Below are 144179 nucleotides of genomic sequence, written 5' to 3'. Positions count from 1 at the left end.
GTTTTATTTTAATCTTAACTACTAGTATTAACTTAGATTACACAGTAAATGTATCTATTCATCGTCCATCCATCCATCCATGCATTATTTCTTTCTGTCTGTGTCTCTGTCTCTGTGCCTGTCTCTGTCTCTGTGTCTGTCTCTGTCTGTCTCTGTCTCTCTGTCACACACACACACACACACACACACACACACACACACACACACACCACACACACAGAGTTAACGAGGCCTCAGCAGAGTTCCATGAGCTTCAAAGAGGCCTGAGAGGCAGAAGCAGGAAGCTTGAAAGCAGGAAGCTCTTTGCAGTGTGCCCATATAACTAACCCTGCTGGAGATCTGCAGGAAGCTATGGAGTCAGACTGCTGGGTCACAGGTTCAAGCCTGCCCAGGAGCCATATTGAACCGAAGAAGTGGAGGACTCTGGAGGTTGGAGAGGCAAAGGGTAAGGCCAGGTTCTGATGGACAAGTGGGCAGCTGGGTGGGTGGAATTCAAGTAGGTCATGTCCTCCTCTTTATGGGGGTCACATGATGACATTGTCCCCTTTCCTCAGTCTGGTGTATTTGGTAAGTTCTCCAGCCTGGTGTGAGTGTGTGTGTGTGTGTGTGTGTGTGTGTGTGTGTGTGTGTGTGATGGTCAGAAGATATTTTGCAGAAATCAATTTTTCCTCCTTCTGCATGAGTTTTGGAGGTCAGATTCAGGCCATTATCTTGGCACCAAGTTCCTTTCCTGCCAGCCCCTGATAAGATTTTCACTATATCCATGTGCTTCTACAGTCCCAATTTATTTTGACAAGTTCATAGAGTGGTGCCCCTTCTATTTTTTGTAATATGTTGTTCACCACTTTGTGCCTTGTGGGTGGTGCCAGACAGATGGTGTAGACTATATATCCACTAAGGTGCAAAGTCTTTCTCCGACCCCAAGATGGAGTCAAATGCTGCTTGTAAAATAGAATCTCCCAGTGCAGGGCACAGTGTTTAAAAGCAGTTTTAGAGAGTATGGAGTCACTTAGAGCCGGGCACAGATGATTTCAACACCTTATTCTACAGCTGAAGAATTGGCTCGGTGGGTCAAGGGTCTGCCGAAAGAGTCTTTGGTTTGGAGCCCCAGAGCCAGTGCAGAAGCCACAAGGTGGAAAGGAAGAACCGACACCCAAAGTTGTCCTCCAGCCATACACACGCCAAAGCACCCACTCACGTGAACGTGTGTCTGTACACAAAGATAAATATATATCTAACAACGGTTTTTAAAACTCTCCTTATAGAACTGTCAATGAGATCGTGTTCTCCTGTATTCCCTCCTCCTTGCGAACTGTCCAGAGAATTCAGGTGCAGCACAAAGCCTGAAGAGGTTAGGAAGTGTTTATCTAGAGTAAAGTGGAGCACTCTCAAGGGCTGAGAATGAATCGGGGCCAAAGACCACTGTGCTAACCTTCTTCCTGTTAGCCACTTTATCCTAGTTCCTCCCTGCCTTTCTCCCTCCTTCCCTCCCTCCCACTCTCCCTCCTTCCCTCCCTCCCTCCCTCCCTTGCTGCCTCCCTCCTCACCCCTCACCCTTTGATTTTTTGAGATAGGGTCTCTCTGTGTAGTCCTGCATGTTCTAGAACTTGCTCTGTAGATCAGACTGGCCTCAAACTCAGGGATTCCCCTGTCACTGCCTCTCTTTGCTGGGATTAGATCTCTCTCTCTCTCTCTCTCTCTCTCTCTCTCTCTCTCTCTCTCTCTCTCTCTCTCGTTAACGGGGTTTCATGTAGTTTGGGCTGACCCAAACTGGCTGTGTAGTTGAAGGTGACATTGAATTCCGGATCCTTCTGCCTTCACCTCTGACATGCTGGGTCCACAGGCTTGGACTGTCACACCTGGTTTATGTAGTGCCAGGGACTAAACCCAGGGTTTTGTGCAAGCCAGGCATCTACTCTACCTGATCAATTTTCATTCCCTGTCCAGGATTGATCCTATTTCTGAAGTCTCTACAACAGACTTTAAACTTCCTTCGAGGGGTGTGCTCCTGCCCAGGTGATCCGGCCCATTCACACTAACTCTTCTCAGGAGAGGAAATGGTGTGTCTGGTATAGCTCTCTTCTTTACTGGGAAGCTTCAGGCTAGATAGCTATCGTGTGGGTTGACAGTTATCTGTTGATGACCTTTAGGGCTACTAGAATGTCATGTCTTCACCAAGGATTAGAGCTAAAATCAAATCCCACTCTTTTTTCATTTCTGGATTTATAAGCTATTAATTATGAGGTAAGAATCTGTTCTCAATGACCTTCAAACCTGCTAACACCTAACTAGCAATTTAACAAAAAGAATCCCATAAATAAAAAGCCATAGCAGAAGCCTGGTGGTGGCGCACACCTTTAATCCCAGCACTTGGGAGGCAGAGGCAGGTGGATCTCTGTGAGTTCGAGGCCACCCTGGACTACACCCAAAAAACAAACAAAAAAACCCAAGACAAAAAATAGCCATAGCAGTAAATGGTAAATGAGTAATGCTATTGTCTCAGGGCTGGGTGATATGCTATGAGATCTTTGTTACTAGATCTAGCTGTCACTGGGTCAACTATGTTATTCTCATTCCATAGATTAAAAAACAGACTTATCTTCATCTTCCAATAGTCCAACACCTAAATGAAAGTCTGACTTATTCAAAATCTTTCAACACTTTAAATAATATTTAAGATAATTTTTTTTTTTTTTGAGACAGGGTTTCCCTGTGTAGTTCTGGTGCCTGTCCTGGATCTCACTCTGTAGTCCAGGCTGGCCTCAACTCACAGAGATCCGCCTGCCTCTGCCTCCTGAGTGCTGGGATTAAAGGCGTACACCACCACCGCCCGGCAAGATAACAACATTTTATAAATATTAAAATAACAGTAATTTGACCCTGTATTTATATGCAGCGCCATGAGTTATAACACATGTATTGAACCATGCAATCACAACCACAATCTGGATACAGAATTGTTCCCTCACCCAAACTCTCTGCCAGAGCTGCTTCTTTGTGCTCAATGCCTGGTCCCTACACCGGCCAACCAATACATCTGACTTTTATGAGTGCTAAGTATATTGAATTGCTGATCGTGTAACCTTTAAAAATGTTTTTAAGTAATAGATTCACAGAGAGATTAGGAAATAATACAGAGCGCTCCCAGCAGTCTTTACCAGGCACCCCAGTGAAACCAGGAAGTTAAGATTGGATGAGCCACAGGTTTCACTTAGAGGTTATCCGTTTAACAGGCACTCACTGTGGAGAGTGTGCCATTCTATATGGCTCCATCATGGTTAGATTCGGTTCCCCATCATGACCTAGGGACAGAACTGTCTTGTTAACAGTCTCCTTACTCTGCCCTTTTGTAGTCACATCTTGCAGAGTTCGACATTTGAAAATCTTTCTCTGTGTGTTTTCAGCCTCTTTAAAAAATAAATTACACATAAACTGGGTGGCGGTGGTGCAAGCCTTTAATCCCAATACTCAGGAGGCAGAGTCAGGCAAATCTCTATGAGTTCAAGGCCAGCCTCGTCAACAGAGCGAGTTCCAGAGCCAAGGCTGTTAGAAATCCTATCTTGAAAAACTAAAAACCACCCAACCAAACAAACAGAAAAGTTATACTTATTTTTTTTTATGTAGGTGTGCATGTGCATGGAGGCTTATCATGAGCTTGAGGCCAGAGGCCAGCCTTTGGGGGGTCGGTTCCCTCTTACCATGTAGGTCTGAGGGATCACACTCAGGTCTTCAGGCTTGGCGGCAAGCACTTTTGTCCATGGAGCCATCTCAGCAGCCCCAAAGCTTTCTCTCCAGCTTTTAAAATGTGTGTGTGTGTGTGTGTGTGTGTGTGTGTGTGTGTGTGTGTGTGCCATCTGTGTATGGAGTCACATGAGTACCACTGTCCTTGTGTGGTGTCAGAGGTCAGGCGACATCTTTGTGGAGTCAGGTCTCTCCGTCCAGTTCACAAGAGTTCTGGGATGAAACTTAAGTTGTCACGCTTGTGTTGCGAGCCCTTGACCCCCTGGACCATCTCAGCAGCTCCTCCTCTTCCTCCTTCTCCCCTCCTCCCCCCTCTTCTTTTAATTCTTTCAAAATGTTGCTGTTTTATGTGTGGGGGTATTTTGGCCTCATGTGTGTCTGTGTACCACATTCATGCCTGGTGCCCAAGGAAGCAGCCAGATGAGGGCATCAGATCTCCCGGAACTGGAGTTGTGGATAGTTATAAGCCGCCATGTGGGCGCTGGGAATAGAACTTAGGTCTTCTGAAAGAGCAGCTACTGCTCTTAACTGATGAGCCATCTCTCCAGGCTCTGGTCTCTTTTTTCTAATGGAAATATCTTAATAGAATTGTATGTGTGCACTTATGAGTCAGTCAGTCTGTGTGTGTGTGTGTGTGTGTGTGTGTGTGTGTGTGTGTAGACTCATGCACATGCATTTGGAAGCCAGAGGAGGATCCCTCTCTACTTTATTGGCGTTATAGGGTCTGGCTAAATTGGAAGCTTATTATTTTTGCTAGGCTGGCTGGCCAGCAATCTACCAGGATTCACCTACCTCTACCACACAATGCTGGGGTTCCAGGCATGTGCACCAATGCCTGGCTTTTTACAAGGGTACTAGGGATTTGAATTCAGATTCTCTGCTTGCACAGAAAGTGCTCTTAGCTAGAGATACTGATATTTGATATTATAATATTAATACTTATTTGATATTATAATATTAATAATTGTTCTGCTAAGGATTGAACCTAAGGGCTCACACTTTGTAAACACATACTTTGCCACTGAGCTATACCCAAGTCTTAATTTATATATCTATATATGTATGTATACATATATATTTGTATATATATACATACGTATACATACATATACACATGAATGTACATATATTTATGTATATGTTTCTTGAGACAAGGTTTTTCTCTGTAGCCTTGGCTGTCCTTGAACTCACCAAGATCCACTTGCCTCTCTCTCCTGAGTGCTGGGATTAAAGGCATGTGCCACCACTGCTCCGCTTATATTTTTACTGATATAATTATATATAGAAAATTCAACTAAAGAAACATCACATTATGGATTGTCTTGCTATCATTATTCATTTCATTGTGTGAAAATGATTTAACCACATATGGAGGGATTCATTAAAACTACTTCATCGCTGGTGTTAACCATGCTACATGGCTCAGTAAATATTTGGGTATCTCCAGACACCAGGAAGGAAATAGTAGCCTGTCTCTTAAAGTGAGTTCAAACTCTCTTACAATTAGCAAGAGTTCAACCGATTGTCTTTCCTCTTCGGTGCTATTTCAAAAATAATATTTCTTTCTTTCTTTTTTTAAGGATTTATTTGTTTGTTTGTTTGTTTAATATTCACTGGTGTTTTGCCTGTATATACTCTGTGTGAGGGTATCTGTAGCAGGAATCTTAAAAGTTCTTATTAATAAAATCAAACCCAGGGCCAGTTATTGGGGTCCATGCTGGTAGATCAGAGACACAGAACAAGCCACAGCTATCTCACCTCGCCGGATCCTCAGCTGGTCTTGTCTCCTCAGACTGGAGGCCTCTGAGTCCTCATCCGGAATGGGTCTCAGCTGAATTACTGCTCAAAAGCCTGAAGCTTAACCAGCCAAAATCTTCTAGTTTCTGGTCCTCACGCCTTATATATCTTTCTGCTTTCTACCACCACTCCCTGGGATTAAAGGCTGGCTTTCTGGGATTAAAGGTGTGTGTCACCATGCTTGGCTATTTCCAATGTGGCCTTGAACTCACAGAGATCCAGAGGGATTTCTATTTCTGGAATGCTAGGATTAAAGGTGTGAGTGCCACCATTTTCTAGCCTTTGTAGTTAGTGGCTGTCTGTTCTCTGACCCCAGATAAATTTATTAGAGTACACAATATTTTGGGGAACACAATACCACCACAGGTATCAGATCCCCTGGAACTGGAATTACAGGCAGTTGTGAGCTGCCATGTGGCTGCTGGGACTTGAACCCGTGTCCTTTGGAAGAGCAGTCAGTGAGTGCTCTTAACTGCTGAGTCATCTCTCCAGCTCAAAAAAGCATATTTCTTAACAAAAAGGATGCCATTTTAAACCTCTTACGAATAAATACCACATGGTAATAAATAAAGGGACTGTGACAATGAGATGCATTAGATTTTTAAAGAACTAAAACAGTTTCGAAGGACAATTAATTTACCAAACCTATGAAATCTCAGGTCTTCTGCTGGGTGCTTCTTCCCCTCAACCAATTAGACATTATTTTTAGGTAAGGATAACTATAGACATGTTGTCTCTAATTTGTGTCTGCTTATTAAGAAGCCGAAATAAATTTTATTCTTAAAGCGGATTGCTGCTTTGCAATTTCCAGAATACCGTTTCGCCACATTGATTTGCGGAGGGCTGTGCCCCTTATCGGTCTACCCATGTCTTCTCTGTACATTGTTTCTCTTACGCTGATATTTATTATAAACATGGGGATGGGTCCCAGCCTGGCTTGAGTTACTCCTCCAGCATTCTTTGCCCAGCTAAGCCCCTGAGCATGCTGGGACTTTTCTTCTAAGTTCAGGACAGAGACACCCAGTCGGCTTCTGATGGCATGGCGCATGTGCAGAAGCTGAGTACCCATTGGTGGCAGCAAGGAGCAGTTTTCTCTCCTAACTTTACTTTTCTTCCTAGCTCTTTTAATGCGCACTCTCTTTTTCTACGGAATTAGAATTATAAGCCAAGGTAGGGACCTAGCCACCTCATTGCCGTGACTAAATACACTCATCATTGGTGGTTCTGGGTGGATTTGCCCCGAGGTCCATCGGCTTGGCTACTAATGACAAAGTAGGGCACTGATGTAAGTGGACTGTTTTCCATTTCCTCCTCCAGATTGCTTTTCCCCTTCCCCACATAGGGTTACAGGTTTAGCAAAATAAAAATACAAGGTGAAGAGTGAGGCAGGCTTGTCTGACCATCGCCTCCCTTGAATGACCCCTGAAGGCTGTCTGTGACCTTCTACCATGGCCATGGGTCCTGCGGGCAGCGGCTCTCACAGCTACTCACTCTCAGTGCCCAGTGAGTACTTTCTACGCTACAGGTAATCCCAAGGCACGTCACCATTCTTTCCTGGTTTTCTTTTAACCCTGCCCCGTACTGAAAATGGTCCCATCATTCAATTCTCCTCGATGCCTCCTTGGGAAGTGCCTCTTGCTTGTCAGGTCTCTGATACAGAGTGGTTCTGGCTACTGGCTACTGGTACAGCATGTTTTCTAAAAATACAAATTGTAAATTGAACTACAGAGCTATCGATTTATATATTCTGTGGCTGTGTGTTTATGTAACTTCGAAAATGCTTCAGTTTAGTTTGTAAATTAGGTCACTCCGAATATCTCTGGTTGGGAGGCCTTAGAAATGCCTCTACTCACTCACAGAGACATCATTTTACAGTGAAGGTATCTTTCTCTCTTCCTTTTTTTCTTCCTTTTTTTGAAACAGAGTCTTGCTATGTAGCTGTCTGGCCTGGAAATTGCTATGTAGACCAGGCTAGCCTTGCATTTGTGACAATCTTCTGGACTCTGCCTCCCTAGTGCTGAGATTATCACACCCAGTTTTACAATAAAGATTTCTATGCATTTAACATCCTCCTCCCATTCTCTTCTTTGAATATATGTAATTGCTTGATATTTATGGCATCCTAGCCACTTAATTTATTGACCTTTCAAAAATGATGTACATATGTACATATGTACATTTATTTATAAATTTTCTTTTCTTGTCCTGAGATCTTATATGAATATCACAATATAACACAATTCAAGTTTAAAAGTCCCACAGTCTTTAAACATTTCAACACATTAAAAGTCCAAGTTCTCTTAAAAAAAATCCCAAGACTACTGACTATGGGCTTCTGTAAAATCCAGAATAAGTTATATATGTTCTTATTCTGAGAGTGAAGAACCAGGACACCTTTATAATGAGATCAAAGCAAAACCCAAATCCAACAGTGTGCATAACTCAGTGTCCGACATTTGGGGCTCAGTCATGATCTTCTGACTCCAAAAGGCTGGGCAGCTCCACTTCTCTGGCCCTGACGCCCAAAGCACCCAAAGCTTTCGTCACAGGCTCGGTCAGCCTCACCCCATGCTTGCTGCTCTACTTCCTGAACATTCCATTGTCCTGGCACCTCCAATATGCTGTGCTCTCCACTGCAATCGAGGCTGCACCTTCACCAGCGGCCTCTCTCAGTCTCTCTGCAGGGAGACTCTGATCTTGTTACACAGTGCCAAGCCTCAGCTGCTCTCCATGACCCCTTCATGCCTTCAAAACAAGTACCATGTGGGAGACTCTTACACATTATTTGCCAAGTTCTGTTGCCAGTTTGGTGTGCAGTCTTGGCCCCTCACCAGATAGAGTGTCTATGTGCTGACTTTGAGGAAAAACTTCCCAGAAGATTTTTCCTCAATGACGCTAGTTGGCCTCTTATTAATCACAGCTGATTTTTCAGCTCCAGCTAATGAGCATCCATTATTCCAGTAAAGAAAAGGCTTCACAGATCCTTAATTCAAATAAATCGCATGAATGACATTGATGGAGTTTTTAAGGAACTCTCAAACTTCCTTCAGAAACTTCACAAGCCAGGCCTCATTCTCTCAGAGCTCTTTTCTTCCAGGCTCCCACAGACACAGCTCGTTAAACTCTGAGAACTCAGGATCTTTTCCAGATCAAGGTTCCAAACACGTCCAAAATATTCCCCCCAAAACAATGTAGTTAGGTCCCATCACACTCGGACCTTTGCAGGCTGGAAGTCTGAAGTTGGATGCTAGAACGGCCAGATCCTGGGAAGAGCCGCTTCCAGGGTGCTAACTGCCAATTCCTGTTCTTAGGAGCAAGGAGACGGGGCAAGCGAGCTCTTTGGAGCCTTTTCAAGAGAGCACTAATTCCATTATGAAGGCTCTACCCTCTCATCCCAATTCTCTCTCAGGGCTCTACTTCTAGGACACTGGGGGACATAGTTTCCACACATGAATTTGTGGAAACTCTGAACATTCAGTTCATCATAATGTCTGACGACCAGAGAAGAGCTGTACAGTACAGCACACACTTGTTTTACAGATAGTCATCTGTAAAGAGAAAAACAACCAACCAGGTTAGAAGTTGTGTCTCTCTTCACAGAGTCTGTTTCTGGAGTCAATTGGTATCGTCATTGTTTGTTATTATAAGTTTCATAACATTATTTGACCATTCAAATCATGCCTGAGTAGTTTTTGATTACCTCAAATATTTTTACAACTGAGAGGAATTGTGTATGGGATGATTTAAAGCACATTCATGGGGAAGATTTTCTTAATTTTTCTTTAATAAGGCTGGGCCTGAAGAAATGTCTTGAAAAGATTTTACTTACTCTTATTGTGTTTGTGAGTATGGGTGCACACATGACAGCTTGCATTAGTTGTCTCCCTTCGTCTTTCCTTGAGTTCCAAGGACTGAAATCGTCAGGTGTACTCAGCAAGTTCTTCATCCACTAAAGCCACCTCACCAGCCCTGAGGCTAAGAAATCTAATCTAAAGGAATATCTTGATGCTAGATTACCTAATAGTTGGTATTATATTTTTCTTCAATTCAAATCACTAGGAACATTCAGGAATATACCTCATTATATTATTTAGAGAACAAAATATTTTTATAAATATAATAGGTCCTTTTGAAATGATTGATAAGAAACAGCCTACAGAATCAGATAATTCTGTAATTTTATTTTACTGATTTCCATGGGTTTTCATCATATTCTCTTGATAACTATCAAAAGAAAGGGCCATGGATTAATACTTTAAAAATTAATGAATAATCAGACATATCATTTGGAGGTATTTAAATGTACTGTGTCATATCATTTCCTCTGTCTAATCAGAGATGAAGCATTAATATCCAGTGATATATATATGCTTGAATTTCTTTAAATTACCTTTCTGTAATCAGTGGTCTTAAAATAAATGTGGTTATACATCAAACAAACTGAAGGAATACAGCACAGTGGTTCTCTAGAAATTGGAACTGGGGAGTTTTTTTTTTTTTAAGTCTGTATGTATTTTCATTTTGTTTTGTTTTGATTTTTTTTCCAGACAGGGTTTCTCTGTGTAGCTTTGCGCCTTTCCTGGAGGTTTTGTTTGGATTTTTGAGGCAAAGCCTTACTGTGTAGATCAGGTCGGCCTCGAACTTGTGCTCTGCCTCAGCCTCTGAGTGCAAGGATTACAGGCATACGCCACCATACCTGTGTAGCATGAATCTTAAAGTTCTTATTAATAAAATCAAACCTGAGGCCAGTTATTGGGGTGAACACTGGAAGATCAGAGAGCCAGAACAAGCCACAGCTACCTCACCTCACCGGATCCTCAGCTGATCTTGTCTCCTCAGACTGGAGGCCTCTGAGTCCTCATCCAGAATGGGTCTCAGCTGAATTGCTGCTCAATAGCTTGAATTCTTAACCAGGCCAAATGCTTAACCAGCCAAATGCTTCTAGTTTCTGGTCCTCACGCCTTATATACTTTTCTGCTTTCTACCATCACTCCTTGGGATTAAAGGCTTGTTTTCTGGGATTAAAGGTGAGAGTCACCATGCTTGGCTGTATCCTTGAACACATGGATTTCTGCCTCTGGAATGCTAGGATTAAAGGCGTGTGCTACCACTGCCTATCCTCATGTTTAATACTGTGGCTGTTGTGTCTCTGACCCCAGATAAGTTTATTAGGGTGCACAATATTTCAGGGAATACAATACCACCTCATACTTGGGCCTCTAAAGTATTTTCTAATACCCTATGATTGTTATCACTTTTGAGTGGGTGCATGTGCATAGGTGTGTCTATACACGTGAAGGTTAGAAGTTGACATTGAGTCTCTTTCTCTATTGTTCTCCACTGTGTTCTTCGAGACAGGGTCATTCATTGAACCTAGAACTCACCAATTTGGCTAGACTAGCTTTCCAGTGATCTAACCATCTCCGCCCCCACCCATTACTGGGATTATAGACATGGGCCATCATGCCTGGCCATCATGGATGCTGAGGACTAAACTTGAGTCCTCATGGTTGTTATGAAAAGCATTTTACTGACTAAGCCATTTTCCAAGCCCTCCAACTGTTAATCAGTTTTATAATCACAATACATCTATATGTGTGTGTATGTCTATATTGTCAAATTAAAGAGGGAATCATGTTAGTAGACTCTATTTGGATAGGGTTCCCCTTTCTTCTTCTGTGCTAGGAGTTGGCCATGGACTGTGTATGCATCTCTAGGCACATGGGCCTCCATCTCTGAGCTCTAGCTCCAGTACCACTTACTATATAGTTCTTTACAGTGGTTTCACCACTGTGTGGATGCTGGGGACTGACTCTGGGTCCCCTGCAAAAGTGACACATTCTCTTAATCACTGAGCCATCTCTGCAGCCCCTCGTAAGGCTGTTTTGTTTACAAGAAAACACAGATAACATCTCCATCTTTGTGCCGTTTTCCTTCTGACATGAGAATCAGCTTCCTTGAGAACAGCCCTTCTCTCCTGTAAGGATGACTGGACTAGTTCATTGATTTTCTTTCTTTCTTTCTTTCTTTCTTTCTTTCTTTCTTTCTTTCTTTCTTTCTTTCTTTCTTTCTTTCTTTCTTTCTTTCTTTCTTTCTTTCTTTCTTTCTTTTTTTTGGTCTCCAGGTCAAATAACAAAGGAGTTCTCTGCCAGATGCTCTTTGGTTTTGTGTTATTCTTCCTGTCCTTCATATACAGATGTGGCTAGCATGTGCATGCAGAAGACAAAGGTTCTGTAGGTAATTTGTGGCCAAGTCAGGATAGAACTGTTGATGTTCATTTCTCTGTCCCTGCCCCAAACGGCACAGGATACAGAAAATCCTTGGAGTCCCCTTGGACAATGCTAGATCTCCCCCTGATTTCCAGCCAGTGTATTAGCACATCTCTTCAGCTTGGCCCTCCATGGCTGTGGTTCCACATGTGTAGAGCCAACCAGTTGCAGACAAAAAATATTCAGAAAAAAAAAATCGTGCCTGTAGTAATCACATTCAGATTTTTCTTGTGCTGGTCTAAAAATAATGTGGAATAACAACTATTTACTCACTATTTACCTGTTACTTGGTATTAAGTATCAGATGATCTAGAGATGACTCAGGCATGTCTAACTTGTGGTCCACAGGCTACACGTGGCTAAGAACAGCAATGAATGTGGCTCAACACAAAACTGTAAGCTTGCTTGTCCTAGTTAGGGTGTCTATTGCTGTGAAGAGACACCATGATCATGGCAACTCTTTTAGAGGAAACATTTCATTGGGGTGGCTCACTTACAATTTTGGAGGTTCAGTCCATTATTATCATGGTGAGGAGCATGGCGGCATGTAGGCAGATGTGATGCTGGAGAAGTAGCCGAAAGTCCTCCATCTTGCAGGGAACAGAAAGTGGACTGAGATACTAGGTGGTATCTTGAGCATAGGAAACCTCAAAGCCCACCCCCACAGTGACACACTTTCTCTAACAAGGCCATACCCACTCCAACCAAGCCACACTTCCTAATAGTGCCACTCCCTATGAGATTATGGGGGCCAATTGCATTCAAACTACCACATTAGTAAAGATGTTGTGAGACGTATTTGCATGTTTTGATATTTGGTGTTTGGTTCTGGAGTATGAGTTTTCAAGATAAAAGCCTTGTGTTGCAATGTCAGGAAGGTGGACATATCTGATCGGGGAGGATGCATATAGATTAGCTGCAAACACTGTGCCATTTTATATGAGACCTCAGTACCTATGGACTTGGGGTATCTGTGGGGTTTCTGGAACCAGTGGCCCATGGACACTGAGGGACATTTTATCACTCCCAAGGCTGGATATAATGGGCCTCTTCTTATCCGTCCTCACCCCACCTCCACCCAGGTTGGTTATCTGGGGACAAAGATAGTCAGGACAACTATGTCATCTCCAAAGCATTTTGCTATTGTCCCTCCCACTTCTCTTTGAAAGTTTGAGTAGTTTCCCATTTATGAGTAAGTGTGAGTGTGTGTGTGTGTGTGTGTGTGTGTGTGTGTGTGTATGCGAGTGTGCATGTACCATGACACTCATGCAGAGGTCAAAGGACAATTTCCAAGATTTTGCTCCCTTCCTCCACCATGCAGGTCCCAGGGACTAAACTCAGGTCGTTAGACTTGGCAGCAAGTGATTTTACCCCAGTGTTCTGTCCTGCTAGCCCTATAAATCAGCTTTGTCAAGGGTCAATTTATGTGCAAGAAACTGACTCTTTGAAGGTATAAAATTCTCTTTAGCAAGTTTACATCCTTTTGTACCCAAACCTTTCTCTCCTCAGAGCCCCCAACCTGATCTATGTTTTGTCCTGTAGTATAACACTTTTCACACCACAGAAATGAAAGTGTACAAGCCGGGTATGGGGGCACATACCTTTAATCCCGGCACTCAGGAGGCAAAGGCAGGTGGGTTGCCGAGGGTAGCCTGGTCTACAGAGAGAGTTCCAGGGCAGCCAGGGGTACACAGGGAAACCTTGTCTCGGAAAAAAACAAAACAAAACAAAAAAAAACAAAACAAAAACAAAAGAGGAAGCACACGTGAGGAAGGCAGGTTTCCTTCTCTTAGCACAACGGATTTGAAATATAGTCATGTCACTACAAGTATCAGTGGTTTACTCCTTCTTATTGCTAAGTCGTATTGCAGTTACAACACTGCCCAAATGATCAATACAAGTTGCTAGGCATTTGGGTTGTTCACAGTTTTTGGCAACTATGGTTAGAATTGCTATAAACACTTGGGTGCAGGTCCACCCATTTTTGTGTGAGCGTTGTGGAAGGCAATCTTCATTTCTCTTGGTTACTTACACAGGTATGGGGGCCTTGAGGGCCCTAGGGTAGATATGCTTTAACCTTTATCAGAAGCTTAGACTTTTTCCAAAGTGGAAGTACCACTTTGTATCCTCACCAGCAGTGTATGAATTCCAGGTGCTCTGAACCCTTCTCACCATTTGACGATGTTGATTTAAAGCCTGAGCCTTTCTGTTTTCATTTGCATGACTCTAAGGACTAGTGAGGCACGGAATCTTTCCACGTGTGTACATCCCTATCTTCTCTGCGGTGATGTATGCAAACTTGTTGCCTACTGAGAAAAGGAATTGAGGGGCTGGAGAGATGATCCATCAGTTAAGAGCGCATGTTGCTCTTGCAGTGGACTCGGGTTCAGGTCTCAGCACCCACAAGATGCCTCCAACCATTGATAACTCCATTTCAAAGGGATCCAATACCCTCTTCTGACCTTCCCAGGAACCAGGCACAGATGTGGTACATAGACACACATGCAGGCAAAACACTCATACACATAAAATAAAAAATATATCTAAATTAAAAATAAAGTGTTGTCTTATTGAGTTGCCCTGCTATCGGAAATAAAAGTTCTGAATAGAACTTATTTGGGATGTGGTTGAACAGCTGGAATGATTGAAAAGGCCATTCCTCATGGGGGAAATATATATACCTATGTATGTATATTAGAGCACAGTACACCCGGGATGACATTCTTGGATTTTTGTATTGTTTCCTCAGTTTCACAATGCTCTAGGTAAGGGATGAGCAGTAGTGTGTTGAACCAGTCCCCTGTTGGTGGACATTTGAGTTGTTTATAATAATTTCCTTTTCCTCCTACAGTTGGGAATCAAATCCAATCATGTCTTTTTTTTTTTTTTTTTAAAAAAAAAGATAAACTTACTTTTATTTTATGCATGCTGATGAAGAGAAAGGACATCAGATCCCCTAGAACTGGAATTAGGGATGGTTGTGAGCCACCATGTGGATGCTCGAAAACAAACCCAGGTCCTCTGCAAGAGCAGCTAGTACGCTTAACCAATGAGCCATCTCAAGCTCCTGGATTTCTATGTCTTAAACCATGGTCTTCACTCATACATAGCATCCCCTGTTCATCTTGATGCTACCAGAGGGCCATGTCTAAGTCCTATTTGTGAAACTAGAAACTTGATGTGTGGGACAGGAGAGATTAGGGCATGATGGGGAAACTCTAACCTGGGTCTTCATAATGCAGGCTCTATCCGCCAAGAAAGAGCTGTGAAGGATCCTTCAGCTCCGCTCCCCACAGGTCTCCACTGATGGTGGCATTCTTTGAGGGGAGGATTGTTGTTTTTGTTTTGTTTTTGAGACAGGGTCTCACTATGTAGCTCTGGCTGTCCTAGAACTCACTATGTAGACCAGGCTGGCCTTGAATTCACAGAGATCCTCTTGCCTTTGCCCTTCTGAGTGCTGGGATGGAAGGCGTACAGCACCACACCTCGATGGTGACATTCTAAGCGCCTCCCCATCTTCTTCCCATTTTTTTTTCCCTCCATGTATTTTACAGCTGATGTCTCTTGCTTATATCCACGCCTTGGCTTCTGATCTCTATCTACAGGGAGATCTGCATTTGAGTCTAACAGTTTATGGAGCTCGCTCTTAAGTTCCTCTTTTGATCATCGTTCACCCTCAGCTAATTTGCTCAAGGAAAGAGCAAACTCCCAGGAGGAGATTAGCAAGAAGGATCCATTTGGCTCTATCAAGTGAAGTGTTTCTGAACGTGATCGTTCACTTCTCACTGGAGGGGGCGTTTAGGATGGGGCAGCGACTTCTTTGATATTTGATATTTAACAAGCTCATTCTTTTTTCTTAGTTTTAAAGCACTAGGGTGACTTTAAACACTAATTTGAAGAAACACGTTTCAAATGTTCAAGCATAGGAAGTTAACGCTGAAAACCAGCCCACAGCTTGCCTGCTGACCAGTTCTTAATTTAACCCCCACCGGACCTTTGGTATTCGACACCTTTTCACTTCAGCTTTTTAACTCTGTACACAGGCTGAATGTCGCTCAGTGGCGAGGCAGTTACCTCGCAGGAGTCAGGGCTTGGCTTTGATCCCCAGCACCAGAATAAATAAAAAATAAAAACCAACACACTCACTCACTTTGGTAACTTGTGGGTTGATTGTATTTAGGGAAAAGTGAGCTCAGAGCCCTTCGGGCACACGGCCCTGGTTCACGTCTCTGGCAGGGGTCATATTCAGCCTTGCTGTCAACAGAGTCCACCATATTTTTCTTTCCACATTGTTTATTTAAAGAACCATCATGAAGAATATCCATACGCCCAAGATGTAAACTCCACACGACGGCTTCGTTCGACTTGATGAAGATGTGCGCTTGGAGTCGCCTCTTCCCTCAGGCCTCACCTCTGCCCCGAGAGAATGTCAAACCCTGAAATTTATGGGAATTCTGACCTGTGGGTCCAGGAAGTGCACGGGACTGGAAAAGGTGGGTAGGAGGGCCCCGGTGGGGGTGGGACATACCTGCAGCTCTGGTTTCCAAGCACTGTTTTTAAACTGCAGAAATGGGTCATTCTGGAAACAAACGTAGCACATAAATGTCTCTTTATTTAAAAGACTTATTTTCTTCCATACCATTTTAACTGAAGAAAGAAAAGAAAAAAAAACATTGATACAATCAGATGAAAACTGTAAATACAAGCTGCACATATTCAGTCAGACAAAATGTTACAGTCTATGATCTCTTTGGGGCTGAAATTTCTTGCAGAATTTTTTATTTCCAAAGATCAATCTTGCCTTCCCTGCTAAGCTACAAGGCAGAAGGCTGAAAGAGGCCTCCGAATAAAGCTCTGGATTTAAAAATATTTTTAAATGGCCTCATTGAGAAAATGTTTCAAGTGAGAGTCACCCTTGAATGAATGAATGAATGAATGCTGTATCAAATTATTGAGAGACAAAGAAGAGAAGCCATTTTCTCAGAACAAATGCAGTAGCTTTGTTCGGGAGACAAATCATTCTTGCAGCCTGTTTGGAAATGTCACTTTTAAGTCAATGAGAGTTGTGTTCCGATAAGAAGGGGATGTGAGACCCTATTATACTCACGAGGATGCTATGTTTTTTGCCTCTGAATAGTTTCCACAGTGCATGAAAATTCCTGTTTTGGGGTGGGTGGGTGGGGAAGTCTCTTTTATGTCCTAAACTGTTTTCAGGTTTTACAAAGTACTTCAGTTCCCACATTTAAAGGGCAGACATGACCACACTGGAACACCAGCCAGCTACAGAAAGAAGTTCTGGCTTTTTTAGACAAGCCTTTTGAACCCTTAACATGGCGAAAACAGAATCCTTGGCTTGCCCGGTTACTTGTCTCCTGGAAGCCATCCAGGGCTTTTACCATTTTCTCTGGCTCTTGGTGATACCCCCCACTGGAGCTGGGGCCGGAATGGAGATACTCAGAGCAGGGATGGTGTGGAGCACAACATGACCTCTAGGCGTTTAGAGGTCAGATGGGACACAACTCCATGGGAAACTCAAACCGTCGCCAAGAAGTGACCCGATTGGCTGGCAGCTGTGGGATTCTGGGGCAGCAAAAGCAGTATGGCCCTCTTGACTCCGTACATCCCCCAAATTATCAGTAAGCTCGCAAGATCAATTTGCTTTGTTGAAGACAATGTTCACTGTTTTCATTGCTCAAAGAGACTACAAGCTTGGCAACAGTTCCACCCCAGCATGCCCTTCAGGTAGATCTAGTAAAACGTGAAATAACCGGGGGCATTTTTATATGAGCTAGTCATGACCTTCGAAAAGACAAATCCCCTCTAGAGAAACAGGAAGTAAGCCTGCACCGAGCCCTGCGCCCCTGCTTAGCAGAGTCACCCTTGCTTAGGGACATGCAAGAGCCTGGCAGCAGAGGGCAGCTGAGGGAGGAGCAGACACTTTGATCAGTGAAAGTCAGTCCCGAAACAGACAAGGAACGATGCTTGGGACTCAGCCTCTTCGGGGAAACTTGAAGATTTTGAATGATTTGATGGAAAAGATCTACTTCCCAAAAGAGAACAAGTTTGTTAGGAGCACAAGTCATTGTTGACAAAGACAAAGCTCTCCACATAGACCCTCCCATTCTGGTGTTCAGTCAAAGCGAAACTTTAGAGCGTAGTAAGAAAGCAACCGGTCTGTGGCCAGCCCAGAAGTCAGAACCAGAAAATACATTTCATGTTGCTGTTTCTTAATGTGCCTTTAAGGTTAGCAACAGTGTGAACGTAGCTCTACATTTTTGTCACAAATCTAATGATAATAATAATAATAGTAATAATAATAATAATTTCATTTGTTTTTGTAAAAAGTATACTACAAAGTGTATAAATTATATTTTACTGTGTGTCAGGCACTGTGCTGAATGTGTGTACATTCACGACTCAAGCATTTGACGCAGAGTTGATCCTGTTAGCTCCATTTTATAGATGGAGAAACTGAGCCCGAGAAGTTGCCCAAATGACCAAGCTGTTTGTCTTGGAGAAGGTAGTATTTGGTCCAGGCAGTGTAGCCTCTAGTGTGTTCAGCTTTCCTTAGAGTGAACTCAGAGCATGCTCACTGTTTTAGTTAAGTAGCAGAAGATTAATTTACAGATACACAGAGGGGTCAGGGCTGGAGAGATTACTCACTGGCTAAGAGCAACTGTTGCTCTTGCAGAGGACCCAGGTTCGATTCCCAGCACACATGGCAACTCACAACTGTCTCTAATTCCAATTCCAGGGGACCCGTCATTTTCTTCTGGCCTCCTAGGATTCCATGGTGCAGACAAAACTCTCATGCAGAGACGGGGTGGTGGTGGGGTGGGGGGTGGGGAATGAAAAGTTAAAGAACTTCAGGGTGGTTACAGTGCTGTTAAGGGTAGATGAAGCTTAAACCTAGGCATACTGATCCTAGACTCATAGTGCCTAATGTCTACGGATGTCCATCACGAAGAACACACACATTTCTCAGTTTTGAGGAAAAGCATTTCATTTTCATTTTGAATTTTTAAAACTCGAGGCCTGAAATGTTTTACCTAAAATCCACGTTATAATCAAGCTCTGGTTGCTTACCACCTTGAGACCCTTTCAAAGCCACTGCTACCTTGGAAGCGTGGGCTTCTGATTGGTCTGTACTACCCTCTAGTGGTTGCTAGGGAGCTGTTCAACGTGCTCTCTGATGACAAAGAAAAGCATCTTCAAGAAATTCCTTTTAAACCTGCAGAGCAAGCATGTGTGATTGCATTTGTGCTTTTAATAACATTTGGCTGAGAAAAATACACAAGGATTAAAAGCTACTTGGATTTAGTATCTCTTATGAATGTGCTTTTATTTTCATTCATCTCAATAGTATATGCAGCTATAGAAACCAAGGCTATGTATATGTCTACGCATACATGCATGTGTGTATTGTGTGCTTATCTGTAGACAGTATGTGGGGGTGCATGGCTGGATACTGAAGCTCATACATTAGGCTTTCCCTTCAAGATCCTTTGGCTAGGTCAGCAAATACCCGCGTTGGACCACTCACAGCCCAAACACTATGCTTCAGCGTTGTTGACTGAAGAGCGCATGAAGGCATTGTGGAGAACACTATCAACCCTGCAGAATCAGGGCTTCAGGAGATGGCTCTCACGAAAGATGCTGGTCCACTGTTGCCAGAAGAACTAGATGGAGCAACACTTGAGTTGTTGGGTCATTTCCCTCCAGCCTGAGACTCGTCGTAAAGTCAGGTCCAGTCAAGATTTATTATCACTCAGCCATTTGACCTGATTTTTGCATAAGAAGAACTTGGAACGTTTTAAGGGAATGCAGAAGGAATTTATGAGGAACTTCCCAGAGCATAATCTTGAGGTTTGTTTGTTTGACAGCTGCATCCCATAGTAGCATTGTGGGTAGTGTCACAACCTCAGCCTCATTGGGAAGAGAGACTTTTGTGAATTTGTTAATCTCGTCTTGACGCTTAACTTTTCTCTCTCTCTCTTTTTTTTGGTTTTTCGAGACAGGGTTTCTCTGTGTAGCTTTGAAACCTGTTCTGGATCTTGCTCTGTAGACCAAACTGGTCTCGAACTCACAGAGATCCGCCTGGCTCTGCCTCCCGAGTGCTGGGATTAAAGGCATGCGCCACCACTGCCCGGCAACTTTTCTTAACTATTTGTGTAGCTATTGTTTCATTGGAAAGCTTTGCTTCAAACTGAGTTAAAATATGCTTTGCTTGGTATGAATAAAGACAACCGTGTTTACCATCTGATGGTTGATTTTGGACAATTCTGTTTTTTTTTTTTAAAGGAATAACATGTATATTTTATTTATTCTACATTTATCCAAATATGAAGATGAATAATATATTTAGTTTTAATGTATACCTGTTTAACACGCAGCACAACCGTCTACACATAGTTGCAGCACCTTTTGAATTGATTTTTTTAGAAATCTGTTTTTAATTGAAATAGAATTATATTATTTTCCCTCCACCCAGCCCCTCCTAGGTATCCTTCCTCCAACCCTTTAAAAGCCCCCCAGAGTTGATAGCCTCTTTTTCTTTTATTATGTTGTATATGTATGTGTGTGTGTGTGTGTGTGTGTGTGTACAAATATGAATAAACACAACTTTCTGCGTCTGTTTTTGTTGATGGTGTGCATATGGTTTCAGGGCTGACCACTCTGCAGTGGACAACCAATAGAGGGAACACCCCCAGGAGGGGCTAAGTCTCCTTCTCCTGGCAGTCACTAGTTGCCTGTAGTTTTTTGTTTGTCTGTCTGGGAGGTGGGACGCCATGGAATTCCCTCCCTTCTGTATTAATATGCCCGTTGGTATCAGCGGCATTTCTGTCTTACATATGCAGTCCTGAAGACTGCGTCACTGCAGACTTCCTGGAATCCTGGCTCTTACAATCTTTCCATTCCCTCTGCCATGGAGTTCCTCATAGATATCGGAAGTGTGATGAGACGTATCCCTGGGGCTTGGGCTCTCCACGATCTGTTGATCTCTGCACGGTCCAGTTGTGGGTTTCCGTGACGGCCTCCACTTGTGTAAAGAGAGGCTTCTTCGATGACAGGTGGTAGCTACACTCATAGCTGAGGGTCTGGATCTCAGATGAGAGAGAGCATAAGGCATTTGCTTTCCGGGTCTGGGTTAAATGTTTCTGGAACTTAAATGAAAATAAAAATACAACAAAACAAAGCTTTTGGGGCATGTTAAAAGCAGTTCTAAGAGGAAAGTTTCTAGATCTAAGTGCCTATATTACAAAAATCAGAATGAGCTGGGTGGTGGTGGTGCATGACTTTAATCCCAGCACTCGGGAGGCACAAGCAGGTGCATCTCTGTGAGTTCGAGGCCAGCCTGGTCTACAGAGCGAGATCCAGGATAGCCTCCAAAGCTACACAGAGAAACCCTGTCTTGAGAAACAAAAAACAAACAAACAAACAAAAATCAGAATGAGCCAGGCAGTGATGGTTCATGCCTTTAATCCCAGCACTTGGGAAGCAGATGCAGGAGGACTTCTGTGAGTTCGAAGCTAGCCTGGTCTACAGAGGGAATTCCAGGACAGCCAGGGCTATACAAATGAGCACAAATAAATGACTTAATGATGCAACTCAAGAATTTGGAAAAACAAGAACATATCCAAACACAGTAGAAGGGAAGAAATAACACAAATTTAGGCAGAAATTAATGAAATCGAAACTAAGAAAGCAATACAAAGAATCAGTGAACCTAAGACAAACAAGATAGACAGACCCTTGGCCCAACTAACTGAGAGAGAGAGAGAGAGAGAGAGAGAGAGAGAGAGAGAGAGAGAGAGAACTCAAATTAAAAGCACCAGAAATGAACAGGGAAGCATTGCAAAAGACACTGAAGAAATAAAGACTATTATAAAGGTATACTTAAAAAACTCACACTCCATTAAATGGGAAAATCTAAAGGAAATGATGAATTTTTTGGTTCATCCAAACTACCAAAGTTAAAACAAGAAGGACCAACAACCTAAATAGACCCACAACAAGGAGGATACTGAAATAGTAATAAAGGCCTTCAGATTTTTGACAATCCTGGACAAGTTTGCCGGAGTTAAGCATTGAACGTAGAAAATGTGATGCTGTTCATGGCTGCTGTGACAGGCCAAATGTTGGTGTAAGTTCTTTTGTTTCTCTTAAGAAATGTAAACATATCACTGGATGGTGGCGCACATCTTTAATACCAGCATTCGAGGGGAGGCAGAGGCAGGCAGATCTCTGTGAGTTGGGGCTAGCCTGGTCTATATAGTGAGTTCCAGGACAGCCAGGGCTATGTATTAAGAGCCTGTCTCAATGGTTCTGTTCCCCCGCCCTGCTGCCATCAAGATATTGTTTATTTTTTGTCATGTAATTTTTTTTATCTAAAAAATTTTTAAATTGTGTTGGTTGGTGTACACATGTGAACACAGTTGTCTGTGGAGGCCAGAGGCACCAGATCCCGCCTTGAGCTGAGTTACAAGTCGTTCTGGTTGTGCCTAACGTTGAAACTGGGCGTTGATCCTCTATGTACCCTTAGCCACTAAGGTATCATTTCAGCTCAGTGTAATTTTCTTTTAAAGACAGGATTGCATTATGTGGCCCAGACTGGCCTTGAACTTCAGATCCATCTGGCATTGCCTTTGAAATACTGGGATTTCTGGCAAGTGCCATAACACCTAAACTATACTTAAAAACAAAAACAAAACAAGACAAAAAAAACCCCAAACAAACAAAAACCAAAACCCCCAAACCCTAAACTTTTACTTTGTCTTTTTTCCACTTACTTTATTATTGTTAGGGCTCAGGCAGTGTACATGTGCAGAAATGATGGTCTTGACTTAGCTCCTACTGAACTTTTGGTGGTTAGATCAAAGCAGGCATTCCTCAGGGGCTTGTGAGCTGGGTTCCCATCCGACAAAAGGAATCATTTCCTTGCCTCTAGCAGAATGGACACACGGCTCTCTGTTGACATATACCTGGAGTTGCCTATCAAAGCACACGCAGACCTCCAGGCTCCCTCAGTCCCTGCCTACAAGTACTTGTTATGCACCCTAAAGCCTCCACACTAGCCTTCTGGCCCCTCTTACCTCTGCCCCAAACTGCCAGGCCTGCTCCAGCTGGTGGACTTCCCGCCCCCCAGGTGCTCATCTTCTTTGTAACCCACGTGATTTTTCCACGTCCCGCTTCCCTCGCCCTGGCCATGTCCAGTCTGCTTCTTTTTCTCTATGCTCTGGACTCTTCCAGAAGTCTCAGTTTGTTCTCTTGTCCACCCCCACCCCAAATCACGGAGCAGCCAATTTTGGTGGTTTCTTTACTACGCTCTCATACAATTATGTTGTTGACTTTGATGTCTGATGGAAGCCAGTATCTTGACCAAAAAGAGGCTAGAGAGATGGTTCAGGGGTTAAGAGCACTTGCTTCTCTTCCAGAGGACCAGGTTCAATTCCAAGCGCTCACAAGACACCTCACAACTCTGTAACTCCAGTCTCAGGGGATCTGATGCCCTCTCCCGGCATCCAGGGGTACTGCATGCATGTGGTTCACTGACACACGCAGGCAAACACAAACATGCATAAAATAAAAAGAAATAGAATCTAAAAATCCAATCTTAGCAGCAGAGATGTCAGAGGTAGAGTTGATTTTGAAGTTTGTGGGGTCTGGTTTTAAGGTGGGTCTTTGAGTGTCGGGGCTTGACTGTTACTGGACCAAAGTTCATGATTTTATAGTCATTAGTGAATAAAGCAGAGTTAGGATTTTGAAATGAGTCATCCAAAAGTAGACTGTTAAGCTGGGGATATAGGAGAGAGAGAGAGAGAGAGAGAGAGAGAGAGAGAGAGAGAGAGAGAGAGAGAGAGAGAGAAGCACTTGTCTATCATGAGCCAGGCCCAGGAACTCATCCTTTGTACTGTAAAACAAACAAACAAAAACCCCAACAAGTAAATAGTCATTGGATAACTGTAGTTGAGATCTCCGTTGCCATGGGGAAATGCTACTTCCTAGTGTCGGGAACTGAGTTCTATTCCTTACACGTGCTTGTTAAAGCTCTAATCTTCAAATGGAAGTGGAGTTTGGAAGGAATTAGGTTTAGATGAGGTCGTGTGGGTGGGGCCACCACCCTAGGGTTAGTGTCCTTTGAAGAAGAGGGCCTGACACCAAGAAAGGCCACTAGATGTCACAGGGAGGAGGCAGTCAACAGCAGGGCAGGGAGAAACCCCTTAGCAGGGACCACATGACTGGCACCTTCATCTAGAACCTGCTGGTCTCTAGAACCCTGAGAGAATGAGTGTGAGTCAAGCCACCCAGTCCAAAGTATTTGTCATAACAAGTCCACCCGACAAAGACACTCTGGTGAAGAGAAATTGTCTATTATTTGGATAGTTTTTTTTTTTTATGTATATTCAACTTTACCTTCCTGATTAAGCATTTTCTGGAAAGGTAACATCGTGTTAAGACAGATGACAGAAAGCTGTGTGACAATAGGGTGGGAGGAGGGAGGAGAGGGGAATCTGAGGTTGGTATGTCGAGTGGAAAATCTCTTAAAAAACAAAAAGAGTGTGTGACAATATCAGTTCCCAGCATATCCAAAATCCGATACAAAACACTCCTGGCGTTCCTCTTCAGTTTGTCCTCAGTAGTTTCAGAAAATAATTTCAATTGCATTGATTCATTCTGGTTATTCTATAGAGGCCTTCTAGAAAATAAACAAAATATATCTCCCAAATAAACAACAACAACAACAACAACAAAATGAGGCCTGACAGATGGCTAGCAGGTAAAGGTACCTGTGGCAACTCGAATTTGATCCTTAGGATCCATTTGGTGAACGAAGAGAGCTGACTTCTGCAAACTGACCTCTGACCTCCACACACATACGCCCATTCCCTTCCCCACAATGAACAGACAAATTTTTTTTTTTTTTTTTTTTTTTGAAAAAGAACCCACAGCTGTAGGGATGGGAACAATAGGGCCATGTGACCTTGACCTCAAACCTACAAAAGGAAGTAAGATTCAATAAACAACTCGGAGACATTTTGAAAGATCCACTGGAGTTACCTGTGGTGGCGGCACGTGTGTGGTCCCAGTTTTTAGGAAAGCTGAGAGACAAGTCTCACTTGGATCAGAAGTTCAAAGCCAGCCCAGACAACATACTGAGGTTCTATCAACATAGTAAGAGCTCATCTCAAAACAAAGCTGTACAAATAACAACGAACCAAAGATCCAAAGGAGTTATCCACCCTGAAATGTTTTGCTGTGTTACTAACTTTTAAAAAACTGGGCTTGGTATCACATGCCCCAAACTTCAGCCCTCGGGAGGCAGATGTAGAAATATTGTGAGTTCGAGGTCAGTGTGGGCTATAGGCAACACTTGGTCTCAAAACAATTTTAATTTGTACCCTTATACCCTGTGGTAGTTTGAATGTAATTGGCCCCCATGAGCTCATAGGGAGTGCGTGACTTTGTTGGAGTGGATACGGCCTCGTTGGAGGAAGTGGGGTGGACTTTGAGGCTCAAGCCATACCTAGTTTCCGGTTCGCTTCCTGTTGCCTGGGGGTCAAGATGTAGGACTTAGCTCCTTCTCCAGCACCAGATCTGCCCGCATGCCATCATGTTGCACTATGATGATAACGGACTAAACCCCTGAAAAATGCAATCCACCCCGATTAAATGTTTCTCCCTTATAAGAGTTGCTGTGGTCATGGTGTCTCTTCATAGCAATAGAAACCCTAACTAAGGCATATCCATACTAGTATGATTTATAACAGCTGAAAGAGAGAAACATCCCAAGAATCCCCTGGTATTTAAATGAATGAGTGAATATATGGATAACTTCGTTGCCATCTGCCAGAAAATTATCCTAACGTGTGCTCAAGTCTATAATAACCCTAGTTTGAAGGATCACCCCTGGCGTTGTGGGGTGTATTCCAGTCACGGTATCTCTAAGAATCCCCAACAGAGACCAACACAAAAAGTACAGACCCAGCCTCTTTCCCACCTGTTCTGCTAGTAGTCTAGAGTACAGGAGCCCAGAAAATAAAATAAAATAAAATAAAATAAAATAAAATAAAATAAAATAAAATAAAATAAAATAAAATAAAGCGATTTTTTTTTTATATGACACAGAGACTTTGAATTACACAGGTTATAGCGGCGGGGGAGGCCTCCAAGTTAAAACGCCAAAGCCACACACAGGCTCCAAGGTGCCCAGCTGGCAACTGGGAAGGGAGCTTTGAGTCAGAAGTGGTGGGAGTGTTGTTAGGAAGGACAGGGAGCTGCTGCTGGCAGGCTGTGGCCAGAGAAACAGGTTGTCACGTGGGCCTCTGCTCAGAAGTGGCTTTCCTAGTGGCTGGGAACGCCCAGGTTTCTAATTACTTCTGGGATCACATAGAGACAATTAGAAGTGCAGAGGACCTGTGGCGCCCCCAGGTTCCAGCCTCTCGCTTCTCACATTAGACACCAGCGGAGCAAAGACGTCCAGAGCCACACGTGCTCACACACTAGCTGGTGCCCGGCTTTGATCTCCTGAGCACGTGCAGGTGGAGAGGGTCCTCAAAGAGTGAACGGGTGTCTGAGAGAGGAGAGAGAAGACAGAAGATTCCAGAGGCAAGAGGGTCCATATCTCAGTTAATGTCATTTCCCTTTCCCACAATCTCTGTGCCCCAGGAAGGGGAAGGGGGAGAAGTACCAGAATAGTGAGAAGCATATTTAAGTTTAAAAAGAAACCATAACTATGGGATAAGATTTGGCTTTTTGTTGTTGTTGTTGTTGTTGTTTTGTTTTTCGAGACAGGGTTTCTCTGTGTAGCTTTGGAGCTTATTCTGGAACTCGCTCTAGAGACCAGACTGGCCTCGAACTCACTCACAGAGATCCGTCTGGCTCTACCTCCCGAGAGCTGGGATTAAAGGTGTGAGCACCACTGGTGACCCGGCTAAGATTTGGCTTTTTACTCATTAATTTCCTACCTATAGTATGCTTGAAGATCATATATCTACTGAGGAAACGGATACAGGAACACGTGATTTATAGCAAAGCGTGTGCTGTGCTGTACTAGACTTAGGAATGTAGTACTGAGGGGACCTTAAGCAGGTGACCGTATCTTCTTCCTATGAAGGACTTGGGGACATTTTTCTAGAGGGAAGGACATTAGAGCAGGTCTTGAAGGGTGAGGGAGAGTTTGGCAGGAGGGGAAGTCTGAAATTCTGGGTGCCCAAGGCAGCGTCTAGAGAGGGGATGATTTTTAAGAGTGACGGGGACATTGTGTCTAGTACTCTGTGGGAGGTGACCCAGAGCAGGCCGAAGAGCTGTCCTTGCATCCTGTAGCAAACCAAGTCGACCGAGGACAGTAAGACGCCCGCCGCTTGTAGAGGGTTCCATGTTGAGGGGCATAAGCCTGACGGAGGGCAAACGGCAGTGGGAGGGGGTGGAGGCGGGACGCCAGGGAGGCAGGTGGCTGTTGCAGTCTGCAGGCTGTGCCTCAGCAGTGAAAGAACTTGCCAGGACAAGCTGGGCAGGGGGTGGGGCTGCTCAGCCTCACCTCCAGGCGCCATCTGTTCCCGCCCTCACAGGGCGCCTCCACCTCCAAGCCTGCAGAACTTGTGCTGTGACATTTGCAGCCATGGCCAAGGCTCCGAAAGGTCTATGGTGCTCGTCACCAATGTCCACCCTGGCTGTGGGTCTGCGTGTGACATGTATATGGCTCTCTGGTTGAGTACTTCACTCTAGCAGGAAGGAGGCCGGGGAGGGGGCGGGTACGGGACGGACCAGCTCCCTCTAATCCGGAGAAGAGCTGAGCGCAGGATACATGTCAAAGAAAAGCACCCAGTGAAGAGAAAAGGACTTGAATTTGGTAGTTGTTGGTGTCACCAAAGGCAATGGGTTCACATCTTGGTGAGTCCAAGGTCCAAACTGGCACAGCCAAGACTTAAAAGCAGAGGAAGGAGGTTATGGCAGCAGGCCAGGAGAGCCAGGGGTCATTTCCAAAGCAGAGCTCTCCTAGAGCATGCGAGCACATGGCTTTTACAGAGGAGTCTTTACGTATGACTCAGGGGTAGGCCCGTTCCTGAACACGCTCAGTTTAAGAAGAAGGCTAGAGGCCGGAGAAGGCGGCTCAGCAGTTCAGAGCAAGTACTGCTTGCTCTTCCTGAGTCTGGTTCCCAGCACCCATGGCATGTGGTTCACGGGTGCCTGTAACTCAAGATCTAGGGGGATCTGAAGCCTCTGGCTTCCATGGGCACCTGCTCTTGTATGCAAGTACACACACACACACATACACACACACACACATACACACACACAAAATCTTAAAAAAGAGAGGGAAAATTAGTAGATACCTTTTTGGGCATACTTAATTCAGGATCATGGAGCACATGGTCAAAGGTTAAAAGAGTGGACAGAAATGCTTCTGGGCATACTCAGTTTGCATCATGAAATTCTATCTGGGAATAGTTAAAAGGACACTCTAAAGTTGCATTAATATGGCAATGTGCCCCCCCAAATTGCCTGCCTCCGTAACAGCTCATACTGATGAGTCTATCGGAGAGAGCTAAGGCTGAGGCAAAGGTCTTGTGGTTGGAGAATAGCCCTGACTCCAGGGGCCGAGCTGATGTGTTCAGTTCTTGGCCTTAGGGCTAATGGAACACTGGCTTTAAGCAGTTGAGGACCTGAGGAGAGATTTTTCTTCTAGCCCCCATCTTGGCACAATGCTAGGTTCAATGATTGCTAAATGGTACTAAACACAAGTAGCCAACCCACTGAGATCCTTCACTCCTGTTTCTCATTTCTCATGGTATTTATTATTCCAAAAATATTGCTTGTTTGTTTACATATTGAGATGCCAACCACATTTCTTTTCTTTTCTTTTTTTTTTTTTTTTTTTTTTTTGAGACAAGGTTTCTCTGTGTAGCTTTGCGCCTTTCCTGGAACTCACTTGGTAGCCCAGGCTGGCCTCGAACTCACAGAGATCTGCCTGGCTCTGCCTCCCGAGTGCTGGGATTAAAGGCGTGTGCCACCACCGCCCGGCTCAACCAACCACATTTCTTAATGTAAAGAGTTCTATATGGCTTACATATTTTGTTTTAATTTTTAAAAACTCAGAGTGTTACACAAATCTTATTTGCTCATTGTGTGTGTGTTGGAGGCTTGTGTGTGGCTCTTTAGAAGTTGGCTCCTCCATCTGTCGAGGCCAGGCCTCCCTTGTTTCTGCTCCACAGAGTACTCCGGGCCAGCTGGCCCATGAGCTTCTGGCCAGTTCTGTCTTTCATGGGGCGGGGGGAGATCATGATGACAAGAGCTTGAGGTGCCTGGTCACCTTGCATCTGCACAAGGGAGTCAATGAACGCTGATGCTTTACAGCCTTCTCCATTTTTTTAACCCTGTACCCCGGCCCATGGAATGGGGCCACCTATATTTGGGGTTGGACTTCCACTTCAATTAACCAGTGTAGAAACTCCCTCCCAGACAGGCCCAGAGATTTGTCTCCTAGACGATTCTAGGTCTTGTCAAGCTGACAATATTAACCATCCTGATAACTTTTAATTTTCTAAGCTAAGCATTATTTGGTGTTTTTTTAAGCTTTTCTCACATGCTATGTAACTTTTAGAAGTTGGCAAGCCAGATGGCTGGTAGGTAAAGGTGCCCATGGCCAAGCCTAACAACCTGAGCTCTATCCCTGGGTCCCACACAACAGAAATCGAGAACTAACTCTAGCAGGTTGTCCTCTGACCTCCACATGTGCATAATGGCACACGCATCCCCCCCCCCCCAAACATGCACACTGGAAAAGTGTAAAAAAAAACAACTGAAAACACCTGAAGTTAGGTATAATTTATAACTTTTAATGTATGATTTATGATGGACAGAGGTCTATTTTGGCTCAGTATTTTGAGGTTAGAAGCTCCAAGATATTGTGACCACATGGGCTGCATGCCACTTCACCTCATAGAAAAGAAATGGCTGTGTGCCAGTAGAGGACATGTGCAGGAGAGTACAGGGAGGGGTCCGGCTTGCCTTGTCATGCCCACTCTTCTGGTTTCTAATCTGGTTCCACAAGAGCAAGCATTCTTGTGAGGGCCCATCATGGTGACCTATGTCTATATTCCCAGCACTCAGGAGATTGATACAGGAGGGTCACAGTTTCAATGCCAGCCTTGGATACATAACGAGGACACTGTCTCAGAAAACAAAAATAACCAATCAACCAAATAAAAGACTCCTGTTAGACTGCATTCATCTGTTCTGAGAGTGGAGACCCTATGGCCGAATCACCTCTTAGAGACCCCACTTGTCAATGCTGCTAAATTGAGAATCAAAGTTACACATGAGTTTTGTTTTGTTTTTTAACTTTCTTTTTACTTATTCTTTGTGTCTTTCACATCATGCATTTATATTCCATTCATCGCCCTGTCCCTTTATATCTGCCCTCTGCCCTTGCAACCTGTCGCTCAATAAAATAAAATTTAAGAGAAAAGTAAAAAGAAAGAAAAAGAAAAAGAAAAATTTCTTCATGGAAGCTGTAGTGTGACAGTGAGTCATACAATATATCCTTTTGTCCATATATCTTTACTTGCAAGTGTTCATTGCAAAGAGCCATTGGTTTGGTTCAAGGCCTCTGGTTTCTGCTTCACCACTGATGCTGGGCCCTCACTGGGACTTCTCTTGGGTATCCTTTTGTTGCCCTGTGTCATGGAGATCCTGCAGCTTTGGATCTGCAGGACCCGCCCCTTCATGTGCTCCAGCAGATTATCGATGGGGTGGATGTTGGGGTGGGCCAACTCATTAGCCCTAGTTCTGAGCCTGGGTAGTTGCAGGGTTGGTCAGCCTGCTGGCTCTCCTTTCTCCCCACTGCCAGGATGAGCTCTCCAGCATTGCCCTGACTAGTTTACCCTATGCCACAGGGAGCAAGGGGTGGGTCTGGTTCTCCTGTTCTCATGTCCTCAGGGCCGGCTCACTGATACCTGCACCATCAGGGCCAGGTCTACTGTGTTGCCCAGGTGAGGTGCAGGGGCCACTCTCCCACATGCTTCAGGTAGGGAGGGGCAGGAACAGCTCTCCTGCTCTTATGACCTCAGGGCTAGCCCAACTGCCACAGGTGGAAAGGGGAGGGGGCAAAGCATCTCTGTCTCCCACACCACCCCTTGCCCCCCTCCACTTCAACAGGGTCATCTCTACTGTGCTGCACAGGTGAGGTGCAGGGCCTGCTTTCCCGAGTGCTGCAGCTGGTAGGGGGGAGGGTCAGCTCCCTTGGCTGTTGCAGGTGGCAGGGATGAGGTGGGGAGGGTGTCTTTTCCTTGCCCTCACCACCACATGGCAGACAAAGGGGTTCAGGTCCAGCTCTCCCACCTTCAGAGCCAGCTCACTCGCCCATGCCCCCTTGAACAGAGTCAGCTCTATTGTGCTACCCAGGCGAGGTGTAGGACCCCCCTATCCTGGAGTGGGGCGGGACCAGTTCTCCCTAGTGTTGCAGCCAGTGAGGGGCGGGGCCAACTCGGTGCAGCCCTATCCTCTTGGCCTTCGGTGGTAACAGGAGTCACAGATATCAACACAGACCTCGGGGGCAGCAGGGCCATGGACCCAGACATGGCATTGGTGACAGCCTAGGCCCGGACATCACAATGGCCCCAGGTGGCAAGCAGGTCACCCACCTTAGCCCACTCCTCACCTCCTTCACCTCTTAAGATCTGCCTCTCTCCACAGGACATGAACCATACCCCTTCATCAATTGCAAAGCTGCTGTAGGAGGCCTTACACAGGTTATAGTAGACTGGCAATTGTTTTTGTTGTTTTGTTTTTAATTCCCACGAGACAGTGGGATGCCGTGTATTTTTCATTCTCTTGATTTTTGTGACACAATGAACTTCTCAATTTAAGCATTTGTGAAATAGGGATAATTCTACCTCATGGAATTGTGATAAAGATAAAATGACTTATAGAAGCATAAGGAGCTTGGAACAGTGATAATTACTATTATTACTGCCTCTTTTCTCTTAGACATGACATTACAGTAATCTGTTGTGTCATTAATGTGCCTCTTCTTTTTGGATACAGGGTCTTTCTTTGTAGCCCTGGCTGTCCTGAACTCTCTATGTAGACCCAGCTGGCCTTAAACTCACAGAGATCCTCAGGCCTCTGCCTCCCCAGTGCTGGGATTAAAGGCGTGTGCCACCATGCTCATGAATATGTCTTAACAAATTTTTAAATTTTTTTACTTGTTATTATTAGTGTGTATGTGGGTGTGTGAATGTGGTCATGTGTGTGCGTGGAGAATGTGTGGCGGTCAGAGGACAACTTCAGGAGTCAATCCTCTCCTTCCCTGTTGAGTTCTGTGGTTCAAACTCAGCCCGTCAGGCCTGGAGGCAGGCACCCTTGCCCAATGAGCTGGCCCCTTTTATTTCCCTCGATCCCGAGGATGACTCCAGGGCCTGGTACACACTAAGAAGCAAGCACTCTGCCAGAAGCTGTAGTCCGAACTGTTGACAAACTCCACAGCTGCCCTTGTCCTAAGTCTTTGCTTTCCCTCACTTTTGACAAAGTGCACCAATATGGCCCTAATAGCTATTTAATATACCGAGACATTTTCACCCACAGATACAAGCCCATCAAATACCTACCACAATGATTTAATTTTTAATCATGCAACCAAAGGTTATATACCTTGAGTACGTCTACCTAAGGGGACCCTAAAGCACTTTCCATCATGGCTCCCCCTTTCCCCCACCTCTGATTTTCATTCCAGACCCTAACCCCCATTGCTTCTCCCTCTCCCTATACCAACCTGATACTGTGGTCAGTACACGTGGAGCCCAGGCAAGGAGAAAACACAGGCCGGGTGGGCAGTTGGACCTTGGTACCTACAGAGACTATGCCATTGGAAAGTACTAGCTCTCTTATTCAACCTCACACCCTCCAGGGATCAGAGAGGAAAGAAACATTGAAATAGCAACCAGGAGTAAAGATAGAAACAGCAGGAGAAAGAATTGGCGAGTTGAGCGGGAATCTGAGTCATGAGAGTGCAAGTCACTAGATCAGAAACAGCAGATGCTCAGTTCTCATGGGCACCGTGAAATACTGGAGTCAGAGAGCAGCTGATACATCCTGAACAGCCAAGAAACCTGTTCCAGTTCTCCTTGAGGCCAATGGCCCTGGTGATGACTCACTGTGATTGATGATGATGACGACGACGACGACGATGATAATGTAAAAATATAAAACATGCAGTTTCATGTTGATGTGTGATTTAACATAATACTATGTATACTTTTTTTCCCTAAAGTGCTAGGACTTAAACCTAGGGCCTTGATGGAGGCAATTATTGTACCAATGAACTACACTCTCAACCCTACATGGATCTTAAGGGATAAGTTCTATGGATTTTGAAAAGCAAGTCTAGCCATATAAGACACGGGAAGTCATTTTCTCCACCTCAGAAAATGATGCCGTATCCCTTGCCAAGTGAATGTGCTTATTCTTACCGTTTGTATCGAATGCCCTTTTAAACCTGGCTGCTTTCGTTCAATAGGATAGCTACCTCTCTTCTTGTTCCTCGTAGGCATGGTTACCCTCCTTTCATCTGCTGATGGCTATTTGAGTTATTTCCACTTTAGAGCTTTGAAGAATAAGGCTATTAGATCCCATACTCGTGGTGTGACAGAAATCAGAGGCCTCAAGCCACACCAATGACTCGCAATGAACTCTTTTACATAAAGATGAATGGACTAAAGGGTTAAACTGTGTGTCTCAACGGGCCACGCTACAGCGTCCATAACAAGATTCTTCTTTTGTTTTGTCTTGTTTTTCTCTTAAATTTGGTTTTGATTTGTGGGGAGGTTGGAAGAGCAGAGGGCCTATCTGAGAAGGAGACAGGGAGATAAGCAGGATCAGAATGCATGATATGAAATGCCAGGGGCGTAGGATGTCTGGGAAAGCTGCAGGCACCGCATAGGGTGGACTAGGTTCCTTCTGGAAAGGTATTCGGATATGAGGCTTGATCCAACCTTTTTTTTTTTTTTTTCCTTTGAGATTCTTTGAAATAGTCTCTCATTATGTAGCTCTTGCTGCCCTGGAACTCATTATATTGACTAGGCTGGCCTTGAACTCGTGGAGAGCCACCTGCCTCTGCTGCAATGTCCAGCCTCCTATCATTTTCCTAAACCCTGCTCATAATTCGCTTCTAAAAACACCCTCTTCCTCTCAGGAAGCTTTCCCCACTCTGTTCTGTGGTATAGGCAGCCACATCATCCCTGCTAAGAATTCACATTCTTGGTGCTCTAAAGAACTTCCTGTATCCAGAAAAACAGCATCTGAACTTGTGCTATACAATCCTTTGCTGCAACTTGGTGATTTGAAAAGCCCAGTAGCGGGAATGCTTGAATGCACAGAAGGGCAACAAAGAATGTGATGTGTTTCCAATGGCTACCCTGGCACTAGAGCTTTTGAAGTTGGGGATACAAAAGGCTGAGGAATACCTGTGTTTGCGGGGGCCGGGGCATAACTGCATGCAGCCAAAGGCGTGAACTGAGCTTCCCAAAAACTCAAGGGAGAACTCATGGGTAAGAAGGCCCTGGGCAGCAGGAGAGCTTCAAGGCCCCTGAGCTGAGGAAGTTGTTTATGTGCAAAGGGCAAAGGGCAAAGGGAAGAAGATTCTAGAAGTACTGACAGGACAGTGGGTTTGTGTTCTGGGCTCCTAACAAGCAGTATAGACACTAGGAGACGGTGTTTGTCTCACGTGAAATGACTTGGTGTTTATCTTAGCTTGACTGGTCCCAAAGCTCGAACTTTCCAAGGCTTCGCAACCGCCTTGCGCCGTTTTTTCCTTCAAATTCTTTTTCCTTTTCACTCATCCTTAAATCCCAACATTGAGAACCATAAATATCTATTCCTTTGGGCCTTCTGGCCTTCCTCTAGCATTATAATTCAATCATATAGATGAGTAAAAACATTCCTAAACCTTTTTTTCTCTGCCCTGGCATAGAATGAATAATGAGCATTTTATGAGTAATTGATCAAATTCTAATTCAGGAGCGAAAGCTAAATGTGTGGTACCGCAAAAAGAGCGTGCATCTGAGAGACACTTAGCTGCTGTGTGACTTTAGGCAGGGAACTGCCTCATTCTGAGCCCTGGTCAACTGGGCTGATAACAATGTCTGATGGGAATGTCGCTCTGTATGCTGTGAATGTGTTGCTCTGATTTGGTTGATAAATAAAATGCTGATTGGCCAGTAGCCAGGCAGGAAGTATAGTACAGGCGGGCTAAGCAGAGAGGAGAATTCTGGGAAGAGGAAGGCTGAGTCAGGAGTCTCCAGCCAGACACAGAGGAAGCAAGACGTGAAGGCAGAATTGAGAAAAGGTACCAAGCCATGTGGCTAAACATAAATGAGAATTATGGGTTAGTTTAAATGTAAGAGCTTATCAGTACTAGGCTTGAGCTAATGGCCGAGCAGTTTTAATTAATGTAAGCCTCTGTGTGTTTACTTGGGTTCAAGGGGCCGCAGGGCCACAGGAGCTTGGCAGGACCAGGAAAACTTCAGCTACAAATGTCTGCCCTTTCTATTCACTGTCAGTCTTAAGTAAGACATCAGAAGTACTTATACTGAGTCCCACTAGACATCGAATAGCTCCCACTAAGTGTCAGTCTCTTCCCTCTAGGCCTCACTCCCCATGGAAAGTGGCGTGCCTCACAGGACTGCCAGGAGAAAATACACCTGCAGATGTTTTGGAAGTGTGACGTGCCACTGCAGATGCTGCTGTTGTACAAAAGGGCATTCTATTTTCATATCTGAGTTAGTCACTCCTCTGTTCCAGACCTTCTGTAAAGTCTATACACAGTGTGAATGGCAAATCACTCTGGGCCCTCGAGCCATCTGGAAGGGAGAGGAACACAATGTAGCAGCAGGCCTCTGAGGTTTAAGTAGCAAAGAAAAGAACTCATTTATTTTATGTTACTTTCGTGACAAGGTCTCACTGTGTGACTCTGACTGGAATTGAAGTCATAATCCTCCTGCCTCAGCCTCCTGAATGCTTATGATTCATGCTTATGATTATGATTCATAATCACTCATGGATTCATGGAGTGATTATGGACATGGACTGCCATGCCTAGCTCCCCAGAGTTTTGACTGGAACAAAAAGCCCTTGTTAGCCCCCCACAGAGAAGGAAATCTCAAGCACTTTCTACAACATTCAGCTTGAAAATATACTGGCTAATAAAAAATTGGCGAAATGCTCTTGTCAAAGCTGTGAAAACTCAGGGACACGTCGATCCTCAGCCACTGAACACCAACTTTCACATTATTGGCTTTGAAAATGCTCTCTGAAGCCGGACAGTGGTGGCACATGCCTTTAATCTCAGCACTCAGGAGGTAGAGGCAGGTGATCTCTGAATTCAAGGCCAGCCTGGTCTACAGAGCTAGTTCCAGATCAGCCAGGACTACAAAGAAACCGTCTGTCTTTAAAACCAAAAAAAAAAAAAAAAAAAAGAAAAAGAAAAAGAAAAGGAAAGCAGATGTTCCCTGAATTTGTAACCTCGGCAGGATATTACAAAGGAAGTCTCAGCCAGGTACTGCAATAGAAATAATATTCCAAAGTTAGGCTGTGGACACCACCTATAGAACAAAGACGGAGGTCTGATGTTTGCCCTCTTCACCCTGGAAAAAGGTGTCATCTATGTATGTACATAGCACGTATGTGTGGGTTGCCAGGGAGGTAGGGATGCAGGGCTGTGATCTTGGGCATCCTTAGTTCCTGTGAATTGTGACAGAGATTCCCATGGTGGAAGCTCTGAAAAAACACACAAAAGCCCCCTTCGGGGGAAAAAAAAAATCAGTTGCACTCAATGTCTTAGTCCATTTGCTGCTGCTCTAACAAAATATCTGAGACCTAGTAACTTAAAAAGTACAGTGGTAGTTATGGCTCATGGCTCTGGAATCCGTGACTGGGTAGCTGGATCAGGTGTGGGCCTGGCGCTGACTCATAACATGGCAGAAAACTGAAGGGTGAGCGGAAGCCTGTATAAGAGACAGAGCACCAGGGGTGAGTGTACCTCATCACAACCTGCTCACTCAAAAATACACTCAGTCCTCCAAGAAAGGCTGTGATTCTCCTCAGGATCAACCACATCAAAACCTTCACCTCCTAAGACATCCACAGGAGTGGCCAAACTTCCAACAGGAGTTTCAGAATGGACTCTGAAACCATGTTGGAATCATAACATCAACCCATCAGCAAGAAGTGTGGAGAATACCTCTTACTTTTTTTGTTTTTTTGGAATAGGGTCTCATGTAGCCCAAGCTGGCCTTGAACTCACTGAGTAGCTGGGGATGACCTTGAACTGATCTTCTTGCCTCCAGCTCCCAAGTACTGTTAGGTACTGTTTGGCCCCTCCCCTCCCCCGAGTCTTCATCAGCTCAGGCCATCAAGCAGGGAGTGGGGTCATGGAGAAGTTGACAGTTCCCTTTCTCCACCACTAATCTCCTCGGGAGCAGCCCTAACCCTCAGGGTTTACGTTTTTTACCTGGGACCATACATTTAATACCTAAACCAGAGCTTGCTTGTGACCTAAGAAACAATTTCTCCCTGAGGACCTGAGTGCTCAGATAAGCATAGTCCTGCCTGAGGTTTTTGGCAATGCCAACTCCCTAGGGGTCAGTAGGAAATGTGTGGGAGTGTGTTTTGATTGTCACAATGGTTGGCGGGGAGGATGCGGCAAGTCTACATAGAGCAAAGGCCTGGGATGCTAAGCATCCTAGAATTCCCAGAATTGTCCTGTGTGAGATTTGAACAGCCCTACCCCCATGGAGCTGCACCCTCTGAGGCCAGGCCTTGAAAAGGATGATGGCAGCCCAAAGTAAAAGTATGTTTTGATTGTGTTCCATTTGTGCTTATCTACCATGTCCATGACACGGAGGTTGAAATTCCTGGGCTGACCTATGAACACTTCCTGCTCCTCGGTTTTCCAGGCTGCGGGGATGAGGCAGAGGCAGAAGCAGGCTGTGAAAGCCAGGCAGACAAGGGGCTCAGAAACCAAAGAGAGCCCTGAAAGACCTGGCCAGGCTTAAACCTGCTGGTGGTGATTGAAGTCTGGGACTGGCCGTAAGCTGAGAAAACCCGGCTTCGGGCTGGTGTGGTCCACTGAGTCACCTGTTCCTAGTCTCTGAGGTCTCAGAATGAGCCAGCTCCCATAACAAGGTAGCTGTCTATGTAACTAATTTAAGATCCTGGACTGGACTAATAATACCTGATTATGCAGGTGGGCCAAGGACATCCACAGCGACCCTTATTACAGGGAGTGGAGAGGGTGGGAGCCCAGAAAAGGACATTCAAGGGCAGAAGCAGCAGTCAGAGAGGTGTGTTTTAAAGATGTACATGGCTCCTGGAAACTGGAAAAAAACGACCTTCAGAAAAGGGAATTGACCTGCCAACATCTTGGCTTTAGTTTCTGAGACCAACTGGGGGCTTCTGATCTCCCGTGTGTGTGTGTGTGTGTGTGTGTGTGTGTGTGTGTGTGTGTGTACACATGTGTGTGTACATGTGTGTATGTATTCATGTGTGTGTTCACACATGTGAGTATGTGTGAGTGTTAAGCCACCACATTTATGATAATCTGCCACAGCAGCACTAGGAGAGAACTAGAGGTACCTACCTGGTTTGAAGTGTGATGGAGTCTCCCTCCCTCCTCCGGGGGCCCTGGAGGGTCTCAGTGTGTCACTCCAGGGATCTCCAGCCACAGCATACACACAGTTTTGAAGTTTCCAAGGAGACAGTGAAGTAAGCCTGGCAGAATTCCTTCCTCAGCTCTCATCAGTCTATAGTACACGACTTTATGATAGAAATGTATGTGTGTGGAGGACAAGAACCCAACAGAGCAAGAAAGGAGTCCTGTGCCATCCATGGTTTTTTCACACAATGTGGCTTCTCTGTCGCCATGGAAAATTAGGTGATACGTCTGTTACACCAGCTGCGGGCTTTCAAGGGTCTCCCTCACCTTACAAACTCCTACATGATCCAATGCTGGCCTCACAGATCTTGCAAAAGCCGTGACTAGCAGAGTAAAAACCAGAGAAAATGAAATGGATGGTATTGATAAACAACACTCCTTGGCCGAGGCAGACTGAGCATCTATGAGGCAGGAGCTCTGAGGGCCCTTTTCTACACTGCCTGAGTCCCTGGATCACAGGCAGCATGGTCTCCCCTTCTTCCCCAGAACATACATAAATGTTTAGCTGCAAACTTCAGAACAGAATAAAGCCAGACCTTCAGTTCATTTGGAAAGAAATTTTCATAGCAGATACTTAGATGGTTAAAGAGAAAAGCCAGGGGAACGGCTTGTAAAACCGAAGATTAGCTAGGAGTCAACACGAATTCTCTCAGGGCCTGGTCCTCCCCACCCCGCCACCCCCAGTAGGAAAAACAGTAATCACTCGGAATTAGATAGAGACATGGAGCACTGAAGCCTGGCTCCCTGAAAAGGTCTGCTTTCTCTCAGGAATACTTAGTTTGGCACAGGGAAAATGAAAGCAAGATTAAAAAAAAAATCATTCCTGATTTCATTTTCTCTGGAAAGTTAAAAAAGACATTCGTGTTGAATAAAAGCTTTCTCTGCAACCTCATTCTGGATGGCAAGTGAAAATGTCCAGCATGGCCTCTCCAGCAGCTAGCTCATGCCCACCTTCAGCGATCTGGAGGCAAAACCTTCCATACATGACTTAGTCCCCATACATGACTAGATGAATGAGTGGAAAGAAGTTTAATTTATAGTGTGTGTGCAACAGGAAGCGGTAGGGGACACGGGGCCCCCACTTTTCCTGCAGCATGTTGCGAGAGAAGTAGCTAATGTGTGTTTCCCAGCACATTTTACAGAGCTTCACTACATTAAGAAGCATGCATGCACGCACTCACGCACGCACGCACGCAGAGCTCAATATTACATGGCTATCAGGCTACACTAGATGGAAGTCCAGCCTTGGGATTGAGACCTTCAGTAAACTGAATACGTTATACTGCGTGCCTAGCACCGGAAGGAAGGTTCTGTGGCTTCCCACTAAACTTTGGTATCTCACTGGCTGGTCCTTACTTCATCCTATGACCCACTGCGTTCTGTGTGACCTTTGCAGCAAGCTTGTGTCCTTCTTTTCCCATCTAGCCGCCCATCTCTACGGCACAAGGCCAGAGCACAGAGCCCATCTCTAGGAATCTCTGACCATAGCTTTTTTTTATACCATCCCTGGCTCTGTGACCGACCTCTGATTCCAGAGAGCACCCCTTCCAGCTCTGATGCCTCCATTCCTTTTCATCTTGCAGTATTCTCTGTTTCTTGGGTTATTCAGAGAGTCAGGGCCAGGCTAAATGCCGCAAGGCCCTGAAGAAGTTCTGTGTTCTTTGTCTCTGGGGGAACTGAGAAAAGGCTTGTTAGAGAGTCCACTTTCTGAGTTGTGGCTTGTGGTGTCTGCTTAGTGTTTTTAAAGAAGAGGCAGGGAGGTAGGGGAGGGAGAATAGGATATGCTTTAATTTATTTTATTTTTGGGTGCCCGACATACTCTATGCCCCATGTGTGGGTTTGGACTGTTCACTGGGTAACTGGAGTCTTCCCAATTCCCCCTTTCATTTGGGACCGGGTCTCATGTAACCGAGGCTGGCCTTGAACTTGCTTTGTAACCAAGGATAACCTTGAACTTCCGATCCTCCTGCCTTCCCCTCTCAGGGGTTAGCATCACTACCATGTGCCATCACCTTCAGTTTATGCGGTGCTGGGGATTGAACCCGGGGTCTTGTTCATGAGAGACAAGCATTCGTGGAAGTTAATCACCAGCGCTGGAACTGATCTTTCACAAGCATCCTCGGTGTCACTGCGCTCTTCTCCTGGCTCCCGGGGTGGGGGCTGGGGTGGGGAGAGAGGGAAGGAGGGCTTCCCCTCCCCTCCCTCCAGCCAGGCAAAGGGAGGTTTGGCTGCTCTCCAGTCAGTGGTCTCAGAATCGCCGCAGGCACTTGTGCTCACTGATCCAGTGCAGTGGGGTCAAAGCCTTTCTCAGACCCCTTCAGCCGCACAGGCTTACCTGAAGCCTCTGGTGACATCCTACAAACCTTGGTCACATGGTCATTGCGGCAGAGACCGACCCATTGCAGTTGGTATTCGAATGCAGCTTCTGGCAGGGCCACAGGGAGTCTGCTGGTCGCTGTTCTCTGATTGGCCACCCTTTGTCTCCTCGGCATAGCTCAGGCTTTCCTCTGGGGAACCCTGGGCTGTGTCTCACAGAATTCCTTCTCTGGCAGGCTCTGACTGAGTTGGCTACTTCCTGTTGGAAGCCCGGGCTTCAAAACCTCACTTCTGCTTCGTGCTTTTTTTAAGGCCTATTTTGTACATCACATTCGGTCAATAACTTTCCTTCTGTTTCTGAACTGTTTTCCCATGAAACAAGCTGAGGTGAGTTAAAAGATGCAGGACAGGGGGAAGAAGAGCTGGACACACACCTGTAATCTAGCACTCCAGAGGCTGAGGGAAGAGGGTCACAAGTTCTAGGACAGCCTGGGTTACATGGGAGACCCTGTCAACAACAACAACAACAACAACAACAACAACAACAACAACAACAACAACAACAACAACACAAAGCCCTGTGGTTATAGAGTAGTTTTAGAAAAATAAGTGTGCACCACCTCTCACTTCCCTCGTGGGCCACCTCTGCCACAGGCTGACAGGTCTCCTTTGGTTTCGCAGTAGGTGAAACAACATTTAACTGGTTGCCAATGCTTTTATTGGGACGATTTTATTTAAAAAGCTGTATTTCTGTCCCCTTTTAAAAAGCTTGACACTGGTCCAGGGCAATCACCAAGATACACGTCGAGTAATTCTCTCCCCAGTTTGCTGGTGCCCCCTGCTGGTCGTTCTATATATAGCCGCTTGGCTCAGTGATGGGGGGGGGGATTGAAAGGGAGAGGAGAACTTCACACTGAGTCTCAATTGTGTCCTTGGCTTACATGTTACCCTTGGCCTTTGCCCCTTCTTTATACCTCCACCTTCGCTGACATCAGTTCACGTCTCTCTCACCAGATGATCAGTCTCGCTGAGAAAACCAAGGCCCTAGTTACTGAATGTTCCATCCATCTCCAGCTTCCACACTTCTAGCTATATGTTCAAATCTTGCCTTCTCAGAGAATGGGACCCCCAGCTTTTAGTCAAAGGAACTTCTGCAGTCACACTGTTTAAAAACCCTTTTATTAAATATAATTACAGAAATGATACTGTTTCAAATCATTTAACAAAAGTTAAAAATAAGCCACTTCCTCTACAAACCCACAAGGATAACACTGTCCCAAAACTTACACAATTAAATTACTGATAAATATTTCATAGATTCATTCCTTGTCTGCTTCCACAAGACACACTCACTAAGCAGATTTTTGTGCACAAAATTTGTTTTTCCAAAATTAAGATTGCACTGGGCAGTGGTGGCACAAACCTTTCATCCCAGCACTCTAGAGGTAGAGGTGGGCAGATCTCTGTGAGTTCAAGGCCAGCCTGGTCTACAGAGTGAGTTCCAGAACAGCTATTACACAGAGAAACCCTGTCTTGAAAAACCAACCAACCAACCAAACAAACAACCAAACAAACAACCAAACAAATAAATACATAATAAAGATTGCATGCTATTGTATGTAATGAGTCTTTCTCTTTCCCACCAGCCAGCTTCCAAATTATGACATGGAAACTTATTATTAATTACAAATGCTTGCCTGATAGCTTACGCTTGTTTCTAACTAGCTCTTATAACTTAAATGAACTCATTTCTATTAATTTACATGCTGCTACTTGACTCACGGCTTGTTACCTCATATTCTATATGTCATGATTCCCCTGCATCTGACTGGCAAATCCACCCTTCTTCTTCCTACTGTTCTCTTTGCCCCAAAATCCTGCCCTGCTATTGGCCATTCAGCTTTTTATTAAACCAATCAGAGTAACACATATTAACAATGTATAAAAATATTATTCCGCAACATTCCCCTCCCTTTTTGTCAAATAAAAAGGAAAGGTTTTAACTCTAACATAGTAAAACCATATACAATAAGAATAATTATCAAGTAAAAATTACATTTACAATGTCCAAATTTGTATTTGACAAATTTAGAGAAAATACTTCATTATCTATCCTCTCTTGATGAATCAAAGTTTTGTACTAATTTATCTTCTATCACAACTAAGGAAAACTATAACTATCTAGTCTTCAATTCCATCAAAGACCCCAGAAGGATATAATACTACCTGAGCAAACAAGAAATTCAGAGAAAGCAATTTTCAAAACTATAAAAATGACAGACATCTGGCTGCCTGGACAGTGACCCAAGATTCCTCTGCAATGTTGGGGCATCCATCTTTGGCTTACAGGCCTAGAATACCTGACAGACTTTTCTGTGAAGCAGAAATTTTGAAGGAATGTCCTGCCTAGTCTTGGCAAAGTTCAGTAGTCACTTTCCTGTGTGTTCTGCTTGTCCAGTTTGAACAGCATACTGTCAGCAGTTGAGGTAAGGAAGTTTCTTGTCCAAATGGCTAGGTTTTACCAAAAAAGAAAGCAAACTCCATATGGAGGTTCTTCGATGCCCATTATCCTTTTATGAAGTAGATTGGTGTGTCCAGGAACAGATATGTCTCACTGTCATGAAAAACTTTGTTATTAAAATTTTAAAATGCCATATTCTGTAGGTCTCTCAAGTGTTTGAAGACCATCTATCTATCTATTTAAAATGTGTCTCTGAGGCTAGAGAGATGGCTCAGAGGTTAAGAGCACTGGCTGTTCTTCCAGTGGTCCTGAGTTCAATTCCCAGCAACCACATGGTGGCTCACAACCATCTACAATGAGATCTGGTGCCCTCTTCTGGCCTGCAGGCTAAACACTCACTGTATACATAATAAATAAATAAATCTTTTAAAAAATAAAATAAAATAAAATGTGTCTCTGAAAATATACCTAACATGACTTTAAGTTTGATTGTTATAGGTGACTAACTACTAACTTGTATTTCTTTATTATCCTAAATAGCTTCCAAGGACTAAGACTTTACATTACATTTATAAATGAGCTGCATAGGTACAATACCTTAAACAAAAATAACCTTAAATTTGTATCAATATACAAAAATATCTACATAAGAGTAGAAACATATATACAGTATAACAAAAATAACCTTAGATTTGTATCAATATAAAAAATCCATACTGGTTCGTTTCTGTTTTTCCTTGGACTGTTGGGGCCAGGTGGAGAAGACTTTAAAAACATACACACACACACACAAACACACACACACACACACACAAAAACAACCCAGGATTCTTCCCGGGCCTGAGAAGTAGATGATACCTAGATACATAGGACAAGAAAGATGCTGGGCTTCCGGACTGACACCGACTCCCCATGCCTGCCCGCAGCCGCCTTGTCATGCTGCCCAAAGTGGAGACGGAAGCCCCAGGACTGGCCCGATCACATGGGGAACAGGGGCAGATGCCGGAAAACATGCAAGTGTCTCAATTTAAAATGGTGAATTACTCCTATGATGAAGATCTCGAAGAGCTATGTCCTGTGTGTGGCGATAAAGTATCCGGGTACCATTATGGTCTCCTTACCTGTGAAAGCTGCAAGGGTTTTTTAAAGCGAACAGTCCAAAACAATAAAAGGTACACATGTATAGAAAACCAGAACTGCCAAATTGACAAAACACAGAGAAAACGTTGTCCTTACTGTCGGTTCCAAAAATGTCTAAGTGTTGGAATGAGGCTAGAAGCCGTAAGAGCGGACCGCATGCGAGGAGGCAGAAATAAGTTTGGGCCGATGTGCAAGAGAGACAGGGCCCTAAAGCAGCAGCAGCAGAAAGCCCTCATTCGAGCCAATGGACTCAAGCTGGAAGCCACGACTCAGGTGATACAAGTGATGCCCTCGGACCTGACCATCTCCTCTGCCATTCAGAACATCCCTTCTGCCTCCAAAGGCTTACCTCTGAACCATGCTGCCTTGCCTCCCACAGACTATGACAGGAGTCCCTTTGTCACCTCCCCCATTAGCATGACAATGCCACCTCATGGCAGCCTGCAAGGTTACCAACCACATTGTCACTTTCCTAGCCGGGCCATCAAGTCTGAGTACCCAGATCCCTACACCAGCTCGCCTGAGTCGATGATGGGCTACTCCTACATGGATGGTTACCAGATAAGCTCCCCAGCCAGCATCCCGCACCTGATACTGGAACTTTTCAAGTGTGAGCCAGATGAGACTCAAATTCAAGTGAAAATCTCAGCTTACTTACAGCAGGAGCAGGCGAGCCGAGGCAAGCACGACAAGCTGAACACATTTGGGCTCATGTGCAAAATGGCGGACCAGACCCTCTTCTCCATTGTTGAGTGGGCCAGGAGCAGCGTCTTCTTCAGAGACCTGAAGGTTGATGACCAAATGAAGCTGCTTCAGAACTGCTGGAGTGAGCTTTTGATCCTGGATCACATTTACTGGCAAGTGGCACATGGGAAGGAAGGGTCCCTCTTGCTGATTACTGGGCAACAAGTCGACTACTCCAGCATAGCCTCACAAGCCGGAGTCACACTCACCAACCTCCTGAGTCATTCGCAGGAGCTAATCCTGAGACTTCGTTCTCTACAGTTTGATCATCGAGAGTTTGCATGTCTGAAGTTCCTAGTGCTGTTCAGCTTAGATGTCAAGAATCTGGAGAACTTCCAGCTTGTGGAAAATGTCCAGGAACAGGTGCACACTGCCTTGATGGACTACATGGTTTGCAACTACCCCCAGCAAACAGAGAAATTCGGACAGCTGCTGCTTCAACTGCCGGAAATCCGGCACTCAGCATGCTGGCGGAAGAGTACCTCTACGTGAACGGGGACGTACCCTGCAATAACCTTTTCATCAAGGAGATGCTGCACGCAAAGAGAGCCTGAGGAGTGGCCACCCCTTAGAAGCTTGCTCTAGGAACAGAGAGACTGGAGGGAGAAGAGGAGGAGGAAGACAACGTAATACTCTGAACTGCTCCAAGCAATGCTTAATCAAACGTGGTTTAAAGACACTGAATTTTAAAAAGCATAATAATCAAATACTTAATAGCAAATAAATGGTATGTCAGGGTATTTGTACTGCAAACTGTGAATCAAAGGCTTCACATCTCCAAAAGGATTCATATGAAAGACATTGTAATGGGGTGGGTTGAACTCACAGATGGAGTCCAATACCACATCAGAATAAAATGGACAGGACAATTCTTTTTTTTTTTTTTTTTTTCTTTGAGACAGGGTTTCTCTGTGTAGCTTTGCGCCTTTCCTGGAACTCACTTGGTAGCCCAGGCTGGCCTCGAACTCACAGAGATCCGCCTGGCTCTGCCTCCCGAGTGCTGGGATTAAAGGCGTGCGCCACCACCGCCCGGCTGACAATTCTTGTATATTTAAACTGATCTGTTATTAATAAATTCAGCAGTTGATCGGTGTTATTAATTGGACTTGTCCAGAATTCCTCCATGGTGAAGCTGAACATCTCTCAAAAAAAGAATACACGGGCTGTGCCTTGGCAGCCCCCCTCTCCCCCCAGAAGGCCCTACACCTTCTGACCCATGAGCTCGGAAGCTATACTAAGGACTTTGTTCAGCCACACCCAGTAGTAGCTCCACTAAATCATGAGTTCTGAATGTCTGTCTTAAACCTGCCAACAGCTAATAAGAACAATGTATAAATATGTCAGCTTGCCATTTTAAATATGTTCTGAAGTTGTTTTGTCCTGTGTTTGTAATTTAAAAAAAAAAAAAAGAGCAGGCAGTATCCCTCCTCTATATAAGCATTAGTTAATAAATACGAAAGGAAATCAAATAAATTAAGCAAATACTCCTAGCAAAAAAAAAATCCATACTAATGTAAAATATTTGGGACTACTGGTTGTTTAAAATTAGACTCAACAATTGTATAATTTTTATTTTTCTACTGAATGGTGGCTGAGTGCTTTTTGTATTAGTTCATTTTTTTTTACTATAGTTCAAGTGTTCCATGATTAATTTACTTATTAAGACCATAGAAAATCGCAAAGTAGCATATTCTTACTAAAAGCAACTTAATTAAGTCACAGAGAAAAGAAACATGAAAATTCTTGCTGTTTTCCAAGGATCCATTTTCATGCCCGTTCTGACTTTTGAGATGGAATCTCATTGCCTTGCAGTCCAGGCTTGGCTCGAGTTCTCAATTATCCAGCCTCAGTCTCCTACACAGCCGGAATTGCAAGTAAGCGCCACCATACCTGGCTGTAAACTTTCTAAAAAATTAAAATCTGGCCGGGTGGCGGTGGCGCATGCCTTTAATCCCAGCACTTGGGAGGCAGAGCCAGCCTGGTTTACAGAGCGAGATCCAGGAGAGGCACAAAAACTACACAGAGAAACCTTGTCTCGAACCCCCCCCCCCCAAATTAAAATCTATAGAAGTAAAATTCATATTAGTAGCGTGCACCTTTTGGGGCATACAGTCTGTGAATCTGTAAAGTCTATGTAGTTTCCTAACCGTTGTTACAGTTTCCATCACTTTCCAAACCATTCTTGTTTTGCGACCACTTCTGGATCTTCCTACCTGGATGCTGGCCCTGGCAACCACTTATCTGTTTGCCGTTGTATAGATTTTTTTTTTTTGTTATTGTTATTGTTCCTTCCTCTACAGTGAGTCACTGACTGTTATGGTCTAGATTTTATAGGTCACTGGAGACGTGCCCTTGAAGTTGGGACCCCTGCCGGTCCTCTTTCCCAGAGGTCAGGAGGTGAGTAGCTTCCTGGACCACACATACACCCTGTCGTATGAACTGTTCTACCACAGGCCCTAAGGCAACAGATCTAAGTGATCATGGATGGAGCCCTCTGAGACCATGAAGCAAATGCATCTCTCCTCTTTACAGCTTCATATGCTCAGGTGTTTTGTCACAGGGAGGGGAAGGTCACACTATAGAATTTTATAGTCTGGAGCCTTTGGAGTGTGGCGTCTCTCACTTAACACAGTGTACCTGAGATCTGTTCATGCTGGTGACTTATCAAATTCTTATTCTACCTAGCACATGGAAACAGTTTTTATTCCCCTAAATGAGATTGGCTGCTTAGCTATTTTGTTTGTAAACTTAAATATTGTAAACTTACTTTCATGTAAGTTCTTCCATCTAGATCTAATTCTTTTTTTATGAACTGCGACCCAGGATTTCATGATATGCTTAATTCGTTTAACTGTTTTTCTCGTAGTGGATCTTCAGGTTGGGTCCACCTTTCCACCGTTCTAGGGAAGTGAAAAATCGTGAAGAAGTGAGGTGCTGCTGACAGCTTCTTGAGTGTGTATGCAGACGTATTCTTAGGAGAACCGCTGAATCAAATGGTACATTGGAAATGTTGACAGACACTTACAGATTGCTCTCTAAGAATGTGCATGTTTACCCTCCACCAACCTCTCTCTTTCTGCATTACCTTACACCAGCAGATGCCCATCTCCTTAATTTCCGTTGGTCTCACCAGCAGAAGGATGGGCTCTCATAAAAATATGCATTAGCCATTTGCTTTTCATCTTCTGTGAATGCCAATTTTAGCTTTTACCCATTTGTCCATTCGGTTCTCACTTGCAGACAGGGATGGGAAGGAGTTTATGCATCGTATGACCTTTCCTGTGCTTTCTTGTTTGTGGACTCTTGGAGGCTTCATGTGTTCTTTATGTATTATGTTTGGAAACATTTTCACTTCAAACTTCTCTTTCCATTTTTTTTTTTCCAAGATAGGTTTTCTCTGTGTAGCCTTGGCTGTCCTGGAACTTACTATGTAGACCAGACTGGATTTGAACTCAGAGATCCACCTGCCTCTACCTCCCAAGTGCTGGGATTAAAGGCATACAGTGCCAAGCCCGGCTATTCTTTTTCTTTTTCTTTTTTTTTTTTTTAAACACAGGGTTTCAGTCCTGGCAGACCTGGAGTTTGTATATATCCTAGGCTGACCTCAAACTCACAGTGATTTTCCTGCTTCTGCCTTAATAGAGCCAGGGTTGTGAATGTTGCCTTATATGGTAAATGGGAACTTTCAGATGTGACCAAGTTAAGGACTTAGGACAAGAATAAGCCTGGGATTATCTGCATGGACCCAAAGTAATCATAAGGCAGAAGAAGACTTGATTCCAAAGGGAGAAAGCACTGTGAAGCTGGGATAAGAAACCATGAGACTGACTTTGAAGATGGAAGAGGGGCCAGGGAAGCAGGATGCAGATGAGCTCTAGCAGGAGTAAAATGCAAAGACAGAATTCTCCCCAGTGACCCCTGGAAGGGGCTGGTCCTGCCGATTCCCTGACTGTAGCTCAATGAGACTGATTTTAGATGTGACTTTTGGAACTATGAGAGGATAAATTTGAGTACAATAAGCTTGGAGCCATTCACCACATCAGCAGTAAGAAGTGAATGCTGTGCTCACATTCTGTCTTTCAGACAAGAACTCTCCTCTGTCCATCAGAGCCATATCTACATCTGTTTGTTCTTGGATCCAGTGAGACCCAAACAGAGCTCAGGACCATCACCCTCTTCCTTTCTCATTTCTGATCTTCATTTAACGGAGCCACCATGTCCTGTGTCTCACAAGTGTAGACCCTTCCAAACACCTGGTAAACACTCCCTGTGGACAAATCATCTCATGCAGCCCTGCTGGGTAAAGCAAGCCCAGATTCTTTGACCCTCAATAAGTTCTCACTAGACAGCCTCTGTGGGTACCCGAAGTATTCCTGACCTCCTCTTATCCATAGCCAGTAGTCTGAGGCCCTGGAGTGTGAACTGCCCAATGCCTCCTCCAATACGCCTCTCTGTCTCTGTCGTCCCTATGGTTCTCCTCTTACAGATTTAGTCTTCCATCAAATCCTTCACATCCAAGCCTACGCGAACCTTCTAGAAGCTGACCAAGATCCTTCCTGCAGCCACTGCTCAGAGTGAGTCCAAGCTCCAGGGCAGGCCATAGGATGTAATCCACACTGAAAGATATTTTGTTTGAGTATCTAGAGGCCAGAATCAATGTCTGTGGAAGCTCAGTGGTTTGTCAAAGGCCCCCCTGAGTGTCTGCGGAATTGAATTAGGTTGTATTGCAGACAGCATGAAAGTGTTTCCTTTGGTGATAATATTTCTGACATTTAGAAACCTTCCTTTTGTAAATGTGATCTCCTTCAGCAGTACTAGGCTGTTGCCAAGAATAAGGATGAGCAGAAGCCCCAAGCAAATATTGTCTAAAATTTTAAGAAAAAATAATGGGAATGTTAATAAACACCGTGGTCAACCCATCTTCTCTGTGTGTTTTTGTGAAAAGTATTTGAAGTTTTATGCTTCCTTGATGTACAAAACGAGACAGTTTTTTTTTTGAACTGTTTAGACGTTTTGAATTTGACCTTTGACAATCTTAGAAGGTGACTTTTCTAATCGTCTGTGAAGTGTAAGTACACAGTGTAGTTTATTTAATTCACAGCTAAGGTTTCGGGTTGGGCATTGTGTCCGAGTAAATGATAGAAGCTGTGAGTAGCATCTCTGTACCTAACCGACAGGGACAGCATCCTATGGTGACCGCAAAACAAAGAGCTGCCCAGGATGCTCTGCTGCTGCTTTTTTTTGTACGACCAAGCCACACAGAGCTCTGTGTACAGGGTGCTCAGTTTCTGAAGAAAAGGAAGGATGATGCAGTCTCACACGTGTACAAGTATCACTGGAAAAATAAATCAGAAATGAGCAAATATGGATGCTGGTAGCATGTGAGAACGACCAGAGTAGATGGGGTGGAGGCCGAGTGCAGTTCTTTGTTACTTATAATACCTGGAATTTTGACTCACGTAGTATCAATTTAGAGTGACCATGAAAAGTACGTGCTGTTTCGGTGGTTCGGCGGGGAAAGGTGCTTGCTGCCAAGCCTGACAACCCGATTTGATCCCTGAAACTCACATTTGAAGGAGAAAATCACGTCTCAAAAGTTGTCCTCTACCAGGAGGCAGAGACAGGCAGATCTCTGTGAGTTCGAGGCCAACCTGGTCTACAATGAGAATTCCAGGACAGCCAGGGCTGTTACACAGAGAAACCTGTAGCACGGATCTGAAAAGGTCTGATTAATAGAAACAAACCTGGAGCTGGGTATTGGGGTGAATGCAGGGAGATCAGAGAAGCAGAACAAGCCACAGCCACCTCACCTTGCCAGTTCCTCAGCCGATCCTGTTTCCTCAGACTGGAAGCCTCTGAGTCCTCATCCACACTGGAAACAGCCAGGCATGGTGACTCACGCCTTTAATCCCAGGAAGTAATGGCAGAAAGGTATGTAAGGCATGAAAACCAGGAACTAGAGCTGGTTAAGCTTTTAGGCTTTTAGCAGCAGTTCAGCTGAGATCCATTTGGATGAGGACTCAGAGGATGGATCTCTGCCTCCAGAAGGCTAGGATTAAAGGTGTGAGTGCCACCATTTTCTGGCCTCTATGTCTGTCTAGTGGCTGTTCTGTTCTCTGAGCCCAGATAAATTTATTAGGGTGCACGATATATTGGGGAACACAATATATCACCACAGAAACCCTATCAAAAAACCAAAAAAAAGTTGTCCTCTGACATCCACACATGTGTGCATGTACACACACACACACACACACACACACACACACACACACACACACATTAAAATGTTGGTCATTTGAAAAATAAGATAATGGAAGGTGTGGCCAGTAACAGTCCTCACGTGCTATGGTACTGTTTAAGAAGCATCAGAGTATTCTTTGTTTCTAGCCTAGAGAGCCTTTTAAACAACTGATTTAGAAATGATTTCAACTTAAAAGAAAAACATAAAAATAAAAGCACAAAGAAGAACCGTGTACCCTTTAGCAGACTCACCCACCGGCATTTTGTCTTGTCTGAGTTATTCTATCTGCCTCTCTTTCTCTCCAGACCCAGTTGCCTCTCGGGCCCATCTGGGATCTTGTTCTCCTATGTCTAAACGTTGATTATGTTTGGTATCTGTTGTTGTGACGAAACACCTAACAAAAAGCCACTTTGAGGCAGAGGGGTTTAATCTCGGCTCGTGGTTTGAGGGGATACAGTTCATCCCGGCCGGGAAGTCATCATGGTAAGACCTCAGGCAACTGGTCAAGAATCGGAGGATGATGAATGCAGGTGTTGGCGCCCTGTCTCCTTTTCAGTCAGTTTGGGACCCTGGGCCATGGAATGGTGCGGCTCAGGAAGGGTGAGATCTAGCCGATCCCTCAGACACACCTAGCGGCCAGTCTCTTCCAATGCTGTCAGCTGATAATCGATTTTAAGCAGCACAGCGTCTCCTAAGGATGTAGCAATTGAACAGTTATCAACTTCAAGAGTTTATGGTTACGCACTGAGGGCAAGAGTCTTTTTGTTTAGGACACAAATATTTCTAAACCAAAGAAAGACCCTTTGAAACATCTCTATTGTACAAAATGGCTGCGGAGCAATCTGCTACCACAGGTCAGGAGATCAATGAGATGTCACATGGAGCTTATTAAAGTCTTCAAATGGGTCCATTTGTTAGCGTCTCTTAGGTGTTTTTCCTCTTTCTTCCCTTTGCTCCAAACTAGGCCATTCATCTCCCAAAGCCAGCAGCTTCCCTGAAGTTCTAAATGGAAAAGTCACATCATAGTTCTGCAATGGAACTGGGGGGAGATTCTTCAATTACACTGTTTAAAAGTAATTAAATAAATGGTGCATTGTTTCAAGTGCGTCTGTTTCCCTCTGTTGACTGCCATGGTCAGTGGTCGGTCTGGACCCTGTTTCTTCCCACTCTGGCTGAGCTTGAGAAAGGGGAGACATGTGCAGCTGATAATGCCAGAAGCTGGAAGGAGCCGGGAAGGGAGGGGTGCCTTTCCTTCCGAGGCTGCGTCAAGGACCCAGAGCCTCACCCAGCGGCTCCGACTCCATGAGACAGTGCTATGCTGTCTGGTGTTTCAAACAATTTCAGAAACATTCCACAGATGCTTCAGTGCCAGATGCCATGTGGCTAAATGGCTCTGCCGTTAATGGACACTGTTCCACAATCCTGTGGAGACGTGGTTGGGGCGCGGGTGACGTAAACCAGCCAGGCTGGACTTGTGACCTGCACTGGCTTTCCCCTCTGACTCTGTTTCTGCCCACTCCCTCTGCTCTCTGTTCTCCTCAGAACAAACCTGAACTTGGCCAGACTGGTGGGGGACGTGCTTTGCCCTCATTAGTCAGGTCTTTGTGGACGGAGATTAGAGTTTTGAGCTAATTTCGACACTTGGAGGAAAATCATGATGTTTATTTGTTCAACTTTCTTTCGATTTTTTAAAAAAAGATATTGGAGATTTAATGCTGGTTGAGGCAAGAACTCTAAAACAAAGCCATATCCCTAGCTTTTAAGAGCATTCATTTTGAGGCAGAATCCCACCAAGTTATCCAGGCCACACTTGACCTTTTGGTCTCTCAGGTAACTGGGATTATAGGCAAACCCTGCTTGGCAACAAACTCATGGTCTCCCATCTGCACTGCAGCCCCTCGCCAATTAAAAAAAATATTTATTTTTATATGAGTATAAATGTTTTGCCTGCATGCGAGTAGACACCATATCATGCAGTGCCTGTAGAGGCCAGAAGAGGGCGCCGTATCCCTGGAAGTGGAGTTAGAGCCAGCTGTGAGGCACCATGTGGGTGCTAGGAATTGACCTCAGCATCTCTGAAACAAAAACAAAATAATTTTCGGGCTGAGGAGATGGCTGAGTGGATGAAAGAGCCTGCGACCAAGCCTGACAACCTGAATTTGATCCCTGGGACCCAAAGGTGGACGGAGAGAAGTGACTCCTGAAAGTAGTCCTCTGACTTCCATGTGTGCGCTGGAACATGTGTACCGTTCCTCCCCCCCCCCCCCCGCAAATAAATGGAACAGTTTTTTTAAAAAAGAATATAATCTAATTAATAAAATTGGTAAGTTTTCACAGACTTGTACATCTGCTAATCCTATCAATTTGAGAATATCCTCGACATCCCCAAAGATACCCCTTGCTGCTTAGGTCTAAAAATGGTACCTACCACTTCCACCCCGCCCCCAGCCACTACTCACTTGTTTCCTGCTTCTGTGGATCTGCCTGTTGTGGACATCTGGTTTAGACGTAATGCATGGCTCTTTGTGGCTGGCATCCCGTGGGCAACAACATCATCTGTACATGTCGGTACTTCAGTTTTCTTTTGATTTGTTCATTTGGTGCTGGGATCATACGTGGGGTCCTGTGTATACTAAGCAAGCCTATCCCCAAACTCTTCACTGGTTTTCATTGTCAAATAACATTCCACTGCAAGGAGAGACTACAGTCTCATTTACACATTCATCGCTTGATGGACGTACGAGATCTTTCCGATTTGGTGTCATGATGAATAGCGCTATTGCGGACATTGGCGCACCGGTTTTCATATCTTGTCAGTTGCTGGTTTTTAAATGTTATATGTAATGTTACCATGACTACCTCGGTGAAAATATAATTTAGAAAAGTAGTGGGGAGATTTCCAGTCACAGAAAAAGAGCAAAAGTAAAAGCCCCCAGGCGTGGCTGTTTTAAGTCATAGGTCCTTCGAGCAATCCCTTCAGCATTAAAACGGGGTACGGGAAATGTTAGCGATCAGATCTAGTGGGGAGCCTCTGGCCCACAGTAATTTTCCAACATGTCTTAGGCACATCCTATATCCTCCAAACCAAAGAGAGAGAGAGGGGTGGGCGGGACACTAAGTTTCTTAGTGTTGTGGGCAACCGTTAATGTAGAGACTGGTTAGAGTGTGAGACGTGACAGTTGATGGCCCAGTCCTAAGTGGGGTCCCTATATCCAGGCCCCCGGGGCTCAGGGTACGCTGTGGAAGAAGGATGGAGAGAAAGTAGAGCTGGCTGGGGAGGAGTGCTGTGAATGGTTTCCGGACATGCCACGCCATTGCACGCAGGAGCGCAGAGTCATCTGTGGTTACCTGCACAAGGTAGGGCCCATCAACAGTCTCTGGGGTGGGGGAGGGCCCGTGAGGCCCCACCTCGGTCGGCAGTTAACTATCCTGAGGTGAGGGAGTTATTTGCTTCTGGAGGTGTGCCTGCTGTAGGATGGCCGGCCTCCAGTCTCCTGTATCTGCAGCCAGCATGAATTTGATTCAGTGGGTTAAAAATAAGATATGACGGTGGGAGGGGGGATGTTTGCGGGGAGGCTGGGCATCGGGACAAGGGACTAGGGGAAGGTATGGATATGTCTACATGTGTGAAATTATCAATCAACCAATAAAGAATAAAAAACATAGTATGGGCCTTTCCTCTCTTTGGAAACATTATCACCAGTTCCATATGTCCCCTCACCAGGACACTTTGCCTTTCTTTCCAATGTCTGCATTCAGCCAAACATGACACCTGCAGACCTGGGAGCATGCCCTGCTTTGAAAGCCAGCTGGATCAGGACCACTTGACCGGCCGTCCGGCCGTCAGGCTGCTTGCTTCTTGTCAGCCCACAGCCAAGCTCAGCACTCGGCTGGCTTGCACTCGAGGCCTTCAGTTAAACCTTCCATTATCTCTGCCTTTGGATGTCTCCTTATTCTGCCTGTCGTATCCATGCAACGGTCTCCTGGGCCTCAGCTGTCAGAGGGGATGGTTTTGTTCCGGAGTGACCTTTTTCTGCTCTCGTTTCCCGGATCTGTTTGCATCTGCTCTTTGATTTTGCTATTTCTGCCCCAGGGTCATCACCTTCATTTTCTGTCTCCGCGCTTCCCCTTAAACGCATTCGCAGCAATATCTGTTTTATTCGTGAAAGCCCCTGGCTAGAGTCCTTTGGAAAGCTCTCTTTATGACACTAAAAATGTTTCATTATTCGGCAGTCTTTAAAGGAGAGAAGGACTTCTCTTCTCCACATCCTTTCTCAATTTTCTATGCTTTAAGGAATTAATTTCGACCCTGCTCTTGCATAAACAGGAGCGACACAATCTTTTGCTTTACATCTACTCTCCTAAATGGCACCTTTTGTTGTTATTTTGTATTTCACTTTTTGAGCAAAGGTCTGGCTATGTAGCCCAGACTGGCTTTGAATTTGCCATCCTCCTCCTGCACCTCTTGAATTCTGGGGTTACAGATGGGTGCTTTACCACATTTATTTTTTCTAGTCATTCCGTCCTTGAGTAACTAATGGACCCTTCTTAAAGAAGGAAAGGAAAAGAATTAAGTACTAAGAATGAAGAATTACCGAAGTAATTTTATTTATAATAAATGACAGATAAGATGCTGCCTACTGTGGGTCATTTCTTGACTTTAGCAAGGTTATGATGACTCAAGTCTCATGTTTCATATTCAAAGCCTTGTGAAATTTGCTCGTGAGGAAGATGTGCTGGGTCTTTTCTCATCAGTTTCTGGTAATCACAATAGCGGCTTGTTGTACCCAGTGGGCTTGACAGCTCCAGAACCAATTTGTACCTGAGGTCCAGTGTCATTCTGGCTTATTGGATGGGCGTCTGGGTCACCCAAAATATGTTGTTATAATTACTGATTGTTTCGGGAGCCCTTATGTGGGAAACATTACAATCTGTCGCTATACCTTGGAGTCTGATGCTGTCCCCTTTAATGCAGAGACCACCTTTTGTCTCCCTCTCCCCAGCTCATGCCTTTCGAGGTGCCCAGGCAAGGAATCCTGTTCAAACCTCCCCTTTAACTTTCCAATGGCCCTTTGAGGGCTCACATCAGCGCATTGATCTTTTTTCCCACTCCTGTTCACTTTCATGGTCTTTCAACTCTTACCCTGCTCTTTTTAAACAAAACCCTGAAAGCCTGAACTTACACAGCTCTTGCCCTGTGGGGGAATTTGGTTATTTCCCCACCCAGTCTTTTCTCTCAAAGATTTCTTTCTTCAAATTCAGTTCTGTTTCTTGTCAAAATTATACCAGACCCTGTCTATTTGGAGATTCTTGGCTTCTTCTCTAGCTTTTGTTCTTATGGGATGGGAGAGACAGCTGTGGATTTAGGACTAAGGCATTCCCAGAGAAACTGCCCCCACCGAACCTCAGAGACTCGTGTGACCTTCCGGCTTGTTTCCCTGTCAGGCCTTTGGTATTTCCTTGAATGTTTCCCGCGTTTTCTTCTGACTGCTCGCTTCCCTTTGTTCAGGTTCTGCCACTTCACTTTTTCTAATGAATTTTTCATCATTTAGCCATTCTATCATATTTGGATGCAATGCTGACAGTTGATGTCAAACTTGTTGGGGCTGGGAAGCTATTTTGGGGTAAACCGACTCCCTGAAGTATCCAAGGAATAGCTGAGTGGCTGAGTTGGGGGACAGCCAGCATGAAAAGATGGGTTTCCAGATCAAGGTGGTGGATGGGGACAGGAAGCAATGAACGAATTTATCAGAAATCAGAGGCGACTAGGACAGTGCAGCCACCGGGAATTGGCAGCCATCTTGAGGACAGTTTGAGCTCCCACTGCAGATGGGACGGGTGTGGGGGACCACAGGGGTAGATCTGAGGTAATCTTATCTAGTCAGAAGGGGGCAGTGGCACCAGCTGATGCTACATGCACCATATGCACCAAATGCAAGGCTTGCCTTTGGGTCCTTCTGAAGAACGCAGCTCATACAGAGAGCCTTGGGGGTGTCTGTAGAGTAAAGGCAGTTTTATTTGCCGTTCATTAACTTACTGTGGTTCTTGTTCTAGGTTTCTGAGTAGCCTCAGAGGTGGTTCTTAGATCATTTTCCTCAGTAAGGGTTTGTTTTTCTCCAGCACTTTCTTTCTATCCCCCTGGTTAACTCGCTGCGACCTCTTGCTTACTCTGCTGCTCCTTCCGCTCCTCCTTCCGTCTGAGAGCCACCTCCTCCTCTGTATTCTCCCCTTGGCATCTCCAGTTTCACGGGCTCAGCTGTGTGTCTTTCTGTTTGCTTTGGCTCCTGTGGCCAGCGTAGCAATGACAATTTTCATTTTATGGTCAAAGGTTCCTGGTGGCTTACAGAAACACTCTTTTATTCCCCTGTATTTGGGAAAAGTCTGTCCAAGCATCAGGGAAGAGACAAAGAAATGGGGAGAAAGGAAGAGAGAAGAGAGAAAGGGAGGAGGCGCTCATCTTCTAGAAAGAATATGCTGAAACATTTCTAGAGGAAATTGCATATTTGGACCATGCTCTGAAATACCCCAGGAGGAGAGAGGGGAGGGAGGGAAGGAACTATGTCGCGGCTAAACAGTATTGGTCACATTGTCAAGCTCTGTAATGAACACATACAGATTCAATAGCTGTATTGACCCCAGCTTTGAGGATGTTTGACATTACATGATAAAAGATGTAATTTAGGTGTTTTATTCACGTTTTGGACATGGGTTATTGGTCTCCACAGTCACCACAGTTTTGTTTTGTTTTTTGACTGCATGTGACTCTCAGGTGACTTCTTAAACTCCATTTACAACATCCTTTCCTAAAGCATGTCTCAACTCTTGCTTCCTAGTGACTGATCGTCACGCCTCTGGCACTGTGGCAGGCACAGTGCCTGGCTCATCTTCAGAGCGCAGTACCTAGCAGGTTTTATTGACTTGAAATGAGCTGAAGGAAAGTATCTGCCAGGAAATCCGTGGCCCATAGACACGCCTTCCCCGCCGCCATGACTCTTTCTGGACCTGAGACATCAGAAGCTCCTAAGGGAAGCCACAGCACATCTGTGCAGGGTTTTCCTCCCTGAGTGTGAGAGGAGACCCCTTGGCTTTCTGTATACATGGCCATATCACTATGAGATTTTCCCATAGATCTGGTCTTTTTTCTTCTGGTAATTCCCGTTTCCTTTCAGATCTAAAGGTCACGCTAGACTTGCTGCTTCCAGTGATTTATAGTTAATAACTCAGGTGTGGATGTAAATTAGTGTTTTTGTCTTCTCTGTATAGTATACTTTGAACATCCTCTATCTTAATACATCCTTCATCCCTGGACAGAGAGATTGATGCTCTTTTTCTCTTCTCACATCTGTTGGGTGCCTGGACCCATTTCATATCATTGTCATTTCTCTTATGGTCCCAATGTTTCTCCCTTCAGACCCAAATCCTTGACACCCCCCCTGAATTCTTTCTGTTGGGATCCATCCTTTGTTTGAGGGGGTCCCTGCAGGTGTCACACAGAGAAATGAACTACATGAAGAGATAAGAATAAAAACCTGTTTCAGATTGACTTCGTCAACCTGGATCAGACTTCGTGAAGTCTAATAATAGGTGTTTTATTCCCAATGCATTGAAGCCCAGTATAATTTGAAAAAAGTTTCCTGATGTAATACAATCCTCATCACACAAGGAAGAACAATTATATCAAAACTCAACTCAGGGTACATGTCATTTCTTCCAAGAAGATGGGTTCCAGAGCTAGGCTACCTGTACTAGCTTAAGGGCCTAAGGGTCTGGCCTGGTCTCAGTAACACAGATAGTGTAGAGGTCATTTGGGCCATTGGCCACCTCTGGTTCTGATTGTGGGAGCTTGGGGGAGCTTCTGTCTATAAGGGTCATTTAGATCACTAGCCATCTTCAGTTCTGGTTGTAAGAGCTTGCTATGGCCTAGAACAACAGACTGTTAGTCACTTCCAGTTCTCAGCTTTCTGAGTTTCTCATCTGTTCCATTGGAAAGACAATCCTGTGTGCATAACAGTCCTGGTTTCTCTGGAGATCCGTGGGCTTCAAGGACCTTCGTGCTGTGCTCCCAACAGTTGTCCATCTCTTACTCGTCTCTTCTGGCAGCTTCTGTCTTACCTCCACTACCTTAAATAGCTTTTATGAATCTTAGGGGTCACTTTGTCTTCAAGGTTTCAACTGGGGAGACATGTATAATTGCATCCATTTGACAAGGGTCACAGAGGGTAAGTGGCTTATTTAAGGTTTCAGAACCAGCAAGAGACAGAAATAGAACCCTGTCTCCTAAATCTTAGAATTTTCTGACAATAGCTCAGAGACCAGGGCTAAGCCTAGGTGGAGTAGTTAAAATTATTTTTTGGACTCATGCTGATATTGACTAAGAGCTTGATATTGTCTCCAATTAATTTTCTTATTCCTGAAAAAACCCTAACAAGACAGAGGATGAAATAGGTTGATCTGTCCCATCACCCCATCTGAGTTTTACCAGGTGCCTTTGTTGTGGAATATTATTTTAAGGTGTGTTGCTTTTGTTTATGTTGCATTTGTTTAACTCTGTGAAGCTGTGTTACTGTGCCTGTCTAAAACACCCAATGCTCTAATAAAGAGCTCAACAGCCAATAGTGAGGGGGGAGTGAGAAATAGGCAGGACTGGCAGGCAGAGAGGATAAAGAGAAGGAGAAATCTGGGAGAAGGAACAAGAGAGAACTAGCCAGGGAAGGAGGAGGACTCCAGGGGCCAGCCACCCAGCTACAGAAAGACCCAGAATTACTACAGAAAGAGTAAGATTTACAGAAGTAAGAGAATGGGAAAAGCCCAGAGAGAAAAGGTATATGGGTAATTTAAGTTAAGAAAAGCTAGCTAAGAAACTAAGCCAAGCTAAGGCCAGGCATTCATAATTAAGAATAAGCCATTGGGCTTGGCGTTGGTGGCGCACGCCTTTAATCCCAGCACCTGGGAGGCAGAGCCAGGCGGATCTCTGTGAGTTCTAGGCCAGTCTGGGCTACAGAGTGAGTTCCAGGAAAGGCGCAAAGCTACACAGAGAAACCTTGTCTTGGGGAAGGGGGGAGAAGAAGAAGCCATTGTGTGTGATTTATTTGGGAGCTGGGTGGCAGGTCCCCCAAAAAGAGTAAAAACAAACAACAACATGCCTTAGGCTTCCAGATAAGACTCAGCACCGGGATACATACTAGAGCAGTTGTTCTCAACCTGTGGGTCGGGACCCTGGGGTTTGTGTGTGTCAAATGACTTTCACAGGGGTCACATCTCAGATATCACACACATCAGATATTTACATTACAATTTATAACAATATCAAAACTACAGTTATGAAGTAGCAACAAAAATAATTTTATTGTTGAGGTCACCACAACATGAGGGAATGTACTGAAGGGTCATAGCATTAGGAGGGTTGAGAAACACTGCCCTAGAGGATGTTAATTGGAAAGATGATAGGTGAGGATGGGTAAAGTGTGGATCTCCTTCCTTAAGTAAAGAGAAGAATTGATTGTTGGACAGTGTGATCAACAAGGGGAGCAGAATGGTGGGATAGTGAATGGTAGCCACTGTTGTGAACTATCCCTATTATCACCCAAGCAGAAGCAGGAGCTAGCTGTATGGTGGAGTGGTAGGGAAGCTAGAGCAGGCTTAATTATGACAAACCTTACTTTGCACCATGCCTCCTAAAGATGCCCTGAAATGTGATCCTTGTAGTGGGTAGCCATTCCAGCTTTGATCTGGAAGTTCCAACCCCCCAGTGAGGCTTCGGTAACTGTCACACCTACAAGGCAGGGCCAAGAGAGGACCCTGAAGACCCGAGATCCAGATGCGCCGGCTCTCTTGGTTCCTGGACCCTGGATGCTGGAGGTAGACCGAGCAGAGTTCTCCAGAGAACATTGCCGGACTGCGCCATGCCTTTCCCAGACTCTGTAAACTATCCATTCACTTGTAAGTTATCCCACAAAATAAACCTCCCTTTTAACTACATGGAGTTGCCTTAATAATTTCACCAGTAGATCCTAGTTATCTTATCAATAAAAACCAGGAGTCAAATATTGGGGCAATAACCTGAAAGATCAGAGAAGCAAAGGAGCAGCCACCAGTGACTTCTTACCTCTCCAAATCATCTGACTCCATGGGGCCTAGATCCTGTCTTAACCCACCTTATATTCTTGTCATCACCTCCCAAGTCCTGAGATTAAAGCTGTGAACCTCCTAAGTGCTAGGATCAAAGGCATGAGCCTCCCAAGTGCTGGGATCAAAGGCATGAGCCTCCCAAGTGCTGGGATCAAGGGCATGAACCACCACTACCTAGCCTCTATGGTTAACTAGTGGCTAGCTCCACCCTCTGATCTCGAGGAAAGATTTATTTGTCAGAACACAAATAAAATATAATATAACAGTGCCCAGACCCAGTGCACCATAGTATCACAATCTCCTTAGTTTAGAGCATTGACCTCCTGGGAGTTTATCAGCAGATTTTCTACCAAAACAATCTTTGGAGGAAAATATGCTTGTAATCAATTTACCTTCCATCTTTGATTCCTTGGCAGAAGGTACCATGTTTGTAAGCATTTTAATTATTTTCCTTTTTTCTTACCAAACTTCCAAAAACGAACTATGTATTTATGTGGGGAACTGAGACAAACATTTCAGTTTAAGTGAAAATGTGACCATCCTGAGACAAACAAACTGAAAGATGTATTCCTTTTGTCTGCATAGAATTTTAGTTTTTTGCAAAGCTCAGTTTGCCCCCTGCCCTCCAACCTTCATCTGCAAGGAGAACTGAGTATGTGTGGACTAACTCAGAGTCAGTATCCAGGAGAACACTGACTCAGGGTAGTAGATGAAAAAGTTACATGTCCGCCAGGTGGCGGTGGTGCACGCCTTTAATCCCAGCACTTGGGAGGCAGAGTCAGGCAGATCTCTGTGAGTTCGAGGCCAGCCTGGTCTACAGAGTGAGATCCAGGACAGGCACCAAAACTACACAGAGAAACCCTGTCTTGAAAAACAAAAACAAAAACAATCAAACAAAAAGTTACATGTCCTGGATCCTTCTCTCTCTGGAATTACATACAATTCCAGAAGGATCCTGATACATAACAAAAGGAGCACAGGAATGTATTGGATTTATAATTTTGGAAGCTTTATTATCTGAACCAAAAAGGGAAGATACAAAAGTTGCTTTATTTACCAAGCAAAGGAGCAGGTCTACATGGAAGTGTTGGTTGTTTTTTTCTGAACTGTTAGATCATAGGAAGGTTGACCAGATGGCTGAGTTTTATATCCTGGTCCATCATTTTCGAGGCTGCTGGATAATGTAGGCCCTCTTCAGCGGAGTGGCCTTCTCCAGGGCAGGTGTGGGTTTTTGATGTGCCGTGTGAACTGTTGCTGGAAATTTGTGGTTGAGCTAAAGGTGAAAAGGGAAGAAGAGATAAACATATTGAATCCATTGAGTTATGAAATATTACAATAATAGAAAACAATACAGATGGTTAAGTCACAGTTTTCTTTGCTTCTTTGTCGAGACCTTTCTTCCACAGCACTTCCAGTCTTCAGCCCACGGAAGTAAGAGTGTGGGTTATATTGTTGTTTCCTTCATTAGCTTTTAATTTTGTTTGTTTGTTTTTTGAGACAGGGTTTCTCTGTGTAGCCTTGGAGCCTGTTCTGGAACTCACTCTGTAGATCAGGCTAGTCTTGAATTCACAGAGATCTGCCTGGCTCTGCCTCCCGAGTGCTGGGATTAAAGGCGATGCGCCACCACCGCCTGGCTAGCCTTTAACTTTTATAATCATAAGAACATATGACATATATAAGTAAAAGTCTAGGCGAGCTTTGAACTTGTGATCCTCCTGCCTTAGGCTTCAAAGGGCTGGGATGAAAAGCATGTGCCATCACACCAGGCTATATATTTGTTTTGAGGTCCCATTTTGAAAAGCAGAACTGGTGACTCATATCTGTGCGAGTGCTCTGTAATATAGCAGTGATTCCAGCACTAGTGTATGTAATACATTCATTATAGTTGAAGAAGGATGTGGAGACATTAGAGGTTCTGAGGATGGGAAAATTCTTTAATCATCAAACAATCAGGGAAATGAGCCTTTGAAAGAAGTTAGAAAGTGTCAATTTATTCATTAGGGCAATGCATTAAAAAAAAAATATATTTTTTTTTTTTTCCAGAAAAGAGTGTGATGGTGGCCATTCCACCTGGTTCAGACTACACAGCCTGGTGAAGGAACACTGAAGAGTAGCTTACTAGCTTCAGGTGAAAACAATTCTCATTAGTTAGCTGTGAGGAAGTGCATTGAAATAAACACAGTCTGAGATTTTCTGACAGTGAAAGATATTTCCTATCAATCCCAAAGATCCCGTGGGATTTACATTCAGTGCAGCTTAAGATGGCGAGGGTTCAGAGCTGCGGGGTGATTTGCACCCTTTTCCTAGGAAGAGTTTGACTCAGTGACCTTTGGGTCTGTTCAGTGTTGGGTTACCAAGCTCATCAATATTCCCCAAAGTACCTCAAGACACTGCTGTTAGCCAGCCGGGAAGTGGGCCTTGGCTCGCATTTAATTTATCACTATTGAATGTGAATGTCCTTGTTTTGACCCTCAAACTAAATAAGAGGGGAGACAGACTGTTAGGATTCTAAGTACCACACTGATTGGGTTCTTCTAAACTAGGGAAACATGTACCTTCCATCTCTTCTCAAATACCCCTGGCCAAGCTATGATGAAGAGTGACTTTCATTTGAAACTTGACTCTGAGAAGTCTCTTCTTGGTCATTAAATGCACATGTGTATACATACACACACACACACACACACACACACACACACACACACACACACACACACACACAGAAGCAGTATAGAATCATGAAAAATTCTTAGTGCTTTACTTATAAGTATTTTTCTATTTTTGTCTTTTACAACAAGCAGATACAGTATATACTAATTAACCCCAAGGATGGTCTCCTGCTGACATTCCAGCAGAAGGGATCAAAATAATTTAATATTGGTTATAAGTGTTGCTTTAAAGACTTTTTAAAGTCAGAGCAATTATCATTAGTGTATATGTGTTTTGTACTATGGTAAGGGAGAATTTTATGTTTTGTTTTTCTTTTAACATTAGAGCCCAAAGGAAATTTCGGAGGTCACTGACTTTAGTGGTTTATTTCCAGAGTGGGTGTTTTTTAGCTTCATCTAAAACAGATGGTTTTTTTCAGGTTGACTTTAAATCACACTGAAAAAAAGAAAAAAATCACAGACAGGAAGGACAATGTGGCAAGTTACTGAAGGTCAAATGTGGGGCACAGGGTGAAGAAAGAAACAAATGCAGCCCCTGCTAGACCTGCTGTCTGGGCAATCAGTCAGGATGAGGAGGGCCGAGACAGGAAGATGGGACAGGAAATAGAAAGCCACAGCTGTCATTGTTCTTTAGGTGTGAGAGGCGACAGGTGGAGCTAGGTAACCGGAAGGGAGGAACAGCTCCAGAGCATCTTGTTTCTTGGCTTAGCAGGAATTTGTTAGGGCCATGTCCTGGATGATCTCAAAGAGCTTAAAGGGCTCCATTTCTGGGGGTGGTTTTACAAACTGTGGTAACATATGACAGAAAATTGATCATTTTATCTATTTATAAGAGTGTTTTACTGTCCAATACCTTTAAATGTACTCCTATTGTTGTACCATCACCACTACTACTCATCTCTGGAACTTGGTCTCCAAGCTGAAACATGGCACCCATTGTCTTAGTTGACCAAAAGCAACTTGGGGAGGAAAGGGTTTATTTCCTCATACACCTCCAGGTAAGTCTATCATTGAGGGAAGTCAAGACAGGAACTCAAGCAGGGCAGGAACTAAAGCAGAGGCCGTGGAAGGGTGCTGTTTACTGGCTTGCTCCCCATGGCTTGCTCAGCCTGCTTTATTGTAGCACCCAGGACCACCAGGCCAGAGGTGGCACTGCCCATAGTGAGCTGGGCCCTCCCACATCAGTCATCAATGAAGAAAATACATCACAGACCTACCTGGTGGGAGTATTTTCTCAACTGAGGTTCCTTCTTCCCAAATGACTCTAGCCTGTGTCAAGTTGATGTAAAATTAGCCAGCACACCCCTTGAGACTTCCCCAAGTCCTTGGCAACCATATTCTACTCTCTGTTTCTATGAATTTTATTCTAGATATCTTTTATAAGTGGAATTCAGGCAGTATATTTCTCTTTACTTACTTCAGTTAACATGATATATTCAAGGTTCATTCATGTGATAGTCCTTGTCAAAATTTCCTTCCTTTAAAGGTGAGCAATACTGCATTTTATACCACTTTTTGATTCTCCATTCATCAATCCATAGATATTTGGGGAGGGGTTGTTTCTACTTTCAGGCACTTGGGAATGATGATACAATGAACATTGGTGTACAAATGTCTGTTAAAGTCCTTGCTTTCAAGTTGTGTGTGTGTGTGTGTGTGTGTGTGTGCGCGCGCGCGCGCGCGCGCGCTTGCCCACCCCCACTCCCCCACACAAAAAGAATTGTAAGAGAGAGGGAATATGAAGTTGGGTGGGAAAGGAGGGAGGGGAAGATCTGGGAGGAGTTGGGAGAAAGTAATGGATATGATAAAAACATACAACATGAAATTCTTAAATGATACATTTTTAAAAAATAAAATAAATCTTGAGGAAAATTAGTTTAAAATTCTTAAAAATGCAGCAAGGAACTAAACAGAGAGTTCTCAAAAGCTGAAATGTGAACAGCTGAGAAATATATATATATATATATATATATATATATATATATATATATATATATATATATTGTTTTTTGAGATAGAGGTTCTCTGTGTAATAGCTTTGGCTGTCCTAGAACTTGATTTGTAGATCAGGCTGGCTTGGAACTCACAGACCTCCACCTGCCTCTGCCTCCTGAATGCTAGGATTAAAGGTGTGCCCCCCCACCACCGGGAGAAATGTATTTTTAAATGTTCAATATTCTTAAGCCATCAGGGAAATGCAAATCAAAACTACTTTGAGACTTCATTTTACCACAGTTAGAATGGCTAAGGTTAAAAAATGACAAAAGAATCTGGTGTGGATGTGGGGAAAGCAGAACACTTGTCCAGTGTTCTTGTGGGAGGGTAAACTGGCGCGGCCACTATGGGAATCAGTGTGGAGGGTCCTCAACTATCTAGGTAAAGATCTACCACACAGCCCAGCTATACCATTCTTGGGCATATACCCAAAGGGCTCTGCAGTCTTCTGCAGAGACACTTGCTTATCTATCCTCAATGGTGCTGTATTTACAATAGCAGGAAATGGAAAGAGCCTAGGTATCCATCCACTGGTGAATGAATAAGGACAGTGCAGTGCATTTACACAATGGGATATTATTCACCTCTTACAAATGAAATTAAGAAATTCATAGATAAATTTATGGAGCTAGAAATAACCATCCTCAGTGAGGTAATCCAGACCTAGAAAGACAAATGTCACATGTTTTCTCTCATATGTGCATGCTGGCTCTGAATCTTTAGAGATGTGTGTTTCATTTCTAATACCATTTAAATGTTAGGAAACTAGTATGGGGCCTGGAGGTGGTCTTTCAAGGGAGGGAACTAGAATATGGCGATATAAAGGATCAAGAGGAATAATGGAACAGGAAGGGTTAAATAGGATGGAGGATGGGAGGGCAGGGTAGGAGGGGAATTTAGAGAGTTGTAACTAACACTAAAGAACTTTTGAAAAAGTTATACGGAAACTTGATGATGTAGAGTCTCGTGTGTGTGTGTGTGTGTGTGTGTGTGTGTGAAAAAGATACACACCCCCACACCTCCTACACATACAAAAAGAGTTGAGTATTCTGTAATAGGATGAGGGGAGCCAATGCCCCTACTAGACATTACAGACTAGCAAATAAAAAGCTGAGTGCCAAGAATGAGTAACCTATTTTAAGGTTCTTAAACAGTGGGGTCCCATAGGTCCCCAAATTGGCTATTGCCATTGCTCTTGGTTATCCCCCAGAACCTGACAGTAATCCTCTATTGGTGAAGATACTATATGCTTGAGTCACAGAACGTGCAGAAGTCAGATGGTACTTACCTGGAAGCTTAGTCACTTTTGGCTGATTAAGCTTTCATAGTGCTTGAAGGTGATATACACACTACTGGAGAGGAGGAAGTAAACATCAGTCTTACCCAACTGTGAACCCAGTGAGTCACTGTAATACCTGGCCTGGCAAGATATGCCCACTGGTGCTGTAGTGGCACAGAATGTCAGGGGAATGACCAAATACTTTCTGATTGAATTCAAGGCCTTCTCCACAAGGTGGAACCCAAACCTAGCACCATTATCAGGGCCAAGAACCTGGGTCTAGCCAGCTTATATACCCTAGGGGGGAATTTACTACTATTATTCTCATAAACAGACACGGCATCCAAACAACTCCCAATGACTTACTGCTATATCCCATATCTCAGAAAAGCTTCTTTCTTCAGTTAACGGAGACCCACAACTAGTCAAGGTGCAGAGGAAAGAGACTGCAGCATGCTCAGTCCTATGAGAAAGCTACATCACACCCTCTCTTCCCAAGCAAGGCTCAGGCATCGTCACGGAAGAAGGGGCGGAGGGATGGTAAGGAAGCTGGAGGATGACGGAAGCGAAACAGCGATTGACGGAAGCGAAACAGCGATTTTCAAATAGAGTGGGGCAGTCACACTGTGAACTCACAGCAATTGTGAAAGCATGCATAAGACTTGTACAAGTCTAAGCCAGAAAACAAATCCTAGCATGGATAGGGGAGGGAGACCTAAAGTTCTACTCCTACCTGAAGAGCAATTGGTAACTGCTGGAAAGAGTCAGTTTTCTTTAAGGGTGTGGTCTCTGGTAGGTTAACCATGCTCTAAGGGATGGGCCTACACTCAAGAGTGTCTGGGCAGCACAAATTGGATTCCATGGGTTAAAAAAGACACAAAAATGGGTGGTGGGTGGGTGGCGGAGGATCTGAGAGGGGTTGGGGAAGGAGGGTGAGTATGATCAAAATGCACTGTATGAAATTCTCAGAGAATTAACATGACTGTATTAAAAACAAAAACAATGAAAAACAATTGTTAAACTAAAAGTGTGTAGGTTTGGGGTGTGGACACCAGAGCTGCATGAAAATTTTTAATAATACAATGACAGCGAGTTAAGTTCTCCTTTACACATCCCTATCCCCATCAGCAGGGACATTCTCATGTAGCAGTGACAATTGTGGTGCTGGGGCACACCTGTAATCCCAGCATTTGGGGGTAGTGTCAGGAGGCTAGCCTGGGCTACAGAGACCATAAATAAAATGGTCAGTACCTAAGTGTAGGGTCTTTGCTATGGATTACATGTCATTGGAGGTACTGAGATTATAGTTTCAAAACTGAACTGGAAACCAATAGAAGCCGGTTTCTAGAATACAGTCTATAACCATCTATATTTTAGTCTAGCATCTTATCTTGGGAGAGTTCTAGAGTTTTAATCATTGGTCATCATAAAGTGACAGTGTTAGTAGAATAAAATTCGTTTCTTATCTGAGTCACTAAGGTACCTCACAGAACACAAGAGGAAGAACTCAAGGTTGAGTTGTGTGTGTGTGTTTTGTGTGTGTATCTCTGTGTGGTTTCTGTCTCATAGCTTCATTACAGAGGTGACATCCTGAACATGAAAAACACATCAAGAGAAATTCCTGTGTCGAGAATTTTCCCTCCTTGTAGACACCTGTGAGTTCAAAACCCCTATTTTTAGTTTCAGGGAAAACAGCCTAAGAAGTCTGATCAAAGCTTGTCTGCCCGGAGCTCTGAAGTAAACTCTAGCTGGAGAGAGATGCAGAGCAGGTTCTGCTGTTGAGCTGAAGTGTGGTGGTCTGAGCGGATGCCAGCTCGCCCATCCATTTTCCTCGGCTGTTAAGTTCCAACTCCAATGTTGGTGCTTACATTTCCACACCCTGTTAAGCAAAACACTTAAAGCCATCCACACACTCCACATCGGTGACATTCAAGGGCACTCCTATGGAGATGTTAATCTGCAGAACAAGAGGAACCCTCCTAATTTCACAGATGCCTTTGATAGTTCTCTTTCCTAGGATCCCATTTCACAGGCAGCTGGGCAACTTTGGCCAGTGGGTGACCCAATGCCTGGCAATTTGGAAAATGTCACCGAACTTTAATCAGACTCTAATATGGCACCTCTACATAACATAAATATTATTAATGTTTAACCAGATACCTTTGTGTGGTGACAATACAACTCAGTATCATTCCCCTCCCCCTCTGTCTTAAAAAGAGAAACTTAAAAGCACACGAGAAACCATAAACCTTTGAGGAACTATGTGACATCTCAAAAGTCCAATTGCCTTTGAAAGTGGCCAGTTGAAGATAGTCTTGACCATGTCTCCCAGATGTTAGCACAGAGAGCATCCAGGTTACACAATGCCTTTCTACAGTGACATCAGGCAATGTGTGCTGCCACTGGACGGTGCAAACATTCTGTGTAGGGGTGGAGAGGTGGGAAGGACTGACAGGAGAGGCAGAGAAGGAGGAGAAGCAGGGTGGGGGAAAAGAAAGGTCTGTATGGGAAATCAGTGGGAGGAGAATGCCCAGGCTGCTCCTCCTCTAAACTAACCCAGTCCCAGCCCTCTGGGGGAGTGTTTCCAATCTCCCAAGGCTTAAACCATAGATTAGTAGACAAATGACTGAATGGTTGGTGAGGCCTTATGGGAAGTGGTTATCTTAGACTGTTATAGATCCAAAATCAAGATCATAAATACCAACCAGCTGAAAAGTGAGAAAGGATGTTAGCAAATACAAAAAGCATGGCCCTCAACTGTGCTCCTGTACTGCTTCTGACCAGTCATTAGGTCTTCATGGTAGTGTATAGTGTGGCCAAGGAACCACTTTCATACAAGGGGAAAACATCAAAAGAGGTGTAGATCTCTACTTCTTTTTTGGTTTGGGACAGGGTCTGTCTATGTAGTCCTGACTGTCCTGGAACTGGCTATGTAGGCCAGGCTGGCCTTGAACTTATGGAGATCCACCTGCCTCTGCCTCCCACGTGCTGGGAATAAGCGTGTCTGACATCACCACCTGCAGATTCCATTTTATCCTTACGTACCCTGTGTGTGAGAGCGCAATGGAAGACAAGCGAGGCAGCGGCCTCAAAGGGATAGGCGGACTGTGGTCGAGGATACCTGATCCCCTCTCTGGTCTCTGTGTACATACACATCTGCCCACACAGACAGACAGACACACATACACATATACACACAGATACACAGACAGACAGACACACATACACATATACTCACAGATATATAGACAGACAGACACACATACACATATACACACAGATACACAGACAGACACACATACACATATATACACAGACACACAGACATAGGCAGGAAGACAGACAGACAGACAGACAGACAGACACACACACACACACACACACACACACACACACACACACACACACAGAGGCATGGCTCTTTCTAGAACTGAGCTGATGCTTCCGAGATCCTGGTTTTGGCAACACACTGCTTCAGAGTATGGCCCCCTCGGCACACTGACACCTCACACTGAGAAAGCCTAGTAGGCAGCAGGTGCAGGAGGGGCTTCCATTAAAGTTGTCTTTCTGCTCGAAGGCCAGACCCCTTGGGACATTCTCTGTTGCTGTGAACCTCTCTCCCAGATATCTCTCAGCCGAGAAACTGATGCAGACCTCAGGAAGGGAGACCAAAGTTGACCACAGAGCAGACTTAGTGTGGGCTGTCAGCTGTTCTAGACTGTCCAGTCCTCTAAAAGTGATTTCTACTCTGAATTGCTCACCTTCTCCGCTTCCTTCCCCTTTATGCTACAAGCGTGTGTGCTCCCGCTCTGTGTTGGGCTGTTGGCTAGTCACTTTTCTCATTTAGCTCCTGGGCTCGCAATAAACTTCTAGGCCTTCCTCTGCTGATCATCACTGGTTTATTTCAGACTAAATGCTGATTCTCAGAAGTGTGGGAGAGAAGTTGGAGTCCCCCTTACAATTGCAAGTCTTGTTCCTTCAATTTATGGGTGAGCAGAAGAAAGACAGTGATTCTCTTTATCACCCTTAGGATAAATGCACTTGCTTCCTCAAACTGGAACAAGGGTGCACAAAGTTTTCCTACAGAGTTTGGTGGGATGGGGGGTGGGGCCGGGGAGCCTGGTTGGTGGGGGACACACATGGATGGACAGACAGACAAAGGATGGGGACAGGGATGGGACCACCCAGAGTCCCAAACTCCAAATTGCTGTTTGCCCAATATGACATTTTTGAGCTGTTTGACCTACTTGGGGGGAAATTCAAGCTCTAGAAGGAAAAATAGTAGGGGTCACCATCTTTAGAAATGTGGTTTACTAGATGAACCCAGCTGGTGTCTGGCTGCCTTCAGCCCCCAACCTCTCAGTACTCCACTACCCACCATGGCCACAAATCAAGTATTTCCCATGGAGATGCTGAGGTACGGAGGAAGGCCAAAATGGCTGGAGTCTCCACACATGCGCTGTCTCTGTAAACGATGCCAGTCTCTGAGAACTATCTGGGAGGGCAAGGGAAGTTCTGCACAGTCAGCATCATGGTTTGCACTTCATCCCTTACCTTGCTTTGAAATGATTTATTTAATAGACACTTTAGGGATTCGGGAGAAACGGCTCTTCTATTTAAACTATTTTATGTTTCTCTAAGTGAGAACAGATCGATTTCTTTCACAAGGACATCAGACTCACAGGCTGGAAAAATCTCAATTAGTCATCAGCCCGGCTCACAGGGGCCACTTGACCCACTGGGGAAATGCAGAGTGAGAGTATTGTGTGAGTCGCCTCCTGGATGGCTCACCTTGTCCAGTGTGTCGTTCAGAGCATCCAACATCTGTATTTTGGCAGCGTTTGAGATGGCACTGTGAAGATGAAAAGGAACTTTAAATAAGATCCAAAGCTCGGGGCTGGGAATGTAGCTCAGTGGTTGGTAGAGGATGTACCTGGCATCCGCAGACCCTAGATTCAGTCCCTGGCACCACCCCTGCAAAGTTACTTATTGGATTGGGGAGATGTTTCCGGCCTAACTTTATAACATCAGGTCATGGTAGAAGAAGCAGGGAGGAAAACAGTCTCTGTGTTGGTAAGCTTCCAGGCTTTGTCTTAGGGTTTCAGTCACTGTGATAAATCATAAGCAACTTGGGGAGGAAAGGGTTAATTGCATCTTATACTTCCAGGTAACAGTCCATCCCTGAGGGAAGTCAGGACAGAAACTCAGGCAGGGCAGGAACCTGGAGACAGGGACTGAGGCAGAGGCCGCGGAGGAATTGCGTACGGACTTGCTCCTCATGGCTTCCTTATCTTGTCTTCTTCTAGCACCCAGGACCAGTAGTGCAGGGAGGCACTGTCCACAGAGAGCTGGGCCATCCCGTATCAGTCATCAGTCAAGAAAACCTTCCACAGGCTTGCTTACCAGCCTGTTGGGTGCGGGCGTTTTCTCTACTGAGTTTTCCTCTTCCAAAATGACTCCAGCCTGTGTCAAGTGGACACCAAACTAGCCAGCACGTGGTGGCTATTTTCTTAAATAGGTGAATGGTGATTTCAAAATTTTGAGGCAGCTATTTTTTAATTCAGGGGATTTGCTTTGTCATAGAGCATGTTATGAAAAAGGCCAGATGAGGTGCAATATTTTAAAGAGGTGGCCAGGTGGCTACAGAGAGGAGAATGTGTAGGATGTGATGGGAGAAACACTCTAGTCCATATCCCAGAACCAATATTCATCACGATGCTCACCTCTACCCAAGCCTGACTGCCTTCTCAGAAATTCTTGGGGCCTTGGTTTGTCCCCAGATAACTTGTGGAGAGAGAACTATAAGCGATCCCTACCTTGTTTTCTCCAGTCCTGTTTTTTTGGTGTGTCTTTCCAAAACGCCCATTTCTTGTTTTTTGGAAATTCGCATTCCTCCGGCTTTCACTGGAAACAATAAGCAGTGAGCACACGCACGTTAGAACAGCTTTGTTTTCAGACAGGACTCCCATCTAAGGAGAGCTTCCAAATTTCCACAGAAAAAACTTTTATCTAAACAGCAGAATAAAAGAAAAATAAAACCTAAGGAAACCAGGGCAGGGAGGGGAAAGGCCCGGGGTTTGCTTTTTTCTGCTCAGAGAGGTGGGATCGAGGTTGAAAGGGCAGAAGGTCACACCTTAGATTTAGGAAGAATAACAGCACACTCCCTCAGGCATTTAGCTGAAAAACATTTTTTCTCTTGTTATCAAACCAATTACATTCTTCAAGATAGCAACCCATAATTACAATGTGACCCCTCTGTTTTCCCACAAGATTAAAGCTTTTGCATGGCTTGCACTTTTGTTTTTTCAACCGAAGTTTTCAAATGCCAGATTCTGAGAGATGAGCCAAATTCCAGGGTGCTGACAGACATTTAATTCACACAAAGGGCTTTGAATTCCAGGGGATAGCCACCTTCATCTCAGACCCCAAATCTCCATGTTGGCTGAGCTCTGCGGTTCTAATGAGTAATTAAACTGTATTAATAGTCATGTCATTCAAGAGTTCAATTAGTGTTAATTAGGCTACAGACGACCTAAAAGCAATTCAAGTGTTTAACAATGTCAGCTGAAATCAGCTTTGGAAAAGGAACAACTCGCTTCAGATTGCAAGTCAAAACAAACGTTTTCCTCTTTTTCCAGAAAAATCACACATCTAAAATCTGACAAACTCAGATGAGAAGTGCCTGGCTACCCGGATGTTGATTTGTTTGAACCTGATAATTCTCTTTGAGGAAATGCCACTTGGGCAGTTCTCTAAAACAAATTCCTATAAGGTGAAAAGTAAAGAAAACCTATTTCTCAAGCCTTTGTGTGCCGACTTTATCACTGTTCTTATAAATAGTAATACTTAAATCTTTTGATAGGGCCTACATGCAGAAGAAATCAAGAAACATGAAAAGATTTGTGAATCCCTGTCACCATCCCCTTCCAGCCTGCGGACAATCTCTCTGGACATTGCTAAATCCCAAGTTCCTAGTTCCTAGACTTCACCCACAGATGTTAAACACATTATTTGTTTTAAATGGTAAGATAAGATACTAACTATTCCCTATTTGGTTCATCCTGCGCCCCCCCCCCCCACCTTAACCATACATTTTATAGAATGTTCTACATTTCTCTATCGTTATCTGTCTTCTTCTCCTCCGTCCCCCTCCCAGACCCCCCCCCCCAAGACAAGGTTTCTCTGTGTAGCCCAGGCTATCCCAGAACTTGCTCTGTAGACCAGGCTGGCCACAAATTCAAGAGATCTGTCTGCTTCTGCCTCCTGAGTGCTGGGACTAAAAGTGTGTGCCACAATGCTCTTTCTTCTTAATATCTTTTTGCAATTCCATCATTAAACCTTCTGTGTTTACATAGCCACTTTCCTAATGTTAAAGCATCTCATGCACTTCTAATTCATAAACAACGCTGTAATGAGTATCCTTTTTATAATATAACTTCACACTAGCACACGGCTATCTATCTGTAGGATGTATTTCTAGAAGTGGCTTTGCTAGGTGCGTTTGGAATTTTGCTAAATCTTGCTGAACTGGCCCTCACAGAGGTTGCATTAGTTTACAGTCTCATCAGCTACAATGGCAACGATTGTTTCTCCAGTCACAACGAGCTAGAAAATATTTTCTCTTATCAACCAGTAAGCTAAAAACTAGAACTATAATTATACACATATTGTCTTAGTTAGCTTTCTATTGCCGTGAAGAGACATCATGACTGTGGGAAGAAAACATTTAATTGGGGTGGCTTGCTGTAGCAAGCATTTCGGTCGGGACCGTCAGCTCACAAATAATGACAGGAGACTTACTATTAATTATGAAATCTCGGCCTGTGCAGGGGAATCCATAAAAAGCGGCCACAGACTCCACCCCCCTCTTCTTCTTCCTCTCTCTCCCTGCAGTCTCCATAGGCCTAAGCACATTCCCCTCTGTTCCTTCTCTTAATAAACTCTTATAGTGGGTTTTGTTGTGCCTCGTGGCTTTTCTTGCATGGTCAACAGCACTGTTTAATGAATAGCATTGTGCCGCGTAAAACTAACATTGGTGCTGAGATGAAGCAGGGCCTCCCAGCGCTCTGCATCCGGGACCCTGTACCAAGGTTTGTTCCATCTACGATCTACGACTGCCTGCTTTTTCATTTGCCTGACCGTGGGACCGCTTCACACAATACCGGCTGCTCCAATTGGTGAGTTTTACCTTTCCAGTCCCTAGCCATTTCCCAGGACTGCAGCGTGAGATGTATTTCTTGCTATCAGACCCCCGGGGTGTCCTTGGGCTGCGCACACACCGACTAATTCTCTCTTGATGAAGCACTGAATGCTGTTGGACCCTCCGGAGGGGGGCGGGGAGGGTTCCCTGTGCTACCTACGTATACCCTGGCCCTTACCCTTCTCTTGACAAAGAATTGGGTAACTTGTGCCAATCCACAGATCCTTCCTTGATCTTGGGGACACCTGAGATTGTGGTCTTGGATCACATTTGTTTTTTTAGTATTTTATTTTTTTCTCTCTGCCGCAGCCGTGGGAAATAAGGCTTTTTCCTCTTAGTCCCCCTCCTCCTCTGAAAAATGCCTGACGTATCCCTTAGATAACAATAAACATGGCCACATAACGGCTCCTTGGACCCCGATATTTCACAGGAATTATCTAACTTCTGCCAGAGAACGGTCAAATGAAGAGTTGCTTTATCCCCAAGCTTGTTACCTAAGCTCTGGACCCTCCCTTTTTGATTCTTTCTCTCCTGCCCACATGCTCCTAGCCATTCAATCTGAACCAGAGGACTCTGTGACTCCGAAGAACCTCCGCCGATCTGACCTTCACTCCCAGTCTCCGGTGTTGGGCGGGCCGCTACAACCGCCCAGCTCATCTCCCACCTCCACTCTTCCTGTCCCTCGTTCTCAAGCTGCCCTGAGAAGCACAGACTGGTCTAGGAGCAGGCCAGGATGCATGCAAATGAGTTTCACCAAACCAATGCGGCCCACCCACCTGGAGCTGAGGCGGTTCAGGATCAGGACCCACATCTAGCTAGAGACCAGGTTATAACCTGCCTCCTGGCAGGTCCTCCTAAGGCTGCCCTCAAACTAGTAAGCTATAAAAAGCTAAAAAACGTAATTCAAGATAAGGAATAAAGTCTGTCTCCTGTCTCCCAGAGCTTCCCTGACATCAGGGTTAAACTTAAGCATCTGGAGAGGGGGGTCCTCCCACAGGCAGAGGTCTTAGCTGTGGCACTCAAGGTGTACCATGGGAGAGATGAGAAAGCCTGTAAACAGAAGTGCAAGCTGCTGCACATGATAGCTGACTGGCTGCCTGATGGCTTCCAGGTCTCTGTTTTAATTGTGGTTAAAAAAAAAAAAAAAAAAAAAAGGTCACTGGGCTCATGCGTGCCACCAACTAGGCTTTGTCCAAAGTGCCACCAAGAGGACATTGGTCAGCTGACTGCCCCTGTGCACCTTGTGGCATGGGGACATCAAACAGAGACCACCCCTCCAGCTGATCTCCTAGGCGTGGCCATGGCCTCACAGGGAACCCAGGATAGTTAATCCACCACCAGGGTGACCCATTTCTTTCCTTTTGGACACCGAACCATTTACTCAGTCCTGAGGGAGTTTTGGGGTCCCACCTCTCCTTCTCATTTCCCTGTTGTTAGGGTAGGGGCACAGCCTTACCTACCTCATCAGACCCCACCACTTAATTGTATTTTCAGGGGCATCCCTTCCCCCCCCCCCCATGTTTCTAGTGGTGCTAACCTGCCCTGTGCCCCTAATGGGACAAGATTTTCTAGCTAAGGCAAAAGCTTTTATTTCATTTGCTCCTCCCATTTGCCTTACTCCAGACTCGTCAGCTTCAAGACACTCTCCTGTCTCTACTGACCCTATTCTGCTACATCAGCTTCCCTCTGTGTCTCTAATAACATATTCAAATCTCCTAATTAACTACTCAGCTACTTGTTACAGGACCACCATGGAGCCAGAGGCCAAGGACCATCAAGTATACCCAGGCAGTAAGGAGCAGTAGCAGTCCAGAGGTATTTACACCCCCAGACTCAAAAGGGTCTGGACTCTGCTAAACTACTAAAGAAAACAGATGCCTTGAGGTTTGTCTTAGATAAGGCTTATCTCAGGTAAAAATTAAAAGCATGTTCTAAATCTCTGTCTCTGTTTCTGTCTCTGTCTCTCTCTCATAGAGCACTAAACATTATAATATCATGGCTACCAGCTCAAGATTTTAAATTCCCTGTAGCTGCTTCTTAACATGTTTAAAAATTCTTCTGAGCTCCAGAGCCAGCTTGAATCCATCTGTACAGCCCCTTGTCAGACCCAAGCAGACACAGAGCCCTAAAACAGTGAAGGGTGCTGGATGATTCCCAAAGCACCAGAGGACAATCCACTACCTCAGGACATCTGGCTGCCCCAAAGCTCCCTCCCTTACCCTCAAGAGTTAACCAATGCCCACTGAGTCAGCAAGAAGCAGTTTCAGGAGACACAGTGCCCCCATTCCCGTTCACCTGCCATTTTTTTTAATAATAAGCAAAGAGTCTGGAATGTTGCTACATGACCGTACATGCGCTGTCTAGTAGTCAAGCAAGAGCCTTAGTAATCCTGGGGACTTATGTCCTATGTAATCTGTGTGCTGCATGGTCACATAATTTGCGTGCAGCGTGATCAAGTAATCTATGCGCATGCATGGCATAGCTATGTAGTGTGCACACATATGTGCGTGTGCAAGAGAATCCATGAAAAGCAGGTCACAGACTCCTTCCCCCTCTTCTTCTTCCTCTCTTTTCATGCACAATCTCCATAGGCCTAAGCACATTCCCCTCTGTTCCTTCTCTCTCTCTCTCTCTCTCTCTCTCTCTCTCTCTCTCTCTCTCTCTAATCGAGACAGGGTTTCTCTGTGTAGTTTTGGTGCCTGTCCTGGATCTTGCTCTGTAGACCAGGCTGGCCTCGAACTCACAGAGATCCGCCTGTGTCTGCCTCCCGAGTGCTGGGATTAAAAGCATGCGCCACCACCGCCCTGCTCATAATAAACTCTTATAGTGGGTTTTGTTGTGCCTTGTGACTTTTCTTGCATGGTAAACAGGACTGCTTAATGACTATCGTTGTGCTGCATAAAACTAACAAAGGGAGCATAGTAAGGAAATACTGGACAAAAGCAATACCGAAAAGAAAAAGAAAAAGAAAACCAGCTGGGCAAACTCCAAGCTTTGTATCTCCATGTCTGATGTTGAAACACTCTTTGGATCTCCAACTCTGTTCAGCTTTGTTGACTACAACATACTTTTTTCTCTTGGGCTGGTTCTAGTCCCTGTTAGCAGCTCTCCTTAACAGATATCCCACAGCTCTGGCATCTCTGTTTGGATACTGCCGCACTCCAGCTGCATGATCGCACATGTGCAGTTCAGGAGCTTGACAAGGGGTCTTGTGTCTTACGTCATCAATGTGCACTGGTGATTACATAGGTGCAGTGTGATCATGGAATCTGCGCATGCATGGCGTAGCTCTGTAAGCCCGCCTGCACCTTAAAGAGCTGTGACTCAGACCCCACCCTCTTTCTGTGTTCTGTTTCCTCTTCCCCCACCATCTTTCTCTGCTTGTGCTCCTTCCCCAGGCCTGGTTCTCTTCCTCCTAATAAAGCTCTGATACTGGGTTCTGTCGTGACCCTAACCTTTCCGTGGGATAATCAACGCCGCTTATCATTCTTACACTAACATCTTGGGTTCTCCAAGGCAATCCAGGCTTCAACTTCATAGCTTCACACTACAGCCTCTCTACTAGGACTGCATTCAGGGACATCTTGACACATGATTGGCCTCAGCAGCATTTCTTAGGCACAGAGGCAATTTCTATAACCTGTTTCTTCTATCCTTAACTCTAAAGTCGGAATCATGTGGCTGAAGTTGCCAAGTTTTCCTGCTTGCTGGGACTGGAACATGGCCCCCTTGTTCAATTACATCTTCACCAGCTTTCTGTTTACCACCCTTCACTGCAAAAGCCTGGCTGGTTTTGAGCTTGCTCTCTATATCAGGCTGGCCTCAAATTAAGAGATCTGCCAGCCTCTGTCTTCCAAGTGCTGGAATTAAAGGTGTTCACTGCCACACCCAGCTCTAAACTTTTCTTAAATCCCTTTCCACAAGTTGGAAACTTAGCTGGGTGAAATCTGCCTGCCTTTGCCTCCCAAATGCTAGGATTAAAGGCGTGTACCATCACATCTGGCTCTAAGCTTTTCTTTAGTTCCTTTTCACTTGTTCTTGTTGGAAATTTAGCTGAGTAGAATCTTGCCCTGAGGTCACCACTCCCTTTATTCCATGTCTTTTATCTCCTTGAACAGAGAATTTAGCTCTATTCTAATTCCTGGTGCTCCTTTTCTCCTCAAAATTTTCATTTTGTTAATTTACCTTGCTCAGCTTGCTCCTTTTCATTATTAATCTTCATTAGCCTTACCACTAATGACTATAGGACAGAGTCTATATTAGGCTGTTTTGAGATTTCTTCTGCTAATGGAATTAATCCAAAACTCTTCACCTTAGCCTCAGGCAGACTCTTTGGACAAGGGCAAAAGGCAGCCACTTTCTTCACCAAAATATCATAAGAAAGATCTCTAGGCAACATACTAAAGTTCTTCTTCTCTGAAACCTCTTGAATGAGAGGTTCAAAATGACTCTTAGCACCTCTGTCTCCCATGCTCCTCCTAGTATGTTCCATTAAGCAGTGCTTAAAGCATTCCACTGCTTTCCAAAACCAAAGTACCAAAGTCCAAATTCCTCCAAACAAACACATGGTTAGTCCTGTCACAGCACTACCCCACTTCAGGTGCCAACTTTTGTCTTAGTTAGGTTTCTATTACTCTGAAGAGACACCATGACCACAGCAGCTCTTACAAAGAAAACATTTAATTGGGGTGGCTCACTTACAGTTTCAGAGGTTCAATCTATATCATCATAATGGGGAGGATGGCAGCATGCAGGTAGATGTGGTGCCGGAGCTGAGAGCCCTACGTCTTGCAGGCAACAGGAAGTCAACTGACTGTCACACTGAGGGAAGCTTGAGCAAAAGAGACCTTAAATCCTGTCCCCACAGTGACACACTTCCTACAGCAAGGCCACAGCTCCTAATAGTGACACTCCCTTTGGGGGACATTTTCTTTACAACCACCCCCCCTCACACACACACACACACACACACACACACACACACACACACACACACACAAACACATACACATACACACACATACACACACGTGTGTATATGGGAGTATACAAGAGTATGTCAAAACATGTACATCTATGACTATTTCTGAACTTTCTGTTCCATTAATTTGTACAGATATCACTATAAGTGTATTAGTAGTTAAAGCATTTTAGTATACTCTAATAGTTTATCTTGTTATATTTTATGTAAAAAATTATACTATCTATTGTTTATTTTTTACAAGAACTTAAAAATTTGTCAATTCCCTATAAAACCTTGTTGATGTATTTTTTATTTATTTATTTTTTTTAATTTACAAGGTATTTTTTTTTTGAGGTACAGTATTACTGTGTATCCCAGGGTTGTTTTGAACTTGTGTACTCTCCTGCTTTAGCCTCCTGAGAACTGAGATTCCAGATGTATACCACCACACCTGGGTAAATTTATGGATGTTTTTAAAGGGGAAATTTGTATCCTTATCCTCTGGTGGCTCTGCATCTGAGGATGTGTGGGTTTTCTATTGTTTGCCTCTTCTCAGACCCTTGGAAATTTGTCCAGACCAATTTTGTACATTTATGCTTAGGTTCATCCTTTATGAGCATTTTGTCTGTGTTGATACTGCTATTGTAAATCAGGTCTAATCTTCATGCCCAAACTAAGAACTTGAAGCTGAAAAAGTTAACTGAATATCAGTAAGCTTATCATAATTGATTTTATACTTAAGATGTAGTGAATTCTAGAATTGCTTATTATAGCTTTCTATAGATTCTCTAGGATTTTCCAGGTGAAAAACATATGTAACTTATAAAGAATAATACGTCTCCTTTAGAAAAATGTTAAATAGTGGTGATTGTGAACATCTTTGCCTTTCTCATTTTTAAAGTCTAGTGTTTCCTTATTAAATTTAATATATTCTTTGGGTGGCCTTTTTCTACATATCTATCTATTTACATACATACACATATTATAAACCTTTCATTACATTTAGGGAATATCCTTCTATTATGATTCCATATCATTCTATTATTTGAATAGATATTGGGTTTCAACACATGCATTTCAACATTTATGGATATGGTCATATGGGTTTTTTTCCTTAATGTAGAGCACTGTTTTTGGCACTGCTAAGTTCATTTGAAAGGCCTCTGAGAGTCTCCAAAGGAGAGTCACTGGAAAGAGGGGAGGGACTTGGGTCACAGGAAGAGCTGTGGAATCCAGTAAGACTACTCACTAGTGGGAGGTGAGGGTACCATCACCAAAGTTCTGAAGGGCTATGTGTCATGTTGGGGATTGTGGGAGTCATAAGGAAATGCTGTGCAAAGTAGGGCATCCCCACTGCCCCGAAGTCATGAGACTGCTGTGATTGGCCTATGGTTTGAGTTTGTCCTCCAAGGGAAAGTGGTCCTCAGTGTGGTGATAATGGAGGAGGAAATGACAAGTGGTAGGGCCTCCTGGGAGATCCTTAGGTCAGTTGGGATTGGCCCTTGGAAGGGATAAAGGGATCCCAGTCAATCTTCCTCTTGCCTTCTGTGGTTGATTCTATCCCTGTGGTACATTAGTCCTGCCTTCTACCATACAGTCCTCACCAGAGAGCCAATCTCCAGAACTGGGAGCTAAAGAAGCCCATTTCACTCATAAAGTTAGCCTGTCGGAAGTATTTCATACTCATGGAGAGCAGACTAATAAAGTGACTGTGAGCTAAATGCCTAGTTCTCTTTCAGACTTGGTTTCCACATCCCTCAAAAGGGAGTAAGTCCCACTGTTCAGAGGTACTCTTGAGAATAGAGATACATAAACCAGACAGGCAAAATGACTCAATGGGTAAGGATGCTTGCCACCAAGCCTGATAACTTGAGTTTGGTCACCAGGACCCACATAGTGGAAGGAGAGAACGGACTCTTGTAGAGTGTCTTCTCACCTCCAATGCGTGTGTGTGCTGGCAGGGGCGAGGGCAGGGGTGGGGTGGGGTGCATCACTCATACATATAAATAAATGTAAAGTTTTAAAAATGGAGAATACTGAAAAAAAGATATGCAAACCTTTGGTGCATGGTAGGCACTTGATGATTAGTAGTTGTTACTATTTAGATTTATTTTGGGTTGCTCCAGAAGGGAAGGGCAGAGTAAATATCAAATAAGGAAAGTGTCAGAATAGTTTGTGTTAGTGTGAAGCACGTTGGTGGTACAATGGTCAGTGCCCCTCAACATACTAGAGCAAGGGAAAGAGGTTCGCCTGCCATGAGCATCCTAGGAGGATTCGGGAGAACTTAGCAGAAATTGAGTCACACGGTCATTGTCAATGAGGTCCTTACTGTGATCCTCACCCTGCTAATCTACTGTGAAAAGAATATCCATCACTTGCCTCACCTTGGAAAGGGTATAAGCACTCAACAGAGAAGCAAACACCAAAGAATATTTTGGAAACCCACACTATAAAAGCTCTTCATTTTCAAGAATAAAGCAAAGACATTTAGGGAAGACAGAAAATATCCCCATTCTGTGAGTGGATGTGCTGGTTTATAGAGTAAGGCTCTTACAAACTTGGGGTGAATGAACCAGTTGGAACCAGTTTATGGGAGGGTCATCTTCAAAGCTCTGCTGGAAACACTGGTCTCACAGGATCTAGACAAATCACCACTATAGCCCATGACAATCACCCTGGCCTCTTCTTGATATGATGGATGGCTGGAAGGTCTTTTCAAGGAGCCTGTGTCTAAATCAACCCTTTCAAACTTGCATGCACCCCCACTTCAGCTTCATATTTGGACTGTATTTTCTCTAGAATATTTGTGTAAAAAACCAACTGCAGTTCAACAAAGTAAAATGTGACTGTGTTTACTATCTTAATGGAGAATAAATGCAAAGTTGAATATAAATACAGTAAGATTTTTCAGGACTTTTGATGAATAAAATGAACTAGAATCTACAGAAGTATAAAATGATGTTCTTTTGGGTTGTTTTGCTAGAAAACCAATGTTGATACAGGAGGACTGAAACTTTCCCTTCCTCTCTTGGGCTAGAGCTAAGTTCTTGTGGTAGATTTCATGGTTTGTAGGTTTTCAATGATGGACCTTATAGTTTCAAATTATACATAATTTCCAGTTAAGATTTTTTTCCCAGTATTTGGTAGAGAATAGTCAAGACGAAAACCAGCCTGTGAGAAAAATTAGCCCCTTTGCTTCCCTAGACCATGGGAATGTGTATAAGAAAGCCAGAAAACATGAAGTTCGTGCCAGCTCTGTTTTACGGCTGAAAACTTATTTGAAGATATAATTAAGAGGTCAGTGCTTACAGACTGCCCAGTGTACAGTCAGGGTTGACTCGTCAGCGAATTTTTGGTGGCCAATCAAGACCCCTGGAAAATTCTCAAGAGAAGAGGCTTTTTTAGAACCAGAAAATTTTGTCACAAAGCCAATTATTTTCCAGTCTCAGGGCTGGGTGGCATTAGTAGAGTCTCTTTGCTGTTCTACCTTTTAGTTTGCTCTTTTGTGATGCTTCTCTGCAGAGCGTCATTTATCTGTAGGGCTGCTGCCATGTCTAGAACTTTCTATGCTGTGCAGGTGCAAGGTTGACTCTGAGTGAAGGGCCGCTGCCCTTGCAGTGACCAGCCCCTTCTCCTCACTGTTTTGGACAGTGGCTCTCATACACTTCTCTGTCCCTGCTACTCTGGATGAGTTAACCAGCTCGACTATGAAAAATCAAGGCTTCATTTTGTTTAGTTTTCATGTTTTTTTTTAAATTAATTTTTTTTAGGACAGAATCTCACTGTCCTAAAAAAATTCTGTTCTCACAGAATCTCACCAGCTGGCCTGGAATTTTCGCTGTAGATCAAGCTGAGCCTGGATGCACAGAGATCTGCCCGCCTCTGCTTCCTGAGTGCTGGGTGTGCACCACTGTGCCTGGACTATTTTTATTATTTTGATAGAATGCCTTTTATGTATTCTTTGACAAATACACATACATACATACATATATATGTATATATATATATACATACAGTGTATCTCATACCCACCTCCAACTATTACAGCCTTTTTATGTGTATATGTCGTTATAGTGTGTCCTTATTAATCTCCCTCCTTCACGGATCTATGCCATCCCCCCTGCCCTCCATTTTGGTTGTTTTAAATGACACTGGTCCTTAGGCAGTTGACCACCTCTGGGGTTCTTCATGATAACCCTTCCTCATAAACTTTTCTCTTTTCCTCACAAGCCAGAAAATGCCTCTTGCAATTCACAACTGACCCTCTGCACATTTCTGATTCCTTTGACTTAGTCAATTTAAGAAGTGTAGGACTGGAGATGACCGTTAGTCTTCCTATTCATCTTGCATTTCACTTCCCTGGACCACCTCACAAAACCTTGGTATTGCTGATCATGTAATGGGGTTCTTCTAAAACTAAGAGAAAGGCAAATTGAAACAGCAGGAAATTCAAAGTTATGCTTCCCAGAGCCCAGGCTACTTCCTGGTTAACATTATCTTGTCTTAGGGCATAAATGTAAAATCAACAGTGGTGTGATACAGTACATTAATACAAGTAAAGGAAGCTCTCAGCACACATGCGAGTGGGGTGTGTGTGTTATGGCTGGCTGATTTCTGAGTGGTTTCATTCACAACTATGCTGGCAAGCACTGGTGTCCTTTTCCATCGCAACTGTTTTCTGTCCGGACTGCCGGTGAGGCTCCCACATCTGGGGGCCTTGGAGTCCAGAAGGATCATTCTGCATTCTGCTGACTACAGTGGGTTTTCCGAGGCCTGCATTTTAAAGCGGTCAACATTCAAGTGTCAGGTCCTTTATATTCACAGTCTCTTCTCACCCACACAGTAGCCTTATCAGATTGATGTTATTTATTTTCCCTTTTCACAGGTGAGAAAACAGAGGCTCTGAGATGTAGATTGAAAGTGAAGTCCAAACCCTACTCTGTCAGGTTCTAACCGCCACGCCTGACCTTCCCACCATATGGTACTAGCTTCCTGCTCTCAGACATCTGTATTTTGCTTCTAAATATCAGATGAAAATTTAATAGAATTTTTGGCATCTTATTAGTTTTGTTCCATAACTAAAAATTTGCATCATTGCAAACTGGTTCGTAAAATAAAAAATACGGAGAACCAGCTGAAGGGTGAAGTTTCTTTGTTCTCTTGAGCTCAGTGGGAAAGCAAGTCTGCCTGCATCTCCATTCCAATTATCCCAAACCTCTTATCTGCAGTGTCACAGTTCATAGTAATTCATTGTCATGCCAGAGGCATTGTGACATGCTTGATGGAGTCACGGTGTGCTGTGTACACAGAGTAATTAGCAATCATTAGTGACGGGGACAGGAAGTTCCGGCTGGTGGTGTTCAAACTTGCGCTTTTTAAATTGGCTTAAGCCAAAGGAATCATTTGTCTAAGTTTAACTTTGTGCATAAATGTACTGTAGCAAATCGGAGTTTTCAGCTGGAGCATTTTTTGAAAGACTGGCGTGGAGGAGCAGGAGAGCGGTGCATTTCTTTCCATCTGTGCAATGGGAGTTCCTGTCCTAACACCTGTATGACAGCCCCCACCCCCATTCGTTTGCATCAATACCTCTCCATTTTTAATGTAAAAAATTGCTAAATTCAACTACAAGTGTAGAATGTCAGTGGACTGACAAAAGAGATTGGACATGGTGTCTAGAGCAAGCCAGAAAACTCTCGTTCTACTGGGCTGCCTTCCAGAATGCGCTGGGTCTGGATCAGATCCCCGTCCTCGCAAAGCCTGGGCCTGTCATACCTGCCTGCGGTGAGAGGCCGCGACCTCCTCTTAGAGGTAACAAAGAATTATACAAATAACTGGGTTTCTAAATGGAGACAGGCAAGCACAAAGCAGCCAAGCTTTTGAGATGTCAGGAGGAAAGGACAGCAGTTTTAAGGATGTAAAACTGACTAAAAATAGGCCTGTTCATGCCAGCCAAGCTATATAAACATATGCTTAGTTGCGGGAGAACCAGTGTCGATATCCCACAGAGTCGATGCGAATAGCATGAATTTAAAAACAGGAGACACTCTAGATGTTAGAGCCCCTCCAGTCCCTGGGTACTTATTCAAGAGTGCTCCCCAGCTTGTGGGCTGATAGCATTGCCCAACCCCAAAGACTCCAGAAGCAGAAACGGGCACTGTTCTCTGCACGGAGTCAGTATGAAGTCAGCTAACCATGGGTGTCTTGCAGAATCTGAGTGTGAGAGGTGGAAAACGGAGTGGGGTTCCCCAAGGTGCTAACTCACTCAGGTGAGGGTGTGTCCCGGCTAATCTACAGCCGCAGAGGAGCTCAGGCTGCAGGAAGTGAAAGCAACAGTTGTGGGCTGACAACCTTGGCTCCGCTGAGGTGCTTCTGGGAGGACGGATGGGGGCGAGGGAGCAGCTGCGGGAGCCAGGTCAGGTGGGGGGACCTACCTGCTGGAGGGTGGCGCCCTTTCAGCGGCGACAGCGGGACTCGCACTTCGTTTGCCATAGTGCCTGTGTGCCAGTGCCTTCCTGGTGCTCTGGAGGCTGAGTGCCAGAGGTGGCCGCCTCACCTCACCTCACTAACGCTTTATAGCTGCAGGGGGCGGGGCCCCTTGAGGGCATTGCTGAGCAACAACCAGGCTCAGATGCCCTGGAACCTGAATCTTCTTGGCAAACCTTCTCCTCTCTTCTTTGATTTGGGAAAGCAAGGTAGATGTCTACAGGGCAGAGGAGGAAGTGGAGAAGATAAAGCAACATCAACAATTCTCTCCAGAAAGTGTGAGGCTCTTTGTCACATACAGTCACGAAATGGTTGACAAGGCAGGGTCTTTGCTTCAAGACATCTGTGGTCTTTCCAAGAGAGCACTTTCCAAGTGAGCACTATGCCTTTTGGAGGGCTTCTCAGTGATGAGCATTCATACTAAGAAGATCATCACAGGTGTGGGCAGATTCTTCTGCGCAAGTATATTGATCATGCATTTCTTTTCTTTCTTATTTGGTTTTTCTTGGAAGGGAGTTAATATAAATATCCCCCAAACAGAGAGGCTTAACTAAACTAAGATGTGGCCAAGAGAATGCTATGTAGTGCATATTCCAAATTGTGTTTCAAGTAATATTTGGCGATGAAAAAATATTAGTGATGATACAGTAAACTGGTAGATGGAACTGATGGATAGAATTTTTGCTTATTGCTGTAGCTCCAGGGCCAACATTTAGCAGATGGTGCTTAAACAAACTGTTCTTCGTCAAAAACTGCTCCTTGGCCGGGTGTGATGGCTCAAGCCTTTAATCCCAGCACTTGGTAGACAGAGGCAGGCGGATCTCTGTGAGTTCAAGACCAGCCTGGTCTATAGAGTGAGTTCCAGGACAGCCAGGGCTGTATAGAGAGACTGTCTTTAAAACAAAAATGAAGCAAACAAACACTGAAGAAAATGAAGAAAACCATGAAAAGGGAGAAAATGTTTATCGAGTACAATTTGGATGAAGTACCAGCGTCTAGAATATAGAAATAATTTCTACAACAAAATCCACAGTGTAGAGGGTTCACACTGAGCACCTAAGAAGATGGTCAACTGCATTATCAGTTAGGGAAATGCAAATTAGAGTCTGCTGAAATATCACTACCCATGTGCTAGAATGTCTCACTAAAACCACTGAAATATCACCACTTATGTACTTATGTATACAATTGCAAAAAAAATTTACAAAATATCCGTGAAGATGTTGGAGCAATAGGAGCTCTTATACAATGTTATAAGACTATAAAAAAGTAAGAATGTTAGAAGTCAGTTCAATATACTTAGCACATATAACCAATAATGCAATTGCTGGAAATTTTCCTAAGAGAAATAAAAACTTTTGTATACATAGAAACCTGTGTATAGATGTCGATAACAGTTCTTTTCAGAATTGGCAAAAGTTAAAAACAACCCCAAAGCCGGTTAATTATGGAGTGGACAAACAGCTTATGCTACATTCACAGAACAGAATACAAGTCAGTAACGGAAAAATATATCAAGAGGGACCCCCAAAAAACGTTATGTTAAATGAAATATGCCAGACTAAAAAAAATCAGGGCTGGAAGGATGGCTCAGCTGTTAAGACCGCTGCCTTTTAGAGGACTAGAGTTCCCAGAGCTCATACCACATTCCTCCGGTAACTCTAGCTCCAAGGGGCCTCACACCCTCTTCTGGTCTCTTTGGACACCCACTCTCACACACACTTGAATTAAAAAGAAATAATGCTAACAGAAGGGCTCATTGTCAGAGCACTTGCCTAGCATGTAGGTAGTAGACCTCTTCAACCCCCACCAGCATGGTGGAGAAGAAAGGGAGGGCTTCGGATACAGCAGCAGTAATCTAACCAGTGACTATGCAGGGGAGGCGAGATTAAACTACAAAGGAATGGGAAGGGACTTTGGGGGGTGGGTGGAACTATGCTGTATCTTGGTTATAGGGTGATTACGTGAATCACAGATCATGTATACCTTCTATAAAAGTGGTGAATATTGCTGCATGTGAAAAAACATCTCAATAAACAAAAGAATATCTGCTTATTAAATAAGTTGGTGGATGTGTACTATAAAATGTTGAGGGGTTATTTATAAGTAGCCTATCACCTGTTGATTTTTTTGAAAAAAATCTTCTTTAATTTTTTTTTATTAACTCTGTATGCAGGTGCTCACACACGTGTATGTGTGTTTGTTGGCATAAAATTATTGAAACATCATGTGTAGACTTGATTCTGCTTACAGGTATTTGTGATACACAATGGAATTCGTGTTTAGACTTGGAACCCATCTCGGAAGAGATTTCATGTGTGGATTCCAAGATTTGAAAAAGCACAAACTAGACACTTTGGTTCCAAGCATCTCAGATAAAGGCTGTTCAGTCTGTAATGGGTCATAGGACCATTTGGTTTTTTTCTTTACCCCTAAAACTCCAAGTTTATAACAGGACTGTAAAAGTGATCTATAAGAGAGTGTTATAACCCATGAAGAGACAAACCACCTGCTTACCTGTAGGAGGGGGAGGGGGAATGAGGCCACTGTGCATTGCCTTCCTGGTGGTCTCTTCCCACACCCTTGCCCATCTCTGCTCCTGCAGCACCAGGAGCCAAGAGTCTGTTCTGACTGCCTTGGTGCACAGTTAGCCCAGAGGTGGGGAGCTCTCAATGCCCCATCTTTAGGTCAGTCATCTAAAGCCAAGGTCTCTTTTGCGAACCATGAATTAAGGGGAGTCAGCATTATTTGCTTTGGAAAAGGCTACTAAAACTTCTGTAAGGATGAAAGTCTTTCCAAAGAAGAGCAACATGTTATTACCCCGGGAGTTGGCTTATAAACCTCCTTTTAAAGGAGGCCTTGGTGTGGGTGACTCGGGGTAGGGGTGGGGGAGGGAAGGGAGTGGTCCTGTTAGGACTAGATCGTTTGGAATTGTGCTTAGTAATGTTAAAAGCCTAGTAAAGTGGATTCTCACGACACAGGTTTCCAGACAGCCCTTTGACTTTTAAATGAAAGGCCTATATAACATTAATGACATTAATCAGGCTTCGCGTTCACTACAGCACTTTCTTCTCTTCATTTGGGTGTGGTGATGTTACTACATTTCTCATGCACTTTTATTTTCATTTTATTTTATTTTTAGCAGCGTGCATCTCATTTTTATGTTTTACTTTCTCCTCCCTAATGTTAGTTACATGGTGTATCTAATGCCAAGTTTTGAAAGTGTGAATAATCTGTGTCAGAAATCATAGGCAAGCAATACTCTTCCCAAGAGGGTGCTGACTCCCATGCTGGGGTGGTTTAGAGGGAAACCTCCTACAGATCCGGCCTCCTGTTAGGAACATTCCTGGGCTCCCAACACCTAACTGTTTTTAGATGTCTCTCCTCCTAAACATTGGGATTTCCCTTCCCTCCAGACATAGTTTTTTTTTTTAAATAATGAAATGAAAATGTAAGTTGACTGCAGTCATTATTTATTTTTGCTTGTGCAAACAGTAGTATATGTGCGTGTGAATGCACAGTGTATGCATGGAGATCAGAGGACAAGCTATGGGAGTCAGTTCCCTCCTTCACCGTGTGAATCCTGGGGAAGGACCTCAGGTTGTCAAAAGGGATTGAAGGTAAGCACCTTTGCCTGCCGAGCCACTGTGCCAGTCCCCAGAGAGACTTTTAATTCCTAATATTCTTTTTATTAATTGGTGTGTATGTGTGCATATGTGTGAATGTGCTTGTGTGGCTGGCTATGTGTGGAGGCCAGAGTTGATGCATGGTGTATGGTGTCTTCCTCAGTTACTCTTCACTCTATCTATGTATCTATGTATCTATGTATCTATGTATCTATGTATCTATGTATCTATCTATCATCTATCTATCTATCCATTTATTTTTGGTTTTTTGAGACAGGGTTTCTTTGTATAGCTTTTGAACCTGTCCTGGAACTTGCTCTGTAGACCAGGCTGGCCTCAAATTCACAGAGATCCACTTGCCTCTGCCTCCCAAGTGCTGGGATTAAAGGCGTGTGTCACCACCGACCAGCCTTATTTATTTTATTTTTAAAATGAAGAATATTAATTCATCATAGAGCTGGGTGGTGGTAACACATGCCTTTAATCCCAGCACTTGGGAGGCAGGTGAATCTCTGTGAGTTCGAGGCCAGCCTAGTCTACAGAGCAAGCTCCAGGACAGCCAAGGCTACACAGACAAACCCAGTCTTGAAAAACAAACAAACAAACAACAAAAATTATCATAGAAAATATATGAAAACATTAATTTCTGCAGTCACCTTATGTTTTCCACATTCCGTAAGACAAAATGTCTTTATCCCACTTCATAGTCAGGAAAGAACAAGGCAAGATGGCAGAGAAATGGTTGAAAGCTTGAAATTAGTTTTTTTTATTGGCCCAATCATCATTATTGTGCAAGAATTTGAAACATCCATCAAGAGTCTGAGAAGTAATACTGGGAAATCTGTAGTGGGTAGCCATTCCAGCTTTGGTCTGGAAGTTCCAACCCCCATTGAGGCTTTGGTAACTGTCACACCTACAAGGCAGGGCCAAGAGAGGGTCCTGAAGACCCAGGATCCGGATGCGCCACCCTCTCTTGTTTTCCTGGACCCTGGATGCTAGAGGTAGACCGAACAGAGTTCTCCAGAGAACACTGCTGGACTGCGCTGCGTCTTTCCCAGAACCTGCAACCTACCTATCCCTTCATTTGTAAGTTACACCACTAAATAAATCTCCCTTTTCACTATGTAAAGTGGCCTTAATAATTTTACCAATAGAAATCTGTATAACGCACCCAGACAAGACAGCCAAGGAATGGTACACACTGAGTAGTGGAGGGTACTTTGATATGTCAAAGAGATGTGTGGCTCTTCCATGGGTAAGAGAGGCTCAGATACTAAAGACTGTGAAAAGGAGTTCAATCGCACAGATTGGGATGAGGGGAGAGGGATGGGAGAGGAGTAAAGAGATGGAGGGGTCGGGGGAGATGGGGAGGGAGAGCTTGAAAGACTCCAAGACACCGGCCTTTTAGAGACCGGTGTCTGACTTTTTTTTCTTTTGTGACCCTGTTATCTACTCCACTGGTGGCTCCCCTCAATACCCCACCTCCCCAACCCTTAGGGAGGCAGCCTGCCCCTCCTGTTAAAGGAAAATCTCCTGCTGGAAATAGACAAGTCAGGTAGATATTTGGGCTTTGTTTTTAGACTTTCTCTTATGCATACTTTGGGTGGTGGGCTGCAGGGAGCAATTTTGTGGAGAAAACATCCTCCTAGTCCTTGGTTAAGAAGACTGTGGAAGGGCTGGAGGGATGGCTCAGAGGTTAAGAGCACTGACTGCTCTTCCAGAGGTCCTGAGTTCAATTCCCAGCACCCACATGATGGCTCACAACCATATGTAATGAGATCTGGTACCCTCTTCTGTATACATAATAAATAAATAAATAAATAAATCTTTAAAAAAAAAAAAAGAAGAGTGGAGGTTTTTCTTGGTTACAGAAAGTCCAGTGTGGGTTTCTGAGCCTGGGAATCCTGGTTTCTGACTGGACCCCTTTCTCCTGCTGGGCGAGGAATCAACTGGGATATTAACTCACTGTTTTCTGTATGTCTGTACATCTCTTTATTGGTCAAACCCTGTGTTAATTAGTCATCCAACTGAGCATCTCCAAGATTGTTACATTTTTACTTAATTGAACAGTGTCTTAGTTATTGTTCTGTTGCTGTGACAAGACACCACGATCCAAGGCAACTCTTATAAAAGAAAGTATTTAATTGGGGGTTTGCTTATACTTCTGGAGGGTGGTCCATGATCATCATGGCAGGAAGCAGAAGACATGGTACTAGAATAGTAACTGAGAGGTTTGTATCCTGATCTACAGACGGCGGGGCATGGGCTTGAAACCTCAAAGCCCACCCCCAGTGACACACCTCCTCCAATGAGACTATACTTCCTCCAACAAGGCCATAGTTCCTAATCGTTCCCAAACAGTTCCACTAACTGGTAATTAAGCATTCAAATGTATGAGCCTTTGGAGGGCATTCTCATCGAAACCACCACAAGCAGGTAATACATTTGTATAATTTAAAACTCAGAGGATAAAACGGGGTTTATAGTAAAAAATCCATGTGCTCCTTACATTTATTCTTGTGTGCCTAACTTCTTTCTGCCCTTAGAATATCCCAAAGACAGTTCTCACCAGACAATGGCTTCTCTGTGCCTCGGGTACTTCCCATCCTCCTGTTTCATAGATGGATTGAAATTTCCCAGTGTCTTCCTGTTGAAGATTCGTGTAGCATTTTCTATTCCAAAAACTGTTACAGTAAACAATTCCTTATAAATACAAATTAGACATTGCATATCATCCACAAGAAAAATTCCTAGGAGTAGATTTTTGAATCAAAAGACGTGTGTGTGGTTTCTTCAACATTGCTGGATTGCCCTCTATAGCTCAAAACCACTGAGCATCTTTTCCCTTAGTGCTGTGCCTGTATGTCAGCCTTTGTTCTCAACAGAGCTAAGGGAAAAATAAGCGCTTCATTTAATTTGCTTTTAGTTTGAATTTCTCTTTGTAGGAGTGAGTTTTTTTCATCTTTTCATTTTTCTTATTGAGAATTTCATACTTGCATATAATGTGGATTTTTCATTCATTTGTTTTATTTAGGCTAGGTTTCAACTTTGTAGCCCCAGCTGGTCTGAAACTCACTATGGGAACCAGTTGGCTTCCGACTCACAGAAATCCACCTTCCTTTGCTTCCTGCGCGCTGGTGTCAAGGCTTGCGCTGGACCAGGCTCAGTCCCTAGAATGTGTTTTGATCAGATCCACTCTTCGACCCCCCCCTTCCAATTCCTCTCCTACCCTCTTGCATCTGCCTGCCACTTTCCATTGCCAACTTCCTGTGCTTTGCTTTTAAATCCACCGAGGAGTCTACTTAGTGCTGTCTGTAGACAGGGGTGGAGGACCACCCACTGCAGTATGGGGAGCCTCTCTGGAATCACAGAAGTGAGGCAAACTGACTACCCACCAGCAGCCATCAGTTACCCATACCTTCTCAGCTAGGGGTGTTTTTTTTTCTTTTTCTTTTTGCCCTTCCCCTTTCCAAACATCTTAATACCTACCACTGTCTTCCTCCCTGGCTCCCAAACGCCTACAAAACTTTCTTCTGTCCTTGGTTGCAAAGATCTATGGCATTTATATACTTTCAATAATGATTATTGCCAATATTTTTCAAATGTTACTATGTCTTTATAAAAAAAATGAGTATTATTTTTCAAATGTTACTACGTCTTTATAAAAAAAAATGAGCCATCCTTAAAAATATTTTTGAAATTTATTTTTAAGTGTGTGTACGTGTGTGTGTGTGTGTGTATGTGTGTGTGTGTGTGTGTGTGTGTGTGTGTGTGTGTGCATGCCTGTGTCTGTGTGTGGCTATGGCATGTAAATGTAGTTACCATGGAGGCCAAAGGCTTCAGAGCCCCAGGGAGCCAGAGTCACAGGGCACTGTGAGATGCCTGACCTGGGTGCTGGGAACCAAACTTGCTCTTAACCAGTGAGTTGTCCCTCGAGTCCCTAGAAGTCCGTATTTAATGTCACTGAATATTCAGTCAGTATTTAGATTTGACTTATTGTTTCATAACTTCCTGGTTATAGATGGCAGCTTGCTCACACCAGAAACCAAGCAGATGTATGCAATGTGTTTCTTTGATGAGTCCATTTATTCTTTTTGTTGTTGTTTTGTTTGTTTGTTTTCAAGGCAGGGTTTCTCTGTGTAGCCCTGGCTCTCATCCTGGAACCTGTTCTGTAGACCAGGCTAGCCTTGAACTCAGAGATCCCGCCTGTCTCTGCCTCTGGAGTGTTGAGATTAAAGGCATGTGCAACCACTGCCAGCTTATTTTTTCTTGTTTTGGGGTGCTCCAGATTGAACTCTGGGCCTCCTGAATGCAACATTTGCTTAGTTAATAACCTCAGCCACTGTTAAATCCCAGTGAAATATGTTTGTGTCCTTCACTTTATTTTCTAAAAAATATTTTTGTGCTGGACGGTGGTGGCGCACACCTTTGATTCCAGCACTCGGGAGGGAGAGGCAGGTGGATCTCTGTGAGTTCCAGGACAGCCAGGGCTGTTACACAAAGAAACCCTGTCTCGGAAAAGAAAAAAAAATAGTTTTTATTTATTTTTATTTTTTAGCAGTTTCTCATTGAAGGTCCTGGGTATTTAGTCCAGCAATTGCTGCATTCAAATCTTGATGGGTTAGTTGCATTTGTTTGAATATGTTTTCTTGTTCTAGTTCATGCAGACTAGAGGCCGGATAGGTTTCATGTTTGATTTCTTTCTTTCTTTCTTTCTTTCTTTCTTTCTTTCTTTCTTTCTTTCTTTCTTTCTTTCTTTCTTTCTTTCTTTCTTAGAGTAAGTAATGGTTTATTTCATCCTGCATATGTTTCACTTTTTAAAACGTTTTCTACATTGAGACAAGTACCATTTTCTGCATCTGAAGCATCAAAGGAGAAATCCATAGCTTTGCTTTTGGGAGGCGAACATATGCAACGTGAAGAGCAGACTTGTGTCTTTAACACAGCAGAAGACTCACAGAGAAGAGCGTCTTTGTCCCCTGTTTAGGATTTTGCTGTCAGGTGTCTTGAGGAATAATTTGCTGGCTCACGATGACAAAATGTGTTTCAGGCACTTCTCTCTCCGCCTCTGCTTTTCCTTTCACTTAGAGTAAGTAATGGTTTATTTCATCCTGCATATGTTTCACTTTTTAAAACGTTCCTGCTAGCTGCCTTTCAAACGTCAGTGAGAGTTTAGGGGTGTAGAAAGCATCCGGTAGGAGGCTGCGGCTGTGGTCTTGGTGATGAAGAGCTTTGTGGATTTGCAGTTCCTTAATGCCTGCTGCTCTCTGTGTTTCCACATCTTTGTTTTTCTCTTCCCTCCATCCTCTCTAGCTGGTGATCAAGTCCCAGACTCCCACGTGCCATCCGTCCATCTGTGAGTTGCCCTGTGCAGCCCACTCTGGCCAGCTGTGATGTTCTGAGAGCTTGATGAACTCAGGGGCCTTGAGGTCGGAATCGACCCGTAAGTCTCCCAGAAGCACTTGCTGAAAGGGAATCAAGTTTCATGTAACTTTACAGCTGTATTTCTTCTTAGACAAGTAGGCCAAGTGGTTTCTCAATGGGAAATTGCTTTCCCTAAACCATTGTACAGTATCTGCGATGGCTTGTCTATTTAAGTGAAATGAATGTAGCTGAGCTGACATCTTGGGTAAGAGATAATTTCCCATTTTTTAAATAAAGGAGAAGCACGGCTCTGAATAATTATATCTTGTAAATCGTTTTTAAAATCCTGTCAATCCTTAGTCAATCCCATTTCAGCCTCTGTCCGCCTGGTGATCCCTAAAGATAGACTGATGAAAGTTCCCATAAATGGCCCTCTTTGGGCCTTCCTCCCTTTCCTGTGGGTATATAAGAAATTGCAAGCATTTGTTATCAAGTGCGGACCCATCCTTGTGTGGGCTGGGGAGCAGACGGGCATGGATAGGAGGCAACATGCTCTGTTCTCTCTTGTATGTCCTTCTGTGGGTGCGTGTGGGTCTGGCTACACAAATGGCCACTATTTCTTCATTGGTTGGAAAATAACTGAAAATGGAAAGATGCAGACTGCTCTGATTTCAGTGATGCTGTGTGGAGAACTTAGAAGAAAATACCCACTCTCTCAAGCTGCATATCAATAGCATTGGTTAGAAGCTTTAAACAATGTTATAAAACATTTTAAAAAATTGTTTTCAAAAACAGGGTTTTACTATATATGTTAAGTATGTGTGGTTGGCCTGGAACTTGAGATCTTCTTCCTGAGTGCTGGAATTGCAGATATGCAGCTAAGATTTAAGTGTAATTAATTAATTGATATTAAGTGTGTAAATGTGTGTGTGTATTTGCCTGTATGTGTGTCTATGCACCATGTACATGCCTGGTGCCTGTGGAGGCCGGAAAAGGAAACTGGAGTTATACATGGCTGTGTGCTCTCATGTGCATAGCTGGGAATCGAACCTGGGTCCTCTGGAAAAACAGCCAGTGGTCTTAACCATGGGGCCATCTCTCCAGTCTCCCAGCTTTTAAGTTTTTACATCCCATTATTAATAGAGTTGCTGAAGTATATCACCCAAGACTCTGATGTCTGGGAGAAGCTTTCAAACATCGATAATGATCAAACTTGCCTTCTTTCTCGCCTGATCACGATGATAAACTGAAGACAGAGATTGAGAAAACAGTCCTTTCCCTCAACTCCCTGTAGCAGAATCTTAAATGGTCTTATTAATAAAATCAAACCTGAGCCAAGTATTGGGGTGAATGCTGGAAGATCAGAGAAGCAGAACAAGCCACAGCTAACACCTCACTTCGCCAGTTCCTCAGCTGGTCTTGTTTCCTCAGACTGGAAGCCTCTGAGTCTTTATCCGGAATGAATCTCAGCTGAACTTCTGGTCAAAAACCTAAAAGCTTAAGCAGCTCTAGTCCCTGGTGCTCGGGCCTTATATACCTTTCTGCTTCCTACCATCACTTCCTGGGATTAAGGGCTCACTTCCTGTGATTAAAGGAGTGAGTCACCATGCCTGGCTGTTTCCAGTGTGGCTTTAAACTCACGGATCTCTGCCTCCCAAGTGATAGGATTAAAGGTGTGTGTGCCACCATTTTCTGGCCTCTATGTCTATCTAGTGGCTGTTCTGTCCTCTGACCCCAGATAAGTTTATTAGGATGTACAGTATATTGGGGAACACAATATCACCACACCTCTCCATGCTTTGACACGAGCTGCCTCAGGGTTAACCTATGGAAGAATCCAGGTGGCAGAGAAAGACTGGAAAGTCCCCCGTCGGGGCTTCACAGGGCAGACGCAGCTTGCACGAGCTAGCTCACAAAGGAAGACTGGACGCCTTGAGCTCCTGATGGGCTCAGCATGCACAAGGAAAGCCTGAGCTGTACAAGCTTGGGGGAGCTGAGGACTTTATAAAAGTCTACCAGGTCCAGCTCCTGGGAGCCTAGGGCCTCAGGGCTCCTCCTCAGCGCCCTAGCCCACTCACTCTTGGGAGCAGTTTCCTTTCTTTATAAGCTGTCTTTATTTCTAACCATGTTTCCCCAGTGTAATCCTTTGTCCTGAGACACAGGAGCCAGGATTTGGGTGTCCTCTGAACTCAGATTCCGCAGCTTCAAGAAACATGTTTCTGTTTTTCCTTTTGCCTGATACCAGGCAGAAGCCTAAGTTTTCCCTGACGCTCTGGGATATTTCTCTGATCTCCAGGCTTCAGAAGGCAGGCTTTCCCTAAGCCATGTTAAAGACATAGATGAAATAATTATACTTTTAGTGAGATATTATATATTTTCTTCCCAGAATTCCTGCCTCTTAACGAGGTCCCAATGGTTGCCATAAGTTTTGGTTGGCTTGGTTAGCTTGCCGTCCTGACTCACAACAGGTGTATATTCCCTCCCCTCCCCTCCCCTCCCCTCCCCTCCCCTCCCCTCCCCTCCCCTCCCCTCCCCTCCCCTCCCCTCCCCTCCCCTCCTCTCCCTTCTTCCCTCCCTTCCCCTTCCCCCTTCTGTCATTTTCTTCTGGGTGCTGCCAGAGCCTCAGTATACCCTTCCCTGGTCCTTTGGGTTTGCTTCCCCATGACTGCTTGCCCACCATGTGGCTGACCATTGTCCTGGCTTCCCATCTTCCTCCTCTGGGCAGCTGCTGAGATTCACAGCTTGTCTGACCTGGGGTTCTTTTTCTTTTAAACTAATAAAATTGTCCCCCAGTTTCCATTTGATTCTGTTCTTAAATCCGTCTACTAATGAGACTAAGGACCCCAAGAGAGGACCTTGATTTCCCTGGTATCATGGGCAGAAATCAGAAGCCATGGGTCTTAAGATGTAGAACAGTCAAGAAAAGAGTTTTAGCTCTGCCCCGTCAGCCCCTCAGCGGACTTAGCACTGGCTAGCCTGCAACACCAGCTTTTCCATTTCTGCACACGTTTCTACCTTCCAGGATTGGGACTTACGAGAGTAGGATGTTTGTTATTCCGATCACATGGCATCGAGCTGGCACAAAATAAATGTATGTTATTGACAGTGCCGACAATTCCGGGATAGACAGCCGAGGGAAGCGTCTCAGTCTTAGATGTACGGTAGAAGTAGCAGTCAGTAAGAAGGCCAGCTGCACCCACTTCTAAAATGCACTCGAGAAAGGGAGGGTGACCCACGCTGGTCACTGAACAGTCTTCCTGACGGCAGTGAAAGGCGCGGTAGTGATCGATTGTGACAACCATCATTTGAAGGGCACCTTGCTATCAGAACCTAGTCTAAGAAAACAGAAGTGCCAAGAAAAGGAACCTTAAGCCTGTGAGCTATGGGGAAGGTTAGATACAGGGTGGCAAGCTAAGGATGGAAATGTCAGAAATCGGGCAGGAGAACAGGGAGTCACAGGAACGGCAGCAGCTAAGAATGCTTCACATAACGTGGAAATTGGAGGGGTACAGAATGAGGACGGAGAGGCAGGCCGCTTTCAAGGGCAAACCACCCAGAACAGTGGGCCCCCTGGAAATGGTAGCATTCAGCATCCTGTGCCTCAGAGCCCACCGGAAGTCTTCAGAAAGGCAGCCATCTCCTGTGCCGTTCACCGCCTGCGCCCATTCAATTTAAAACTGGAAATGGCAATAGGGCTTGTGTGTCTGTGTTCTCAAGTCCGGGAAGCTCATGCTTTGTGTCAGGCAGTAGAAAACAGAGCCTTCACGTCTCCAAGAACATTTCTTCTAAAAAAACAAAAATAGCCTGCTGAAAATCAGGTTTTATTAAATTCTCTTGTATGATCCAAATGCATTCTGGTTTTTCTCCTCGCATGCCAGGTTCTGACTCATTTGGAGAGAAAAAATTTGGAGCTCCATGTTAAGCATTTTTCCCAGTGTTTGCTATCCCATAGAATCTGTATTTTGAAAGATTCTGTCAGCCAAACCACACTTGAGACCAAGTCATATGTCCATCTTTCTTAATCAAATATCTAAAGCAAAGCTTTGCTTGGGGATTTACTGACTTCTGATAAAACTCTGGCCAACAGCTTGGAGTCTGAGGTAACCAGGTCAGAAAAAGATAGAGATATGCAGTAAAGACAGAACCAGACCTAAAATAAATAAATAAATAAATAAATAAATAAATAATAAACAAACCTCTAAATGGGTTACAGTGTGTTTAAAAATATACATAGACTTGAGAGAGAAGACGAAAAGGGTAGAGACAGTCATAGATCAAAAAATAATTTAAAAATAATGAAGTAAAGTTCTTAAAAAAGGAATAGAGTAATAAGGAATATAATAAGCCTCGTAAAGATGGAAAATACAGAGTCTGGATTCTGTTTGTTATGTGTTGTCTTTGAAGTTTTTGGCTGCTAAGAGACACTGGATTATGAAAACTGCTAGATTCAACCAACCTACACATTTAAAAAATATCTTGACTTCAAAAAAGTCAAAAGATATGTTACTTTGTAAAAGAGATTCTGCTTTTATTTCCAAAGAAAATAAAAGGCTGTGGATTCATTCAAACTTAAAGAAAATTAGGTTTGATCGAGGAAGACTCCCTGAAACCCTAACTGCAGACATAAAGAAATAAAGCTAAAAACAAAACCAAAACTACAAGACACATGATATATATTTTATCTGCTCAAACACATAACAAAAAATCATCTCTGGTTGACTTGTATACAATGCACAGTCTATGCTTTTATTCATGCAGATATGTATGATACCTTTAAAAGTTTATTTTTCAGAGCAAGGAGACCAGACACAAAGGAAAATTGATGGCCCAGGTGACCCAGCATTTCAATATGCCCCTGTTACAGTCTCCTCAGAATTATGTATCCAGAACAGCTTCAAGGCTGCCGGCTGAGATGATCCAGCCACATAGAATATTTCTGTCAGGACTTGACCATTATCTTGAATTTTCTCAGGGTCCCCCAAAGATTACAAGTGCCCTCAATTAACAGGAAGTAGTCTACAGAACTATGCCCACATTCCTAAAAAATGGGTTATGGATGTTTATTATCATTTAAGGGGGGATGGTTACAAGTTGTTATTGGTAACGGTCAGGAAAAAGCTAAAGAGAGGAGATTTGTAGATTATTGAACCCACTTTATTAAAAAAAATCTATTAATTTCAAAATATTTTACATTGGTATGGATTTTGATTTATTGATACAAATTTAAAATTAATATTGTTATACTGTATGTATGGTTCTACTCTTATTTAAGGTATTTTGTTTATGCAGCTTATTTTAAAATGTAATATATAATTAAGAAATACAGACTAGGGCTGGAGAGATGGCTCAGAGGTTAAGAGCACTGACTGTTCTTCCGGAGGTCCTGAGTTCAATTCCCAGCAACCACATGGTGGCTCACAACCACCTGTAATGAGATCTGGTGCCCTCTTCTGGCCTGCAGTCATACATGCTGTATACATAATAAATAAATCTTTAAAAAAAAAAAAAAAAAAAGAAATACAGACTAATAGTTGTCTATTATAGACAAACTTATGTTAGGCATGTTTTCAAGGTCATACACAGATATATTTAGATAGATGGTCTTCAATCACTTTGAGAACCTATGAAATGTGGCACTTAATATGTTTAATTACCTAAGGCTTTTCAAGACAGTGAGGCATGTCTGCTCCTAGCAGCACCAATTTATTTCAGAGTAGATAATGGGCACTGAAGAAACTCCATATAGAGTTTGCTTTCTTTATGGTAAAAGCTAGTCACTGAGCTAAGAAACTGCCCTTGCCTCAGTTGCTGATAGTTACTCTCCAAACTGGACCAGCAGGACTGCCAAACTGCCAAGACAAGGTAGGACAGTCCTTCAAAATTCCCTGCTTCACAGGAAAGTCTATCAGATATGCCAGGCCTGTAGGCCTGAGTTGGCCCTAACATTGCAGAGAAACCTAGGGTGACTGTCCAGGCAGCCTGATGTCCTTGTAATTAGGTAACATTTCATCCTTCTGGGGTCTTTGATGGAGTTGAAGACTAGATAGTTATAATTATAGTTTTCCTTAGTTATGATATAAGGTAATTTAGATATAAAACATTAGACTCACCAAGATAAGAGAGATATTTTATCTAATTTTGCCAAGTGCAAATGGACTTGGCATTGTAATTCTTACCTGTATATATTTGTATATAGTTATTGTACTTAGTTTTTTGTATATAGTTTTACTATGTTTAAAATCTTCCTTTTTTATTTAGACAAAAAGAGGGAAATGCTGTGGAATACTCCTTTATGCTTTGTGAATATATGTCACTGTGATTGGTTTCGTAAACAAACTGATTGGCCAGTAGCTGAACAAGATAAAGTCAGGTGAGAAAGCCAAACTGAGAGTGACGGCACGAAGAAGAAGGCCAGAGTCAGAGGAGTTGCCAGCAGATGCACAGAAGCAAGATTAGCATGCCATGCAGAGAAAAGGTTCCAAGACACGTGGCAAAGCATAGATAAGAAATATGTGCTAATTTAAATTTAAATTTAGCTAGTAATAAGCCTGAGCTACTGGCCAAGCATTTGTAATTAATATAAGCCTCAATGTGTCAATTTGGAAGTGGCTCCTGGGACGGGAAAACTGCCTATATGTGTAGCATGAATCTTAAATGGTCTTATTAATAAAAACAATCCCAGAGCCAGGTATTGGAGTGAATTCTGAAAGATCAGAGAAGCAGAACAAGCCACAGCCACCTCACCTTGCCAATTCCTTAGCTGATCTCATTTCCTTAAATTGGAAGCCTCTGAGTCCTCATCCAAATGGATCTCAGCTGAACTGCTGCTCAAAAGCCTAAAAGCTTAACCAGGCTCTAGTTCCTGGTCCTTATACCTTTTATACCTTTCTGCTTCCTGCTATCACTTCCTGGGATTAAAGGCATGTGTCACCATGCCTGGCTGTTTTCAGTGTGGCTTTGAACTCACAGAGATCCAGAGGGATCTCTGCCTTTGGAATGTTAGGATTAAAGGTGTGTGTGCCACCATTTTGGGGCCTCTATATCTAGTGGCTGTTCTGTTCTCTGACCAGATAAGTTTATTATCATGCACAATATATTGGGGAACACAATATCACCACATACATGTGAGATGGCTCACTGGATAAATGTGCTTGCCACCAAGACTGATGGCTTGAGTTCAGTTCCTGGAACTTAAGCTGAAAGGAGAGAACCAACTCCAAAAGTTGTCCAAAAGTACACAGGCAGGCACACACACACACACACACACACACACACACACACACACACACACACACACGACTATCACCACTACCACCAGCAGCAACAACAGGGACAAGAACAATAACTACAGTAAATGAATGGTTGGATGAATGAATAAATAATTTTTTAGGGTCTCTCTTGGGGGCAAAAGCTGGTTGTGCTTATTTGCAGCACTTTATAAAGTTGGAGTTCCCTAATCTCCCATGTCTAAGCTGTGAGTCAGGCCTACTGTGTGTGCAGTGTCCTCTAGAGCTGTTCCCTAGTCCCTTTGTGAGACTCACAGCAGGCACTTGAGTGACAGACTGCCCTAGGGTTACATTAATTACCAATGCTTGGCCAATAGCTCAGGCTTACTGAAATAGTCCTGAGAACCCTGGGATGGCTGGGCACCCTAACTCGGAAACTGGATTGTGTGTGAAGTTCATGTTGTCTGTGGTACCTTCATCTCTGAGTCAGTCTCGGGTCTTCTGCAGGCATGTATGAAGTCATGGATGGTTGGTTACTCTCCGTGTGCTAGGGTAAAACCTCAGACCCTTCCCAGTTCTGACAGAGAGCAGTTTGGTGGACATTTTCCTCAGCCTTCATTCCTTTAACTGTAAAGCACAGAGAACATCTGCCCTTCAAAGTTTGGGGACGGAAATGAATGGTGACTATAAATCTAAACGCCCAGATCATACTCTGCATCTCACTGGAAGCTGTCACCATGTCCCTGTATTCTTTATTAGACACAATTGTTCTGATCTAATTGTCTCACTGGATGTGTTGTGTTGTGTGTGCGTGTGGCTTGTGGAATCCTTTTCATGTTTACATGGTAGAGAATAGCAGATTTTAAAATGCTCAATTAAGCATTTCTATTATTTTTTTAAAGATTTATTTATTTATTATGTATACAGTGTTCTGTTTGTATGTATCCCTGCAGGCCAGAAGAGGGAGCCAGATCTCACTACAGATGGTTGTGAGCCACGATGTGGGTGCTGGGAATTAAACTCAGGACCTCTGGAAGAACAGCCAGTGTTCTTAACTTCTGAGCCATCTCTCCAGCACCGATTATTTTCTTTACCAAAGTCAGATTGGATTCCTTAGCTGACTCTGGTTACTAATTAAAACATTCCCCAACTGTGATCCTACACAGTCATGGCATGGTTTTTAAAGTACATTTTATCTACCAAAACAATATCATAAGGCATTTACCATCCTCCGTCGGTCCTTAGTGACCTCTGGTTTCCTCCTTAAGATCCCTGGGAAATAATAAAATCCCAGGTAAAACTCTTCAGAGATTCTTTGCATGTAGTGATGAGATGTATTTCACATCTACCGCAGAACAGAAGATAAATGTTGCATGCACATCAGGTAATCTCTACTTCTGTGGAAAGCAATGCTGAAAAATAGCGTTTCTCGTCATTACCCGCATTGCCAATGATTTTATAGATGTTGTTGTTAGAGCATGTGGTGTATTTATGATCCTTTCTTCTAATAGTCAGAGTCAGTTTTCTCTAAAAGACAAAAGCAGTGCATATTTCCTCGACTTGAAGGATTCAGAATGTTAAACATCTGGGCAGTCTTGAGCGTGCAGAGGCCTGGGTAACATTCACATTTTGTGTGACAAAGGAATGTGACAGCCCTTTCATGGGTTATGGGCAAATTACATTTAAACTGAGTGTGGTTATGAGGTGATTTGAAGCTGTCTAGGAAAATGAACCCACTTGGGACTTGGTGATTATACCTCAGTTAGCCAGCTCATTTATGCATGGTACGTCAAGAATGACAAGCAGAAAAGATGCCCAGCGCCTCTGCTTCTCCTCAGATGTGATGGGGTGCACAGAGCCCCTGTATTATTCTATTTCTGTGCTGAAACCTATTTCCATTTCACTTGTGGGCTGAACTCATTTCTTGTTCCACAAATGTAACGTAAGACTCAATGTATTCACTCTGAGGCCATCTGACTATTCCTTCTCAGCCGGCAACTGTCTGGGTAGTTCTCATCGAGCATGGGATTACGGTTTGGTGTTTATCCAGAAGAACTAGAAAACATTCAATAATGTTGCCTAAAGGGGTCAATTAAACGTTTGTGTGATACAACATATAGAAACATGGTGTCCCTGTATCCCTCTCTGGCTTGAGTTGGAAATCCCTCAATGGCCTCCAACATTCTATTTGTTTCTTTCTATACATAACAAAGAAACTACACCCACTAATGGAATGACGATTAACACATTTGTAGTTTTTTCTAATTAACATAAATGGATGTTTTTACCAAATGTCTGTGAATCACATGGATGTCTGGTGCCTATGGAAGTCAGAAGAGGGGGTCAGATCCCCTGGAACTGGAGTTACAGTCAGTTGTGAGTGCCCATTGGCTCTAAACCTGTCTTTCCTAACCCCAATCCTTGTCTTCAGAGCCTGTCCCTTCTATTCTGTAAAGGTTCCCTGAGGTGTTAGTATCTTGCCTTCTTAGTGCTCTCTTCAAAGGCTTCAAGCCTGCCGACTCTGATGCCCATCAGTTCCTTTTGTGTCTTCTACCTTCCTCCAGTGTGGCCCTTCACAGCTTTGCAGGCCTAAGCCCTTCCCCACACCACTTTTCACCTCAGCTCACAGTTTCTACAGCCATAGGAGACTACTCTAGACCGATGGCGACCTTTGTTGAATCCTGACCCCATGACTAAAGTCACGCCTGGAGGGACTACTGCCTTCTGCCTGAACCCTGGTGTTATTCATCATACTATTTCTCCTGGAGCTGCCCTAAGAAAGTGTCACACATTGAGTGGCTTAAATAATAGAAATTTGTTGTCTCCTGAGGCTAGAAGTGTGAACCCAGTCTGCCAGCACAGCTATGATCTCTCTGATGGAGAGAGACAATGGTCTGTCTGTTCCAAGCTCTCTCTCAGCTTCTGGGGACATCAAGAGTCCTTGACTTGTGGTTGGCCATCTCCTCTATCTCTTTATATCATCCTCTTTTTCTGTGTATTTCCCTTTGTTTGAGGACAGGCAGAGAGGATTGAGGCTTATCTTAATTCTCTCATCATTCATCTATCCCATTTCCAAATTAGGTCACATTTGTAGGTACCAGGAACACATTCCAAACCCATAATAATCCCATGGTCTTTATTCTTCACACTCATCTGTCAGAGAAGGACCAGAAAAGCCCATTAAGAAATTGATCTTGGGGCTGGGTGGTGGTGGTGTATGCCTTTAATCCCAGCACTCAGGAGGCAGAGGCAGGTGGATCTCTGTGAGTTCGAGGCCAACCTGGGCTACACAGTGAGTTCCAGGAAAGGTACACAGCTACACAAAGAAACCCTGTCTGGAAAAACAAAAACAAAAACAAACAAAAAAGAAAAAAGAAATTGATCTTGGCCAGGAGAGATGGCTTAGTGGTTAAGAGCACCCGCTGCTCTTGCAGAGGACCCAGGTTCAGTTTCCAGCACCCACGGGGGTGACTCATAACCATTTATAACTGTTTCCAGGAGATCCAACAATCTTATCTGGCCTCCATGGGTACCAGTCATGCATTAGGTGGATGCATGCATACATAGTTTGAGGCAAACGCTCATACACATGAAATAAAAATAAATCTTAGAAAGAAAGGAAGGAAGGAAGGAAGGAAGGAAGGAAGGAAGGAAGGAAGGAAGGAAGAAAAAATGAAGGGAGGGAGGGAAGAAAGGAAGAAAGGAAGCAAGGAAGGAAGGAAGGAAGAAAAACTGATCTGAGGCTCATTCATGGGATGAGCCTGGGTGACCGGCTGGGGGTAGTCGAGGAGCCACAGCAATCTATGTGTCTTGAATTGCCTTTTTTTCCAAAAAGGAAATGTTTTCCCCGAGGCCTTGGCAACCTAAAAGTACTCCTCCAGCCCGTCACTCCCTCCTTCCCCCCTTTCTGATTTACACCAAAGTGCTTGCCAAGCCAACTGAAGTCCTGTGAGGTCAATGTCTGATTTATTCATGGGCATTAGGTGTATTGGACAGAGATCCTTTTTCCCAACACAGGCATTTCTGTATTTGTATTCAGGAATAAGCTGCAGTTTGTTTTGTTTTTAAAATATGTCCAGCTTTTGTCATATTAGAAATAGCCTGACTATCATTACTTTTATGATCAGTTCATAGGTCATTTTCTGTAAAATTTCAAGGTTAAAGGGAAATAAGCATAACAAACCGAAACCATGTATCAAATGAACTGCCACCCTGAGAAGCAGTACTGGCATCCGGCCGCCTTCTGATCTCAGGAGCACGTCACAGATGCACATGCGACAGTCTGGGAGGAACAGTTATCCCCGTTGTCACCTGCATCCAATTGTAGACTGAAAATTAAGATCTGAATTTGTTTATCGTTTGCAAGATGGTAAATACATTTCACTAATGGTTTGTAATTAAAATGGAAAATGCTACATACGACAGAGAGAATTGCCCTCCCTGTGGCATGCTTGAGTGCTGAAGCATTTGAATCACGCTCGAATCTTGTCACTGTCCATTAAATTCACCGGGCAACAGGAGCCCAGGCTGAGCTTTCTAATTTTGGGACTTGGCAACTAGGAACAGCATCTCAGTGGTTTAGTTGGGATGGGGATGCCAGCTTCAGCAAGACCAGCCCGAACAGCATCTGCCACTCCATTTAGTGCTGACTCTGCTCAGTCTTTTTGTGGGTTTATTTGCCAAACCCATGGGGCAAATCTGAATGGAACTGGAAGCCATGCCCATAGCCTCTCCAGAGGGCTCAGCACTCTGAGATAATGACCTACTGATTTACCAAGGTGAGTGGCTAATGTGCAAACAACAGGTTTTGACCATTCTTAAGACTGACCCAGGGTAAGTCATAAAGAAGTGACGGTATGTCTGAGTTTCCTGTGGGAACAGATTCAGGCATAGATTAATGATTTTTGTCAGTGTGTACTGCTTTTCTAATCAAGTCTGAGCATGTCTCTCTGGTATTTTTAGACTTGGAGGATTTTTGCATTCCATTTTCCTTATTTATCTATAGTGATGGTATATGGCCTCACTGAAGAGTTCTGTGCTCATGAACTGAAATGTTCACACAAATATTGGAATATGGTATTTCCAGATGGTTAACCCAGAGACCCAGACATCCCAGTGTGGACGGGGGTTCAGACAAATAGAGCAGAGGTGACTGTCCAAGATGTGTGATGAATGACCTTGGGAAGAGGTAACGAGGAGGCTCACTTTATTGCTGACCTGAATCATCAAGAAGCAGGGGCTGTGGGGGAGTCCTTCTAAAACAGCAGAAGTCCCTGAGCACAGGCCATGGTACAGGGCCTGAAGTGTTGGCAGATGGGAGACAGAGACACAATCGTGCTCAAGGACACAGCTAAGCTTCTACCTCCAGACCATGTCTGCACCGTGGTTTTGGCACTGTCTTAGATGTCTAGTCTCTGAGCAGGCTTTCCAGACTGCCTGACAATTTTGGATGCTCACCTCCTAATCTTTAAGTAAAATTTCTCTTCTGTAAAAGTTGGTCATGGTGCTGGAGAGGTGGCTCAGAGGTTAAGAGTACTGGCTGTTCAGTTCTCTTAACCTCGAGATCCTGAGTTCAATTCCCAGCAACCACATGGTGGATCACAACTATCTGTAATGAGATCTGGTGCCCTCTCTGGCCTGCAGGGATAATGCAGACAGAATACTGAATACATAATAAATAAATAAATCTTAAAAAAAAAAAAAAAGTTGGTCAGGGTTGGTTTCTATTCCTCTCAGGTAAATATTGGATATTCTGATACCAAAACAAAACTTGAACCCTGTCAGTTGGTACAGAACCCACACTTAAGCTCTGTAGGTGCCAACTGTACTGAGAGCTATCATCATGCTGGCCAACAGACTATAAATGCCTTGCTGAAGTTCCTTGGAGATTATTGCACCAGATGGAACATTTTTTGAGAAGTAAAAAGTTTTTTTTTTAAATAATTAAGTTGTTGTTGTGGGCAAATGAAATGGTCTTTTTTACTTTTTTAAACCCTACTGAAGAATTGTACCTTTCTTCTTATGCTGTCAAAGTTAATGGGATCTTCTGAGAATTATATTTGTGTTTTAAGTCACAGATCTGAGAGACTCACTTCATTTATATCAGTTTCCCATATATGACTGTAGCTAGAGTTTTCCACCTTGCCCACAGTCAAGACAAATCTTTGTCACCCGCCAGTCCCTCAGCTGCTCAGACCCAACCAAGTAAACACAGAGACTTATATTGCTTACAAACTGTATGGCCGTGGCAGGCTTCTTGCTAACTGTGCTTATAGCTTAAATTAATCCATTTCCATAAATCTATACCTTGCCACGTGGCTTACTGGCATCTTCACATGCTGCTGGTCATGGCGGCGGCTGCAGTGTCTCTCCGCCTCAGCCTTCCGCTTCCCAGAATTCTCCTCTCCTTGTCCCACCTACTTCCTGCCTGGCCACTGGCCAATCAGTGTTTTATTTATTGACCAATTAGAGCAATTGGACATACAGACCGTCCCACAGCACTTCCCCTTTCTTTTTTTTAAAAGGAAGGTTTTAACTTTTACACATCTCCAAAGTCAGCTTGGTATATTTGGGAATTTGGGCGTAGCTTCTCTTACTACTTCCTGCTGGAGGGGGGTGCTGTATCTTATGAGGACACAAAGAAAATTTTAGGATCATGGAGTAGTCCGTGAGACCGTATCGTCTGAGCCAGTTGCCTTGAAACAATTCTGGATGTTGGATCATCTGGGCCATGGTGTCATCGGAGACCTTTCAGGTGGTCTTGGCTGGTCAAACCTGATGTATCTTAATCTGGAACAAATCCATAGCCTCTGGCTTTCTGTGGAAACAAAAGCAGAGCCTCCTTTCCAAAGCAACATATCCTTACATCCAAATTTTGAAGTTAAGGTACCTTTAAAACACACATTTTGGCATAACTCAACAGCTTTTGCAATCAAATGTTTCTCTTCAGTTACGAATATCAAAGAGAACATAATCCAGAGTCTCTGTGTGGTAGCCATCTTTACATGGCTTATTTTTTATATTACCTTGAGCCTATTGCTTTAAACTGCAGCCTTCTAAGCCTGAAACGGCGCTGTGGCTGCTGGCTCCGCTCACTTCAGCTTCCCAACATGGCGGTGGTAAGTTTTCCGCCAGCTCTGGGAGCCATCGTGGGTCTGTGCTTTTATCCAAACAGCGTGTAGCCCAGAAACCTCTTTTTTTGTACTAGCAAAGGCTAAATCCACCATGCAGCTTAATGTGCCACTTGCAGAGGCCTCATTCCCGCCATACTGCAGATCAAGCTTGCATGCTAGGAACCCGCCAGTAGCTCAAACCGGCAGGCTGCCGCTCATTTGAGAGAGACAATTAGGAAGCTGTTTTTAGTTCCGTTTTAGAATCTTTTCTCAGGTTTTAGGTGGAAACTCTTGCCAACACGTTGGGCGCCATTTGTAGCTAGAGTTTTCCACCTTGCCCACAGTCAAGACAAATCTTTGTCACCCGCCAGTCCCTCAGCTGCTCAGACCCAACCAAGTAAACACAGAGACTTATATTGCTTACAAACTGTATGGCCGTGGCAGGCTTCTTGCTAACTGTGCTTATAGCTTAAATTAATCCATTTCCATAAATCTATACCTTGCCACGTGGCTGGTGGCTTACCGGCATCTTCACATGCTGCTGGTCATGGCGGCGGCTGCAGTGTCTCTCCGCCTCAGCCTTCCGCTTCCCAGAATTCTCCTCTCCTTGTCCCACCTACTTCCTGCCTGGCCACTGGCCAATCAGTGTTTTATTTATTGACCAATTAGAGCAATTGGACATACAGACCATCCCACAGCATATGATAGTAAATTTTTTATATTCACTTGGTTGGGCTTAGGACTGTCTAGATACTTCATAGTCTTTCTATATTTGTCAAAGCATCTCTGGAAGAGATTAAGCATTTAAATCAGTAGCCCGAGTAAAGATCAACCCTTTCTAACTGAACATCAATGCCTAATCATTTGGAAAATGGAATAGACCAGAAGGATAGAAAAAAGGGACAAATTTGCTTTTTATTCTTGAGCTGACACATCTCTTTTCCTGCCTGGGACACTGGAACTGCTGGGTCTTGAGTCTTCAGTGCTGTGGGATGTTCTGTATGCTGTGAATGTGTTGCTCTGATTGGTTGATAAATAAAACGCTGATTATCCAGTAGCCAGGCAGGAAGTATAGGCAGGATGAGCAGACAAGGAGAATTCTGGGAAGTGGAAGGCTGAGTCAGGAGATGCCAGCCCCGGCCATCAAGGGAGCAGCATGTAATGGCACAGAGGTAAAGCCACAGAACATGTGGCAATGTATAGATGAACAGAAATGGGCTGAGTTTAAGTGTAAGAGCTAGTCAGTGGTAGGCCTGAGCTAATGGCTGAGCAGTTTTAATTAATATTAATATAAGTCTCTGTGTGTTTATTTGGATCTGAGCAGCTGCAGGACCAGGCAGGACACAAGAAAACATTCAGCTACACTTCAGACTTCAACTGATGTAGTCCCCTCCTCAAAGTCTGCATAGGTTCTCAGATCTGCCTTCTGATACTGAATTTCACCATCAGTTTTCCTGGTTCTTCAGCCTGAAGAGGAGGACTGTAGGATGCACAGGCTTTGGTAATGGTGTGCGCCAACTGCCAAAATACATCTCTTAAATACATATAAGAGTATATAGTTGATGTTTCTCTGAGAATCCTGGGTAGTGTATCAAGATAATCAAGGTAAAGTCAGCAATACTCATTCTGTTAAATGGCTGTTTAATTTCTTTACTAGCAAATATTAATGTCTCATTTAAGAATCAGACTTTCCTAGAGGGATACTGCCTGTCTTCAAATACAAATCCAGAACTGTGTTAGATTCTGCTCACCAGGAACAATGAGCTGAAGAAAAACATAAAGCCATTAGGAAAATGTTGCATTCTTTTCCACAAGTCCATGAGTTGACAAACTGTGAAATGAATTGGTAATTGAGGAGATGTCCAAAATTAGTGGGGTTGAGGGAATCATACCTCAGAAGCATAAAGGGATACTTATTCTCTTCACTACTGGTAGAGTATCCTTTGACAAGGGCATTGCATTTCCTGAATTAAATACATATGACAAGCTTGAGAGAAGGATGAAGCCACAAGGGAAAATGGAAGCCACAAGAAAGCTCAAATGCTCTCTTAGAATGGGGAATATGGAGGGAGAATAAAGAAGAGACAGGGGAGAAAATCCATCATATAATAACACCATTGGGGGCAAAGCTAGAATGAGCCTTTAGGAAAAGAGAAAACCAAATGTGCTATTTCATTTGGCCTCTCTTGGAAAGTCATTAACTCTTTGTAAAGATCAAAAAATTACCTAGAGGGCAGTGGTTCTAGTGAAGGATCTCTAGTGAAGAATCTCTAATCTGTCTTTAGGATGACATGGGGCAAAGGTGTAGCTTATGCACACAGGTGACTCACTAGTGGATGCCTTCTGTGCTTAAAAAAACATGCTTGCTTTAAATCTGAGCAGAGAATTAGGAGAGGTAGGGAGGAAAGGATGTCAGTGGGAGACTCCAACTCTCCAAGGGTTGACACTAATGACAAGAGGATCTCTTTAACTGTCAACTTGACCCAACCTATAAATTACTTGAGAGGAGAGCCTCAGATGAGAAATTCCCTACATCAAACTGGCCTGTGAGCACATGTGGAGGGATTATTGTCATTATGAAAAAATAGAGGCAGGTCCTACCCCACTGTGGGCGGTGCGGTTCCCATGGTTTCTGCTGTCCTTCCTTGGCTGTGAATGAGTTCCTGGGTAGAGAAAATTCTGCCTGGAATAGCAAGCATGTCTGCCTTCAGGCTTCGGCTTGAGTTCCTGTCCTGACTTCCTTCAGTGATGGTCTTCGATCTGGAAGTGTGAGCCAAATGAACCCTTTCATCCCCTAAGTTGCTTTGGGACAGAGTGTTTTATCACCGCAACTGAAGGGAGACTGGAGCAGGGGGCAACGTGGTGGGAGATGGAAGGTTCCTCAAGAATCTGAGCACGGAGCCATGTCATCAAAACTCCAGCTCAGGACAGACACACAGTGACAAAGTATGCCAGGGGAAGGGACACATCCAGATGTCTGTGTGTGTGAGCCAGGCTTTTGTGTTCCTGACTGAGATACATGAGACAAGCAACTGTTGTAGCTGTGAGGTCATGTGACAGAAGCTACTTACTTCTGGTAGATAAGAAGCAGAGAGTGAGTCAGGAAGGACCTGGGAACAAGATCACTCCAAGGATCCATACCCAGTCACCTACTTACTCCAGCTAAATCCTACCTCCTTGGGTTTTCTACCATCCCCAAACTACTACTACATAGGGACCCAGCATGCAAAGCACAGGTCTATGGGAACCTTTAACGTTTAAATCATCCTACCTTGTGTCACCAAGACTTGAATGGCTCATATCATGAGGGAAACATGAGGAAGAGAGCAACTAGGGAAGAAACCCACCTTGGGAAGATTTTTTTTCTAATTATGCCAAGTAGATCAATCAATCTTGTGATTATTCTTCTACTCCTTTGCCCCACACTCACTCTTAATACCTGCCCAATATCCAGACCAGAGAGTACAAACATTTGTGAGATTATTCTCAAAAAACTTTTTAACCAATTTTCTAATGCCAAAATCTTCAGAAAAACTATAAGAGCATTTGTTTCTTATGATTTAAAACATGTCAAGAATGTGGATAATCTGCTGGCAATGGGGGGTGGGCAGGTCCTTAATCCCAGCATTTGGAAGGCTGAGGCAGGTGGATCTCTGTGAGTTCCAGGTGAGCCAGGACTACATAGTGAGACTCTGCTCACAGCAAATAAGTAAGTAAGTAAGTAAGTAAGTAAGTAAGTAAGTAAGTAAGTAAGTAAATAAATAAATAAATAAATAAATAAGGCTAATCTAATAATTAAAATTGATAATATCAATTGGATATTTATCTTATTATTCTTGACAGCATCTAAATACAGTGGAGAATATACACGAATTTACTAGAATTTGACCTCTGTAATACATAACCTGGAAAATGACAGTAATAGGGAAAATTCACATAAAACTGTGGCATAGCAGTGCTATGGTTTGAATGCCATCTAATTATTTAATCATGTTCCCAAAAGATTGGCTATGATTGAGAGCTTGGTTCTCAAAGTGGCCCTATTCAAAGTGACAGCACCTTTGAGAAGTGGACCCTGCCAGGGGGTCCTTATGTCTTGGAGATGTGATTTTGGAAGGAATTACGGGACTTCAGCATCACTCTCTTACTTCCTGTTTGGCACACCTTTACAATGTGCTACAAGAGGTACCAGAGCTGAATGGATGTAGGCACCATATCCTTGCACCTCTGGAACTGAACTAAGTAGACCCTTTATAACAAAAACTTTAGCTGCCTTAGGTATTTCATTATAGTAACATAAACCTGATTAATACAGGAAGCTCTTTGGTTCTTGGCAAAGGAGTCCACTTCCAGTTTTTGTTGGTGGTGGTTGTGTGTAGTGGCAAAGGTAGTTCATATGAGACTTGCAGTTTCTCACTGAACTACATTTTACTTCTAGTTTTGGTTCATAATTGCTGAAGTGTGGCTTTTATTGTTAAGGTCCAAGATAGAATCCTGTCTAATGTTTCCACCTCTCAAGAAGTTTGGTGAAAGGCAGGAGAAAAGTGAAGGGCACACATTTCAGTTGTCTCTTAAGGAACCATTTGGAAATGTCCATGTAACCTTTCTTCTTTTACACCAATGGCCAGAACTTAGTTACTTGTTTATGTCTAGCTGCAAGGGATGCTGGGAATTGTAGTCATTATTCCCTGGCTAAAATAAGCTGAGGGCACTCTGGAAGGGCAAATGCATATTGGAAATAACTGAACTTTCTGCCTCAACAAATGTATGTGATTTGCTCACTTTTCCATATCAAATGTCAGGACTAGAGAGAACTCAGCTCCCCTGGGTTCCCAGGTGGCAGCTGGCATTTTTATTATAGCTTCTTATCTTTTCCACCTCTTAGTGCATATACCTCTATGACAAGCAGGAGCCTTTCAGGTGAGTTAGTGGGTTTGCTTAAAACATCATTTTCCTTTTTCTGTGTGACTCATTCTGATGATCTATATGATACTGTATGTATACTCTCTTGTCATACTTAACACCACATAACAGAATATTCTCAAATCACTAGAAATTGGGAGGTTGGGGACTCAAGTTGTTCCCTGCATGACTAAGAAAGTACAGAGAAAGCAAATGAGGAAGCAAATGAGAAAGGATTGGAGCTCACAGAGGATTCACAAGACAACCAGGAGAGGTGGAACTTGACAGACACTGAGATGGGACCTGTGGGGATGTCATGTAATGAGGTGAAATATGTATATAATAAAGGGAATTTCTCTGCTCCTGGGGATTCCTCATGTAATATATTTTCTAAAGGTGAAAAAATTTATGATTAGTATGTTGTTGTTGTAGATAGCTTGAGAATAAAGATTGGAGTTTATCATTTAAACAGGGCATAATAACCATGGATTCTGATTTCCTTTCCCCAACTGCATTCTTGTGAACTAATAAGCAAAATTGAGACACCAATATTTGCAGAAAAATGATGCTCACCCTGCTTGATGTCATCTTTGAAATCTAAAAAGGACCATTTTATTTTTCATTTTCTCTTTTTATTTGTTTGTTTGTTTTTGTGGGGGGCACGGTCTCAATATGTAGCCAGGCTAACCTTGAACTTGGGGCAATTCTTTTGTCTCAGCCTCCTGAGTGGTAGAATTACAGATGTGCACCATATGCCGAGGTTTAAAAAGGACAATTGAAAACTAAGAATCTCTGAGTCCCTTTATAAAGCCAGGCCTCTAATTTTCCTTCACCGTACAGGGCGTGTATGGAATCTTTCCCTAAAGGGTTTGTCTCTGTGATGAGAATTGCTCCTAGCTCTATACATCTTTCATCACGAAGAGGTACAAGGTGAGCTCTTGACTGGAGTGAATTCTATCTGGCTGAGTAACTGCTCCCATCCAGGGAGTCAGCACTAACCCAGGCAAGTAAAATGACTACGAGTTTCATGGAGGACAATGGTGGGAGAAGCTAGCGAAGAGTCTGAAAGGAGGACCCGGAGGATTGGAGAAATGTCAGCCTGACTCCATGGTGGACCATTTGGAAATCACAGGGAGTCTGAGAATGTAGCTAGATCCCAGCAGAGCAGGCCTGTGAAGGGAGGCTGCCTGGGAGATGCTGTTCAGTACGACTGTTGCTTCTGAAGGTTGCAGGCCACGCATCCCAGGGTGGGCTGTAGGACACTGTTGGCCAGTGGTTGGGGCAGCTGTGCGACAATGCAGGCAGCAGTGAGCGTGGGCTGGGCACATGCCACTCTGTCCTTCTGTCCCTTTGGAGAACAAGGGCTGCTCCTTTGTTTCCATCTTCCAACTTCTGCACAGATTCCTATTTTGGTCAAATCTCTCTGAGAACCCTAAGTGGCAAATGTACTTCCAGCTGAAGCAGCTTGACACAGAACACCTTCCCAGAGGGAAAGAGTAAAGGGTGGGGTGGGGAATCAAAGCTAGAACACTTAAAAAAATGTGGGGAGCCAAGGAAGCCCCGAGTAAATGTGTGCCTTTGAGATGAGCACGGCCATGTCAAGAACCCCAAAGCCTCATACCCATGGGAGTGGCAAAAACTTCTGATCTCAGTGTGAATGTTGACCATGTATATAGAGACTATCAACCACAGCTTTCTCCAAGATGTTTATGGCCCGAGACTACTCCCTTACCAACTCCCTACTGAGAAGAGCTAAGCCCGCCTCCTTGTTCAGCTGTACACAATGAACCTGTGTCCTTGTTCAGTGTACACAATGAACCCACCTCCTTGTTCACTGTACACAATGAACCTGCCTCCTTATTCAGCTGTACACAATGAACTCGCCTCCTTGTTCAGTGTACACAATGAACCCGCCTCCTTATTCAGCTGTACACAATGAACCCGCCTCCTTATTCAGCTGTACACAATGAACTCGCCTCCTTGTTCAGTGTACACAATGAACCCACCTCCTTGTTCAGATATATAAAATGCACATACAAAGGTCTGGGTTGCTGTTGCTGTTGGTGCCTCCATCAGAGGGGGGCACAGACCACCAGATCCCAGCTTTTCTGTACTTGTGCCTCTGTGCCCATCCTCAGTTTGGCTAATCCCTGAAGACTTGCAGAGTATGGCAAAGAAAAGGTTAATGGAAACTGACCCCAGTTCACCAAGTTCACATATTTGTAAGAAAAACAAGAAATTTATTGAAATATAACCATGTGTAAAACATTAGCTGATTGGGGTGGAGGATTTAGCTCAGTGGTAGAATGCTTGCCTAGTAAGTGCTAGGCCTTGGGTTCAGTCCTCAGCTCTGAAAAACAAACAAACAAACAAGACAAAATATCAGCTGATAGCTTTTATTGTATGAGTATGGAATAGCTGTATATGCTTGCCTTTTACATTTCCATTGAAGGATGAAGAGTGCTGCCCAGGCCAAGAACATTTGTCTGGCATGTGCGAAGCCCTGGGTCTGATTCCAACATCACCAAAATTAGATAATAAAAAGTAAATCCCATTATAGGGATGGTTTTGATTTCTAAATAGCTTCAGGGGGACCATCCAGAAGATTAGTGGAAGTGCTGAATGCTCCTCTGGATTTGACAGAGTATCAAACGGAGGCTGCCATCTGAGGGTCACAAAGCATCCTACACCATTTGCCATTTACAAAGATGATTTATCCCAGGAGCAATCGCACTAATAGTTTCACACTTGGTGCTTATTAATGCTCATTACAGATGATTTCCCTTAGCTTCATTAAACTTTAATCTCAACTGTTTTCTGGCACATTAAAATATGTCAGACCAACAAAGGAAGACTAGCCACAGATTTAATTTTATGGGAAAAAAAAAAAAAAAAGGTCAGTGAATTAGATGGCTTTGAAGACCAGGCTGGCCTCAAACTCATTATGTGGTCAAGGATGACTTTAAGCTTCCCATACTCCTGCCTCCAGCTCCCAAGTAGTGTTATTACAGGTGTGCAACAATGCCTGCTTCTCACAGTGCTGGGACTGGACTCAGGACTCCAGGCATGTTAGGCGCTCTATCAACCGAGCCATATCTCCAGCCCTGGGGACAGCCCTCTGCTGGACCAAACAAGAACAGTCAGTTAAGAGCCTCAAGAGGCCTCTTGGGTCTTTATTTTGGGGGCATTCAGATAACTTTGGAGAGTACAGGGGAGACTTTCAGCCATGGCACTGTGCATCCTCCCCGGCTCTGACTAGGCTGGGAACCACTGGGAGATGGGTTCTCATCCACCAGCTATTCTTGGGACTGGCTCAGGGCTGAAGGGGGAGAACTCCCATTGTCTGTCGCCGGTCTTTCCACTCTCTTTCAGACATGCCTTCCCGTGGTGTCAGCTGTTCTCATTAATCTTTGGTTGCCCAAGGTCACTTACTGCTGTTTGTTCCTTAGACCAGCTTTGATCAGGCAATGCTTTGTGCTTCAGACTTTCCATGGCCATTTTTTGGGCTCCTTTCCATCATTGCTTCGAGGTCTTTCTTCAGCTAATGGAGCAGCATTGCTAATAGGCTCAAAAATACCCACTCAGCAAAAATCTCTTTAATAATGCGGGCAACTGGGTGTGTCTGCTTTCCCAGATTTCTCTGCTGGCTCCAAATTGGGCCTTCTGATAGAAAGATAATTTAGACAGTCCTTTGGCTCTTTCCACTGGCCACCTACTCAGCCTACATGTAGGCTAAACCACAGATGCAAGTGTCTGGTTAATTATTAATGTGATTGATGGTTACCTATTGCCCAAACTCAAAGGTCATAAATGTTTCACATCTACGGATACTTAATAAATGCTTGTTGGCTGAACCAACCTTCACAGTGTCTTCGCCCAATGATTTTAATGTGTAGGTTACAGAGACAGGTGGGCATCAGTATTTCAGCAGACACACTTTCAGCAGAGAAGCAGCAGAGCTGTGGGGAAGAGTTAAAATCATGGAGAACAAGACCAGGTCTCTGAACAGATTAGCAGAGTGGACTGTAAAGACACCTGAGGTTGTAGGCTGGGTACGTTAGCATGCCTGAGTTTGGGGCAAGGTTTGGAAAAGGTGGGGAGTGGTTATTGGGGTCTGTCACAGGAAATGATAGAGAAGGCGAGGTGGCAGGCAATGCCAGAACAAAACAACTGATGAAAACCAACTCAACCAGTGCCTGGAGGCGTTCGAAGCATCTTAGGAGCACATCTCTTTGGAGTGTCTAGGATCTGTCACATTACCATCACAGGTCCATCAGCATCTCAGGTTTACAAGGTTCAGGTCCTATCTCTAGGAAACACGAGACATCATGGGCCTCTTCATATTGAATGAACACATTGTGCATTCTTCACTAAACTATCTGGGTAGGAAAAGAACTGATTTCAGTGACTGAGTCAGCTCAGGGTTCCATGTACAGGAAAAATTGAGAAATAGTATCTGGGTCTTTGGTTACTTGATTTGACCATATGGTGCAGCAGAGTAAGAAGTAGAGGTAGAGAAGGTCATGGTTTAGTCGACTAGTCTGCTTTAACTTTGGGCCACATACACCCTCTCTGAACCTCATTTTCCTCTTTTATATGATAGAAGCCTGACAATTCTACCTGCCTGCCAAGATCCTTGAGAAGGTCAAATCAGGTCCTATTTATAAGAGTGCTTGGTCTGGGCCAAGGAGATGACTCAGCCAATAAAGACATTTGTCTGTAGTCATACCTTTTTTGTAGGAACCGCTGGCTCCCCAATAATGACACAAAGACTTATTATTAATTATAAAAGCTTGGCTGATAGCTTAGGCTTGCTAAGTAGCTCTTCCAACTTAAATTAACCTATATTTATCAATCTACTTTTTGTCTCATGGCTTTATTACCTCTACTCTGGACTGCCCATGCTGCTTCCTGTCTGTCTGTCTGTCTGGTGACTTCCCACTTCTTCTTCCTAGCATCCTGTGTGCTTGAAAAATTCTGCTTAGCTATTGGCTATTCAGCTTTTTATTAAACCAATCAGAATGACACATCTTCACAGTGTACAAAGATTATTCCATAATGTTTCCCCCCTTTTTGTCTAAATAAAAAGGAAAGTGTTTAACACTTTCTAACACAGCAAAGCTATATATAATAAGAATAATTATCAGGTAAAAATTACGTTTATAAGTTTAGTTCATTTGTATTCAGCAATTTTGGAGAAAATATTTTATTATTTATCTTATTTTGGTGAGTTCAAAGTTCCGTACCTAATTTATCTTCTAACTAAAGAAAACTATGACTATCTAATCTTGAACTTCATCAAAGTTCCCAGAAAGATATAATATTACCTCTGTAAACAGGAAGTGCAGAGGAAGTGACTTCTAAAACTAAAATAAATGACAGAAACAGCTGGCTTCCTGGACAGTCACCCAAGTTTCCTCTGCAATATTGGGGCATCTCTCTTTGGCCTATAGGCCCAGAATATCTGACGGACTTTTCTGTGAAGCAGGAATTCTTGAAGGATTGTCCCACCTTGTCTTGATAAAGTTCAGCAGTCGCTTTTCTTTGTGTCCTGTTGGTCCAGTTTGGACAGCATACTGTCAGCAGTCCAGGCAAGGGCAGTGTCCCACCCAAATGGCTAGCTTTTGTCATAGAAAAAGCAACTCCATATGGAGGTTCTTTGATGCCCATCATCCTTTTTTGAAGTAGATTGGTGCTGCCAGAAGCAGACATGTCTCATTGTGAAGAAAAGCCTTATATTATTAAAACATTTTACATGCCATATTCTGTAGGTCTTTGAAGTGTTTGAAGATCATCTATCTATCTAAAATATATCTCTGTATGACCTTGAAAACATATCTAACATGACTATAAGTTTAATAGTTATATATGACTATTAACCTGTATTTATTTTCCTAAATAGCTTTCAAAGACCAAAACTTTTACAATACCTTAAACAAGAATAGAAACGTATATCGCAGTATAACAAAAATAACCTTAAAATGGTATCAATATACAAAAATCCATACCAATGTAAAATATTTGAGACATGAGGTTGTTTAAAAGTAGACTCAACAATCCAGTCCCTTGTCCCATCATTTCTATATTATATCTCCCCTTTTTCCTTTAGAAAGAGGCCCTTGAATCTAACTCCATTGTTTAGCATTTTTCCTGACCATGACCAATAACAACTTGTAACCAACCCCCACCCCACCCCAATTAATGACACACATCAAATGACCAAAACCCACTGACTCCCTCTCTCAGGAATGTGGGCATTGTTTTCTAGACTGCTTCCTGTTGTCTGGGGGTGCTGAAATCTTTAGGAGACTCTGGGAAAATTGGGATAATGGTCAAGTCCTGTGAGAGTTAGCTGTATTATGTGTTGTCCAGTCTCTGTGCAATGGGAAAAGGTAAGGCTTATCTGAAGTCCTGTCTGTGGTAGTCCGTGAGGCTGGACCATCTCAGCCAGCAGCCTTGAAGTTGTTCTGGATGCAGAACTCTGAGGAAACTGCAGCAGAGGCACTCAGAGATGCTAAGTCACCTGGGCCACCAGTTTTCATTGGTGTCTGGTCCAATGACCAGAAAACATATAAACTTTCAAAGGTAACATACATATCTGCATTAACACAAGTATGGAATGTGTGGTATGTACAAATCAGTTAAAGATTTTTTTATTCTATGTTTGAGCAGGTAAAAAGCACCTGTCAACTTTATAAGTCTATTTGGACTGTATAATCAAACTGTAATATAAATCTCTATCCCTGTCATATAAAAGGATGGCATGTAATAATAAGTTATGAGGATTCTGTAGCCAACAAGATTTATCATGTCTCATCCAGTCTCAGAGCTGTTCCCATGTTAAGGGATAAGCTTACACGGTATCTGTACTGTAGAGATTTTTTGGCTTCCTCCCTCATGTTCCTCCCCCAGGAGGGAGCTCCCCCACACTCAGATCTGTCTCTATTAATCTGGATAGAATCCACAGCCTTTCATTTCCTATGAAAACAAAAGCATAACCTTTCCCCAACACAACACATTGCCTGACTTCCACTTTGAAGTTAAGACATTTTAAAAATATATAGGTTGCTTTAATTTAGCAGTTTCCATAATCCAGTGTCTCTCAGCAGCTATTGTTTTTGTACATTAACATTTTAAAGATTCAAAGTTAACAAGACACTTTATAGTATCCAGACTCCCTGTACATTTTCCATCCTTATGTGGCTTTTCTTCATTACTTTACTCTTTCTTTAAAGACTATTATTTTAAAACTATTTTTTCTATGACTGTCTATACCATTTTTTTCTTAAGCCTACATACATTGATAAACACACTGTAACCTGTTTAGAGTTTTTTTCCCCCATCTGAACCTGCTTTATTGGGTATCTGTAACCTTTTCTGTCTGCATGAGCAAAACCTTAAACCTGCCACACAGCTTAGTTCATGGCACTCTGGCAGCTCAGGCATGCCAGCAGCTACCAGGAGATGTGTCTCTGTACTGTGGCTGGCATGAGAGACGTGAGAATAGGAAGCTGCATTTGGCTCCATCTTTATGTGTTTAGAACCTTTTTTTAAAGTTTTCTCAGGTCTTATATGGATATATATGGCAAGATGTTGAGCACCATTTGTAATTGGACCTTTTAATTCGGGACCACCAGCTTCCCAATAATGACATGGAGACTTGTTATTAATTATAAAAGCTCAGCCAATAGCTTAGGCTTGTTACTAACTAGCTCTTACAATTTAAATTAACCCATATTTATCAATCTACTTTTTTTTTCAAGGCAGGGTTTCTCTGTGTAACTTTGGAGCCTGTCCTGGAACTCCTTCTATAGACCAGGCTGGCCTCAAACTCATAGAGATCCACCTGCCTCTGACTCCTGAGTGCTGGGACTAAGGGCATGTGCCACCACCACCTAGCTATCAATCTACTTTTTGTCTCATGGCTTTATTACCTTTACTCATTATTGCCCATGCTTCTTCCTCTCTGACTGTCTGGAAACTCCCCTTCTTCTTCCCAGCATCCTGTGTGCCTGAAAATCCTGCCTAGCTATTGGCCATTCAGCTTTTTATTAGACCAATCAGAATGGCACATCTTCACAGTGTACAAAAAGATTGTTTCACAACACTTGTCACCGGACCTAACAACTCGAGTTGGTGGATGGGACCCATCAACTTTTGCAGGTTGTTCTCTGACTTTCACGTATATGCTGTGGCATGGGTATGCATGTACGCACACACAGTAAGTAAATGCAATGACATTTTTTAAGGGCCAGTAGTTAAGAGCACTTGCTGCTCTGTCAGAGGACCTGGGTTCAGTTCCCAGAATCGGTGTCAGGCAGTTTTCAGTCACCTTTAACTTCAGTTTCAGGGAATCTGCTACTCTCTTTTGGCCTCCAACAGCACTCCAACACACACATACATGCACACGCACACGCACACGCACACGCACACACACACACACACACACACACACACGCACACACGTGCTCGCACACTCACACTTAAATAAACCTTAAGAAATTTTAAAAAGTTCTTGGTGAACTCTAAATCACCAGAGAAGGGTCCAAAGGCCCGTCTTTATAACTAGATAGATACTCCATATTTTATTCACTAATTGTCCCTATCACACCTCCCCTACCCCCACATCTCTGCCTTTGTCAACTTGACTCCTCTAGGACTGTGGAATCATGGAGGTTTTGTCTCCTGGTGACTAACTTTATTTCACCTACATAATGTTTTCAAGGGTCATGCCTTGCTGTAGCATGTATCAGAATTTCCTTCCCTTTCAAATCTGGTTTTTTTTCCCCCCAAGATAGGGTTTCTCTGTGTAGTTTTGGAGCCTGTCCTGGAACTCACTTTGTAGACCAGGCTGGCCTCGAACTCACAGATCTGCCTCCCGAGTGCTGGGATTAAAGGCGTGTGCCACCACCACTTGGCCCCCTTTCAAATGTCGCATTACACACATGCATGTGCACTCCCTCTCCCCCCCATTTCATCTATCCATTTGTCCTGGAAACTTGGGCCAATGGACCCTCGTGTGAGCTGCTGTTTGGCCACAGTGCGCGACACCGCCGTAAACTCTGTTGGGAACTGCTTGCTCTTTGCGTCTCCTTCTTTGAGGCACACATCTGGAATGGCATTGCTGTGCCATTTCTATAGCATCTCTACAGCCGCCGCTGCAGTCTGTATTCTGACGAGAAATGCGTGAGAACACCAGTTCTCCTCAATAACAGTTCCTTTTGATGATCTTAAATGTGACTCGAGTGAGTGTCGCTCTTGACTTGCCTGGCAATCGTCTCACTTTCAGAAAACTTTTTGTTTTGTTTTGTTTTGCGTGTGTGGAGGTCAAGGACAACTTGCAGTGGTCAGTTCTTTCCTTCTACCCTGTGGAATCCAGGGATTTAACTCAAGTTTTCAGCCTTGGTAGCAAGGGCCTTTCTTGGCTGAGCCATCTTCCTGGCCCCTGCTTTTTTTTTTTTTTTTTTTTTTTTTTTTTTTTAAGTTGTTTGTTCTTGTGCAGTGCTGGTTAGTTTTTATCAGCTTGACACAAAACTAGACATATCTGGTTTGGGAGAGACTCTCAGTTGAGGAATTGCCTTCATCACATTGGCCAGAAGGCAAGTGTGTGAGGGCATTTTCTTGATTAATGAACTGACGTGGGAGGACTCAGCCTGTTGTGGGCAGTGCCGTCCCTGGGTAGGTGGTTCTGAATTTTATAAAAATGCAGGCTGAGAGAGCCCTGGAGAGCAAGCCAGTAAGCAGTGTTCTTCCATGGTCTCTGCTTCAGTTCCTGCTTCCAGGTTCCTGCTCCAGTTCCTGCCCTGAATTCCCTTCAGGCTTGACTACAAGCCATAAGGTGAAATAAACCATTCCTCCCGAGTTGCTTTTGGTCATGGTCTTTATCACAGCAACAGAAAGCAAATGGATATAGATGGGCTCTCATTCTGTGACCCAGGCTGGTCTGGAACTCACTATATAGCCCAGGCAAGCCCCAAAGTCATAGCAATTCTCCTGCTTCAGCCTTCCGAATGTTGGGATTACAGATGTTGGAAGCTACCATGTCTGATTAGTAGTCCCACTTTTGACAGCACATGCAAAAGGTTTTTGTAGCTTTGCCTTTGATTGCAGATGATTTAGATTGTGACTGCTGAGGGTAGATTGTTAGTCCTGATTTTGGTTGTTTGTGCCTTGTTTTATTGGAGGTTCTTAGGAATGGGTCCAATCCTTATCAGTCTCTCCTGCCTGGAGGAGGTGTTCTTAGGTAGAGCTGCTAGCCATGCAATACCACTGGATGTGCAAGAACTGATTGTTTTTCAAGTTTGGGCTTCTTCTCTCTGACAGCTGCAAAATCTCACACACACACACACACACACACACACACACACACACACACACACACACGTAGGGTGGAATACATTGTTTCCAAACCCATCTTTACATCTTTTAAACTTTGTTCTTAGTGTCTTGATTGATTTTCCTAAACGGGAATCCTTTATCCTCACTTTTATACACTGTTGTCCTGCATAGTTACTCTGATTGTTCAGAGTCCTGCTGCCCTTCCCGAGGAAGCTCTCAGGAAGCAAATCTTACTGCTGATGGTCCTCCACAGGCTGGAAGGAGGCCACCTCCTCCGCTGAGAATCCATCTCACGGGGAGAAAGAAACCAGACCGAACATGCCTCTGCCTCCTTTCAAAGCTTTAGACTTGATCACTGGCCTGCTTATTAATTCTCGGGGAGCTTAGATGGAGTGATAAGCTCGGGTTAGACAAGGCGAACGGTGTCAATTCCCCGTGTGCACATGATGGAGTAACCCAGGCTTGGCCTTGTTTCTCGAGTGTGTTTGGAACCAGTGACTCCCATGTTTACCACTGTCTTGACTCCTTTCTCCTACACACAGTCTCCGGACAGGTTCCTGCCTGATGGTGTGGGCAGGAAAGGGGTGCCGGGAGGGACTCCGGAGTGGGCGCGGCCCTCTTGTTCAGACACTCCTTAGGAACTTGTCCTGACTTGGTGCAGTCACTTTCTTACATTCACGATGCTTGGCAACGAGGTGCCCAGACCTTGGAATTCTGTTAAGGGGGCTGTTCTTCTACAATTGACTAAAATGTTTGATACCTCATTGAAAATTATTGTTTCCTGTTTTGGAAAAAAAGAAAAATCCTTCATCACCTCAATGCCCAGCATGGTATGCATACACATACACACTTTAAGGAAACTAAAGACCCCAAATAGGTGATGTTATGCATACAGATATAGTATGTGCTTTTATCACTTGTAATTAAAACCATAAAAAAACCCTATAAATTCAGTTCTTCTTTTGAGATAGGGACCAAAGGACTGGAAACCATGAAGCCAACCCAAACTAGGTCTGTTCTCAACAAGGCTAGAGGCAGGGAGCTGGCGTGGGAGATGCCCTATGACGAAGGAAGGGCTGGGTAAAGGTTGAGTAGATGAATGTTGCACTAACTAGGCTAGAATTCACTGTGTAGGCCAGGTTCGCTTTGAACTCTCAGCACTTCAGCTGCCTTAGCCTCTCAAGTGTGAGGATGACAGGCAGGAACAGATACCAGGGGTGTGCTCAGATGAGGCTCTATCCCTCAGCAGAACCAAGAACCCAGCTGAGAATCTCGTGTTCACTAACCCTGGGCCGTGACTCCCTGGCCATGCCCTCCATTCCCGTGTATGCCCACTGCAGAGTCTGTGATACCTTAGGTGACTGCAGAGGTCCAGGCTGGGCTTCTGGCAAGGGGATGCAGGACAATGAAAAGCCCCAAAGGTCCCCTCAGTGAGCAGCGTGGTTTTGCTGACTGGTGTCTGCTTTGGCAACTGCAGTTAACTGTTTCTCTTAAATATGGTCCAGTATCAGCTGCCAGGCAGAATAGCCAACAGCTTATCATTTGTCTGTGGCCCAGACATATGAAGGGGATCACGTGCTGGAGGCTTCCTTCTTTTATTCCCACCTGTACTATGCAGGCCTTTTGTCACTTTTATTTTGGGCTTTGTTGTCCTATGTAACGGTTATAAAGGACTCTCTTTCTCTCTCTCTGACACATTCCTCTGTAAAATGGTCTTTGAACAATTTCTGGCATTTACAGAGGTTAATTCTCCTGACCAGTTCCCTTTCTTCTGAACAGCATTCTGTGATGGTGACTTCTAGACCTTTCCACGGTTCACCCTGACCTCTTCCAAGCCTCTGGCTGGTTACACCATCTTCCTTCTCCAAAATCCATCCCAGATCTCCTGACGCCTCATATCACAAATGTGAGGCTATTGTCTTTACCTGAAAATGTAGATTTATTTTTTCACCATTTGACCAAAGACTCTGACAAATAATAGTGGGAAGGGTGATGAGGTCCCAAGGCTAGCCAGGACTGGGTTAGACATCCACCCTGATAGAGCCCTGTGACTCATTAGCCCTGGAAGAATGACATCGGGTGAGCAGTGATTGACAGAAAGAGCACTGATTGACATGGCCATGTTCCAGCGGTCCTCTCCGAGTGCATGCTTCTGTGTTAGGATAATGGCTCCTTACATGTGTCATGGGATTACCTTTTTATTCAGTTTCTGAATTTCTTATCTCTCACCGTCTGCTGAAGTTCACAGGTGCCCATCTTATTGGATCAAGAGCAGAACAGAGTTATGAAAAATTGATATTCTAGGACCATGCTTCCCAAATGGCAATGTATACATGAGCCGACCTGTTAACACGCTGATTCTCTCTCGGTAGGACTGGGTTGGGACCTAGAATTTCACATTTCTTATACACTTGTATCAGTAAAACACCACAGATGAGTGACTTAAGTAACCGGAATTTACCTCCCTCCCAGTGCAGTGGGGAGTCCAAGTTCAAGGCCAGCTTCTGGTAAGGACACTCTTTGGGCAGCAGCAGATGGCCCTTCTGGCTCTGTCCTCACACGGCCTTTCTTCTGGGGAGGTATAAAGATGGAGGGTGTACCAGTACTCTTCCTCTTCTTATAAGACGCCAGTTCCCTTGGCATCCCCATCCCTTGCCCTCACTTAACTTTAAGTAGTTGTGAAAGTTTTTTTCTCTAAAGACAGTTAAACTGGGTGTCCAGACTTCAATATGTCAGAGGTGGGTTTTGTTGTTGTTTTTGTTTTGTTTTGTTTTTTTACTAGGAAAGTGATACATTTTGTCCACCCCCTCCAACTCATCAGTGCTGAAGAAGCGAGCCACAATATAATGCAGTCCCAGGAGCTAAGAATGCAAGAAATATCATGCTGGGAACACAAAGGACTGGCCTAAGAGAAATGACCCACACCAGGAAACCAGGTGCTTTCCCAGTTTCAGTAACTGGCCCACAGCTTAATCTACATATGCATATTTCCTGTGATGTCAAGGCCAGGTGGAGACAGATTGGGATGCTCTCTCTCTCTCTCTCTAGTTTTGGCCAAATGATAACTTGCTTTTTCAATTCTTGTGTATTTTATATTGTTTTTTCTTAACACAGGCAAGTGGGGGGGGGACCCCTGTAATATTACTGTACAAACAATCAAATGAGTCCTTCCTATCAAATGCTGTAAAACTTGTGTTTAGCATGGGGAATTAAAATCTTCTATCTCCCCCACCTTGTAAGACTTTTATGTAAATGTTTTAATCCTCCCTACCTGGTAAAACCTTTGTTCACACAAAGGCCCACGGCCCTATCCTAGGAATTTGATGGCTTGATTCAGTGATTCCTTTCTCCTTCCTCCTTCATTGGCTCTGTGCCAATTCTCACTAACCAACTGAATAAGACTGTGAGGTCGGACCCTAGCCATGGGGAGAAGACACAGCCATCACCTGAGTTAGAATCAAAACAAGGGATTGGAGAGCTAGCTCAGAGGTTAAGAGCACTGGCTGCTCTTCTAGAGGTCCTGAGTTCAATTCCCAGCACCTACATGGTGGCTCACAAGCACCTCTTCTGGCATGCAGGTGTACATGTAGATAGAATAAAAACCAATGCACTTCCTGCCTCCGTGTTAGCTCTCCCTGAGCACACCTTGATCATGAGTGAAGTTTGCTGCATCTAGACACTTCAGTTGGAATGGTGGTCTCTTTCTTTGGGACCCTCAACTCATTTCTAACACCAGAAGGACCCGGATGAGCAAGGCAAGGCACAGCAGGAACCCAGAACCCCATTTTCTGCACTCAGAAGGACCTATGTATGTGGTGGATTCTGCTGTGATTTCACTCTCTGGTGAACATTAAAGATATTTAGTGTCTCTAATTTGGCAATTAGTAGCTATTTGGTCATTTTCTAGCTGGTTCAGGGATATTTTTCAAGTAGCTTCCCTTCAATTTTGAGAAGAAAACTTTTTGTAAAGGCTTCTCTAAATGCACCCTACAGCCTCAGCTTTGCTCTGGGAAAGCCAGCTGGTGACAGAAGATGGCCAACACAGCCCCTCTGCTTTATGTTTTGTGCCTAGAGAGAGGCATAGGCTGTAGAGGGAGAAGGGACATCAAAAACCATTGCGTCATACAGGGCACCATTTAATTTGCTAAACGGATGCAGACCTACTATGGGATGAATTGTGTTTCTCCAAATTCACCCCTTCGAGTCCTATACCTCGTACTTATCATGTACTTACCATATTTGGAGATGAGGCCATTAGGGTGGGGTCCCGACCCAATGTGACTGGTACCTTTAGAGGAAAAGGAAGAGACACCAGGAAAACACTCACAGAGTCAAGGCTATGAGAACAGCGAGAAGGCAGTGTATGCAAATCAAGGAAAGAGGCCTCAGGAGAAACCACACATGTTCACACAACTTTGATCTTGTCCTTCCAGCCTCCCAAACCATGAGAAAATAAATTTCTGTTGTATCCAGTCTGTGGCATCTGCAACAGCAGCCCTAGAAGATGGTATAAGCCCTAAACAGCTAGATTCCATTGCCTTTTGTGTTGACTCAAATGGTAATTTACTCAATCGACATGTACAAGGCTGAAATGACACTCACATGAAGAAAGTATCACCCCCTTGCCCTAGACTGCCAGTGGGGACAGACCAGTAAAAGACCAGGGCAGTGGGGATGGGCTGAGAGAGGAGAGAGCCTGGTGTGCCTGGGAAACTTGGAGCCCTGATGCTCTGTCCTGCTGGGAGATCAAGTGCAATGATGGGGACGACTAATGATGAGGATGGAAGGTCCCTGGAGCCAGAGGGCAGGGTTTGGAGGCCAAGCTAAAAAGTGATGGGTTTTAGATGGTGTGGTGAAACTTGCATTCTATAGAGGGTTTATTAGTTATATGGCAAAGGATTAGAGCAGAGACAGGGGACCCAGATGGGGTACAGATGGAGAATAAGGATCCAGATGGGGTATAGACATAAGGATCCAGAGGGGGGGTATAGATGGAGAGTAAGGATCCAGAGGGGGGGTATAGATGGAAAGTAAGGATCCAAAGGGGGTATGGATGGAGAGTAAGGATCCAGAGGCCTATGGATGGAGAGTAAGGACCTAGAGGGGGTATGGATGGAGAGTAAGGATCCAAAGGGGATATGGATGGAGAGTAAGGATCCAAAGGGGATATGGATGGAGAGTAAGGACCCAGAGAGGATATGGATGGAGAGTAAGGACCGAGAGAGGATATGGATGGAGAGTAAGGACCCAGAGGGCGTATAGACAGAGAGAAAGGATGTGACATGGCGGGTGTGTGTGTGTGTGTGTGTGTGTGTGTGTGTGTGTGTGTGTGTGTGTGTAATAGACAGACCCAGTATGAGGAGTAGGCTCACAAAAGCCAATAAAAGAGTCGAAGACAGCTCCTGCTCCCACTGTTAGGAGTCCCACAAGTAGACCAAGCCACACAACTGTCACATATACGCAGAGGGCCTACGTCGGTCCCATGCAGGCTTCCTGGTTGTTGGTTCAGTCTCTGTGAGCCCCTATGAGCTCAGATTAATTGATTCTGTGGGTTTTCTTGTGGTGTCCTTGACCCTCTGGCTCCTACAATCTTTTCTCCCTCTTTTCTGCAGGATTTCCTGAGCTCCACCTAATGTTTGGCTGTGGGTCTGCATTTGCTTCCATCAGTTGCTGGATGAAGCCTCTCTGATGACAATCGGTCTAGGCACCAGCCTATGAGTATAGCAGAATATTGTTAGGCATCATTTCATTGACATTTTCCCCCCTCCAGTCATATTTGCTTCTATCCTAGGTCTTGTCATCCAGCCTGTGGGTCCTGGTGCTCCAGGCCATGTCAGGGTTGGGCTTACTCTCCTGGCATGGGTTTTAGGCTAGACCAGCCATTGGTTGGCCACTCACTCAATCTCTAGGCCACTCTTACCCCAGCATACCCCATAGGCAGGACAGACTATAGGTCGAAGGTTGTGTGGCTGGATTGGTTTCCCAGTCCCTCTACTTGAAACCTTGCCTGGTCACAGGAGATGGCCAATTCATGCTATGTATTTGCTATTCCTAGGAGTCTTAGCTGGGGTCATCCTTGTAGATTCCTGGGAGATTCCCTTGGGCCAGGTTTTTATCTGACCCTGATATGCCCCTCCTTTCCAATAGTCTCTTTCAGTACCCTCCCCTTCCACCAACCTAATCACTCATGTTCTTGAATTCTTTATATGTTTTGGAGATCAGCCCTCCGTCAGATGTGGGGTTGGTGAAGACCGTTTCCCATTCTGTAGGCTGCTATTTTGTCCTATTGACGGTATCCTTTGCCTTACAGAGACTTTTAGTTTCACGAGGTCCCATTTATTAAGTGTTGATCTTAGTGTCTTCCCTGGAGTCCCTAGGACCAGCCTGGCCTTTGGTAAAGTTGCCGGGGCTATGGGCCCTAGTGTGGAGCCTAGGGGAGGGGTGCAGTCTGGCAACCCCTATCGTTATTCAGTGCAAATGTTTAGAATTACCTTTCACAGGATATATACTTAGTGAACATAAATCCACCATCTATTTGACATTCTTGGCAAAAATATTTGCTGCTTTTGTTAGCCAGGCAGGCTAACTTTAGAAGGAAGGGCAGCAACCTTGGACTGCACTTGTTTTGGCCTGGACACACAGCCTTCTTCTGAGCATGCTCTTGGCAGCCTGAGACACTTACCTGTTAGTAGAGTGCGCGCGCGTGCGCGCGCACACGCGCGCGCGCACACACACACACACACACACACACACACACACCTCTCTGAACAATTCGCCTAACAATCTTTTAGCGCCTAACTGCCACATGCTTCAAACAACTGGAATAAATTACTCCTCATAGAAGCCTCTTGTAATGCACCATTCCTCTTCAGACATGGCGGGGAACATGTCCTGAAACCCAGAGAGATGGTCCGATCTGGCCTGAACTGGTTTTGAGGGCCTGTGCTGGAAGGCAAACTGTCCTCTAAGTGAACTCGCAGGGGGACTCCTGTTTACCGCCCTGCGCCTCTGCATAATTGAACATGCAGAGGACTGCAATCGGCTTCATTACAGGAAAGGACACGCACGCACGGGAAGCCTGGACTTATATAACCCAAACCTGTTAATCAAAACAGAACTGCTCAAGCTATGCCACTTAGAAACCCTGCTCCGCCTTCTTTCAAAGCACAGTAAGAGAATTCCCGAGCAATCATCAGGGCCCTCGAGTGCTCTCACTCAGGTGGCCTGCTGTCATTCTTGACATGGGTCTAATTTGTATTACTGCTTTGCTTTGAACAAAATGTCCCCATCCCTTGGTGTATCTCTGTGTATATAAATAATGCTTTGCATAGGACACCAAAAACCTGGAAATAGCCAGCCCAGCTAGTGACTTTGGCCACCAGTAACAAGAGTCTTCTCCCAACCTCAGTCCCCATGTGACCCCTTCCCCTAGTATATAAGACAACTCAGGGCAGCCCCCCCCCCATGTTGCTGGCTTTATATTACTTCTTTATTACTATGCTGTCTCAAATGGTCCCTTCTAGAATGACACCTGACAAGATCCCACTGTCCTGTCCCAGACACCCGTTGTCTAAAGCTTCACTCAAAAAATTTTTATTGAAAAGAAATTATTGGGATAAAATTCACATAACATGCTGGGCAGTGATGGTGCCTGCCTTTAATACCAGCACTCAGGAGGCAGAGGCAGGCAGATCTATGAGTTCTAGGCCAGCCTGGTCTACTGAGTGAGTTCTGGGACAGTCAAGGCTACACAAAGAAACCCTGTCTTGAAAAACCAATAATAATAATAATAATAATAATAATAATAATAATAATTCACATAGCTTAGAATTTACCATTCTGAAGTAAAGAATTCCGTGGTCTATAACACACACAGTTACTACACTGCTGTCATCTCCCCCAAGTTCCCAAGCACCCCCAAATAAAGCTCATGCTCACTAAGCAGTCGGTCCCTATCCAACACTGCTTGCCGCTGGAAGTCTGGATTGTATCTGTATAATTTGCATATTCTTCTTCATATATATCAGATTTTACAACAATGCCTTCGCCGCCATCATCTTTCACTTAGCATGATATTTTCTAGGTTCACCCAAGTACTCTCTATAGGTCAGAACTATAGCTCTTTTTAAGGCTGAGGAATATTCCACTGAATGCATATCTGTAATTTGTTTCTCTCTCCACCGGTACCTAGCATCAGTGCTGTTTCTACCTCTTGACTCATGTGAATAGTTCTTCTGTGAATCTGCATCATTTAAGACATTTTTTTTCCTGAGCGCCCATTTTCATTTCTTTTGGATTTTCTCTCCACTTTCTGCAGTTACAGTTGGCCACTCCAAGCTGTGTTGTTCTGGGGTGCAGGTAGATATAGCACCAGCGCTGACCACATGTAGGTGACTGTTGTGAGAATGAGTTACTAGGAGGGCGCAATGGCTCCCCCTTGTGGTGAGCAGCAACAAGTCTGCATATTCCTGTCTTCCCCGGTAGTGCTGCCAACATTAACAATTTATTGACTTTCTAGGGATGAACCCAAGACAAGTAAGATACCAGGCGGGTAGGCATACTGAGATCTTTGTGCAAAAGAAGTGGGATAATGCTACGTCTTTCTTTTATTGAAGAAACAAGGCAAATGACTCCAAATTCTCTTTTCTTTGTTATGCTTGGAGAAAAAGAAATATGGATGATGGAGACAGCGTTTGGTGTTGACTGAATGGCTTATCATGTGGAAAACATAGGACTCCTGGGTAATCTGTGCTTTTGGTGTGCTGTACCATGTGCTGGAGTGTGCCCATGAGTGCCCTGCAGGACTATATCCCATCTTTTCTCTTGTCTCTTTTTGTAAAGCTGAAAGAATCACACAGATCATTCTTCCTATCTGCCCGTGCCCCACTCACAATAGACGCCAGGAAGTCTCCCGGCCCAGCACAGTGAAGATAAACAAAACTTCACCTGGTTCTCAGTAACTCTTGTGTCAGACTGCGCATGCTCTGAAGCTGTAGCTCTGCAATATTGCAGAAGAAAGAAATCTCGTCGGCAGGGATCAATACGTTTGTTCCCAGGCTCACATGAAAAACACGGAGAAGAGCGGCATCGTTATTTGGGTTTGATTTCGTCATCTGGGTCCCATCCTCAGACAAGGAGCTAAGTAGTTGTCAGATGCGTCGGCAGCTTTAGGGCTCTAGTTCCTCTAGTTCTGGCATTAGTTGAAAGGCTGTAGATTAGGTCGGAGACGAGCATTTGATTGCAGTTTCTCTCAACTCAAGTTATTTCACCGTAGAAAAAAGAGGAGAGAGGGATGCGGTCTGCGGTGAGGGACCAGGAGCGAGGCCAGGTCTGCTTCAGGCTGTTCACCTGGACTCTGCCCCCCCCCCCACTTTCTCCGTGGAACCGAAATAACTACACCCAAGGAATGCCAGCAGCTTATCACATTCCTTTAAGATACAGATCTGTCCCTGAACCCCAAATGCCTCACTTCAGAGTTGGCGTGGACCACTGCCACGGTTTCTTACTGTTTCGTTACTATGTGAGTGTCGGCATTGGAGCTGGGGTTACTAGGAAGTCTGGGTGTGGTTTCTAAACAACCCCCACCCCCAATTTCTTTCAGGCGCCAGAGATGGCACTAGGCCTTGTGTGTACACTGTACGAGCAACCCTTCTCTAAGCTGCGCCCGGGGACCCTAAGCATTGATTTCAACCTTGCTTGTGTCTATAACTGGCAGAAATCTGGTTCAAATTGGTCTGACCCAGTTACCGGCCAGGCCCCCTTCCACCAATTCTGAGTCCCCAGGCTTCCCTCCTTGTATGATCTAGCCTGTTTTCAGTCTCGCTCCAACCCTGGAGCCAGCTCCTCACGCAGTCCGGAACAACCCCACCAACTACCACCGAGTAGACTAACGCGGGGTTTGGGGAGGGAGGGAGGTAGCTTGCAGGCGGAGGAAGAGCAGCCCTCCTCCCTCTGCTTTTCTTGCATTTTCTTTCACCCTCTTCCATTTCGCAGGAAGCACTAAAAATCAAACCTTCTGTTCCAGTTTCTTATCAAATCTTTTCCCGCCCACCACAGCCTTCCCTTCCTGGGAGGAGCCCTGCGGGGTGAGTTTTCTGCTCAGTACCCTGGCTATGGAAAGCCATTCAAGCGGTAGAAGGCTAAGTTCAGGACGACTTCCATAGAACCCGCTAGGGTTTGTGAAAAGCTCCGAAGTCTATTTTTACACTCACGACCTATATTTGTTTTTCAACGAACGGTGGCTTCCACAGTGACAGTTTATTTAGTGTCCTCTTTTGGTCACACTTTATCAGCGGGCTCCTGGCTGTCTTCTGGTTGGAACTTCCTGCGGATGACCACTAGAGGGCACATGATTTCCACCTTACAAGGTGCTTTCCACAGCCAGTTTCTGGGGCTTTGCTGACCACAAGGACCAGTTTTTTTTTTTTTTTTTTTTTTTTTTTTTTTTTGTTTGTTTAATTTGTTTGTTTTCCCCCAGAAGCAAGAGCGAGGCATTTGAAATCCCCTAGGTGCGGCTAAGACGTTCTCTATGGCGTTCGTCTGTGAAGTGCTGGCTGCGAGCCGCAGACATTAGAAAAGAACTGAAGAAGGCGGCACCCACGAGTCATGCTCTTTCTACGTTTGCTGAAGAGGGTATACGTGTAGCTTGTATGTATTTATTCAGTTCACAGTAAGATGGTAATGCTTCCTGGGGTCTCTTCCTCTATGCCCAGGCTTCCAGCCAGCACAGTAAGCTAAGATGGGCAGCTGGCAACCTCTCCTAAGTCAACGTGGACGGGTGCCAAGGCAAACTTAACGAGAAGAGAGTAGGCTAGGAAGACAGAGTGGCATGGAAATACCGCTGGGTTAAAGTTCCTTGGAGCACTGTGGGACTCTAATCTCAAATGTGAGGTAGTGTGGGTGCTGTACCCCAGTCAGAAGATATGGACAGCTACAGCATTGAGGAATTAAAGAGACAAGATAAAAATGAATATGGATCCAAAGTGAAGACTGGTCAGCACAGGTCAAAATCAGGGTGCTGTCTTTTTTTAATTAATTAATTTATTTATTAATTTTTTAAATTACACTCATGATATTAATCACATTTGTGGTATTCATAGATTACATTCCCAGTATTCATATATATATGTATATATATATATATAAAATTTTAAATGTTGAATGTCATTTCTTGAAGGGGGTAGGAGGTCTTAAATACAGGCTTACAGCACAATGGGAGGACCCCGGAGGGCAGAAGTTTGCTACTGATGTTTTACAATCTTGCATCTAAGCTGTTGACGCCCATTATTCAGGATACACAGACAAGGAACTTCCCTTAAGCATTCAGGAGGGTGGATCCTGGTAGAGAATTAGCATTGGGAGGATATCAAGGTCAAGGTCTGCAAGCAAGGCAACAGTTACCCAAAACTGGGGCCAGGGCCCTGCAGGTCCCCCTTTTATTAAAAAATGAGCTTCTGACTTGGGTTGTGTGGGACATCAGCAGGTCACTTTACCCATCATGGAGACACCTGCCCAGGCCACACAGGTGCTCTGTCTTAGGTTGGTGAGTGCCCCCCAGGGATTACCCATCTCTGAATACTCATTATCATACAGGCTCAATCGTGTGTGAGCTGCATAGTTGATTGCTGCCAAAGATCTCAAAGTGGCACTGGGCTTGCTATCTGTGTGTTCGATACAGAAAAGACCAACAAAGGTCCTATCTCACCCATAACCAGTAGGCTAAAGGCAACTGAGCCATTCCCTTCCTTAACGAGCCATACTGTTCGCTGGAGTCCTTGTAAGATAGTATCCCAAAAGGGTGCTGTCTTTTAAGGCAGCAGGTAGAAGGTCAATGGGAGGCAGCAGCTACATCTCAGCTGTGTGGTGTAGTGTTGCCTATTCTCTGCGAGGGTCTCAGTTCCGTTCCATCCCCAACATGGGAAAGAGAAAATATGAATTCAATGGGAAGTAGAAAAAGAAACATAAAAATCCTGTGCTATGGGTAGACTGTCTGAACTAAGATACTAAAGATAGTCATTGATAACACAATCAAAGAGGACTTGGAGTTGGTGCTTCCTAACTCTGGCCTTTGCTAGGATGCATGGTTTCCTCGTCTCTCATGGTGGAGCTCCCATGGCCCCCGTTACTGGGAAGATTCCACATAATGCGATGATACACATTAAAGGCAACCTTTACCTCTGTTCTTTCTTATTTAGTGTGTAGTGTATTTAGCGTGGAGGACTTGTTCATTCAAACACATGACCTAATGCCTGTAGTAGTTAGAAATGCACAGTTTTAGGAGACAGAAACCACTAGGTAACAAATCATAGGAAAAGGAATCCTGACTCTGAGTGAGCTGTTATCATATGAGGTAACAGCCCTGTCATGATCCAGATAGCATCACCAAAGTCATCTCACCCCGGGAGTCTAGGGGGGACAGCGACAGGGCTGATGGGTGTAGTCTTAGTGACGTCACCAGGGACTCAGGTCCTCTCCATACCTTGGTCTGTCATTCCCAGCAGGCTGACATTTATGCTGTGCCCCTGGTTTTGTGGCTGTCAGGAGCGGGTTTGGGCTCCTAACTCTCTAGCAACTCCAGACTCTTAATGTTACTGTCCTAGAGTCATTCCAACAGACCTTTCCCTGCTGTTGCTGATCATGGCCCATCCCTATATCAGTGCCTTGGAAGGTAAATACTCCTCGGGGGAAAAAGTTCCATGGAAAGCCTCAGGCGGGGCTCTGATCTCAGAGGTGGGGGTAGCATAGTGTGGGTGTTACAGTCTACTCAGGATTAGATGCAATTGAGAATTCACTCTGAGACACCTGCCCTGTATTCTTCTGGAGGTCTTGATACCAGAGAGAAGCCGGGGCTCAATTAGGTTAAATACATAAGGAATGGCTTCTGTGCAGGCAAGCGTGAGTGTTTTCCAGGTCCTGTGGTTGCTGTTGGACACACAGTAGTTAATGTGTCAGGAGCTCTGAAGAATGGGAGGTGGCAAGCAGGCAAATGTACACGAACCATATACAATGTATCCGTTCTGCAGGGAGAGCTGGAATACAGTAAATCCTAATGGGTGCTTAGGGCAGACTAACTGGAGGGCGGCTGTTTAGATGAGATCCGAAGAACGGACAGGGCAGGAAGAGCACAGCGGTACAAACAAAGCCTGGTTATAACATTCTCAGGCAACCAAAAGTTGGCCATGAGCATCAAGCCAGGGATAGAGTGGGTTGGGTGGGCAGCAGGCACCAGCCACGAAGGCCTTGGCAACCACACTGGAGTTCTGTTGTGATGATAACATGTAGGTGCCTCTACAGCGACACCCTTCCCGATTTGCGAAGTAAAGTCAAGATAGTGGTTTTTATGTCACCTTGACACAAGCTGGAGTCATCTGAGAGGAGAGAACGTCAACGGAGAAAATGCCCCCTTCAGATCAGGCTGTGGGCAAGCCAAGCCTGTCATGCATTTTCTTAATTAGTGGTTGATGGAGGAGGGCCCTGGTCACTGTGAGTGGTGCCACCCCTGGGCTGGTGGTCCTAAGTGCTATAAGAAAGCAGGCTGAGCAAGCCATGTGGAGCAAGCCAGTAAGCAGCTCTCCTTCATGGCCACTGCATCAGCTCCTGCCTCCAGGATCCTGCCCTGACTTAAATGATGGACTGTGATACGGGAAATAAACCCTCTCCTCCCCAAGCTGGTATTGGTCATGATGTTTTATCACAGCAATTGTAACCCTAACTAGAGATAGTGGCTGGCAAAAAGCACCTCAAGGTATGAGAAACACGACAGATTCTAAGAGACCATGACTATAGTCAAGGCACTGTTTGCAAAGCTTTATGTATGCATTGCTGTGATTACCCATGATCCTCCAGGGCTGGTGCTATCATTCTTCTCCTTTTGCAGACAAGGACACTAAAGCACCCGGGCAGTGCTGCTGCTGGGTTGAACTGGGTCCCTTTAAGATGGAACGCGGCTCCTAACCCTGGGTCCCTTAGTGTATAACCATGCACGAGATGAGGATGTAATGGCATGCCTGGCATCCTTGTCAGAAGGTGGCAGCAGAGATTGGGGTGCTCCACTCCAAGCTCAGGAATATTCCAGACTGTCTAGAATACATATGGGGCAGGGGTATAGAGAGTGTTTGCTGAATAACTATTGAAGGAACTATAGAGAGTGAGGAACTCCAGTGAGATTTGCCTTAGAGGTAGCCATTTTGACGCCCTTGTTCTCCTGGCCACCCCAACAAATGACTACAACACCAAACTCCTCACAACATTTCTCCTTCATGTCCTACCTGACTGCAGTTTCCCATCATCCCCTCTTACTCATGATCAACCAGAGGAAAAGGACACATCCCTCCAACAATGAGCTAAGTGTTCCTAGCAGCCCTGAGCCAGCTGCAGGGACATGTGTGACACTTGTGGATGCCCTGAGCTCTGGTCTATAGAATGAATGATAGCACTGTGCACAGAGCCTCATCTGCTAAGACCATGGTTCCGTCTCATGGTGACTGATGGCATTAAACATGGTCTAGCTAATAGGAAGTCTCAAGGGGATTGATCATAAAGAAATGTAAAAATTTCCTTCACACCCAGACCATTCCCAGGTTAATGTCAATTTTCCTCCCTAGGTATAAGGATTGACTTAGACTTTTAAATGAGGAAGTTGGTTCAATCCTCTGTCCTAGCCAGCCTGAGGGCCACCAGGCCTTGCCCTTTCTCTGTGTGCGGTCTCATGGATGTTGGCTGCTCACAATGTAACAGGGTGCTGGCAGTTATCTAAAGGATAGCCAAGCTCATTTTCTGGTACAAAGAATTGGACATCCAGGAAAGACAGAGGACCAAACAGCACAGAGGGAAAGTAACAACTTTACCTCTTAAGGATGGGAGTGGCCTACGTCTGGACGTCCACTCAGTGGATGCTGGCTTAAGTAGTATTTTATAAGCCCGGGGATCTTACCCTGTTCCCTGTTGGTCTTGTTTAGATATCCATCGTATAGCTTCCTGCTGTTTCTCTTCCTAATGCCTTCTGGGTACAAGAAGCTGCTATCTCAGGGAGACCATTTTTATTTCCTTGTCTACCGATGTCTCTAACTCTCCTTCATCAGATTCACCACAGTGACATGCCTGTCATCTACATTTTGTTCTGGGGGACATGGTCTGGGAGAGGCAAGAGGAGCCCAGGTAGGATGCTCAACTATTTCAGTCTGCCAAGTTTCCACATGGAAAGTTTCTCGTCTGAGGAGATCCCCAAGTCCTTTAGCAAGGCCACCCTAGCTTGTCCCCTCCACACTTGGGCAAGTGGACTCTAAGCAAAACTCAGACTGCCTCGCGCCCTGGGCACTTGCTAGTGGCGAGTTACAGCACATATATGTACCTTGCTTCCCTCACCTGTAAAACGAGGGTAATTAGAGTAGCTATCTCATGTATTCGCTTCAATGACTAGAGAAGAGTGTGTGTGTGTGTGCATGTACACACACACACACATTCATACACTCAGACACTTTTAAACCTCTAACTAGCTGCAGTATTCTAAGCTTGGGAACAAGCATCACTTCCTAGGTGATAGGCATGATGATGGATAGAATTCATCTGTTGCACACAAGAACACGATTAGCAGACATTTTCAGTGGGGGATGCGGGACCTGTAACTTTATGTTAAATACAACACAGACACAGATAATCACATAAAACAAATGTAAAGTCTTAAGAATCGCTAACTAAGGGGGGCTGGAGAGATGACTCTGGAGTTAAGAGCACTGGCTGCTCTTCCAGAGGACCCTGAATCTATTCCAAGCACTCACGTGGCCGCTCACAACCATCTGTAACTCCAATCCCAGAGGATCTGATGCCCTTCTTCTGGTCTCCTTGGACACTGTACACACATGGTTCATAGACACACATGCAGGCAAAACACCCCTGCACATAACAATAAACAACAAATTTGTAAGAATTCCTAAGTAGGAGGTCAAGTCATAGCAGAATCTGTGCTGGCTGCCTGAAATCTAGCTGCTCCCTTCACTGCCCAGCTCTACTCTTCTTCTTCCCCATGGGTAGTCTAGTGTTTGAGTTTAGAAATAAGCTGTTTTGTTGCTTTCTTCATACAGTGAGTTGTGGTGTGGACTCGCCCATCACCACACTCAGAACCTCCTCTCGAAAACGGAGGGTTCCGTGTCTCCCTTCATTTCCTTCAATGCAGGAGAAAGAGAAAACACAAGCAGAACTTCTCAAGGAAAGGGCACATGTCGGGATTTACAAACAGTGATGTCCCCACTGTGACTCTGCACTGTGACCCTGTAGCCTGGAAGGGGCACATTGAGCTCCAGGTTGGTTGCTTAAAGAAATAGACAATAGTCACAGGCCATTAAGATCCCATCTGCTCCTCATGAAACAGGAAAGTCATTACTGCCGAGGCGGGGGTCTAATATCACCTGCGGCTCTCCAGCTCACACCTTGTAGCTTGAAGATGGGGCTCAACTCACCCCTCATTTTCTTAGTAGAGCAGTGTTTTTTTTTTACACCAACTCATGGCTCTGTTGTTTGAGACATTACTAATGCTGTTTGGAAGGCGGCCATGAAGAACATGGAATCTGAGTCTGTGGTTGTGGTGGTGGTAGATCCAGAAAGGGAGAGGCCAGGGAGTGTGGAAAAGGTCACTGGGACTTTGGACTTGAATCAGACAGGCTGAGAACATTCATTCCTAGGGGATGGGGTGTGGAAGGGAAATGGGGCATAAAGGAGGAAATTATACACGGATAAGACAGGCATTTACAAGCCAAATCCAAGAAACACAATTTAAAATAAGCATGGTGTGGGTTAGCCCTGGCTTCATCTGCAGAGGACAGAAAGTCACGGGTGGCTTAGATGCCACGAAGGCTAAAGTTACTTCTGGAGTCATGGGCCAAGGGATGGCGTGCTGGTTCACAGGCCTGAGGAACCTAGACTTCTACTTTTCTGCCTTGTTAATTATCAGTGAAGTAGCATTTTTCAAGGACACCTCATGGTCTAAGATGGACCCTGACATTCCAGGTACTGCCTCCAAGCATTAGGCAGGCCACAAGAGGAAAAGGCCAACAGGGGTGTGCCTTGTACCAAGTATTCTTTAACTAGCCTTCCCAGAATTTACAGCTTCTACTTCACCGAATGAGTCTAACTGAATGCGAGCCTGAGAAATATCATCTTCGCTTGCTGGAATAAAACTGGTTCCTCGGGACGAGTATTCAGAGAGCCTGAATGGGGAGTGGGGTCAGGCCACAGGCAATCATTTCCATTTGAGTTGAGACAGTGGTGCACCTCATGATTACGGAGAGCCCACAACAGCACAATACTGGGGTTAACGTTCAGGAGTGACCATCTGCTGGCAATAATCTCGGCAACAGAGCAGGAAGCCTTTCTAGGAGGCTGCGCCTTCATCTGTAAAACGAGGAAAGTGCTGGAAGCTGCTGGGATCTCCAGAGAGTCCGACACAGGCAGAATCAGGCACAGGGTGGGCCGCCAATCGCAGCAGCTACTGCTATGACCTGAACTCCAGGGCCTTGGAAAGCAAATTCTGACATGTCAAAAAAAATTAAGGCCCATTAAGTAAGTCTGTCACTCAAACAGTATGATGAAGGAGTTTCCAAACCTGTATTGATGGATGGCTCGAAAGGTTCCTTCATTACCTTCCTCCCTTCTTCCTTTCTCCCTTCTCTTCCTCCCTCCCTCCCTGTCTCTCTCTTTCTTTTTTTCCTTTTTTGAGACAGGTTTTCTCTGTGTAACCCTGGCTGTCTTGGAACTCACTCTATATTCCAGCTTGGACTTGAACTCAGAGATTTGCCTTCCTCTGCCTCCCCAGTGCTGTGATTAATGGCCACCAGCTCCCAGAGGGTCCCTGAATTTTCTTCCTTTTCTTTTCTTTTCTTTTCTTTTCTTTTCTTTTCTTTTCTTTTCTTTTCTTTTCTTTTCTTTTCTTTTCTTTTCTTTTCTTCTCTTCTCTTCTCTTCTCTTCTCTTCTCTTCTCTTCTCTTTTCCTCTCTCTCTCTCTCTCTCTTTCTTTCTTTTTTGGTTTTTGAGACAGGATTTCTCTGTGTAGCTCTTGGAGCCTGTCCTTGATCTCACTCTATAGACCAGGCTGGCCTCAAACTCACAGAGATCCACCTGCCTCTGTCTCCTGAGTGCTGGGATTAGAGGCATGCGCCACCACTGCCCTGCTGGGCCTCTGCATTTTCATGTGAAGGCTGTGACTAGTTTGGGAGGTCCCTAGGAACTGGGGGAGGAGGCTGTGGGCTCTCCCCAGACTACCTGCTGTCACGTGGGAAGGGTGGAGGACAGAAGTTGGACATCCCAGTAGAGTATCCCACTCGGGGAGAGCTGCTTTCAGACCTGTCCCACATACCCCAGGCACACACCCTACTCTGCTGGGGGGGTCTCTGCCACCAGCACAGCCAGCAGAGTAATGGTCTGGGAGAGGCAAGACAGCAGTTTGGTTCAACAAGACGAAGTAACCAATGTTAGTTCAAAC

At 44.2% G+C, this 144179-nt stretch overlaps 1 protein-coding gene and 1 pseudogene across 1 annotated transcript; one reads left to right on the top strand and one right to left on the bottom strand.

The window, feature by feature from the left end:
• Positions 1–44142: 44142 nt before the first annotated feature.
• On the top strand, positions 44143–45670 carry LOC102912374 (nuclear receptor subfamily 5 group A member 2 pseudogene; annotated as a pseudogene).
• Positions 45671–62537: 16867 nt separating this feature from the next.
• Positions 62538–87234, bottom strand: Dapl1 (death associated protein like 1). Its single transcript, XM_016003089.3, has 4 exons — positions 87088–87234; positions 73310–73397; positions 72285–72345; positions 62538–62823 (listed from the first exon to the last, which is right to left on the bottom strand). Exons 1-4 carry the CDS (start codon positions 87143–87145, stop codon positions 62710–62712), a joined length of 321 nt encoding a protein of 106 aa, XP_015858575.1. The 5' UTR covers positions 87146–87234; the 3' UTR covers positions 62538–62709.
• Positions 87235–144179: the final 56945 nt, after the last annotated feature.

The sequence above is a fragment of the Peromyscus maniculatus genome, chromosome 4 (genome assembly GCF_049852395.1).
Source record: "Peromyscus maniculatus bairdii isolate BWxNUB_F1_BW_parent chromosome 4, HU_Pman_BW_mat_3.1, whole genome shotgun sequence".
Taxonomy (NCBI): domain Eukaryota; kingdom Metazoa; phylum Chordata; class Mammalia; order Rodentia; family Cricetidae; genus Peromyscus; species Peromyscus maniculatus.
The sequence above is the reverse complement of the archived record's forward strand: the minus strand, read 5'-3'. Positions and strand labels throughout refer to the sequence as shown.

Bases quoted from the DNA above. Each gene is read 5' to 3' on its own strand.
- Dapl1 (XM_016003089.3), bottom strand. From the start codon at position 87,145: ATGGCAAACGAAGTGCGAGTCCCGCTGTCGCCGCTGAAAGGGCGCCAC. The intron at 72,346-73,309 runs GTAGGGATCGCT...TCATCTTCACAG, and splicing joins ACAGGACTGGAGAAAACAAG to TGCCATCTCAAACGCTGCCA. The intron at 62,824-72,284 runs GTGAGCCATCCA...TTTCACCTTTAG, and splicing joins TGAACGACACACTGGACAAG to CTCAACCACAAATTTCCAGC.